Source organism: Neodiprion pinetum, chromosome 4 (genome assembly GCF_021155775.2).
Source record: "Neodiprion pinetum isolate iyNeoPine1 chromosome 4, iyNeoPine1.2, whole genome shotgun sequence".
Taxonomy (NCBI): domain Eukaryota; kingdom Metazoa; phylum Arthropoda; class Insecta; order Hymenoptera; family Diprionidae; genus Neodiprion; species Neodiprion pinetum.
Genome location: NC_060235.2, coordinates 19,119,513 through 19,238,059, shown reverse-complemented (window position 1 = coordinate 19,238,059; position 118,547 = coordinate 19,119,513). Strand labels below are relative to the sequence as shown.

At 36.0% G+C, this 118,547-nt stretch overlaps 1 protein-coding gene across 16 annotated transcripts; it reads left to right on the top strand.

The window, feature by feature from the left end:
• The first annotated feature begins 3,467 nt into the window (after positions 1–3,467).
• On the top strand, positions 3,468–108,942 carry pHCl-1 (pH-sensitive chloride channel 1). Of its 16 annotated transcripts, none has more exons than XM_046620297.2 (15): positions 3,468–3,732; positions 33,035–33,367; positions 54,327–54,503; positions 57,265–57,353; positions 68,880–69,026; positions 76,850–76,914; positions 80,167–80,387; positions 80,724–80,806; positions 85,864–86,004; positions 89,078–89,176; positions 90,186–90,338; positions 91,594–91,808; positions 94,832–94,882; positions 98,475–98,609; positions 99,352–108,942. In XM_046620297.2, the coding sequence occupies exons 3-15, from the start codon at positions 54,337–54,339 to the stop codon at positions 99,481–99,483; spliced, it is 1,698 nt and encodes a 565-aa protein (XP_046476253.1). In that variant the 5' UTR covers positions 3,468–3,732; positions 33,035–33,367; positions 54,327–54,336; the 3' UTR covers positions 99,484–108,942. The 16 variants fall into 16 exon arrangements, with proteins under 16 accessions (XP_046476253.1, XP_068991175.1, XP_068991178.1 ...); XM_069135074.1 differs by having other exon boundaries at positions 99,337–108,942; XM_069135077.1 differs by lacking the exon at positions 68,880–69,026 and having other exon boundaries at positions 99,337–108,942.
• The last annotated feature ends 9,605 nt before the right edge of the window (positions 108,943–118,547 follow it).

The following is a 118,547-nucleotide window of genomic DNA, read 5'->3' as shown; positions in this document are numbered from 1 at the left end:
CTTGTTTAACAAGTAAATTAGGTAAAGTTTTAACAACCTTATACTTTACACTTCCGTATCTTGAATCTGTTCAAATTTTCTGCGTGACCAAACTCTCGTGTTAGTTTTCTTAACTTATTTAAAGCTTATTTATTTGTTTAACAATTGTTACTATTGTTATTATTATTTTTTTGTCTGTGTCTACAGTCTACGTTTAAATCGGTAGTTTGCTCAAAATCTATGTGTCATACATAGTTATATATATAAAAAAATTGTTGAATTAATATGCCATAAGAAAATCATTGGAATGGCTCAATAATTTTGCTGTGAAATTACAACTCAGCAACTTTTATTTCGCATAATCATTATTTGTAAATTGTTTACTAATTGAGAAATTTTTTTCACACCTCAACGATCTTCGATGTGATTGGCTTCAATTGATTACGCGCATGTCGAATCAATGAATTTATTTTTACACTGTCGTGATTTCATGCCCCTATAAAGATGTATTTAATTATAAGTAGATTATAGAGTTAAATCTTATCAAGATCGAATTTTTTTTCTTCCCATTTCTTCACCTAGCAAAAAATACTCGTTTCTCCACATTGCTGATCTTCCAATGTATCGTTTGGTTACATTGCAAACATGAAATCAATTTAGTTGTAACAATTTCTTTTTTGTATCAACAAAAGACTTTGATTTTTTTCTCTTACCGATACTTCATATCATGAATTATAATATAAGATACACATCGTTAAAGTTATTTAATTTATATTTTATACTACGGTAATATTTTAAATTATAACTTGGTAAGAATCGATATTTTTATTATTATTACCGTTGTTGTTATCGTTATTCGTCTCGAAAATTCATTTTGATCAAGGTAATTTATTTAAAAATTATTTCAATTTCATATCACATTTCTTGCCTTCTTCAATTTCAAACAGTACGTGTTACAACGTATTTAACCATGCGTCGAAAGTTCGAAACACAGAATCCAGCCGAATTTAACAAAAAAAAAAATGAAATAAAAAATATATATATACGTATGTGTATATTAAATCTCATTTATGTACAATATACAGGAGTCATATTAGTTTTTGATCCTAACTACGTGCTAGACAGCGATTTAATCTCAAATTGACGGTCTATTAATGGAAAAGACAGTGAATATTATTATTATTATTTATATGTATCTCTTTCTCTCTCTGTCTCCGTCGCTCCTTGTCTCGTCTCGCTCTCATATTCTCTCTCTCAACATTACCTTACTTATGCAGGTGAAAAAAAGAGTAATAAATCATTACCGTTACCATCATCATTTTCAGATAGTAATGTAATAATATAATTATCACATAAGGGCAATAATAATAATGTAAATTTTTTGCAAGTACACATGACGTATGTATTTGAATACACATATATACATATATATATATATATATGTATGTATCAATATACTATATCTATATAAGTTGCATAAAAAAGACAGATTTTTTTAGATAATGCACTATACATATGTAATAATGACTATAATATTGAGGAAAAAATAAATAAATTGAAGAAAATAAATGAACGTTAGATCGATTATTATTGTATCATTATTTCTGAGCTTCGAAATGAGTCAGTCTTAAAAAAAAAAAAAAAAAAAATACGCGTTTCAGCTCCCTTTCAATTTTAACTGCTATTTTGTTTCAAGTAATCAATCATAGATATTAATTTTTCTTGAATAGTCGTTACCACGTACATTTTTTATTCATGGTGAACTTGATTTAACTAATTTTGTAGGGATAAAAACCTGTAGTTTGGTAATCATAACAGTTTCGAAGTAAATGCATATATTTAACTTCTTAAAGTCTTCAAATTAACGTTACAAACTTTTCAATCGCAGTTTCCGCAGATTCTTCCGAAAGGTCTGTGAAATACACGGAAGAAAAGTTATTAGTTAAACAGTTCTCACATACAAGTTTAATGAGAATTACGATCTGCAGAAATTTATGAACTGGATATAATTCAAGTCGGGCAGTCCATATTACGCCTACCAATGAAAAAGCTGGCTTATAATCGATTTTTTTCACTCACAGTACAGAAAATGTAAACAAAAAACTACTCAGGAACGATCGTTTCAGCGTGCAGCCACCGAATTAAGATCATGAAAAATCCAGGAGTAGGTACAATCTCAAAAATCATTTATGAAGTATTTACAAAATTTTCGAATTTTTTTATTATACGGTCAGTATTTCCGTATTTAGTTAATTTTTTTTTTTTTTTTTATCAACATGCGAGTTCGAATGAATAGAAAACAGCTGTATAAACACTTTACTTTTTTTTGTTGCTGCAAGTATCCAATTTTCTCCCTGATTGTTGCTGCCATAACCTCAAAACTCATGACGAGCATCAGTGGTTTGAAGAGTTTATTGTCTACTTTGTATTCTTGTTTGTTGTAGGTATACAAAACAGTGAAAAGTTGTTAAATAAAGAGTAATAACTCGCTCGTTTCGTAACTGTATGGATTGATTTTCTTCTGTTATTTATCACTGTCACTAGAACATTCTAATAAAATAGATACATATCGTTATAATAATCGTTTAAATATTGTTGAGATCATGAGAAAATGTGATACAAGTTAAGCTATTTACGGTAATTATAATAGTTTTCGATACTTATAGATTTTCTCATTATTGCCATATTAAAAACTGTTTATTCGGATTGCTACACTTTTTCAGTCGAATAAGTTATATTCGTATACCAAAATCAAATTATCGCCTCAGTTACAAAGAAATACATTGCGAGTGACTATGATGAAAAATGATAGTAATGCATAAATCGTTTTTCAATTACAGTTACAAAACTATTTTTTTATTTTGCATCAATAACCACATACTTCCGATTACGGTGAAAATTGGAAATAGTCACACATAAAAGTTTCTCCAATTGTTGAGATTTTTTTTTTGAAATTGAAACGTTACACTGAGAGAAATTTTTAGTTCCGGTCAGCGCTCAGACCTTGACTATTTTTATTTTTTACCAAAATCGAAAAATATAGTTCAAGGTACAAAACGTAAATTAGTTTCGTAGCTGTTACCAGAAAGTCTGGTATCCGTTACTATTTTTTCTCATTACTATCACTGTTACTATATTTTCTTGTAACTGTTGCGACGCTTTAATGCTTTTGCAAGAATAAATTGACGTTAAAGCGTTTTTAACTAAAAAGGTGGAATAAACCGAAGAAACTGATTTTGCATTGCAATTACCAAAAACGGATCGACGATATCGCAAAATGGTTACGCGTACCTCGTTTTTCGTAATTCCAACAATATTCAAACCGTTTTTTCATCGATACCTGTTTTACTGAATTTTTCTAGTTACTATACCAAATGATATTTTTCTTAGCGTACGGCAATTCTAGTGCGAATTTACGCCGCGGCGGGACGCTGGCGTCGCGACGCCCCTAGGCGTCCTCGATCCACCCTCAGTGCGGTGCGCACCGCGAGTGATATCGCGTCGTTCTTGAATTTCTCCGATAAGAATAAACCTGCACCAACCAATTCGGGGCGATCCGTTGTTTGCTTATCCGCTTTTCCACAACACTACTCATCCTAGTTACCATACATCAATATCAATACAACTAATATTACTCGCATAATTACGGGTTGCACAACGACACGGTGTGTTAAATTTACTGTAAATTTATATGTAGGTATGTATATAGTGCCAATTTGTGCCATAGTCGACAGTCGCCCACATCGCTAAAACGTAAGTTTTTTTCTTTTTATCATCTTGTTATTTTGACATCTATGTAATTCTGGCGCCACCTCGAAGCTTCAAGTTTCTAACGTTCTACAACGAAAGATTTTACGGAGAAATGTTGAAGCTGAAATCCTGAATTCGTAAATTTAACTTCATCTCGCCATTTTTATTTTGCAACACTGCACCAAATTAAACATATCAAATTTAGTTTTATGTTCTTCATTGATTTAGTTGCAATTTCAAACGTTCGGCGATGGACAATCTCGTTATGTACTTGGACGCTCTTATCAACGATTTCTTTTATCGATTATTGACCGATCAACTATTCACCTAGTAATTAGTCTAAAAATACTTACATATATCTTTGAAATCTTACCACTTCGCTCTTGTTTCGTTGATACGAACTTTTTCCTCATTCACTGGTCATTGCGAATCCATTTTTTTCCAAGTTCGCCGATGTTAGAAATCGAAAATGATAGAAACTGTGCTTTTCAATCTACCGTTGTATAAATTGACTCCCTTTCGTTCCTTCCTCCCATTCTACCCACATGTCTAATTACGTCGCGAATAGTTCACGCTTGGCAAATTACGTCTACTGCGTAGAATCCAAGTATGAAATAAAGGCAAAGGTATTGACGGTGTCACATTGTCATTATCACTTTAGATTTGTTTCCGCTCGCTTTCTGTTATTATCAATTTCAATTTCAATCATTTCAACTGATAACTATTCACAAGTTGTTTCATATATTCATTCGCTGGTCACTTTAGTAGGAAAAGTATTCTGACTTTTTATTTAAATTTGGTAATCTGTCAACGTTGTACAATATTACTTGGAAATTTTTTTACTTTATTTTGTAATATATATTTTATTTTTTAATATATATTATACCTGCTGAAAACTAATTTAACTCGATTCTTTTGGTTGATTTATAATTCTTGACGAGGGACAATTTTTTTTCTTAAAATTGAGAATTAATTGACGTTTGAGTGGACTTATTATACGTAAGTGACTGAATTGTTTAGTAATTGATCGTTCGAACGACTTTGTAACAGTTTGCTATGATTTACTGTGCGTCTGTATACAATAACGCTTTGCTACATAAACTCTACCATAACCAATTTCGCACACCATAGGGTTGATTAATAACATAACATAGTCTCACTGTGTTCTATATATCTGATATATGTGGTTTTTACGTCGGGAAAAAATAACCGTCAAAGATAAAGCAAAATGTATCGAGATTATCCGGTCAATATTCTCGCGTTATACGCATTATACGATAATGGTTATAGTAAATACATCGTAAATCGTAACTCGAACATCTGATCTCTCTTATCGAGTAGAGCTACACTATTATTATATGGGACGCCATGCGAACCAGGCGTTGTCAATATTTTGCCAGTTTCTGCTGCAGTCTTGCTTCCTTCTTGTTTCACTGTTTTTACACGCTCATCTTTGAATTGTTCTTTTGTTTCTTCACCTCCTGCCCACAAATAATGAGCAAAACTTTCCGATGTTAAGGAAATAAATGGACTGAGGATTCTTATGGCTCCCCAATTTTTTCTTTCTTCGTACGTCAGTTCTTGAATTTTGATATTCTTCAGAAAGACGAGTAATTTGCAATCAAATGGATTAAAGGGAAGAGCGTTCAAAATATAGATTCATTGAATTTTTTATTACCGAATTCGCAATTCACAAAAGTTATTATTTGAAATAGAAACATGATAATCATACTCATGAGGTAATTGACACCAAAATCCATACTCAGCATGAAATTGCAGGGAATGGATCGTACTCGTGCAATGTAAATAATAACATATTTTGTAAGCTGCAAATGTGTGTAATTTTCGCTGATTTTTCTTCATTCTCTCTGCTCTTTCTACCGTATTTCGCAAATTTACTTTCTTATCTGTCGCATAACGACAGAGCCCGTAGTTCCGAGTTAGTTTCTTTCCTAGAATTAGGTATATGCAAGTACACAACACAGGTCATTAACAGTCACCCTCGACACTTTGCACCTTTCGCAATCTCCTCCTCGGCTGACTCGCGGTGGGTAAATAGCCAGACGGACAAAACACAACCGCTAATTACATGCGTGAGACTCGAATGCAAACTCTTCTTTTGGCACTGTTCTATAAAACGGCAAAGCCTTCAGCCGCTCGAAGAGAATTAGCCTCTTTGACGAATACGCGACGACTAAACGGAAATCAAAATTCTGCCGATCAGTTTAGATAATAGAGTAAAAGTTTCTGTTGAACTTTCATAAATTTTGGGAAAATCCTGTGCGTTTGCGAGTCGCTAAAATTCCATAGGATATCGTACGCAACTTTGAAATTCTAGACATCTCGATTTATGTAAAGCTGATATGCTTTTTCTTTCTTCGTTTCGTTTCTTTTTTTTCTTGCTCTCTCCGAAGACCGCGAAAACAGTTGCGCAATTTATCGAATGCACCGCCACGCGGGTGCCAAATAGTGTAAATTATACGCACGTCTATCTGGTGTGCATCCGTCGTTGGTTAAATACGGCTGGCAAATGGTTCGAGAATTTCGAAGGCTGCATGTATACAATAGCCACCGTTTTAAATACTTGTATTATATGTTATAAATGCCGTCCAAGAATCAGCTGATTCACGGACGTGTATTTTGGCCGAAACTTCCTAGCCGATCAAGCAACTAAATTGGTCAAATCGACGCTTGAACTCTATATCGTTTGTATATATATAATTGACAATCTGTGAAATTGTCTATTGATATTCAATGAAAATTTCCAAATCTTGTTAAATTTATTATTTATTTGTATTAAAAATGCAAAGCAGGCAAACAATAGTTCCCAAGATTTGCAAGCGAATCGAACAATACGTATTTCGACTACCGTGAGAATTTGAGGAAAACATCTTTGCTCTTCAATGTGGCTCAAATTGTTACTAATGGTTATTGTAATTGCGCGGCTATTCGTGATAAGCCGCGCTGAAGTTGACTTCGTCTTTAAATTCGTCGGTTGAAAGACTCTTAAGAAGCTGTTGAAGGCATAAGAAAGCGACAGAGAAGGGGAAAGAAACAAAGGATACATAACACTCGAGATGCACTCCGGCGGTCGTTTTTCAGAATATGTGATGCTATAGTACTTGTAATAAAATCTGAATAATGAAAGTGTAATGTTGAAGTATTATCCGAAATAGGGATACGGAAAGGAAGGTATAATGTAAAAAACAAAAGTACGGTACAAGTAAGGAAAAGGTTTCTTTTTTCACGTCTCGCTCAAATCTTCAATTTCGCTTCGAAATAAAAATTACAGAAAGTAAGTAATATAATCGGTATATTACATAGATGAATAATTATAAATTATAAATTAGGAAACTTTTTCTAACAGTTTTTTTTTTTTTTTTTCAAGAATTTTTATTTACTTGTCATGATATTTCAAGATTGATCCACACATTTAATGAATATTCAGAATACTTGGATAGTAAAAGATTTTTTTTTTCCCGTTGATGTATTTCGAAATTCGCGCATTTACTTTGACTCGAAAGCGACAAATTATCATTAACATTTTCACATGTGATAAAAAAAAAAAGTGGATTCTATCCCGTTTTCATTAACAGGGCTGAGAAAGTCAAAAAATGTGTTTTTTAGCATTTCTTGAGGATTTACCTTAAATTGGCTTACTTTAAGTGGATCGGGCCATTATAAACCTATTATATGGTGCCCAATTCGAATGATCCACGCTTGCCAAAACGAATATTGCTTGTAATGCCTGGGTAAATAGACACATGGTTATGTATATTATACACACATATATAAAATACATTCTGCGAGTTGAACGAACTGACAAACGAGTACCTGATAACCCGATTTCTCCGGTCAAAAGTCTCAAAGCCACAGACTCATCTTACAATATTTTGTCTGTAATTCAGTTAGTAGAAAATGACATCTTATAGAAAATCAATTCGCATACAAAGGAACGTCGAATTTACTACTAATTATTCAAGACTATCAAAAGTCAAGCTCAATGATTTCAGTAAAATATCGATAATTCCAAATTACTCAAGAATCTTTAAAAATGTTGGAACTAAACCGAATAGGCAAATTTTGATTCGTACAGTATTTCCTTTCCACATACAGTTTCCCATTCAAAAATGAGCGGCACAATAGCTCGTTATAATCCCAAGTACGAAGCTGCATGGGTGGTATTACAACAACGGTAAGAATCTGTCGAAACAAAAGTCTAGAAAAATTCGTAAGACGTTATTGAGTTGAAGTAAACGTTTTTGTGCTTTTTCATATTTTTCATAAACTTGACGGTTTCCTACGTGTATTATCCGAATATAACATAATAAGTTGTAAACATCACTTTTCGTTCGACGTTTAAACGAGTAAAGGTTCGTGAAGCTCGGCTGCGCTTCAGAGTGGAGTAAAGGTTTCGTTTTAACACTAGAACTACAGAAAATTCAAAGTGACCGGTTTTACAATTTCATTTAAAAAATCCTACCTCATGTTACATTTTTTCCCCGCCATGACATAATAACTTTTATTTTGGTTTTGTTAGACTGGATTCACAATTTCGTTTTAAAATTTCTGCTTCATGTTACATTTTACCTCGGTAGTCTAGCGTTAACCAGTATGGTTAGAACGAGTGAAGAAGTACTCTACTATGAATATGAAATTCCCAGGAAGAAAAACTTTGCTACCGATGTGATGAGGAAGAAACGGTGTGTTGTAGGAACGCTTGTCTATCTGAGTCGATGGCTTGAAACCCATTTGAATAAGAGAAGAGAAAAAAGGAAAACGGAACGGAACGAAAACACAAAAAGGAAACAGAATAGGCTTGTCTACGTGTAGTAGCGTTGAGTCGCAAATACGTAGCAGCGAGGGGGAACACAGATATATTTCACAAGGAATCGATTGAGATTCTTGGGAATTGCGTGACGGCGTCACCATGCCTACTCGAGACCCTGCAGTATAAATTCTATGTATACGTGTATGGATATCAATATAACCACAGCAATGTCCTTGACGGGTGCACTTCAGGACTTCCTTCAATATACATATTGCTGTTTTAGTTCTATCCGTGTAACGGGGGTTAAAAATTGCTTCCTCTAACCAAGTTCATGGCTAATACACCCGCAGTGATCTTCATTTTTTAGCTCAAAGGCATTAAAAATTATGATTTCCACCAACGACGGAGATTTGAAGTAATTGATATTATTGTAGAATATTTATTCATTTGCTGAAATTGTCATAACATAATGCTGAAATTCAAATATTGACTGTCAAAATTAAGATGTAACAGATACGAAGAGAAAACGGCAGAGCTTTGCGAGCTAATCGTAAGCGACCGACTGCTCATGTGCAAAATAATCGAACTTCATTGGTCAACGATATCGTACCCCGGTAATATTTTCGCCTGCAAAGCACGGAAGCCAACTTATTCAAAACAAACAATGAGATATCAAATTGATCTCTTGAGTCAAGTGGCGAATGGAAATTGGATTGTTACGATGACCGTAGCAGCCATCAATCATAAGTCGGGCATTAACAAAAGTATAGCAAGTGAGATGTGTTTAATCTAAAAAGAATTCGAATCGGCTGCATAACCTCCATAAGTCGTGTTTGACAGCTGAATCTTGAGGTGGCCAGCCTGCGCGAAGATCGGACAAGGTTCGCGCATGCGTGGCTGGATGCTCAATGTGCCGAGTTTCGCTGTTTCTTCTCGATGACAGATAATGCGAATAACCCGAACCCTTGCAAGCCTTCGGCCTTATAGGCAACTTTAGGTCATCGCCAATTGACGAATCGATCTGCAGAACGAAGGCGGGAGGTACAGCACGTATTGTAGCAATTTTCATACACGTTAAACGGGTGGATAGCAAGGAATGAAAGGCTGCGCGTATAATATCGATCAAGTGAGCCTTTCGGCTGGCTAAAAACACCGGGAGACCTTATTAAATATGCTAACCTTTTAAGCTTCCACTAGCAGAAACTTCAGTTATATTATATATACCGTCCACCGTTCATTCTTCGATAGATAATTGCGAACGGCCGTGGCGACGCTTCGCTGAACTCTTTTATCTTGGAGTACCGGAAATGTAACGACCGCTACACGTAATTAAGATCTCGAATTAATTTATGTTGAGGAGTTGAAGCAAATTTTTCTACGCTTGGGTTGCTTTTAAAGAAATTGTCAAATTGCCTTCCCGAATTTCATTGCGAATTTGGAAAATTTAACAGATTGCGAAACCATTTTAGGAAAGAACGAAAAACGATCGATTGCCTTGAACTTTTGCAAGTTTTATAACTTTTGTCGATCGGTTCGGTTTCTTTGATTCCATTTATACCTCGGTCAACCTTTATCCTGTATCTACACCTTTAAATTGTGCCTCAGGAATCGCCTGCGTTCTACGTCTACGGGGTGAATTTTTAACGGCTGAATGGTTCGTCGTCTGCTAAAATTTAATGCGCATGCACTACAATTCGCGAGCAGTTGTTCGCCGGGGCGACCAACCGTTCCAAATTGAGACGACATGGCGACAATTCGCTGCAATGTAAGTAACCTCGAAAATTTCGACAGCCGTCGGTGTTGAACACAAGTGCAAACAACAACTTTCAAAATTTTTGAGGTTACGTTCGTGACGGTTGGTCACCCTGGCAAGCAACTGCTCTCGAATTGTGGAGCATGCGCATTAAATTGTAGCAGACGACGGATCGTTTAGTCTTGGCAATTCATCTTGTGTAATAAATCGTTTAAGAGATATAATAACTCCCGCGATTTCTATATTGTAACGATTTCAACGTGGTCAAACTGTTGCCAAGTTGTACGTGGGTATGTAAAATATCGTGCAGACTGGAGCAGATAGTAGGTAGTACATAGCGAATACCTTACACAGGACTTGTTGAAGAAGGAAAGTTGTATGATCTTGTAGAAATACGTGAAAGACGGAATAATCCCACTTGAAAAGCGCGGACTCTGAATGCGACGCTCGTTTAACGCTATTCACTACCCGTGAGCGATACTTTGTACAAAATGTAATCTGTTCAACTACAATCACGAGATTTTCTTCACTCGCAGAAAATGGAAGTTTTTATATTGACAGGAACGTGAAGAATGTTTTCAACTCTAAAAAGTCCGCTGAAAATTTCGAATTTACAATACATGCACGTAACTACTGCAGGCTAAGGTTGAAATACTTTTTAACAGTTGAAGGAAATTCCGTCTGCAACGTGGAAACTAGATTTTCCTTTACGATCACTTGAACTGTTTTCCAGATTTAAAACTTAGGAATGTTATTATAATCACCTCGAAAGCGGAAAATTGAGTTTTCACTGCATCTTAACGTTTTAAAGTCTGGGTTTCTTTTCTTTCAACAAACCGTGTTTTACACGTTACACAAGAGTCAAGAATTTTAGTTTCACAGCTTCAAAGAATCTCCCTCATTCAAATGTACGAATTTGGCCTTAACAAAAGAGCACGTTAATGTAAATCATCTTGAATCAAAGGACTGTGTCTTTAAAATTTCAGAGCTTTTAACTTTTTATTCTGCAACAAATGGAAATTTTTTTTTCGCATTTCTTCAAATTCTTTCACGAATTTTTACTGAATGATTCAATCTAACTGCTCTTCTATCTTTTTCCGATATATCCTTATTAATAATCAAAATCGATTTACTATTTTTAATATTTCTAACGGCTGAAACAATTTTGCTTATAAGACAAATTCTAATTTTTGGTGCTACGTACCTGCATATTGTATTTCTTCAATTTGGCTTCTGTCTGTAAACCGAAAATTTCCTGAACCGCGTTGTATAAAATAAAACCGCAATTCTATTCGTCTTGCAGTAAAATTGATTCAACCCCAGAGATATAGCAACGGCTTCCACTAAATTATTCCATCGCCATTTATACGTACATACAGTATTATACTACATAGTAAACCCTCTGTTATTTAGATCGGTCGATTCCTACTCATAGATAATAAATTCGATGTATCCGGTCTAAAGACGTAGCAGCTCACGTGCTATATAATTTCGATGCGAAAACGAATTTCTTACAATACATTGCGGGGTCCATAATAAAATAATTCACAATATACGGTTCTATGTGTAGATATTTCGTTGTAAAATTATCATAAATTCAAAGATTACTTTGTACATCATTTAAACACCTACAATCTTATTGAAAAAGTGTCAAAGCGAAAAAAATAAAAACCAAAGACTCAAAATCAATATCCTACTGAATTAAGTTATGAATTTCGTTATAAATCTCGGTATGTTGTAAGAAAGTTAAAAACCGTAAATTTTTACAAAAATAGTTTAGCGATTGATAACCTGAGACGTATTGCATTATCGTGCATTTGTTGTTAGTTCGTGATGCGAAAAATTGATACGATCTTAATAAATATTAGCTTGTTTTGTTCTTACATAATTATACATGAATCGCTTGACGTGAATTTTGAATTGAGTGAATATATTTTAAATAAAAGGATTAATTCATCACTTGCGATCTGTATTAATGTTACACAAGTCGTGTCTTCAGTGAACTGAAGGGCGAAATGAAAATTTAAATTTAGTCGATCTGTCGATAATCTATTTACAAATGAAACAAGCTACAATTTGTTGCAATTCAATATACGGTATGCTTTTTTAATAACGAGGAACGGCAGAAAAGTACGACATTCAAACAATTGTTTACAACCGCAAGCCAATGTTTTTTCCAATAAATAAGGGCTCTACGATCAATCGATTAATCGACAAATCAGTAATTGAGCGTCCCAATTGAGCGACTTACCGAGAAACGATTAATCGAAAAACAATTGAAAGGCTTGATTACTTGATTGATCAAGTAGTAGAGAATTAGCTAAACCGTGCCGATCGAACGATTAATCGTCCTAATTCAATTTGATTAATCTCACTACTTGCACTTGTTCATGCTTAGCCGCTAAATTCTTTCGTTTAGACAATCTTTCGACCGGATGGTACACCCAATAAATCCTTACAATGTGACTCTCGGTATGCAAAGCAATCACATATATTTCGTAGATACGAAAAACGGCAGAAAAAAGAAGCGATTAAATCAACCGATTCCTTTTGTCTGATTGCGAGCAGTGAAATTCTCTCGCCGGCTCATCCTCTTGGCCTCGTCTGACCTCACGGCTACCGTAACTACTGCGCACCGTCTGCCGACTCTTTTCTGGCTGACCTGTGACAGGGAACAACCTCTTAAGCCACACACGGCACGGTTCCGTCTGTCTGACTCATACGCGGCGTCACTACTGCGCCGCAGCTGCATTCTTGTATTAAATTTCTCGTTGTTTTCCTCTCGTCGTTATCAACACTATTATTATTCTGATTATTATTATTATGCCTCTAATCTACGAAGGAATCCGCAATTTGCAAATCGGTGAAAAATTCTTTTTGATTAAGGGGATATAATTGAACACCACCCTAAATTCTTATTTTGCACTTTTATAAGTTCACTTGCTTGAATAACTTGGAATAATTTTGGCGTAATTTAACTTTTTTGTTGAGTTATATATCACGGTTATATCTCGGAATGGGTGACGTAGTAAGTCTGTTGTTACCAACCCGTCGTATTGGCTACAATTTTTTGGCAATTGGAAAAAGAGAAAAAGTGACTTGATTACTTTTTCGTGGACTATTTGATTTCATTGAGAAACAAAAAAGAAAAACAGGCTTTGGCTCAATTATTATTCAATTCAATTGGGGTTTGTTATATTCAAAAGTAAATATATCGAGTTTTATTTACATATATTTTTATTGGAACGAATCAAACAGAAGCATTGTTATTGACAATCATGTCAACCATGTTGAAAAAACTGCTCTCGCCCATTTACTTCACACTTTAAAACAGGTTTCTTGAACAGTTTATCCTCTTTGTCATGATGCGGGTTTTCTTTTTTTTAACAGAATGATGACTGAAATTGAAATTTGATTTATTGTAAGAAATTTATGACTTTTTATTCGATTGAAAAAAATTTGATAGTTGCATACAATTAAGTGGGATCACAATGAAGAAGATAAACTATCGAACAATACTTTCTCCGTGCTCGAAGCACATAAGAGGGATTCTCCGTCAACTCGGCCACTTTTTTTTCAACCATCGCAGATCTGAGATGGTCGAAAAAAAAGTGGCCGAGTTGACGGAGAATCCCTCATACATGAGTTGAACGAAATTTGAGAAACATGCCACCGAACAAAATGGTCGACGTTATTTTTCATAACACTGTCTCCTATCGATTGATTTAACCACATTAGAATTAACTAACCGATCGTCGAGATGTAAATTCTTAAAATTCATCCAGCTGTTTTAATCATCAGCCCGATCAATTAATCGAGCTTAACGATAATCACGAGGCTGCAGTTTTTCTCAATATATCGTTTTAAAGTTATTTTCCATTTTTCTGTCACGGGCAAATGAATGATTCGGTCATTTCTTATTCCGCCGAAATACTCCATCATTCGTCACCTCGAGTTAAATGCCTGGAATTTCATAAAGCTTGGCTTCAAGCCCCTTGGGTAATCCGGAAGCTCGACGCGCGTCGCGAACTCGTTTCATATCGGTGGCTGTGTCAAATTGCTCAAGCTGATCTATCACGGGGCATGCGGAAATTCTCGAGAACACGGAGAAAACGACACACGTACAACTCGTCCGCGGATTGTAAACGCGTTTCGCGATTTTCCCCTTATTCATCCTTTGTCTGTTTCTCTCAATTTCCTTCGAGTCAGAATTCACTCTTTGTTCAACTACATTGCGTATTTTATACGTGCCGTTGTGCGTATTGTATATTATGTATATAACGTACCAACTCCGGCACTTGCCAGAGAGATGAAATACTCGGTATATTCTTGGGATATTTGCACGCGCGAATTATTCCGCTGCAAATCGAGATGTATGCATTAGCAACAACTGTTTGTACAAAGTCGTGAAGGGTACTTTACCGAATCAATCTCGTCATTCTGTCTGAACAAATTCGCGAAATTGAAACACTTTTTGACATTCTTTGTACAGAAGCTTACCGTTAGATGGATTTTTGTAGAGAAATAATCAATCTGATCATTGCATGGAAGAATGAATCTGTGTTAATTTTAAAATTTATCCTCGCATGGTCAAATTTCTCGCAAAATTCCGAAATTTGTACGAATGTATACGGAAATTGGAATGCTTTTTGGACAATTTTACGATGAATTATTGTTTTCCTTGATGACGGAGTGATAATCATTGTTTAAGGTTTTTTTTTTTTGTAAATTGTAAGATTATTCTGAAATTGTGCATAAAAAAATATAATCATTAATATTTGCTTATAAATTGTTCTAATTTTGAACGAACAGAAGCTGAGAAAAAGAACACAATTCTTCAGATTAAATATTTCGCTCAATTTTATTACAGCAGTATAAGTACATATTAGGTGCAGGGAAAATTACTAATTAGCAAATCTAGAATAACAATTAGAACTATCTGTATCAGCAAAATTTAATTACGTCAATGCTGCCTGCCGGTTTAGTGAATTTCGGAAAATTCTATAAAAATATTGAACTTTTACCTGATTACTCTATCACGTAATATACTTTGCCAAAGTTTCCAAAAAGCTTTTAATACAATACTCACACCCGTAGCGTAATGATCTTAATTCACCCGCAGTACAGGTATAAAATACTTTATAATCATGGGGTTACGACTCTGAATAAACGAGTACTTTCTTCAAACTGGAAATCTGCAGGAACTTCTGCGCCGAAAGATTTAACAAACGAATAGACTTTGCTCTCTTCCGGAGGCCGGAGGGTTTCTGCACACGAATATTTCGCTTGGGTATCGAGACGTGGAGTTTCCGCAGCGGCTGGCTTTGAACCACTCGGTATACAGCAGGATGTGCATGGCGACCTCAGTTGACCCGATGCAGGTAGTGCGGGTGCAGAAAGAGGAAGTGGGCGGGGGGTTGTTCCCTGAATGACGTCAGAGCTTCGAGCGCCGGTGGGTCGTTGGGGGTGGATGAAAAACGGAAGAGGAAGCGGGAGGTTGGAAAACAGGAGAAGGATAGCCCATTAGCGTTGATTCGGTTGTCCGTGTTCCTCGTTCGAGGGGAGGAAAAGAGTGTAGAGAAGGAATCAGAGGGAGGGAGAGGACGAATCGGAGAGTTTCAAGTTGAGTGTTTCCCTTCTCCCCGTTTCGAGACGAACCGGATCTGCTCCGATTGTTCGATCGTTTCGCTCGGCGACGTTGCTTTATGGACCAAATTTCAAAAGAAATTCACCTCAAAGCGGAATAACAAGTAAAGGAAGGAAGGAAGGAAGGAAGGAAAAAGTTAGAACGCGAAGGGTCGTATTGTCTGAAAATTGACCACCGACGATGCTTGTGATTAGATTTTATTCAGGTTTAATGGTTTGGAGAGTATGTTATACCAAGAGGAATATCCTTTTGCGGTTTCCATACAGTCTTCAACTATTTTTATTTTCAACTAGAACTGAAATAAGTAATTCTGGGCGATGTGTGAGAATTAGGTTTGTACCAGAAGCTTGAACCGCAAAATCTGGTATGTATTACCATTTTTTTTTGATTATCTTCACGTCTTTCCACGTCGTTTTGACCAAGTTCAGCCTTCGTATTTTTCATTTTTTCCGACATTTTTTTTGAGTGTAGCAAGACCGCAGAAACACCTTAATTAATGTCTTAACATTTTTTTGAAAAATCTCTTACAAGCAATGACTTTCGAAAGTCGTGAAAACTTTTGGTTGATCGACAATCCGATTTCAAATGCGACGCTAATCAATGAAATGTAAAGTCCACTGTTGAAGAAAAACAAAAAGAGAAAAGATTTTTTGGGAAGAGGAATATTTAATTCGATAATCAAATGTTGCGGAATGAGTTTGCATAGATTTTTAATTTAAAAAATTTTTTTAAGTCAAGCTTAATTGATTTTGATTTGAAACATCGGTGTACGGTTGAATAATTTACTCAATTATCAAGTTCAAAAAACAATTTATTGATTAAATTCTATTGAAGCATTCGTTTTCAATTGGCGTAGATATAATTACATTTGATTGATTTCACGCATGATTTTCGTTTGCCATATGTATAATTATAGCGCTGAGAAACTCACATTATATTTATAATAAAAGATCATTCTCAACTTCGATCATCCAATATTTTGATCCTTCGGTATTTATCGTAAAAGTTACCATTTTCTATACAATTACAAATGCAACACGAATGATTTTTTTCATCTAATATTCAACACCTCAGATTTGTCTAGCAATTTGAATAACAAAACGAAGATGTAATTGTTTCAGAATTATCAACGCTTAGACGAATACAAGAATATGGATTCAATTTTGGAAGTATTTTGTACAAAACTAAATTCTGCACAAAAGTGTCACTTCAATTTTTATTGCAAAGTCAATAGTTCGGTAACTAAAGTCGTTTAAGCATGAGTTTTTAAATAAAATTGAAATATCGATCGGAGTTTTATAACTTTTCAATTGTTTTAACTACGGATTCAGCTCAATGGACACTATAAAATACTTCCAAGATCAAGTCCGTACATTGATATGTACGATGAACAGTAGCAATAGAAAAAACACATATTTCCCGTGTTATTTAAATAAGGAAGCATCGACTTCCGGAAGCGACCCTTTAAAATTGGATTCAGGTGTCTTTCAGGTGAGACGGCATAGAAAAATATGTTGCTTTCAAACGAAACACCCAATACATATGTACGTACCCACCTATGTACACCCCAATTCATTTACGGACAGATTTTACCAGCCGCCACTTTACTCGCGAGGCAAACAGGCCGTAATTATCTCGAGTGCGCGTGTCCTCAGGTCTGATTAGTTGCCGCAAGCTTACGATTAGCGGTTAATCTTTCGTTGCCGATCATATATGTACATGCGTATACCTATAGCCTCCTCACCAGCCGTGTAATTTGCTTAATTTACTCATTTACTCGGTCACTTTGTAAGAAGCGAAGCTGAATACAGACCCTCAAAAACGTGCAAAACTTTTGTTCAACCCTCGTTTTTCCGAGAATTTAAATATAAATATTTTCTACCATGTATTTTAGTGTAACGGTGTTTTGAATTTTGAACCAATGAGTTGGGGCTGAATGAGGACAGTTGTAATCTCTATTTTTGCAGGACGAGGCATAATTTAACAGAATTTACCAAAAATTGGACAATTCACCGTCTGTTTTGTGAAAATAAAATAACAGAATTGCGAATTACCATTTTACTTTGAAGCGATAACTTGGTTTTAAAATTATTTTGGTAATTACTTTACTCGTGAGACACAACGAGTCGAATGACAGATCGAATGACAAAACTTAAAGAAAAATAAGTATAATATTTTGTACGGATTGAATTTTGATTCTTAAAATTGTGGATATCTCAAAATTCTAGGTAGATTATTTCATACTAAACCAAAACGACCAAACATTAATCTACCAACTTTACCCATATTTGTCATTTCCAGCAGATAATTTTAAGTAACGTAATCAAACCGAAAGCTTAAGTTACTGCTCCAAATCCTCTCCGAATGATTTCCAAAACCATTCTGAATATCGGTATCAATTTCCGAAAATTAGGAAGTAAAAGAAAAGTATAAAAAACGAAGATCTTTGAAATGCCAGTGTTACATTAATACAAAGCCATAAACAAAGATAAGCCGGGATGCTGCAGATGCGGATTAAAGCGATACGAATCAGTGCTTCGTGGATATTTCACTGCAGTTTTCATTCCCAGAGAATTGTTGCCTCTGCAGAATAACTGAAAAGACTTTATTTGCCATTTCGATTGCTATACGAAATTTTGAGTATTGTTTTGAAAAATCGATCAAAATTCAACGGTAACTACTTATTGTTGAAACTAGTTGAGGAGGTTCATTGACGAAATATCGATACTTTGATAGTACGTTGAGTAAAAAAAAATAGAAAATACTAGAATTATAAAAAAAAGTCTAGACTGCGCTGCTTGAATTCAAATCACTTTACAATTGTTAAAAATCAAAAGATTGATTCGATTTCACTTTACGACAGTTTATTTTGTTCAGACCATTCTCTACAAAGTCGCTGAATCGAAATATTTTCTTTTTTTTCTAGCAGTTCATTGAATATCGCCATTTGATGATCACAATCAATATCTGTGGAGTGTCGTAAAATTGAATATTTAACGATGCTAATACGACAAAAATAACGTTTCAGTAAGGTTGTAAAAATAATCTGTTAAACTAAACAATCAGCCACAGAGTAGACAGAATTTAATAAATGCTGTGGTAAAATTTTGGTCGAGTTGGCACGGAATGCCCCATACATCAGAACACGTCCCTCGAGTGATTAGACTCATGCAGAAATATATGTACACCGCTTCCCGAATGAACGGATAACGTTTCTCCCCGACTTCACTTTCAACTTTACCTGTATATAGGTATAAATTCTCCGATATACCAGCCGTTGTGCTTTTATCGTCAATTCACTTTGTGCAACGCCTTTGCGCGGCAGATCCCTGTTGATAAACTAAACACCTCTTGAGAATGAAGCCGTTGTGGCAAAGCCAATCCTATCTCTCGATTGTCTCGTATATGCGGAGGGGGGCGGCTGCCAAGTGTCGAGATAGCGACTCTTGGCAAGAGAGGTGTTATCGAGAGTGAAAAGAGGTGAAGGAGGATCGCTTAGTGACGTCGATGCCACTTAAGCGAATGAACTTTGGAAAAATTGAATTTATTAAAAAAAAAAAGAAAAAAAAAAATTCAGCGTTTTTTGATTTCTTTAGCCACTTGCTTGTTTTCTTTATTTTCATTTATCATGCGCATTAAAATTCGTAACAATGACAGTTCAACTTTTTTTTTTATTGCATCCGTTTACTTTCTTCATCACCAGCTTGACTGTATTAAAATTCACTGTTTTATATAGCCAACATTCGATCATTCATTTGTATATTATTTTTACAATCTTTTTATTTGAAGAAATTTTAATCCCCTTGTTGATGATTAAAATTAATGAATTATTAAAATTTTTTTGGATCTTATTCACCTGTAAAGCGTTCATCAAATAATTACATCAAAATTATGATTTAACGTTCGTTATATTGTTCACATAAATTATTATCTATACATTTCTTTAATTCGCAAAACATGAATCGAGATTCACGAATATTAGAATAAAATAAGTTTTTTTGTTATCTGATGATTCAGTTTATTTTTCGTAAGAATTTATAATTTCTTTTACATCCAATCAAAATTATGTATATATTCTGAAAAATGTTTATCAAAGGTTAGCTGAAAGTGCAAAAACAGATTTTGACGGGTTGCAATCAAGAAAAATTATGGGCTTGTGAATAATTCGTCGTCGGTACTGATCCGGACAAATTTCTTAATTTGTCAACTTTGGAGATTTTTAATCTGTCGTTTCTCTGTTTTCAGAGAAAAAATGGAGTTATTGTAATCACCCCGAAAATGAAAACTCAACTTTTTGAAATCTAGCAAATCACTTTCGACCATTTTCGGATGTGTGTGAATGAATGTGATCAATTTATTTTTCCGACGATATCGCGAAAACGAGTTACGGGATTTCAATGATTTTTATCTCAATCAACGCGACTTTCCCAAACTTAGAACTGATTAGATTTTGGCTAAAAATTGACACATTAATATATAAATAAAAGAACAATGACAACAACAATAACAATAATAATTATGATATTATGAGATTGGATGAACGGATTCGAATGAAAATTGGTACCGTCAAGATTTAGGGTCGCTGATGACCGATCTGAGGTCAGATTTGCAAAATCCAAAATGGCCAATCTAATATGGTAGAATAAAAATTTGAAAATATTTGGATTTTGGTAGAAATTAGTAGGCTGAAGTTTTTTGCGTCACCGATCCAAGGTGAGAATTCCAAAATTTTTAATAGTGGATCCATTCCAGTGGCTAAGAATAATAAAATCGTAATGTTTTCACGTAATATGGTATTCAAGGGCCTTTGAATCGTCAATCCGGAATCTGAATTTGTAGTTCGAAATTCGAATTGGGTATAAACATTTTTTTGTTCCGTGAATCTGGAACCTACTGTGTGAAATTGGGAAGTTCGAAGGCTGGTGCACCTCACTGACCGTGCTTTAGGCTGACCGCCTAAAGCCGTTTGTTTAAAACAATGTCAGATCCATATTTTACAATATTTCAACAATTTCTTAATTCTCGTCTGAAACACCTTCTCTGGTTATTTGACATCTTGGAAAAGCTTAATAAATTTTGCTTAATTAAAGTTAAAATGTTGTTTCAGCTTTTTGTGTTTTTCGGTAAAAGTTTCTGGAAAGTTCCGGTTCTCCATTCAGACTTTAAGCAGTTCTAATCCTGATTCTAGAACATTATTGTAGCCTCATTTTCAGCGGATGAATATATCTGCGTGAAAACATCGCCTGAATCTTAAAAACTGACGAAAGTTTTCATCTATATATTAGAGTTTTTTTTTTAAATCACTACAAACGTTTTGAAGTTAGCTGAAGATAAACATCCTATACGGCCGAGAAGAAAATCAATCATTTCCTTGAACGAATTCACATACGAGTATATGTAGTATCGTACATACCTATGTGTATCCGAATTTGAGTGCATTAGGAAGTGAAAAGTTTGTTTGCTTTTGGACGAAGGGAAGCTTGAAAAAGCTCGCAAGGGTTTAATTTTAACTTGAAGGCGTCTGGATGAAATTTCTTACCCTATTTAGTTAGTTAATTAATTCATTCATACAAACGTTTCATAATTTCCGGGTTGGCTGATTACATGGAATTGCAGCTTTTGCCAGAAAATTCGCGAAACGTCAAGAATATTATGTTTTGCAATAATGCAAACGGTGATTTACGTTTCACCCAGGCTCACTTATAGAGAAACATATTAGAACTTCTTATACCAAAACTAGGAGGTACACGACATGCTGATAGCCACTTCGCTAAATCATCAAGTTCGAAGAATCATGTTCAGTTCTGTTCATTTCGAATTGTTTTCGCTGACGTTCTGGTGTTTTAATAAAAAATTTGTGTCACTATGTACAAAGTTTTCATGCTTTCCTTAAAAAAGCGTATGAAAACTAAGTTGTGCGAGAAAAAAAATCAGAAACAGATTGAAAATATATAAGTATTATGGGGGATTTGAGAAAAAAATAATTTGCAATTTTTCACAGGGGCAACCCCTAAAAAGTTTGCTTAGGTTAAAAGAAACATTCTGGGAATAGATACCTAAGCGTCAAGCGTTATGTGGAAGATCGTCCTCATTTAATTTTTTACTTTTTTTTTTTTTTTTTTTTTTCATGTTTTTCCGAATTTATATACACTATAACGCGTCCAAATTTCAACCGAGTAGAAATTTCTAATCTAAAAAACTGGCCAAAAGTTGATGGGTCGACCTACATCGCTTTGTATAACTTTGCATATTGTATTTTTCATCGAATGGCTTCAGTTTATATCCCACAAAGATTTCCCCTCGCACAAAATTTGGCCCTAAACTTTACGCTCCATGGCTTCAACCGATGAAAGAGGGACCTTCGTGAAATTGACGTTGATAAATAACCGTTGGCAACATATTATTATACCATACACGTTACATTAGCTTATATACATGGTATACCATCTCCGCTTTATATATTCAATGGGAATTTATTGTAAAATAAAAAAATTGCATGCAACGCTCGTGTTGAACCGCATATTTACTCGCTGACAGAGCGCGGGGATACGGGAAAAGCACTTTACCCACAACGCGGAGCTTGAGTCAACTTTCAAAGTTGTATATTATATGTGAGTATGTATATGCAGCGTGTGGTTTTATAGATGTAAACTGAGAGTGCCGCTGACGTGCTCTCTGAGAAGTACAGCCGCAAGCACGAAACGAGCTAAGGAGTCCTTGGGTTGTGTATTATTATGACTTATGCCAAGGGTTAAAAGGTGAAACAAGAATTTGAGAAACTTTATTTAAGGTATTTCTTTGGTTATTCTTGAAGAAAGAAAAAAAGTTCTTGATTCCAATTTTCGGCGTACGTAAAATATTGCCTGTAAATAGAAGTGAGTAATGAAAATTTCGTTATTTATCTCATATTCAACGAAGTCAATCGATTATACAACGTTTTGTTGATAATACTGAATTCTATTGACGAATACTGTACTTACAAGTCGTCTGAGATCAAAATGATCGTTCGCAGAAGCAGTACAGATTATCATTAGCAAACTGTTGTTGCTTTGGTGAAAAATGTGTAAATAGTCAAAAAAAAAAAAAAAAATACCTCCAAGGAAAATAAATTTCAGGAAATCTAATAGCAAATAAAATTAGCCATAATATCTATGTCAAAGAAAATGGAACCCATATCTGCAAGCTGTGAAAATCTCTATAAAAATACAAAAATATTGAAATTATGAAGACGAAGCTCAGATATCGATGTTTTATTTCAATTTCTTGAAAATGCGAGTTAAAAATTCTGTATATTCGTTCAGTTTTACCCTCTGGGAGTAATTTTATCCACAAGCATATTTTCATCAAAGTCACTAATAATCAGACAGGTTTTTTTTTTTTCACTAGTCAATTTATTCATCGTTATCATTTGTTGTTCATAGTAAATAAATAGTGTGATGTTGTGCAATCAAATTGACACGTATAACGATGCCTAAGCATGGTGAAAAAAAGCGTTTTAGTAACTTTGCAGACAATATTACATTAACCATAAATACTGGAGTTTCCTTCAAGTTTCCAGTATTTTCATATTATTCTATTTTTCAAAGAACTCTTCATGATTTAAAAACATAGTAATCTGATAAATACCAATATAAAACTATCTCTCAATAAAACCAATAAAAATTACAGATTTCCAGCTAAGCAGCGTCCTCAAAGTTTTAGAGTAACGAATTCTTACATAAACATTTGTGTTGTTTATATTTTAGTTTTCTACATATAACAGCAATACAACGTTCAAGAAACATACAGCCTGACTTAAATACGATTGACTCGATCGGTACATTTCCAGCTTTCATTCCGACATATTCTCAATTTCTTAGACTGTTTTTGAAATCTTTTTTTTTTTTTTTGCATCACATACGTGCATCCCAGACGTGTTGGCTCACCTTCGATCTTCAACGGCCGAACTTTTTAGACAGAACGACGAGCTTTTTGTCGCGGTGTCGGGGGTTGTTTGTCCATGTGGCCTTGTCGGTGTCCGCGACGTACGTCCGACAACTAAAGCCTCCTCCCCCCCCCCCCCCCCTCTCTCGCTCTCTCTCTCTCTGTGTCCCTCCACCCCTCTCTCCTGCCGTGCAGATAGAATGCAAGGTGTTGTGCGGGGGTTGCGCCGGTCTGCCGCAAGCGACCGATATTGATCCTTCGGGCTATTTTTGCACTCCGCGCGACTAGTTTCTATACGTGTATAAGTATTGTTATAATACCTCTTCAATACGTCCCCCTGTCACAAGTTATTCTTTTCTCCCTCTGTTCACCCTTATTTCCCCACTCTTCACCCCCCTCATCTCGTACACCCGTGCAGCCATTTACAATGCCGGTTTCCAGAAGCTAAATTTCTGTTCCTTTTTCATTGTTATTCGCTTCACAGCTCTTCTTTGGCTTCTATGTATCCGACACTAATTCTCCACGCTTTCTTCGATCATGAATCATAATCGTATATGCCAAGTTTCGGGACTGAACTGTGTAAATATTCCTTATTCGTACGGAGGTGGTAAATCACTGCCATGCGAAATGTTTTACTCTATGTTAATGAGCGTTTTTTAATTTGATTTATTCTTATTTCTTTTTCTTTCAATTTTGTTTTAATGTACTTAAATACGTTTGCATAGAAACGAGACTTTACTGCGGCATGTATTTTGTCTCGTTATTGCGTGCAGCTTGCAGCGAAAATGGAATTATGAAAAATACACAAATGATAGCTTTTATAAGAGAGGCGAGCTTCTCGCAACTTTCACGTTCGTGCCGGCGCTAAAATTTTTCTATTTTCATTTTATTCTATGTTTGTTTCTCAAAACAATATTCATTTCATGGGTTTCGTCTGAATTTTTTAATAATATTTACCTCATACGGTATGATAATTAACGTGTCCTGAAAAAAATACGACAGAAGGAATAAAATTTTATTTGTAAAATTTGTTCTTATTTTCAGCTTGTCTATACTGTACATCTATAGCATTCAACTTATTTACTGTGTTTTAAAATTTTCAAATTATATTTACTTCGTGTGATTATATATATGAATTCAAAAAAATTTTGTTCACCCACATTTTTGTGGGTATGTTAATCGTTCACTCTATTTGTTTAGTTTGACTGCATTTTTTCAGTAAAATAAACCTTTTGTAACGCCAATTCATTGTCACATCATTATTGAAATAATAATCAAACGATAGTTAAAAGAAAATATATTTCGAGTGACCATAACGATATCCACTTGAAAAAGAGGAAAAAATTTTTTTTTAAATGTTTACATGCACCAGTTTCCCTATTTACAGCAACAAAACTCATTTTCACTTTGAACCGACGACCACGTTTTGGGTAAACCATAACTCGAAATTCATCTCGGTGTTCAGTTTAATAATTCAGTATATTATAGGTATGTCATATCATTCATACGAACGTGTCGTACGTGTAAGCGGAACATTATGCGAAGGCTACAGAGTTAGATGCATACACATTATATGTATATATATATATATATATATATATGTATGTATATATATATATATATATATAATATACGCATACACAGCAACAAGCTATAATTAACCTGCAGCTTGATCTTGGCTCTCTGTTTGTGACCCCTTTGCGTGCGAGACGGGATCCGGACGGATGTGAAACCTCCCGGTCTTTGGGCACGACATGTGTTACGTACGTACGCCTCTGCGAAATACCGCATAAACGCACACACTCGCGGCTTTGGATGGCATGTCCAAGTGCAGTGTGTAGACCAGACTTCCCTTGGCACAGTTAAATTAAACAGACGAACGATTTAGTCGCGACTGCACGGGCTGGCCTGACCCTAAACTTTGAGATTTGAGCTTGACCCGGAGACGCGGCGAATGGCAAAAGACGCAGATGGGCTCGTTATTTCTCGGGAGGAGGGAAAAAATTGCATCCATACGCTACGATTGTCGGAAATTGAGGAAATGTTATTTTACGGAATTAATGTGGGTATTAAATTGTTTTAGAATTCCATGCGAAGGAGTTGTCTGATTTTATCTAATCATTGTTCGATTTTTGGTATTTTTGAAAACGAAGCGAGCCCAAGAATAATTACATGGAACGAGTAATAACGCAAAAGAACGAATGTACAAATTCAGTATTCTCTATTAACCAAAATAAATGACATCCGATACAAAATAATATTTCATTTTCTCTCAACGAAATTAAATGTAATATATTTCTGGATGAATGCAAGAATGATTAGCCTTAAAATTGATTCAAAGTCATGGGCAGGAATTTAATTTATAAATAAAGTCGTACCGTTCTCTGGGAATAAACTGAATCAGTGACTTCAAATCATATTTAAATAATGTTAGTTGAGTAAAAATGATATGCGTTAGTTTTTCTGGTTTCGTCGAAGCAACGTCGCGTTTTGAAAATTATGAAATCATTCCAAGTCTTGACCAATAGGTAACTTTATCCAGGTTTAGATGGCGCTGTTATCATGGCTGAAATATCGCCAATTTGAATTCAAAATATCGAGTTTAGTTTCTTTTTTTGCCGAGTTATCTTAACAAAACTTTAAAGCTAATCTTGAGACACGTTTCATTGTTTGTACGATTCATGTTACCGTAATTAAACTCTCTCTGTTCCTTGCTACGATAACCTTCAGATTCATCACCGATATTTAAGTATAATGTTCACTGTCTACATAATTTTCTCGTTTATCGATACAAAATAGTAAAAAACGATTAAATGAAGTCTACGGTATTTTACTCGTTTCATATTTCCTCTGATCAATTTTCTTTTGAGATGTTTTCCAAAATCAGTTCCATGAAGAACTTTCGTATTCAAACGAGACACTAACTGCGTGGCACCGCCAAGTTTTCAAAAATTCGAATGAGCATACCCACATTAAAATCAGAACTACAGCTCTCGGTTCAGAATGATCTCGTCAATGTTGCCATATATACTTATGAGTTTTGCGGAGTCTCCGCACCTGGACTCATTTTCCGAGGACTGTCCCCGAGGCCTGAGAAATGGCCTACAGATGAGTAAACATGAGAACGATGAAATGGGGCTTCTGCAGAGTTTACACTAGCTAACTACCGGCCTCTTCACCCCCTGTTGGTACAAAATTAGTAAACCGCAGACGGGTTCTCTGCAATAAGTTTACTGGGATTGGGACTAGACTACCTAGTCGGTATCACTTTTTGGCTATAGTTACGTTTGCGAAACGTGAAACGGTGCTTTGCTTGAGCTTTCATTTCTAAAATGGTGAAACTTTATTCATTTCCCACGCCCGATTTCAAAAATCGTTTCATATACACGTATATATGTATTTTTTTTTTTCTCTTGATTTTGACCGTGTGCGACACTGATCACTCGACAAATTTCAAGAGTTTATTTTCTTTTGTAAAGTCGACGGCGTGACTTCATCATACGGTTGAAGAGTAAATTTTACTGCAGTAAAATGATTACCTCCTGATTAAGACTCGAAGTTTCTTTCGTGTCAGATTAAAAAGAGTTCGAAAGATAAACTATTACGCCGTTAACGAGGAATTGGTGTTTCCGATTCTTCTTCACGTATCCTTCACTTACTTGCCAATTACCGCGTTAATCGCATAATTTTGAATCTACTTCCCCAATTAACTGTCCGCGCGTATATTTGAATACTTGTCACGTTACGACTTATTATTTTTTTTTTGTCAATCCAATTCTCGGATCGCATATCAACCATGAAGTGGAAAATTACCTGCTAATTATGACACGGAGAGAATCAGGGGCCAAGGTACATTCATCACAAACTTAAGTGTCGCGGCACGTACTTGCGACGTCATTAACGGAGAAATGTATCAACGCTGTAATCCGTAATATTCTAGGCTTCTAATCGGTCTGTGTATTTGATGCTTGTCGGTGATTGTAGTGGAGATATCCAAACCATGAAGTTCCTCTTACGTCGTAAATTACTCGTGCACCCCCGTGTAGGAGCGTAATGATTCGATTATCACGTACCTACATTTGATTATCGGATGAGATTGTGAACGAAAAATAACACCAGAAACAAAAAAAGCAGGCAGTTTTAATTGTATTGCATCTACGTAATCACGAACATTCGCCATTTGACGCTACGTCATGACAGAGAACATGTATAACTTACAGGTCAAATTCCTAGAACGAAAAATGTTTTCTTATGCAAATATTTGTTCCATAACTATATGGACAAACATGTTCATAAAGTGGTTCATGAGGAAAATTACAACGCAGATCGTATAGTCTTTTTTTTTTTACGAGAAGGTATCGAGTGCTGAAATTTGGAACTATACACTCAAATAAGAATTTTTCCGAATTTGCTTGGCAGAAATAAATTCCAATTGTATATGGACCTATGTAAGATAGTTCAATTATTTGGAACATCAATAGATCAGGTTAGAATAAATTTGAATTGAATTGAATAAAGCTTATTCGTTTTTGTCAAGTGAATCGTTTGATGGATTAATACATTGAAGTAAAATCTATTTATTTGACACAAATTCATAAAAATTAGTGTACGGGTGATATTGCGTATCTAATGGTATTAGGAGGTATCCGCCAAAAAGGCAAATTTCGTCGTGAAAGGGCTGGTAATTTTTTTTTTCGTAACATTCGCTACAAAAGCACCCAAAACGCATATATCTACACTAAAATTATCCGAAAAACTAAACAAAGGTAAAAGGCCTTATATTTGGTCGAAACGACCTACCAGCATCAAAATATATTTTTATTCATCATATTTATAAATGGTTGAAGGTCACATTCGCCGTTTTTGTTTTTTTGGTGCAAAATCCTTCAAAGCATCAAAATTTATCGATTTCGGTAAAATTCTTTTAAACCGCTGACTTTCTGAATTATATATATTTTCTCAAAACATGATATCGAACGTAACTGTATAAGGTCCTATGTGGGCACATGCAACCTTGCACCATTAGTGAACGCGATTATTTTTCACAAAGTTCGTGATAAAAGGGCATAACCAACAGTACCTGCGACCTTTTACCGTTAATTGATCCATGTTTCAATTTCAGCGTTTTTAAACGTGTTTTCATGTTCTTCGCGTACATATAAACGAAAAAAAGCCGCTTTACCTATACGAATGGTACATGGTCGTATAATAGTGCAAACAAATCTTGTGTCGTTAGACACGCGATACAGATAAACCGTGAATCTTTTTTGAAAGCGGACGTTCCAAACGACGCAGCGCGCTTTCGTCTTTTCGATTTCCGGGTATAATCACTTCCGCAGCTGACTTCTACTTTCACAAACACAGCATTTAGAAGTTGAAAAATGTTTTGGCGTGTAAAAGAAACCTGTATGTGCAAAATGAAATCCTGAAGCGTTCGCAGACTCGAACCAATCGGTAGTTATTTTCGAGGGTTTCATTCGGGTAAAAAGTTCGAAATGTACAGAATACACTCATACAAACACACACAGCGCGCGACACCAGAGAAAAGGCTATAAAGGGCTGGTGAGAGGGGTCTGAAAATGCTACGACATTGCGATAAGCCTTTCAGATGAGACTTGGAAAGGGTACTTGGAAGAGGTGAATATTTTCGACGACCAGGCTGCGAAACTCTGGTAGTATAGGTGAATCCCTTATGTCCTGTCGGTCATGCTTTACAAATTGTCCGCTAGACGTGTGGCGGTTGGATTTGGTAGACAGTGAACATGCGCGTGGGTCAATAGAGTAAAACACTTTACTCCGCCATGTTACATTGTTTCTCAACCTGCTCTCACTAGTTGTCGCCAATCGACGATCCAGCAATTTGATTTTTATTCCAAAATAAAATTGATTTTTTATTTACTATGGAATACACTTGCTCTCATTGATCATTAAGCTATCAAACTCAGTATAACCCTCTCTTTCATTGCGTCTCAGAAGAGAGAATTGAGTTCGTAGGAATCGTCGACTTATGGTAAGGGAATCAACCATCAAATGAACCCCGGCAAGATCGTTCGAGCCTTGGCAAGTAAGTCTCAGGCGTAAGGAAGTTGAAAAACTAGGATGAGAGAGTATAACGAGGCGTTTTCCTCGACTCGCACCGACCTACGGGCTCTGTAATGCGGACAAGTGACTTAGAAACATCAAGCGGACCAAGCGTCCGTAGGAGCCTACGAGGGATAAGTCTGCGAGGTGAAAAGGCAGTTTCGGTATCTTCCTGCAGAAGCGCCCTCACGAGCGAGGCGCTGCTGCACCGTACTCGCGCCTGGAAGCAGCGGATCGCGAGCGTCCGTACTGCGCATGCGCGGCGGCGAATTCGCGCGCCGAGCGAGGCTGCTCGGGCGGCGCAGTAGCGCGCAGTCCATGGAGACTAGAGTACAGGAGTCCAATCTCTAAGACGGAGAGGCAGAAAAGGCGTCCGCGAAACTCCGAGATTTAATAGTGCATGGTTTTATCACCAGCGTCGCTCCGGACGTTCTGATCCTATAAGTATAGTAATACAGTGATATAGTGACCAAAATTATAATAATTATAATAAACGTAAATATGTGCGGTATCATGGAGACTATTATATTTAATATATATATAGCTATCGGTCCAGAGTGACGACAGCGCCGCTGTAGCGGAACCCTTATTTCTCATGATTTCGCGGACACATCTTCAATACAGAGATTGAACTCCTGTACTCTAGTCTCCATGGCGCAGTTAGTATGAAAGCGAAGCCCGAATGAAGCGGTGAATCGGACGAGTTTCGTTGCTGCGAGATAAAAGTAAAGCCAGCCCTCGCGTATGTCACACTAGTGGCACCCAGACTAATACTTATTCATAAAATTAGTTGCGCCATTTTCTGTCAAATCCCATATATATATATATATATATATATATATATATATATATATATATGTATAATAACAGATCATGCAGTCCTTAGAAATTCATCTTTATTCTCTGTATGTTGCGAAAAACGCGGAAAAAGTCGATCGATCTAGCTCAAAAATGCTTGTATCGAATTCCAAAAAATTGGACAAAAAGGTAACATAACTGTCAACATTTTCTGAGAATTTGCGATTTTTTAGCTGATAATCACGGCAGCGGTAAAAAAACGATTAAACATCCCGAAAAACCGATGCTTTTCTTATGGGAAAAAGTAAGGCTTCCTAGGCGTGGGTAAATGTGGCGGGAAAATTTTTAAAAAACTCGGACATTTTTTTTGAATTATTTCGAACCAATTTGGGGGGTAAGACCATTAAAGTTCGATTTTGCCCTTCTTAAGGACAGGTCTAATATGTATATATGTATATGTATATATATATGACGTCTCAAATCGCTTCCAAGAAATTTTGAAAAAAAAAATTCCCCAATTTTTTCAGATACCAACTTTAAGCCCTCTCTCTACGAGGCAGGATTTCCCTATTAATACACGTGTTTCGGTCACATTCTTAGAACATATTTCATTGCAAGTAGACTACTCAACTACCAATAAGATCGTAGCACCGCGCGACTAGCGGTTGATTGAGGAAGCGTAGCTGGAGACTGTAAGAGATCCGCCGCCAGAGTTTCCTAACCTGTAAACTATACATAGCCGTGATATTTTCTGCGGAGTTGAGAGATGCGTCAGTTGCGGGGAAGGTGGTACCACCTTACACAGAGGCAAACATGCACGCACGGTACATTCGAAGCATTAACGAAGTACGCCGACGTGAAACGGCCGCTCATCTCATGGACACGAAGGTCTATCACCGACGCGCGCAGGGTGGCGAGGTTATGTAGATGGTGAATACGAAGGAGGGCAGCGGGTCAAGGTCTCGCCGGCGACTACGCAACTCGCCCTGCGCCCTCAGTGCGGCCTAATCTAACCTAACCCAACTCAAGTCAACCTAACCTATCCGAGCTCAACCTGACGCGCAACCACCCTTAATCGGACCCAACCCAACCTTACTTGAATCAACCCAGCGGAACCTAATCGAACCCAACCCCACCATGTGCGCGGCATAATGTTGTTCTTTGAACACACGTAGCTACGACCCCTCACCCCCTCTCTTGTAGCGGGACAGAAATTATAGCGACCGGAGATTCCGCCCCAACTCACCCTTCCGCCCTTCCCCCTCCTTCTCACACCCTGTACTGAAAACAAATTGCCCTGCGGTCGGAATCGCTTTGAATCGCTTCGGGGACGCTGGAATTATTCTTCGATCAACGCGCCGCCATCATGTTGATGCGGCTAATGGACTTACAGGATATACAGTCAAGGCCGAATGCTTGTCAAGATAAATGTAGGACAACTGCAGGTCTTAACAAGTGTAACCAAAGGCATTCGAGTTGGATCTAATTCAGAAATGAAATAAAAATATGTCTCCGTGATTTAGAGAAATATTTTGAAACGTTGATTCTTAACTGTTGATATCTTGTTACCAAGAAACGAAGGAATGTCACATTATTTTACCGGTTTTTCACCTACAACAAGTCGCTGTACTGATCCCCTGAATAGTTGAAAATCGTTTTTTCTTTTTAGATATTTTCATGTATCACGAAGATGTTTTTATAGTCAAAGGTAACTGATTAGATTCAGTAAAACTTTTCAACCATTGCATTCGTCTTGTTACATTTTCTTTTCAACAATTTTTTCACCTGACTATATATCGCACATTATATTTTCAGTACTCACTGCAGCTTAAAACCGTGTTCACCACGATTAGGAGATGCTTAAATATCCTTGTACTGCTCTGTTATGTTTTTTCATGAATATTATCACGTTCCCTTTTTTCTTTTTAAATAAAAAGAGCAAATGCGTCAAATTTCGGAAACTTAATACAACGGGCCGTGATAAGTATGTGCAAGGCTTAAATAACAATCCAACATTTTTTTCCGTATCAATTGCTTCGGTTTTGGATAATTTTACTTATTATTAAATTAAGTGATGTTTAATAATTTCACATAAAAATAAGTATTACAGAATACATATATATATATAGTTACTATTATAGTTCTATTTTCCTCACTTCCGTATTGAAGGTTGCAAAATGATGACAAATGTCAAAAACGCATAGCTTCATGAATAAATGACGGTTTGATATCGAAAGATTGAAATGTAGCTACAAATCTGCGTCAATTCTTCAATAAATTAATCAGTGTACTTCAATTGTCTAAAGATCTTTCCATATATTATCTGTTTCAGGTTAAAGAATAGTAAGATGCATACATTTCCCCGCAGTGAAGATCGTGAATGGTGAAATCGTGAAGTGTGATTATTATAACAAGGGGATGAATTATTAATAGAGTTTTCACAGCAACAGTGTCATAATAAACTAAGTACAATACAACAACAACACTAATAATAATAACAATAAACCAAGTTGCGTAATCAGCAACAGTGAAGAGCTGCTGTTGCAAAACGTCCGAGAGGTGATGATGCAGTCAAACTACTGCTCCAGAAGTTAGAGAATTTTACAGATATTATTATCGGCATCCTGCCTCCTACGCTGCAGCCAGTCACACCCCTAACGCTAAGGTAATCCACCCTATGTACTACATTTATTATTATCATTATCATCGTCATCGTGTACTTGAACGCAGCAACCATGTCTAATCCTGGTTCGAAGTTTCATCACAGCTAAGCCTGAACAAATTGGTTATCTAATTGTCGCTGAATGAAATAATAATATCCGAAGAGATTCTTACTTTTTTTTTTATGAGTTTTAAATGTCGTTCTCAAACGTGGTAGTTTTTAAAAGTAGCGAATTCTGTTCTCAAATTCTTTAAAAAGGCAAATTTTGCTGTATGTGGAGATATATCCCAAATTTTGTATATATTCTAAAGGTTACGTCACTAAAGGACCCCGCAGGAACCCTTATGGAAACTGGCTTTCAGTGAAACTCTTTGAAACCACCTGATTCTAGTAGCCTATTGCCAGTAGATCAAAAGTGCCCGAAGGCACTATGCCCCAAAAACTCAGGTTCCTACCATTTTCTAGGATCACGTCCTTGGTGTGCAGAGTAATGAATGTTTTATCCCATACAAAGATCGTGAATAGCAAAGAATAATTCAACAGATTCCCTAAACCAGTTCCCATAATCGTGCCCACGACTGCCCCATATCTTTTCCAGCTGGAACTATTTTCAATTCACACCATTATCCTCCGAAAGGCCCTTGATCCAAGCACATGTTCCTTTTCCAGCAAAAGTTTTCCAAAAATCATACATAGCTTGCTGGTAGTTATAAATGTGCCGCGGGATCATGACTCCTTCGGTCGACGATAGGTGGCTACAGTGGCGTATTGTATCATACATGGTGGCTCTGTTGTACATATTAACATTCGAGCGCGCACTAAAAAGAGTACACTTCAACGATGTATACATTGAAAACCTGAGTTTTTGGGGCATAGTGCATTCAGGCACTTTTGATCTACTGGCAATAGGCTACTAGAATCAGGTGGTTTCAAAGAGTTTCACTGAAAGCCAGTTTCCATAAGGGTTCCTGCTGGTTCCTTTACGTTGCAAATTTCTTAATTCTTTATAATATTCAATTCTGTCCATTATGAGGTTTTCTTGAACTTCCTACATTTTCTGAAACAAACAGATTGCGAGCTGAAATCTTCTCAGAGTTTTCCAACTACTTTTTAAATTTGCAAAAGTTTTCCAAGTCATGAAAATTGCCAAGGTAATGTGTTATGAATTTTCATCAAATATTGCGGATCTTGACCCAATAATTCCAAATGTTCTGATTGCTTTCCAAAATTTATCTCAAACTTGACTACAGATTCAAAATTTACGGTATTCAAAGTTTGTTGGCTAATGTTTCAAAAACTCTGAAGTTCTCTACACACAAAGTCATCTTTGATTGTTCAAATTTCAGTGAAATTTAAAATTTTGTATAACAAGACCAGGAAATACTCCAATATTAAAAGTATCTCGTTAAAAATACGGAAAAAATTATATTCGGAGGCCTAGCATTATCCAAAATCAAATTTCAATTCACGAGTTGAATAATTTTGTGATTTTTGTTCGAATGAAATTGCTCATTTAATAATATCATCATCTACTTATATCTTAACACAGCAAGTAAACAGCCAAGGGATATTTTCACCCACTTTTTCCCACATTTCAGAGTCGATCGTTAAGCGAAGGAGTTTTCGCAACCGCGATTTTGTCTTTCACCTTTCTCTTCTGTCATATCCTGCCATTTCCTCCCGTTCTCCTCGCATGCGTGCGCATTTCGCCGCTGTGGAGAATTAACTGGAAAATATTAGCCGAAAGTGGATTCGGGCCTATAATTGAGACTCTGTGCTCGCGTTTATCAAATATGTACAAGACCCTCTCCCTTCTTCGCTCTTCACCGCTCCCCTCGAGCTACCGCTGGATATACTTTTACATACGGTATACAGTACATGAGCACAGCGTACATATGTACCATAATATACTGGTGCGCGAGTCAGTTAACAGTTAAATCAGGGCGGATGAACGCGTGAAACTTTAATCATAAATTTGTATTTTACCAGTCGTATTAAAAGTTGTGCCTTCGTATACATATATATATAGGTATATTACATGGTGGAAGGTTAAATGTCGCACACCGTGGAAATCTGCCTCCGTCGACTCGTAATTTTCGTGAAATTTCATTTCATGCTGCACATGTGCGGCGTGCATAGATTATAAAACACATTCTTCATTCCATTTTGTTCGAATTGCAATTTTGCCCACACATTTTGACGAAGTAAAATGAACAAATGAAATATAGGTAATGAGATATATGTATAACTTGTGCGGTTCGTTTTACGGTCACTTGGATGATGGTTTGAATCTCTTGCGAAAGCCCGTTATGCTCAGTAAAATTGTAACAAGTCGTTGTTGGGATTTTTGATAAATTTCAAAATAGTATAACATCTTTTTCTATCGTTAAATCGCTTCTGAATAAATGTATCTTTATATTGAAGAGGGAAAAAAATGAAAGAATTGAAAATTAAGAAAGAATGTGTGACAAAAATGGTGATTGACTTAGATTTGTGATAATGACATTTTCGCGTCACTCTTGCGTCAGAAGAAGAGTTTGAAAGATATTAGTCTGGAATTTTCGTATTTTGAAAGACGCTGAATTTGAATTTGATACCAGATATTCAAAATCTAAAATCATATAATTAATATGACGGGTCGAAATTCAAAAAATGGAAAGATTTCTATAAAAATTAACATCTCGTGGTTTTCGAGGTTGCTGATTCAAAAGCAGAAATCATGTTTAAAAAATTTTGGATTTTGGTTCGCTTTATTATATTCGATGCATTGCATTTTGAAAATATGAATTTCAAAACCGGATTCACCCAGTTTGAAAACCTTCAGAAACCCAAGTTCAATTACTTTTTCACCCAGCAGTCAAAGGTGTCAAAATCATAATATGAAATCTTCGAATCGTAAAATCGAAGAATCCTTTGTTTAAACTGCGAGTCAGGAATATTCGGAATTTCTGCATTCTCCTGAATCAACGTAACGTCATCAGTCGCGGTAGTAAAACTTTCAATTTTTAGTCAGCTCATCCCGGAGTATAATATAATTTATTCGGTGGATATATAACAGGCACAAGAATAGATCTTTCTTTCACTCAGCTGGATATTGAGTGGTGTGCGCTCGAGTTTAGATGGCACATAAAAGTCGGTCGATCTTGAGTCAGCCCCGAGTTTCATACGAGTGTTTGCCGTAGAGATATACAAAATAGAGTGAGCGTCCCGCGAACGGCTTTGAAGCAGTTCTCTGAAGGACAGAAAATAATAATTCTCCCGTGATCTCTGTCGCCCTTCCCATCGAGTGGGTGCCACGCCTGCCAACCTATTCCATAGAGTACGTTTACACGGCGCTGTTATTCCGGTTTTATTATTGCCGACGTAGTAATATTAGATTTAAAAATGCGTGTAAATGGCGCATTACACCGGATATAACGGATTTACACGCATTTTTAAACCCGGTATTTCTACGTTGGCCGTAGTAAACCTGGAATATCAGCCGTTGCGTAAGTGTACACCATAGGGATCGTGGCCCTTGCTCCATGGGAAAAATGACAGAGCTGACGAGAGAATCATTACGCTTATATAGGAATGCTTACTCTGTATTATACCGGAACAATCTCTTGAAACTCGAAAATTAACTGCGCATGCGCCAAATAATTGAATCTCATTGGTCGGCGAAATCTTCTCGCAGCGATATTATTCTGGTCCGCGTTGCAGGCCGGCCAACGTACGCAAGATGTGTACGTTTGAATTTTCAAAGAGCATAAGCATTAAATTCAGACCGTTATTTGAACAATCAACTTTCCGAGCCAATGACAAATGCTTCCCAAACTTTTCCAAGTCACTACCTCAATTATTTGAGATTCCAACCTCGAAAATTCGTATCAACTACATCGCCGCCAGAAACAGTTTGACAGCTGAAAACTCGGGATGGCCAGCCTGCACGGACAGCCGAAAAAACACGCGCATGCGCGGTTGATTTTCAAGTTTTAAGAGCTTTTCCCGTACATATCTATGGTGTTTGCCTGCCTTCCGAACCATTGCCAGAGATTATTCTAACCTTCGGAGGAAGTTTCTAGTCACGATTGTTGTACAGTCTTCAACTGTTTCCATCTTTTACATTAACCAAAAAATATAGCTCTGGTTAAAAAATAATTCCGGTCAAGTTTTATTACTGGAGCCAGAAAATCCAGTGTTTTTTTTTTCTTATTACGAACACTCGTACTACATTTTTTTGCAACGATTGTGATAACTTGTCGTCGATGCGACAATAAATTAATCCATAAGTCTTATTTCACTGGAATATGTACAGAACTGAACGAATTGATTTAAAATTGCAATACACCCATCAAAAATGCTCTACTATTCTGAGAAAAAATTGATGCGGTTGAAATTTGTTCTGTTAAATTGAGTGAATATTTTTTTCTTTTTGCCACAAAGAAAACTAAATATTCCATCCTACTTATAATGAATAAACGATTTCATTTGAAGAATGTTTTCGTGGTATTAAGTTGATGAAGTAACACTTTACTTGCATGAAATATATTAATACTTCTGCGAACATACCATGGGCTTTTATAATAGATGGTCTCGGACCGTGGTTGGCGAGGGTGTAAGCTGCAAGCTTCTGACGTTCTCAACCTTCCTTTAAGTCGTCTGTTAGCGCGCATACAAGGCTGTCATACTCTGCGGCACCATATGATTCACGGATAAATAGTCTACCTGTACAGCCACAATATTTACTATGCAGTGTGCAGTAGTATCTAATCGTAAATTTTACACTCAATTCTATGTTACGAATAATACGATGTTGCATGAATAATTCATGTGCTGGGAAACGTAAATTTATTAGATTCATGTAAACCCATTTTAATCTTGGTCATGAGTAGTATTGGGACTTATCATTTCCACATGTACGTCCAGTACATGTTTCTCTGGGTCTAACCAGGAAATGTATTATTGATAACTGTAATCCCATCATTTCTGTAATTATGAAACCATATTTGAATCCTTGAGTATAACGACACTCATTTGAAGTAGGATACAATTTCCTAGTTACTAATATAAATGAAGTTTTTCTCATTGTTTGTGGTCTATGTTGGACAAACACCTGCAGACTGACAAGTGATTTTTTTACTTCGGGAACTTTGAAGCAACATTTTAAAATTGAACAAATATGGTACACATATTTTTCAACTAGGGGGTTGAGCATTGTTCGTATATCTGTGAATATTAAGAATTCTTTTTACTTCCTCTTCTTCCATTTGAAGGACATTTATTTCATCTTTCGGTTCATATTATATGCCAATGATTCTTTTTATTCCTCATTTCGTTCTCCCCATCTCTTCATCTGGCTTTACTCTTTACCCTCGGCCTAGTTTCTAGGACTCAAGCTCGCGAGGCTCGACAGAAGATTCCTATACCCTCTGAAGAGGGCTGAGACGTGCCTTGAAAATCTAATATAGGTGTAAGAGGAAGAGGCTGAAAGGGCAGTGGCTCGTCGTCGGTTAGACATACATACCCCTCTATTTGGCGTCTCGCATATCAAAAACGCGGTCTCCACCTTCTTTCTCTTGCGCTCACAGAACGAGTCCCATACTAAAGGGTAATTGTAATCCATGAAGTAATATTAGGAGGAGATATATCTCCCTACTATGTCGGATGGCAAAAGTGGTACAGATTTGCGTACAAAGTTTGTAGTACCGATAACGCCACCCGCAGCGCTGGTTTCGTTTGTTGCATCGGAAATATGCGTGCGCATCTGCGCGCGCAGAAGCTTGACGTTCTATTAGCGTTGCCGGTGTTGCCAGCCACCAGGCGCAGTGAAACAAACGATACCAGCGCTGCGAACAGCACCATTGGAACTACAAACTTTTGTCTGAATTGTGGTCCACTTTTGTAATCGGGAAGATATGTCTCCTTCCAAATATTATTCCCTGTTGCAATTATATGCTGTGAAAAAAAGAAAATAAATTGTGCTGGATTTGATACTTCTCCGGCAAAATGAGGAACTGGCGTAGTTTTTTATTGAAGTTACGGGCGAAGTGCTCTGAGTTACCAGATCAAGGGTTCAATTTATCTCGGCGAGATTTTGCATGGTTGGAAAAATCGTAGTAAAGTGAGCAACAAAAGTGCACCAGTCGCCAAAGTAGGAAATTCAGCTATATTTTCTCCCGTGTTTGTTTAAGGATGTATGGGACGTTCGGTCGAAAAACTGTTGAAACAAAGGATCAAATAGTGTCATAGAAAATAATCTAGGTACATCTGACCGTAAAAAAGCTTGGGTGATACAGGAATAAATTTTATATGAATCCTGCATTAAGAGAAATTTTATTTACAACGATTCAAGTATTTTCGAAATTCCAATAAAATGTGACACTGGTAACTGTTTCGTGTGATTATGGTTGTACATACTGCGTTTTTTGGTTAGAGCAAGATTGAATCTGTTTTTTTGTTTTTAGTTTGATACATTTTTCTCAGTTAAATAAAGTCTTGTCATCAATTTATCGATCAGTAAAATCAAATTATTTTCACAGTTACAAGACAATACAGGACGAGTGACCTTAATCGACAAGAATAGTGAATGAATTCTTTATAAATCGTCTGAGTATAATATTCGATAGCGATAATCTATTTTTATCTACATCAGAACCTTGTAATCTTTAAATTACAACGATCGCACAAATCGGATATCTTTCATCAACTTTACAGTTAAAATTCACAGTTTTGTCATTTTTCTCTGGACTGCGAGTATTTTTCTAATTACCGATTTTATTTGATGAGCATCGCTTGAAGTTTTCGAATTTTTTGTCTCGGAAGTTTGTTTTTTGTTTACAAAAATTTTTCATGATCTGCTGATCCTGGGTCGCAAGCATTTTTTAGATCAAGACATCAAAAAAGTCATCGTGGTCATAAAAATCAAGATTCAGGACTAGTATACTTTTGACAATTCGTGTATAAGCTATTTGCGTAACGCAATTTATACGGGGACACGTCTTGTATTGACATGAGGAAATAACTTCTTGAAGAAACAATTTCCCTTATCCATTCTTTCCCCCTAAAACGATTCTGAGGATTTGGGGATATGAAGCGGCAACATGGAGCAAACCTTTTCAGTCTCTCTGTAACAAGTTTGTAACAAGATAAAATCAATTTTGCTTGCCACTCTGCAAGAAAAAGAAAAAAAAGAATAAAGGAAATCAAGAAATTCTGCATTGCGAGAGATTCTGCAGTAACGGTATTTCATTCCAGCTTCAAGAGATATTCGTAGGATTTTGTCTTTACCTGTCATCATTCTATGGTTTATTGAAACTTGATAAATAACACGTGAATTTTTTTGAGTACGTATAATCCTTAACCGGCACTTTAATTCTAGGTCTTTCAATTTACTATCCGGTTTCAACAAATTTTATTCAATGTATCTTTTGCTGTACCGATGGATTTTTAGGATTTTTTGCAAATCAAAATGAATTATTTAAGAAGGAAATATGTTGCTGATAGAAGTAAAGAGAAAAACAATTTTCGAAATTAACAAAAATTCTCTTCAAAGTAATTGAATGTTGAAGTGAAATACCAATCCCTTACAATAGCAAAATTTATGTATGCATAAGAAAAAAAACTACCCACGTTTCAGTGTTTAGTTTAGGTATTGTATAAAATTTCTCTAAACATGTTAAAGAACTGACTAGGAAATATTAAAAAAAAACCATGTACACACGTGCAATTGATTGAAAAGGTGACGGTAGTAAAAATCATTTTCCCACACACAATTACAGTGTCCTCGTTTTTATTTTTGCCTCAAGGATAAAGTTACGTGTTATTGTTACCCCTGTCTGCGTTTAACGAGGAAAAAATGAGGAGAAGGAAAAAAAACGAAATACATATAATATACATACTGCAACGTATGTATGCATGTATTGTACACATGTATTGACTTGAAAGGACGTTGGTGATTCGGTGACGTAAATAAAAGGAACGATCGAAGCACCTTATAGTATTAAGATTGGGTTACGAAGAAAACAGTCTATACCTTCACATCACATATTGTATATAGCTGTGCGTGTATAAATAGATTTATTTACCAAGCACCGACCTGGCCCTTTGTTAGGAGGACAGAAAGTAGGCCACAACGTGACAACCTTTGACCCTCGTCACGGGTTTCGTACACCACATCGATATTTTAAGGGAAAATACGAGCAGCATGAGTTTTAGTCGGGGAATGGTGAAAACGCGCCAATTACTTCTGCATGGAACGGATCCTTATTTTTTTTCGTTTTTATAAATAAAAATAAATCCACATGGAAATTGAATTTGACGTAAGGTAGGAGGAAAAATTCTTTGGCTAAAAGAATTCTGACCACCGTTGCAACCTTAGCATGGAGTTGATTAGCAGTAATTGTGCAAAAGTAAGTTCAAACTGTTTATAATTCAGATAAAATCACGAAAAACGTGTGCATTTATGAATATTCATTACAAATTGTGGTAATATTCAGTAGTGCTGTAATAAAATTCGTTTTACAATCCATAAAGCAATAGTAGTTGTTGAGTATAAATTCAATAAAATTGAAGAAGAAAAAGAAAAAAAAAACAGAAAACCATGCCTGAAAAGAATTTTATTCGATTCGCAGAACTGATTGTAGGCTACAGCATATTTATTTTCAAAATTCAACAGTCCATTTTCACATTTTATAAGCAGTTTACTTCTTGTAACAGCCACAAAAAAATGATATCCAAAATATCACATAGAATAGTAACGAAAACCGAGAAAAGGTTCTCGACTTTTCCATCACAGTCTACCCCGTTTATTGACGTGTCAGTCTGAGAATTTTACTCGCTAATACTTTCATTAGTTGTTATGTCCATAATACCAACTACGGTGTGATTAAATATTTCAGTAAATTCCAAAAAAAAAAAAAAATACAAAGCAAAACAAAAACAAGAATCATTAAAAAGGTCTTTTGTTCGTAATCATTCAGTTTAACTCGAGAATAATATCTTACCAAATGGAATTACATAGATGCATTTCTTTCAACAAATTGGTCTGACTAGGGTGAACGGTGTTATAATTAAATATTGCTTAATGAAATCACGTCTCCATGAATAAGTATTTCTCTTTAGTGTAAACAATCGAAATTGGACACTTGAATTTTATTCATGATTGAATGGGTCAGAAAGGGGATGAAAGGGGAAGCAAAATGTACAAGGATCGAAGAGTTGCCGCGTTAGGTGGCGTCGAGACGTCTGGCGTCTTGATTCCGGTCTTCACGTGTCTCTCTGCTGGGCGTTGTAGGCTTGCATGGGAACGCCGTTTGACTCGTACGGAAATTTTTCTCTTTCGAACCTCTTCCTTCTTTCAAGCTGTTTTCTACTTTTTCGACGATATACGTATACATATTTAAGCTCATTATGTACGGTGTATATTTTCGATAACTTTGTAAGCATTATTAAATTAGGTAGCCGTAACCTGGAAATCTAATACGGCGCAATTTGGTACGCTACTGTTTACCCAGCTTGCAACGCGATTTGCGCAATATTTACCTACCTCCATTCCGACTGTATGTACGCGAAATCTGAGGTAACTAATTCCAGCCAAATTTTACCGCGTTACTCTGTAAGCCACTCGATTAGCGACCAAGCTCTATTGTCTTGGTGTGCTTAAACGCGAGCTTCCTTAGTAACTTTGCGGTAAGACATATCCGACTGAACTAGGACTTTGCCTAACCGTAGACTGTATACCTTATACACATTTTTTCTCCCTTCGAAGAGTCAGTTTCTTGAATCTAACAACACCGCATTGAAAGGAAAAGAAATGAAAGTCATTGTGTAAATTCGAATCCAGGAGGGTCCAATTGTCAAACATTTTTCTCTACAATTTGTTTGACGTCAGAATCATGTTTTTTGTTCGGTATTGATGAATTAGAGCGGCTCGATCCATTTCTGAAATGACCTCATACCAGTCGTTAAAAATTAACTTTCGATGTTATGAATAAATTTCTTTAGTAATGTGTGATCATATGCAACGTTGTTGTTGGCAACCGAAGTAGTAACGAAAAAGATCATATCATGGAATTTGTATAGAATGACTTTGCTGTGATAGCAAAGAAAACAAGAAAATGTTGAGCTTTTCTTGTTGAAAAAAAAAATCAAGGATGACGTGACTGCTGTGAAAATTGTTATTTATCATCCGGCTTTCTTTGCAGTAATCAATTAATCGTACTGTAAATAGATGTGAGGCTTAATTATTTTTAACACTTATCTCGGTACGCGAATATTTATTTTAACCTATCATTATTAGTAGCAACTGATTTTTATGCAATAAAAGAAAGAAAAAAATCAAGCATGTCGGTACCATTTTGGTGTACGAAGTAGAAAAATAAATTGTTAGGCAAGATCAGACTAAAGCCACATACTTGAATGACGTTATATTGAGTACAAAGTGCAGGGTTTATTTTGATTCATTTGATGATTTTTTCTTTCCAGAGTTAATCATGAGCAAATTAACGCTGCTGAACTCAAAAATTTCAGAACATAATTGAAGGTTTTTCGCCATGAATTTAAATGGCGCAGAATGGCTCTCAGTGAGCAACAGCACTTGGAAACAATATTACGGCCTGAGCAAAATCGCAAGCGTGCGATCAATGGCCGCCATATTGAAGTTGCAAGTGTTGACATTAGCTTGAAGAAAACTCCTGACCAAAAACTTGATGTCGTAGTGGAGAGGTAATTTAGCATTGAATATTAGTAATTCAGAGTTCGGTGTATCATTGAACCTCTTCGATTATTTAGTACTTGATTATCAATCAAGGGCGAAATAATGATGGGCAACGCATTGAGTAGACTTAACGAATCTACCGTAATGAGGCAGTGAGCAAGTGAGAATGGGCCAGCCAGCCACGTGATATTAGCGTTCCATGCCGCAACGCCTTGTATTGATCGAGCTACCATCAGCTGTAGTCGTCGCTCTGACTCTTCGTTTGGTACTTCATATGAATTCGCATACATATGTGCGTTATTTTGCATGTATATAACATGCTTACATGGCTATTTTGTCGATATATCTTATCTACAATTTAACATGAAGAAAATACGCCTGCATGTATGCAATTCAGTGTACGTTTTACAGAAACCCGCCTGCAAATACGCAATTCAGTGTGCATCTTACAAAAATCCGCCTGCATGTATGCAATTCGCTGTAAAATTTACAACTCCGCCTGCATTTATGCAATTCAGCGTACATATTACCGATCGACATTTGTCCGTGAAAGTTGACGATCGGAGAGAGTGACGAGTCGACAGATGATCGTAAGCAATCGGACAAAAGCCGTTCGGTGAAATTTACTCTCAGTTACCAAAATGCAGGTGGATTTCGATCAAATGTAGTGTTGTATTTCATAAATGTACGTGGATTTACCCTGGATAGAATTATCCGTGGAAAGCATTTTCTTTAAACGACCCGGTTTATATGTACACAAGTGTAAATCATATAAGAACGTGCGAGCCTGGAGATACAGAAATTCTTGCGCAATCGCAGTATATCTATGATTATTATCATTATTATTGCACACACACAGGTATGACGCTTCACTTATTAACCGAAGTTACTTCTTTCCTGGAAGCTTTTAATGTTTTTGAACTAAATTGCCCAGATTGCATCTCTTGAACAACAGTCGAGATAACAATCGGCGTTTTTTACCGCGGATTTTAAAGCTCAAACGTTTCTGTGGTTTGCGTTTTTTTCTACGAACCGTTTTCTAAAACAAGTTTGAATACAATAGGTGACTAATTCATATTTCTGTGAGATTTTTCCAACTTAATTTTATGCACTATTCTTTTTTCCATGTTTGCGGTACGACTTTTTCTTTCATATTCTCTCTATCAACTTTTTTTTCTGTAAAGGCTTGTAAACTTACGCAGCGTTCTTCCTGAACGTAACAGAGCCACTGTATTTTGCTGCTTCGTCGTGGAAATGTAACAAGTAAAATCTAGAATTACTGTAAATTTCAATGGACTGACACAGAAGAGTTCGCCAAATTAACGTGTTTCGACTTGACCAGTTTCTTTCTTTTACATCATTGTGATTTTACGTTTGTTCCATTTAGTTTAATATTTTTTAATTCAGGTTAGGTTTGCAAAAAAGATCAACGGTTTGGGGATAACAATCGAACCTACCTCGAATATTGAAGATAAAAAACCACAGATCGTAATAAATTTGAACTAATTATAAAACTGCTTCAAACATTCAAATAAATAATGGATAATCCTAGTGTAACGGACCAAAAAATAGTTAATTTGGTAAATTTTTTTCTGCGAATTAAAATACGCAATCTGTCTGATTTTTTTAATGTCAAATCGAAGCACTCACGAAGAACATAAAAAAAAAACACACCCACACACTGATCAGCGTATTTTAACAATCTATAAATAAAAAAACAGTAGCAAAAATCAGCTATATTTCGACCCGTTACATTAGGATGATCGCTCAATAGTTTCCGTGATTTACAATGACTTATCGTTAAATTAGGCCATCAAATTTTTCCGGTAACTTTGTATCTTTTTCAGTTTCCGAGAAACATTAATAACGATTATTGCCGTTGTCATTTCTTTTATTTCGTTCGATTTCGTGATGAATTCCGGTTAAGTCTCTGCACCGATTTAAGACGATAAGCCGCGCTGCCACTTATTGCTGCATCTCGCGTATCGCAATCCTCTTATGCAAAAGTGCATCTGCACCTTTGCAAGCACTCGAGCCTATTTAGAGCCATTTAAGGTTTCCCGGCCGGCTCAAGGAAAACGCTTGGGGATATTTTACGAGTAACGAAACACGAGTCTTGCTTCGTGTCGTATTTCCAAGCCGTTGCAGAGCTTGCGGCGTCTGCTTACTTCGGATTCACCCATGTCACGTATTAAGCTGCTCACGCCTCTCACCGAAATCCGCTTAGAATAAAGGCATCATGTTTTTGTTTTAGCATTTACGGAACAAATTTTTGTGCAGTTTTTTTTTGCACTCTTTATATAGTAAAATTTCTTCATTGTCGCGAGGTTGTTTTTTATTCGCGAGAAAGAACTCCATTGGTTTTCAAATCTAGTGAAATTTATTCGCAAGCTTACATTTGGATGACAATAATTTTTTTCTGGTGTAGACAACGATCGATTCGGCTCAGTTGGTTGTGTGGTTTTTTATGGTGCATTCTACTCTCCAATTCAATAAATTCAAATTCAAGCCCGTGAACAATGATAAATTTTATCCGTGTTATTCATGTTACTTTTCCAATTCGAATATCAGCTTTGATTGTTCTTTTTTCTATTTTATTTGTTTCCGGAACCGTTATTTTTTATGAATGTCTTCAGCTTGTACGTTCATTTGATTTGAAAGAAAAATCAGTGAACAAGTAATCCCAGAAATTTTGCGGTCTTATTGGATAATGATTATTTTTACCCATTTTCAAAAGTAAAAGTAATTTCCAAGCAGTTCTGAGCTTTAGTTTCGGCAAACGAATAACAACAACGATATTTTGTACTAAAGAACTGTTGATAAATAGTGTTATTTTTGTTTTATTAAATCGGTTTAGGAGAAAATTTCTTTTTCATTAAAAATTTAAAGTTTTAAATTGAATATTATTTTCAATTCAATATTCAATTTGGTCACTTCCCAATTCGATTCCACTTATCAAACAGTTTTCTTTGCGTAATTCTAGTTACTTGTGTATTTTTTTTACAAAAAATAGTTTTTTTTCCGACTGAAGTTGTAATTAAAAACGGTAAATGAGTAAAGTCTTCGCAAATTAAGATCGACTGCTCATAAAAATAAGATTTTTTTACATCAGGTGTCAGTTTTGTCAAATAATTTTTTTTCGCATCGAAATTAATCTACTTAATCAGTTACTTGTTCCCCCTTCAAGATCGATTTTGTATGAAATGATTTGTTCCTTTTAAAAATCAATTGTCTTCATCCTGTTACAATGGAATGTTTACTATACATTGATTTTCTCGACAAATCAAACTGTTAGATCAAATTATAGATGGTAAGCCTGACGGGGAATTTACATAATGGGGTTTGACCGACGAGGCTTGAAATAGAATAATAAATGTGCCAAATGGACTTTTTAACTCAGATTAATTCTTTGTGTTCGGAATACTTGGCGTAAAGCGGATCGATCGCGTTTTGATTACCCCTGAGATTAATTGGATTGCCACATCAAAATGTATTTTTCTACTGAAATAATTTTACACTCATTGTCTATGTAAAATTAAACATCGATTTGAATCTGAACGGTTTCGATTTTTCATTAGTAAAAATCTAGAAGAAAATGTTTTGCATTTACATATAAGAAAAAAAAATTAAGCTGGTCGTATTTCTTTATTACGATCTATTGCATTGAAAATATCAAATATAGGAGTTGAAGTTACTATTTCTTGGCTAAACTTCTGAAATAAATTTGTTTTACACAATGCTTATCGTCATGTTATTGCGATAATTTTATCCTTCACTGTTTCATGCTCTAATCTAAGATCTACAGATTCCCAGAAAAAATTAAAGTGGCATTGTTTTTTAATCAAGAGCAATTAGAAACATAATTTTTAGAGACCACGTTTGTCTTTCTGCGACCGAAACAGTAGCTGTCAAAATTTATTCTGTATTTAGACGAATTGATTATTCAGGACGATTTTTGTTTTAGTTGAAACTTGAAATTTTTCTTCATTACGTCTGACGAAATCCCATAATTGTCGTAAAAGTTGACATAATCTCTAAAGTTTTAAATTACTCTTTAACTAAGCTCCTTATTGAAATGATAGACATTTTCTTAAATTTCGTTATAATAACGACGTTCAACGCTTCGAAAAAGTTTGTTCAACCTTTTTTTCAAGAACAAAGTTGGAAAGGTTAATTTATGCAAACCATCCTTCAAGTTTACAGAGACATTTATTTCTATCTCGTTTTATTTTCTTCCCATGGTACGTATTTTGCATAATTCATTGTACAAACATATTTTTAACCATCGTTTTTTTCACTTTATACTACAGATTGGCCCAAAGTTAAAAAAAAAAAAAATAAGAACCTTGGTTCCAACACAGAATTTCGTGTAAGAAAATCGAGTACAATTACCACAAATATTATTTATGTTTTAGGATTTTAAACATACTACTTTTCTGCGATCAAAGAAAAAATAGCCAAGGTGAAGTTATTATAATCACCCCGAGAATGGAAAGTTAAGTTCTCACCAGATCTCGACGTTTTAAGGTCTATGAAATCACTCCGCAATATTTTCAGAGATGTATTTACGAATTTTCACGATTCTGTTCAGAATCAACGCAGCTTTTCTCAGCTTAGCAACCACCTTGTTTTTGGCTTTTATTGGTCGTTCAGTTTTTCAGGTATTTGAATAGTAAAATGAAAAGAAAACCACTCTACGCGTTAATATTTCATGGGCTCACTTCAGCGGGAAATTCTGGAAATTAACCTCTTGTTTTCAGGGGTTTTGTCGTTATTTCCCAGCGTTTTATTTGCTCGCTCCTCTATCCTGTTGAACCCGTTAAATTCGACAAATTTACGTCGAGCTTATATACTCAGAGCCCTTTGTGTCGACGACACGGGAATTCCGAGGGATCAATAGATTACAGCAGAGAAGTTGAGAGGTGGCATACGGAGGACGAAGATTCCGGGCGGGTACGCGAGAAACGACGGGGCTAGGAATTTCTAGATGAGTATCTGCGAAATTTTATAATCAACGCTTCACGCCGACTCGACCTTGTTCAGCATCGGGAATTTTAACGCCTTGAATCGGCATGCTGAGAATCGGTACGGAAAATTTATTTAGCAAAAAGATATTTTCACAACGAACAAAGAAAAGGAGAAAAAACAGTCGGAAAACATTGCTTGATATTTTTTAAATGATTTTCAACTTTTTTCGAAACTTTTGATCCGGATTGTCCAACCAATCCGTGCTTTATATCGGATCACTCCGCACAATTGAATTTTTTCAAATATTCTTCAGATTACGTTTATTGTAATCTACGTTAGAAAAATTTTCACAATTTTTAAAATTCACACGTTACGATCTGTATTTTTTTTTTCTCTTGTTCCTTGCTAAAAGTGTAATTCTTCGATTTTTCCTTTTAGCATTTTCGGAAAATCGTCAATCTGAGGTCTTCAGGAATTATACGGAGATTTTTTCTTGCGAGGTAAAATTTCATCTGCGAGATGTTGAGATCGATTTATGCTCTGAAATTATTATATATACAGGCTTTGGGTAAATACGTCGGGTTAAGAGTAGAAGCTCTTTTCTATATGAGGCTTTTCCGCATCTCATATGTCAGTGAAGAAAAAGATCCTTGAATAAATTCCTCTCGACGTTTTGCCCGCGTCTCTGGATTCTGCTTTGCGAAACGTCGAGTAGCATAATAATGTGACGAGAGTCGTTGCGACAGTCTCCGGCATACACTTTTTTTTTTTTTGCTTATATTTGTTCTATTAGGTATTCAGCTTGTCTGACTCGCACGGAAAAAACTTAGCAACAGTTTTAATGTAAAACCCTGGAATGTATTTTTCGTATAAAAATATAATATATCAGCGTCGGAAAAAGACAGTAACGTTATCGCAAAAAAATTTGTCCGGATAAAGAGTCAGAGCTACTAAAGAGAAGGTAAAAATATTGGATTTCTTTTTTCTAGATAACTTCGTCGTAACAAAACGTGGGCACTAAATCATTATTTCACATATTCAGAATTATTCTGAACTGGTTGAATTTGCAAAATATTAATCTGTTTGCAGTCAGTATGGTTTATTGAATTTCGAAGGTTCCCGAAGCTGCAGAATTTTGATTTTTCTCAAAAATGCATCGTTAGATTGACGTTACAACATTCAACCTCATTATTATTGACCTAAGAATTGTCGTAACAAGAAAATTATGCAGAATAGATGTTCGAAATGGAACTGAAGTTGATCTGATTGAAATTGACGTACCAAAACAATTCTCCGTCGAAATAGAAACATTAAATATCTTAATCACAGAGGAAGAAATTAATCCAGTAGTTTACCAAAAATTCGAAGCAAATTTTATCTTCAAAAACAAAAATTCCTCAAAGATATATGTGTTTTCCATTTTTAAAAGTTTGTAAACAGCATGTTACTTTAATTTATAGGTTCTTATTTCATTACCCGTGCAAAAGAACTCGATCCATTATCTGTCCAGTTTTACATTTCGAATCTCAATTGCAATTTTTAGTTTGGTTTCATTAATTGATGAATGAGATTGATTTGTTTATCAATACTTTCAATTTCATTCGTTAAATTTTGTGTGTGTGTGTGACGATTTTCCAAGGAAACAAAAAACAAAACACTTAAATCGTAGCCAAGAGCTTGGATACCGATTCTTAATTTTAAATCGCGTTTTAATATTAAGGGATTAGGAAGCGAAAAATATCGGAACTTTTATTTATTTTTTTATTTTTATCTTATTAGTACAATCTCTTCCAAACATTTTGGCGCAAAAAAAAACTGAAAATTCTTCAAAATTCAGCTCAGGATGAACTAGGAAGGCTTCGACGGTTAAAAATGTGTTCAAAATTCAATTCGCCTTTGTAAACTACTGAAAAAAAATACGAAATTTTTGTTATTCCTAGGTCGTTTGTCACATTTTCGTCGATACAAATCGGGCGTGGGAAATATTTCACGCGTTTTCCTCCAAACAACATTTGTCATTAGTTTTTCCACGATAACTCAAAAACGCTTTGACATATCGCCTTAATTTTTTTTTTTTTTTTTTTTCCAACGAAGATATCAATTTTCTCTACAAAGTGAATCTATTTATACGTAAAGTTTTTTCAAAATTATTGTTGGTATTTCGCAACAAATGTCATTTATTTTTCGGTTTTTTCAAATTTTAACAGTCACTTTTTTTTTAACTTACATGTTATTTCAAAAACTTCAGGTTCGGTCTGTAGAGAAACATTTCTTCAAATAATGGCACTGAAAATTACCGAAAACTCCAACCGTTACTCGGAATCATGGTAATAAGGGAACGGCGCATGAGACGCGTGGTCTTGTTTATCCGCCAATATCTACCGTAAATATTTATATTTTTCAAACTTCAACTACTCAGTTTTATAGCTCAAATTTCAATAAAAACACTGCAATAAGTTTTCAGTTTTTCACAAACGCTATTTAAATTTTATCTTATTTTCGGCCTTTTTTCGCTTCGTAATCCTCTTAAAATATGTATTAAAGTCGTTGAATTTCGCTCTGTGATGATTGATATTGTTCAAAAGACTATTCTTTAGAATTTCACTCAAAAACTTTTCTTTCATCAAGTTGGTGTCTTTGAATATTCACTTTTCAATGTTGCACTGAAATTATTCATTCCAATCAAAGAATAGCAGTGTAGGATCTCCAGCTGTTATAAGAAGACTGCTTCGATAAATTGGTAAAGTGAAATCGAACAAATCTATCAGATTTTTAACAATTTTCTATTGCGATTTGAAGTATATTTTATGCGTATCTTAATGTAATAATAATAATTCAATCTGCGACAATGTCGCTTTACAATCAACGTAAAATGTTTATCCCCGACTCACCGCATCCTAAAATCTACCGCGAGCCCAAAACACCTCGATTTTTCTCATCTTTTCCTCTAGAACTGTCCGCAGTAGTGCGTCCAACGGTCCGCTGCGTCCGGCGAGTCGGCAGTAAAACAACCGTCACGATTCGGCGCCACAGGTTTGATAAAACCGTGTCTGACCAACGCTGGAATTACTACTGGAGGGTCGGACGCAGCGTGCTGTGGAACTACTTCGCCGCGATGTTTTATAACGGGGCGGGATTGAAGTTCCGAATTTGAAAAGTTGCGAAAGGGTTTAATTCCGGATTATTTGGTGGCGAAACTTGAAGTAAAGAATTCCAACTTTGACGAAACAACAAAGTTTCGAATGGTCGGAAACCCAAACGGCTCAATGTTCCAAGAAATGCAAGATTCCGAAAATTCAAGTTACGATAGAGCAAAGTTCCGAAGAATAAAGTTTCGATAGTGTGAAATTCGGAAAATTCAAATATACTGAAAAAATCAGTAAAACCGAAAATCAGAATTACCAGGAGTCTGAACGTAAAAAGTACCGAAAATTCAAAACAAAGATTGTTCAAAGTGGTGAAATTTCACCAAGTTAGAAATTCATAGAACTAAAAATTTTTGATCAACGGGAATTTCGATGTTTCAGGTTTTAAATTTTTCTTATTTTCGCAATTTCGAAACCTTGACTTGTTGGAGTTACGCCTTTTCGGAATTGTGCCCATCCGAAACTTTGAGCGTCGGGTTTCGGACCATTCGAAGTATCGATATTTCCTCAAAGTTTGATTTTTTCACTTTAAGTTTCGCCGCCAAATAATTGAGAATTTTACGTTTTCGGAACTTTTTCAATTCGGAATTTCAACCCCGTGCCCCGATAACTGGAAAAGTGCGAACCGAATACGCGCGACGCATGAATTTAGTCCCGAGTGTAAAACCGCTCGTTTGAAAGTTGTGAATGGATAAAAAAGAGGCGCATCAAGCCCCCAGCTTTGAGCTTACAGCGAAGCTCTCGGCAGGCCGACGCGCCTTATCGCTGTCGAGAGTATTTATGGGCCACGGACGAAATCCGGCGACGGTGGCAAAGTGTCAAACCAATTTTCAGTAAACTGATACAAACTTGGTTCAGGCTTGGCTGCTGGTTTAATACAACGCGGTGCGGAGTGTGAGGAAATTATTACGAACTTAAAATTGTGCGACCTGAGTGTGGCGTTTTGTACTATCGACAATTTGTACTCCGAACGATCATATTATATACTCGATTCCATATCCAGTATACCGTATTCCGAGGAAATTATTCCAAATTTTTTTTTTTTATCTCTGCCAAAGATCATCGAATGGAACAACATTCCTAACGTATTTCGGAATTGATATAAATTACAACAAATTTGCACAACGCAAGATAAGATATCAACAGTTTGAAGCAAGATTTTATAATCAGAACATTCAAAGCGTCTCGATTGGTATTTTTTTCCTATTTTTCATTCGATTCTAATTTCTTTGGGCGTATTCCGTTTACCTTAATATCATTTAGATCTTCATCTTTACAAATAGTTAGTTCAAAAATAGACTCGTGTAAGTACCGGACAACACATTTCATTGTCAGTCATAACATTTGCGCGTTATAGCTATACTGTAACGTAAACTTTATTGAATGTTTTTCCGACAATTTGCGCGGATCTGGTCATCAAGCAAAACGAGCCTGAAGATATTAGAACAAGCATAAAAAAGACTAAATTAATTAATTACTTTTAACATTCTAATTATAAAACATCTTCTTAACTTATTGATATCCAAGCTAGTGTTTTTAGAATTTGCCCAAACAAATTTCCATCACATAGGTATAACAGAAACATTAGTTCATTCGTTTTCGCCACAATTGGTGCAAATGACATTGCTAGATATTAATATTTTCCAAATACAATCTTTCCAACTTTTGGTTCAGGCCAGTCTTCTTACCCATAAATATCCACTTAAAAATTGTTGTCGAATTATTTCGTTCATCCTTTTGAGCTAAAATGATAACGTCCAAAATCTTTCGTCGCTGGCAAAGAACAAAAATAAAAAAAAAGAAAAAAAGAAAAAGGAAATCGAAATAGAATGTAATAAAATTAAGCACAAATTTTTTTAGAGTATACATTATCATTACTTTTTAATTTGTATTTTGTTATTCGCCATAATCCTTTTGTTATTGAAACAAAGGAATGATTTCGTGTGTATAATATTTTGATCCATTGACGTCAAAGACTTCATCTCAAAAGTGATGATTGGTAATTGTCGATAAGATTCTCGAAGCAGTTGAACGAAGTAGGATTTTTAAGAAAATGCTAAAAAAAAAAAATAAAAAATCAAACAAATTACAGTGAAAAGCCTAAAATGAAAAAATAATACATGGTGTACTTGTTGTTTTTGTCGGATTGCAGATGACATAGGATGGGTTGGGCGGCGCTCGGGCGGCGTGCAGGTGGTGGTAGCCGCCCCCCTGTCTCCCCCCTCCTGTCGCTGTCTATCGCCTCCCTCGTTGGCTCCTTCACCCTAGCCATTATCTGCATCCTCACCCTCACCCTCACCTTGGCGACCCTGGCTCACGCCGATGACATGTACGTATTTTATACAATTGTTATTAACCACGCCGATACATACAGTTTGTTGCGACGTTGACATCCCTGTTGAAAAAAAAAAAATAAATAAATAAGTAACACCCCGTACGAATAGATATGACACAGACATTTATTTGTACATATATTATAATGCAACGCGATGTAATATGTGCTATAAAAATTTCGTTCACAGTGATTAGATTATATGTTTAAATTGTTTTTGTTATATTTCGCAGCGGTTCGGAAATTTTTTTACCTTTTTTCATACTAAGTTTTTTCGTTCACTTCAGTGTATTGAAATGTGACATGTAACGAAAATTGGAATGATTGGGAGAGGATAAGTTATTTGAATCGAATTATTATTTAGGATTCATTTATATTCTTTTTCAATGCAATTTCATTTCGATGACAATCGATGGTAAATAATTGTGATTTTATTCTTTTCTTTCTCCTAATGCAGCATCTTTGTGATCGATAAATTATCGGTTGGGTTCGTTGTACGCGATACAAAATGTCGGGCGTTCCTTGCTAACTTTACTGTAGAAGTTCGACTCTCATAATCTCGGATTTTGTCCACCATTTCTTTACATCGTCATCCTAATACAGAAGCGCGCTTTCGATTTTATTTTGTTTCTCTTCAGATATTATTTGTTGACCGGTGTTTATCTTCGATTTTTCTGTACTCAGAGTAGACGCCAAATGTCATTATTGCAGGAAAAGAATTGTTGATAAGTTTGTTTCAAATTAATGTTGCTAACGAATCCCACTTTCGAGGGCAACGGGTTAACAATTCCCTTCTCTTGCTGCGAGATTTAATTTTTTAGTTTTTTTCATCTACTCTATTTTTCTCGCATTAAGGTATAATTTTGTCATCTTCACCAGTTTTATAAAAGATCATTGTTTATCAATAATCGTTTGGGATCCATTACGAAAAAGTTTATTACATAAAATTCGTGAAAATCGATAAGATAGATCGAAAAGAAAACGAAGTAACGGTCTTTAAAGCCTAAAAAAAATTACAAATAATTTCCGACTCACGAGAAAATGTGAGGTAATACGATTGCTTTTTTTTTAAATTAAGACAAGGGTGAAAAGAAACGAAAATTGAATTCAAAATGGCAAAGTTGAGACAATGGTTGATTTGGCATGGAATACTTGACATGCAAATTTCATAAATATTCTCTAACTTTTTTATACTTATACGTATAGTCAGTAATCATTCCAAAAGTGATGAGCTGCAGTTCTTTTAGACGTTATAATAGTTTGTTGCAGACAATTGGTATTGTTTTCGTGATTTTTTCACTTTTTTTCATCATCTTTCTTTGAAATTAGACGCAGCTTAGAGAGTTAACTTGTGCATAGCAGGTATAGAATCATTTTATAATATAGGTATATTTCAATAAAACTTGTTTGCAGAGCATTGAAAGGCTAATAGAAGATATAATATTTTACCCTGTTTCCTTTAGCAATCTAAATCGATTCTAATTTGAGTTTTCACTTATGTCTTATCAAACGGCACGTAAAATTATGAATTTTGTTTCTTAGTCGATTTTTCAGATTTGTGGGAATCATAATTGGATAGTTCAATCATATCCGTTGAAATAAATCGTCCGTTGAAATGTATATAAGCATCGTGATTCAAAATTTTTCAAATAATTTTCAACACATCCAATGGGATAAATCTGGCGTACAGTAAAGTTAAAAAAATTGATGAATCACAGAAAAGAAAAAATGGAAAATCTGAGTTTAAAAAGTGCAATCAAAGGCAATTAAGTTCAGTTTCATACAGAAGGAAAACGAAAATGAAAATTATTCACTAAATAAAAAAAAATTCGGTTGTTCGTCACCCAATTTTACAAAGAGTAAATTTTTGTTTCCTTTTTTTTCGATACAGCCAAAATTCTACTTCTGATCCAATTTTCAATGTGTTTAGCTCTCATTTAATTTCTGAAAGGATTTTCCTAAAATTATCTGAAATAAGTTGTCGATAACCGCAAAGGTTTTCATTTGTAAGCATAAGTGTATCAATTGCAAAGTAGATAACGGTTTTGTATGCAGTATTCTAAAGAAGAGAAAAAAGTTCATCAATCTGTGTTTCCGAATTTAAAGTGTTCAGTAGGTTCAATATTTCTTTCTTCGGAGGAGGTATTTTTAGAGCTAGATTGAACTTGAACGGCACTCAGAGACAAGTTATATATTGTATAAAAATATTTTTTCAAATGAAGTAATACAATTTTACACTGCAAAAAAAAAAAAAAAGCCTTGATTTCTAAAAAAAAATTCTTTTCAAGGGATTTAGTTGATGTGATGAATAAATATTGTTCGTTATATTTAAGTGACCGGATTTCGTCTCTGAAACAAATAATTTTGCGAAAGGCATGTGAATATTAGTCAATAAGCACGTATCACGTATTGCTGAAAGAAAAAAACAAATCCTTCAAGTCGAAGAATAAAGATCGATCAAAATATCATTTCCAATTGAATGAGAATTTGTTCACTCGTGTATCATAAGTCTAAATGTTAGTTGGATCTGAAGAAATTTGTCTTTGAATTAAAATAAACTTGGCTCTGAGTGCGTGTGTAAAAAAGAAAGAAAACAAAATAATTGCGAAAGCGTTTAATTGAGAGTTGGTTAAATTTAAAAAGTGATCGGAAGTTGAGAGATAGAGGAAAGAGGAAAAGGATCGACGATTTTCGGGGCCTCCAAGGAGCCTGGAAAATCGCTGGATCCTCGACACGTCTATAGTTGATTGTGTTGCAGCTTCGAGGAGGGGAAATCGGACAAGGAAATCCTGGACAACCTGCTGCTGTCGACCAGATACGACAAGCGGCTTCTGCCTCCGGTTCAAGGTACTCTGCGGCCCCCGCCCCACACCCGCCAAGATGACTACACCCCCGACCTCGAACCCCATGACCCAGACCACCCCGAGCACCTCCACCACCACAGGCACAACCATCATCATCACCATCATCAAACATCACCACACAATCACAGCACACAACAAACTCCCCGACGAAAGGGTATCAATACCGTTCTCCTATCTCTTTATCGCCATTTATTCAAGCATGCCTGATCCGGGCTGATCGGCTTCGCCGCGCAATCACACCTGAAATAGGTAAAGCATAGTTCGTTTCGCGTTGCGAAATTCACGTTTTTAACCACCCTTTGTTTTTACCTCCTGTCCAGTATTCTTTCTTATTACATATTGTTTGTAACGGTTTCATCCGTTTTACCGTCACACGTGGAGAAATGGAATCCCAGAAGCAAACAATGGCTTAGTTGTGTAGGATGGTGCTAAAAATTTAATATCACAGTGAATAGATTTGAAGAAGATGATTGGCCAAAAATCGATACGTTTCATCAATTTTATTCTCAGATATAATCGCGCATCGAGTGTTCGTTAGATTTTTCTGTTGAATTTGAAGATTCCTTTGAAAACATTAAAGTTGGAAAAAACTAGTATTCTGAATACAGGCTTATAGATATAGACGATTTGTTTAAAATCTCTTTAAAATGTTGGTTAAAGATCCAGTAAATTTATTCCATTTCACTCTACGAAAGCTCATTTCATTTGGATGATTATCGACTTTGAAATTCACTCAAAAACTTTTTTTTATGTCACGTTGGCATCGATAAATATTAAATTTTCTTAACATCGCACCGATATTGATTATGGTTGAGAAGGATCAACATTGATTTGACGATTGAAAAAAACAATCTGTGCCAGTGGCTCCGTGAAAAATAGTCTTCTGCGTAAAATGAGCCATCTCGGAGTGAAGTGCGAGAAATCAACTGGATTTTGGATTATTTTGAAGTGTTTTGAAATGTAAAATCGATATCTCAGTATCTATCATTGTTCATAATTCCAGAATTTCATATTTTTGTATTCATAGAGATCTTCATAACTTACGATTCTAATAATACGTAAAATTGACAAGATGTATCTATTTTCCGTTGGCTAGACAGCTCAATTCAATTTTAAAACAGTTTTCATTTCAGACGAATGTGACAAAACTTCTTCAACTAAACATAAATTTGTGGCTGTAAAGAGCTTCTTTTGTTCAACTAAACATTCATATTTGGTAGATAAAATTTTAGTACGTTGATTATACACAACTAGAATTTGGTCGCTTTCTAGTATTTCATTTTTCCAGGTGTACTGCGGTCGAATTTTATTTTACAGGTATGCACTATTATTCCATTGTGCCAAATGTTGGCCTTACTCACTGAATCTGTAATTTCTTTCTTCCATTTATTCCAACCCCTGCACTGAAAAAAATTGTTATTTGATCCGAGTAAATATCTAGCCGAGTCAAGTATTTCTCGAATTAATCAATGCAAGAAAAGCTTACAAATTACTTCGAATTAATTGATTGCAGTTGATCACTTATTTGATATAACTATAACACATACAAGTAATTACTAACCTACTTGGATCAAATGAAGTCCTTGTTTTTTTTTTTTTTTTCTCCTTATTGTATGAGTTCAAATTCACAGCGAGTGCGACGTGTCAAGCTTTCGGTTCTTTTTTTTCTCTCAAGTGTTTTTAATATGCTAGTGAGTTATATTATTGATTCAATGTTTGTTCGAAAAACTCTTGGCAAGATTCAGGCGTTAGAAAATATCGTTATTTTTTCGCCGTCGAAATGAGCCAAATTGATGACAAAAAATTAACGGCAGTTGGTACTTGATATTTTTTATTTTTTTTTGTATCGTGAATAGTGTATTTTTTTATGACGAGTGTTTTTCATTCCTCAGCAAAGAAATTAAGCATTTTGACAGGCTGTAGTACGGATTGAATCTTTGGGTTACAAATAAAATATATTCGAGTACGGTTTTACACTTTAATTTATATACCAAAAAATATTTTCGTTTGATTGTGTAAATAATGTGTCCAGATCTTTTTCTTCCCTTACTATCGTTTTTTTTTTTTTTTTCGTTTCGCTTCTCTTCATTATTATAATCTTATATAATTTTCATAACATTCTATAAATAAGGATAAAAAGAAAAAAAATGAAACTGATAAGACGATTGTCATGGTGGACAAATATGCTTGACACGCTCGCGTGACTCGCTGAATTCCCATTTCAACACTACATAGAATTTCATACGCTTTACATGCAGGACCGAGTATTTAGTCGGGTTAATTTTATACGCTTGAAATGAACAACCGAGCTTTTTCAAAAGATTGAAACAAAGCTAGCCCATAGCAGAGCTGCGCAATCCGTACGTACCGGGGTGTTTGAAAAAACGACTCTCGGAAATAGTCGAGTTGACAAAAAATTTGCGTTGCGGAAACTATTTGCGAAAAAATGGAAAAAAACAAAAATACCGAGAATTTATTTTACTCCGACAAGGAACGTATATTTCGATAAAAGAATGAAAAAAATATTTACGGGCTGGAGAAATAATACCGCAAAATTTCATGTCTCGGAAACACGAATTCGGTTGAAAAATATGATTTCAGCGAAGAAAAAATTGCATCGAATATCATTTTTTCTCAGCATGTTTCCAAATTTTTCGAATCAACGAAAATCTCCCAGCAGTCTCGCGACGAAACCGATTCCCCTCGGGATATAATATTCACCCCGGGTTTTTTCTCGTCTTATCGAGAGTTTACACGCACGGTGAAACGTTTGAAAAGAATATCTGTGCAGATCGTTTAGTTGGGAAATCGAACGAATCGATCGAAGCTAGAACCTGAAAAATTCTTTTCCAGATCTCTCCGGCGCCCCGGGTTTTGATTTATTCTGACAGTTTTAAACACCCTGAGGTACGTACCAAAATGTCGTACGACAAGAAGCTTTTCAGCTGCCGCAGCATAATTAGTCACGTAAATATCACGTAGAAAATATACACGTATGTACATATATTATGCGAAATACAAAACGACAACAATAACAACAACAATAGTAATAATAATATAAATGTTATACGCGGCGTTGTTATCATTACTATTATTGTTGTCGTTGTTTTATTACTTTGCAGTGATCGGAATCGCCTTTTTGTCGATGAAATTGGCTTATAATTATAATCTGTATGCGCATATGATAGAATATTTATTAATATATTACTGCGTATAATACATGATAAATTATAATAAATATTCACGGGTGATATCCAGGCTTACGTACGGAGTTAGACGGCTATCTAGTTACTCGTTTAATTTCCTGTTATTCGTACTTTCGTTCTTTCTCTCTCTCTCTATTTTTATCCTTTTCCGTTCTTTTCTTGCCTTTCGTTTTCTGTTTGATTTTAATTATTTCTCAATTTCCCAACGGTACAGCATATAGCATAGCCGGCTGATGTTTCGGTATACCGTGGAAAAAGGTCCGGAGTTACAATATTCCCGGATGTGCTTATCGTGGTTCGCTGAACCGAGAGAACAGGCTTATATACATGTTTACTCGTAACTGTTACAATGCAGAACTCTGCGGGATTAACTGACGACAGCGCGGCTTCAATTTTCTCTACAGAAATTTTGAAACGTGTATAACAAGCGTTTGTATTTTAAAATAAACAGTGCGAAATAACCTAATTTGACTGTTCATGAAAGGGACGGAAAAAAGAATATTCACTGAATTTCAACAAAAACAATTGGCATTAATTATCAGTCGAGCAAGTTTTTTTTTGAAATTTGTTCATAGTTGCAACTGCGGATCAACGACTGCATAAATAAGAAATAGAGCGTATGGAAAACGAACAATAATATTAATAGTAGTAATAATAATAATAATAATAATCATCTCTGTACAAAAATTGCAATATTTGGCACGATTCGAGTACGATTACAATTGTTTTGTTTTCTTAATTCGAGTACAAGGTCTGAAACATTCCGGTAAAAAAGTTGAAAGCATAAACGAGGAAAAAAAATATATCGTCAACTTTCGCGAAAATTGTCATGAAAAAATAATATCCTGGAAAACGTATTACGAACGAAATTGAATTAAAACGAATCGTGAAATGGACTTGAGTGGCCAAAAATACGCTTCGTATCAGTGTGAAGCAATTTTAGCAAGTCTCAGCAGTTCAGGTCTGCAAACGCAATTTGTATCAGTGAGTATATATTAACTTTCATATAATTAACTAATTACAATGCGTAGAGGCGTGCGTGCGTTCCTATCCTTAACAGATAATAATAATAATCATAACAACAGTAAGGTGTATGAAAATACATCACATATATCGGTATTTTTTTTCTACTCTTCCGCTTAAAATACTTGTTGTAGATCGTAATAAAAGAATCGTGGTGAAAGAATGTAGCTACCCAATTTGAAAAGCTTGCTCTGGAAACTCGAAGACTCGCCATTTGAATAACAATAAGATGTCATATATTCCTCTTTCAATTGTTCCCACTCACTAGACATGGTTATTGATACGGACTTGATCGTGAAGGGATTTTTTATGCAGCATCAATTTTTTTTTTTTTTTTTTATAAGTTTGCAGTGACTGAAGTTTGCAGCTCAAATGGTTTAAAAGTTAAAAGTCTCTGATAGAAAGTCAATTTTTTTGTGGAAATCCGTCTTTGAACAGGCTGAAGTACTGACATTACAGAAAAAGTACACATAACAAGTTTCGAAGCAATTATCGATTATCTATAGAAATATCTTCAGAGAAAAGTGAATCTTTTTTTTTTGTACGAAAATGTATTTTCAAATATTCTTAGCGGATGAACTATTGATCTTACAACAAAAGTTCGTGCTACACTTTGAGCAGAAAGTTAAAATCGTTACAAAATACTTCGAGGATCGAGGATCCGTATCATTAAATGCTGTTGAATGGTTACAAATGGAATTAAAAAAAAAAGCGACACATCGAAAGAAAACAACCTCTTTCAACGATTGATTTGAATGGAAAGATTTGGGTTTCCGAGAGTAAAGCTTATCGTTAGAAGATTGCATTTAAGCAATATCTTTCCTCGATTTTTTTCTCTCGCTATGGAGAACAAGTCTTTCGAGTGAAAGAGATGTAGAGAAAGGTTGCTTTCGAACCAACCACCCTACATTAGGTAACAACGACGTGGAATATGCCGCGACATTGTTATGAATAAATGCTACGTGGTGTCGCAAAAACGTCACACCTTGTACATATACATCCATGAATTATTGAATAAGGGCGCATCAAGCGAGGAAAGTCAAAGTTATTCACGAGCATGCAATCCGCGTTGATTGTGTGTGAGAGTACAAGGTACTCGCTATGGCTATGTGGGCGTAATATTGCCGAGGGGCAACTCCACGTACCTCTCTGCTCTTATTACACGTCCTGCGGTTGCAAGAAGCCAGCATTTCGGCGGCTCATCTGCATCAAAATCCAATCAGAAACTAAAACGTGATACGAACCGGGCACCGCTCTCATCCTCAAATCCCCTGGCTGATCAAAATCACAGAAAGTGTTCGTTTAACGAGGTTCGAAACCAGAGAGATGACTTTCAGAGAAATTGCGAAATTTACTGATAAGTCAAGGCATTCGATTCTTACTTTTTATTCATTATTATTCAAAACAAATTTTCAACAAGAAAACAGTGAAGAACTATAGTGGTTTCAAAATATTTTTTAACGCCACATTTCAAGACTAACAACAATTTCGTGGATTTTTTTTTTTTTTTCATACATATCTAAACGTTCCGAACAGACTTTCGGAACTTCGCAGGCTTTCAAAAGATTTTACGTAATGACTTCGCAAGACTTTATATATCATGTGTATGTACGGGGCGTTATCCTACACTCCGTGAGAATAGAGTGTGTATAAAGTCTTTATGAGACATCAAAATATTTGTCAGTTCACGATATCTTTGATAAGCTGATTTCATCGGCTTTCACAAGATTTCGTAGACAAAACGACAACCGAAGGATGCGCAAAATTTCATCAATTTATTTCATTAGTCTCGCGAGACCTCGCGTGACGTTAGAATATATTATCTAATGGAAATTGGACTCTGTGAGACATCAGCATATTTTCGATTTCGGCAAAATTCTTGGAATTAGACAGTAAAATTTCGCCGGACATCACGGGATTTCAAAGACCTCTCCATATTTCATGGGACTTTATGACGTGGAAATTCAAAAATTGTAAGGTACAAAAATAAAAAAAAAAAAAAAAAAAAGATAGAACTTCGAAGAAATCGAAAGATTTCATGCGACGTATTGAAGAGATTCTAAATAATTAAACATGTTGTGTGCCCAAAACTGCCAGACGTGTAATAAACCTACAGAGAAAAAAAACTATTGAGAAAAAATATGAAAAAAGAAATGATTACGTTATTTATATTATATAATCGTATTATTATGTTATAAATAGACCGATTTTTGCGGACGAATAGAAGCCGATTTTTCCAAATCAGCCGTAAGTTTGAAGCTGTCTTAGAATTTCAAAATATCCCTGACATTTTTCGAGAAGAAGGCAAGAATTTCTTCCAGCACCTGCTTGGAAAGTTTGATTTTAGAAGCATGAAAAGAATGCCTAAAGTGCGGTTGAAAGATATTGGCGCATGCGCACATCTGAAATGCTCGATGTTCCGCACTATGGCTTTCTTTGGCGCATGCGCACTTACTAATAACTTGATTTCACGCACTGTGTCATCAAGTAATTATCCAATCGATATTTTACACACTGCCAGCGGCACCTTCGTGGCTTCTTAAATCAAACTTCCCTTTACAGGTGTTGGAAAAAATCACGTGTGTCACAGGTGTAGATTATAGGTAATATCTGACCCAAGCGAATGCTGCACTCGCCGATCGCGGCTCACGTTGCTAACTTCACAGTCATTGAAAATCACATATTTTCTGCATTTGTAAGATGATGTACTATTCCAAGCTTTCGTTGTTACACTGGGTCGAAATGACTCGAGCCGTTTTTCAATCGTTGTCATTGCAACAATCTAGGTCCGATCGGATTGAAAAAAAAAAATTGATTCGCATATTGGGTATAGAAGTATATTGAACAACCGCATTCACGTACGAAATCAAATAACTAAATGGTGAACAGAGATGAAGAAATAAGTTCCGAAAAAAAACAATCTTCCATCGAAATATCGTGATTATTGGAATTCTTTTATTTTTAGATCATTTTCACAGGTAAAGAATTTTCACACTTGAAGAGACGTACGTCGAAGCAAAAATTAGTCCTTTAGTGAGCACATGAAAATCGCTCATTATTCTCAGATCTGAAGCGGGTATATTTTCGAGTGAAAAAAAGAGTGAGAACGAGTTTAACAGGAATCGCTTCTAGATGGGAAAAGTTCTATAAGTTCGACCTCACATTCGGTGGTTCTATGATACATTTATTTCACACGCGGTGGTTCCACAAGTTTGTTTCTACATTTGAGCAAATTAGCGTGTGCCAGTTAGGTTTGTTATTCTACGAGTTTATTTTTATAGAACCAGATTTACCTACAGGACGAAGTCTACGAAAGTATATACTTTGGTTATGATCTCTAAGGTTGTCCTATAATCTACATTGTACAAAAGGAAACCCGTGGAAACGAACTGAACTTGCTCATTTTGAAACAAATCTAGAGAAACGACAGCGCAGAAACGAATTGTATGAACGAATCGAACCTGCTCATGTAGAATTGCAGCGTGTAGAAACGAACCTGTGCAAACGATCTTGTAGAATAGCCGAATGCAGAAGCGATCCCGTGCAAATGAAATTGTGAGACCATCGCATGTCGGATGAAATTCATAGAGCTTTTTACTTGTAGAAACGATTCGTGCAGAACCAATGACTCATCAAAACAAACATGTAATTGTAAAAATATGAATGTGTTTATCAATGTTTTTTCACGGGTTTTTCATGGAAACCTGTTGTAAATCGATGCTGCTATTCAAAGCCTGTTCGTATCTACTTACAGAGGGAACTTTAAACTTTTCAATTCGATTCAGTGTGACCACGGAGGGTTGAACAATAAGATTTCCAAATATTCCTGCAAATCTGACATTGAGAATTTTGCGACTGATGGTAACCAAATGGAAAAAGTCGATGGATCGAAATGCCAAAAGTCAAATTAACGAAAGTCCAAAACGTAGAAAGGCAGTAAATAAGACAAGGTGTACTATAAAAAAATTAAAATTTAGAACGCGAATATGTGGAAGTAAATTCGTACCGAAAAGAACTCTTAAGAATGAGCAAGATTACGAAGAGCAAAATATCGATTTGGGAAGAATATTGAATACTGGAAAAGTCGAGTGTTCAAGTCTCAGAGTCATAATTTGTACAAAAATTCACAAATGCAAATTTTATCAACGCGAAAGATCAAAAACTCAGAAATTCAAAATGCTGAATCTTATTTATACAAAGGGACCAAAGCAGCGAAAGCGTATCTGCTACCAGTTTCAATTAATTGGCGGCGTTGAAACTGTTCTGAACAACTTTTTTTCAAATAAAAAACCGGTCGGACCATTAACCTTTCGGAAAACAGTTATTCGACTGAGTGATTTATCGAAGGTAAAATGTTAGTTTCACTGATCTTTCGTTATTTTAGAATTCGTATCTTAACAATGTCGAGTTTTCGGCAGTCGACTTTTTGGTCTTTCGGAAATTTGACTCCCACTCCTCAAAAACTGCTGGATCGATTTTTATAAAATTCTATCAGAAGTTTCTGTACTAAGTCTAAAGTATCATAGGAGGTAAGAACAATGTAATAAAATTATCGTATTATGGATCAGAGAAAAAATGATTGACGACGTTCCGCTGATTGTTCTATTTTTTGATGGAAATTATCGAAAATATTTTAAGATCCTAAGCATTAATCTCCGTCGCATTTTGTGCTTCTACGTTATTGGAGAAAAAAAAATCCACTCGTCTCTGTACAATATAAATCCAATTTACTTCACCCTCTTCGGCGCAATTTGTCATTAACGCCTTGCAATTATTTAACAGGTAGATACCGATCCATTCGCCTCAGAGAATAAGGAAGATTCTCTGCTCACAATTAGGTTTTGAGATTATACAGCGGTATGGAAACTTGTCAGGATCTAATTCATAATTCCGTGTAACCGGCACGGATTCAATCCTCTCGTCGGGCGTTAAGACGAGCCGAGCACCGTCAAAGATGCATTATTCAGCATTCATCTCCGATATCGAGTCGAAACTTTAGGGCTTAGGATCATACATACATATTCATGTAAATACGCGGAACGAATTCATGCGATGCGAATAGATCTAGCGGAAAATTTAAAGGGCGTAATAATGCCTGACGTTTTTGGTTGTTTTCATTGTCATTCCTTCTTCTTTCACCGTTTTTGCATACAACGAGACTTAATCGATGACTGTGATAGGATAGATATGCGCTTGTAGAAACAAACGTCTCTCACGTTAAGGAATTTTTCACAAGTAATTGTAGCAAAAATTTAAACATCGTATCGATATACTTGAATTGTTGATTTTATATTAAAATATAATTATCGTTAATTTCTCACATCGGTATGCAAATCAAAAATGTTGGCCCAACATTTCACTTCTTCTCCAATGTCTTAATTCACGTACGTATTGTTCAGGTACAGATGAAATTGAAGAAAAATAATTGAAGGGGTTTTTGGAAACAAGAAAATCATTATTGACGCAAACATTAGAAACTGATCTGAAAATGAGTTATATTTGCACTGTTTATCGATGATTAATCGACTTCTTTTCCCAATGAAATCAGTTAACTGAAGTATGTTATCGTTTGTTATGAGTTCGTCTGATTAATCTAACAGAACAATTCGAAAATTGTGTTTGTATACAATAATATATTCAATCAGTAACACTGCTCCACGATCACACAACCGCAGCCATTCATTAAAACCCGAAATCACAATCAGTCCGATACCCCATTTCTATAACCCAATCATGGACGAAGATACACGTGTGCAATTATCTCTTGGAGATGTAAATCGCCGAACGCGGTAAATCAAAGAGGTAGAAATAACACGCTTCACGGACACCTTGTACGTATCATTGGGGCGATTGTTATGCAAATTGAATTTCCACTTTAAAGCCGTCACTTGCTCCTCGGATTAGATATTGTAGATACGTACCTACTCTGTGAATTATGTACAAGATAATACGTGTACGATTTTTCAGACTAATCTGAAGTATAAATAATCAATGTACGACACTCGCACGGTGCTCAAATTGTATCCGAAAAATCCATTTCTATGTTGACCTATTGGATTCTCGTTGTAAAATTTCTCGTGGATTATACACAAAACAAATATTTCCGTCTCTAACATTGAGCAGCGAGATTTAGGCGTCGATACAATGAAATGAGAATAATTTACAGTACTTGAAACTTTCATTACAGTAACCGAATGACAATTGATTCACTTTTTTAGTCAGCATAGGTTTTATGAAAGATTGCCGAACTCTTTTCAATACAATGGAATTCTAGTTTTCAATAACTTTGTCAATTGGCAATTTTTATTTCGATTTCATCGGTGATGTTTGTACCGTACTTGCCGAAAATTGTTTGAAAAACAAAATGTTCGACGAATTTGATTCATTCGTAGTACAGAATTGTGTTTAATTTCCATTGAATAGTGAAAAAATTCATACCAAACTGGCGCTGTAAAGATAGTTTGCATATTTCACAGAAAAAATTTCCGTAAAGACCCAAACTAGAAGAACGGTTTTAATCTGTGACTACTTTTCAAATGATGAAAATAAGAGAAAATTCACCCTCATAATGAGTATTGCTTATGCAACGCGTAGTAAGTGATGGCCTGACAGCGGAATTAAAATGATAAAGTAGCAATCGCTTAAAATTGGAGCTAAATGAATCCAGGTAAGTTTTTTACTGCTTTTTTCATTGCTCTCTTGATTGATTCTGTTTGATTACATTGTTTTCAAATCCGAAAGAAAATTTGTCATACGTCAAAAATGTATGTAAAAGTATCAAAAACTTACACACACATACACACAAATGCACACATATACCTTTGTATCTGTTATTACGTAAACTGTTAGTATTATTATTGTTATTATTATTATTATTATTATACTGTTATCCAGACCACGAAAGATACGTGGATATATATACATTTCATAATTCGAAATGATAGGTATATATATATACATATGCTATATGCATAGAGTAACGATAAACGATGATGATTAAATGTATGGTATGGGATTATAATTGGAGCGCCGAAGTTTCAATCCTGGATCAACAAGAGCTGATGGTGATGATGATGATGATGATGATAATGATGACGTTGATGATGATGATGACGATGGTGATGATGATCATGATGGTGATGATGATGATGATGATGATGATGATGATGATGATGATGATGATGATGATGATGATGATGATGATGATGATGATGATGAAATGTTGAGATCAGGATCATCTCAGCGCTACGGGTTGCCCTACGGGTTCGTTGGTGTTACAGATGCGGACTTTTGCTGTGGGATGCGACAGCCAAGCGACGTGGCATCGTTGACGAATCAATCAACGCCAACACCCCGCAATCCGAACCAGAACAAGAACATCAATAACAACTTCATGCCGCACGAAAATCTCCGCACCCATCTCCGCGGTCCGTCCCACTGTTGAATATAATATAAAAATAATGATTACGAGGATTGATTATTCATTTGATTTGCTTGTTGAACTACGTACCGTGAGTTTTTCTAACCGCGGAACGAGCCATGAGCCTGCGGCAGGCAACCGGAGTTACAGCTAATATTTAGGTTGAGCAAACATTATTTGTCAAAATAACCTGAATATTAGGGAATGTGGAATATGATGGAAATCTTAACACAGACAATCACCTCAGGTAATAATGAGGCAGTTAAGAATAGGACTGTCATCCAATTCAGTTATGAAGTGCGGTAATGAGGTGGCGGGACACGGTGATCGACCTGGGCATAAGTTGTAACTACGGTTGCCTGCCGCAGGCTCGTAGATCGTTCCGCTGTCAGAAAAGCTGACGGTATATTACATATATATGTATACATACCGGGACAATCTCTTGAAACTTGAAAATCAACCGCGCGTGCGCCAAATAATTCAATCTCATTGGTCGGCGAAATCTTCCCGCAGCCATATTCTTGTCTGCGATGCAGGCCAGCCAACGTACGCAAAATGTGTACGTTTGAGTTTTCAAAGAGCATAAGCATTAAATTCCGACCGTTCGTTGAAGAATCAACTTTCCGACCCGATAACAAATGCTTCTCAAACCCTTCCGAGTCGCTACCTCAATTATTTGAGATTCTCACCTCGAAAATTCGTATCAAATACATCGCCACCAGAAACAGTTTGACAGCTGAAAACTCTGGATGGCGAGCCTGCATGAACAGCCGACAAAACTCGCGAATGCGCGGTCGATTTTCAAGTTTCAAGAGATTGTCCCGGTATATAAAAAGCAAAGAAGAGAAAAAAAGCGGGCGAACGAATAATAATTATCATAATGTAGGATATGCAGGTATATTATTTATGTATAGGTTCGTCTTGACGATAATGTCGGTGATGGTCGTGCAAATTCACACTCCAGTATACATATTATATACCTATACTTTATGGAGATGTGGTTTCTCTCTGTTTAGCAATTACGTGTAGATTGTACAGATGTTCGACTGTGGAGTCCATTGTGGAACAAAGCGCTAAACTGAGATACAACATTTTCCCAGTCATTGGATAAAATGTATATTGGCTAAACAGTAAACAGAATTCTTTCTTGAATTACTCGTCCACGGCACAAGAGAAGGGGATATTTCAAATTGAGAAAAGCATCTTCAAAATATTCGAACACTTGAATTTCTGGTACAAGGTGCGAATTCCGCATGCAAAATTATCGGTTAGCATAAAAATTTCTTCAATTCGTAATTCTTTTTATTCGAAATTGGACCGTAATACTTTACAAGGACCTTCTCTTCGACGGAAGGAAGTGGCAAAAAAAAATTTCATCGTGATCCGAGAGAGGCATGTGAAACATGGTTTCTAAATCGCACACCACTACCCAATTCAATACGAACGGTGGCGGTAGCCGATTGTTACATCCGGTTGAATCGACGATTCACCGATCAAATTGAACCCGGAAACGTTCTACGAGTTTCGGTTTTCCGAATTATCCCAGCTTTCCTTGATCCAATTAACGATAAGATTGCGAAGACGAGTTGCGGGGAAAGCATGGTCAAGGGCTAAGCAGACCGGCGCTCGTTTTCTTGTTTGAGCCAATTTTCACGCCATTAGGAGATTACTTAGATTCTGTACAAATTGTGGTACAGTTTCAGAGCGCACAAGTTCCAAATGGAATCCCGCAGCCACGTGTCTTACATTGCTGGGGTTAAGACAAGTGCTTCGTGGTTCCTTTTAGTGTTTATTAGGAAGTTAGATGCGAGATGAAATGAGAAATGAAAGAAAAAAAGTAGAGTGACAGAATGGAATTTAAAAAGCGTGCTATGATTAAGAAAGAACGGCATGCAAACGGTGTTATAGCGATATCTGAGGGTAATTACAGCATGATGGATTAACTTTGAATGGCTGTAGCTGTGGTGGTTTGGATTTTAGACCTGATGTCTTATCGCAGAAGAGGAATTGGTTCGTTCTCTACCAGCTTTCAGTCAATAGCGGTACGTCAATCATCATCAACTCATGCAGAATCACTTCTGGTTCTGGATAAATAAGACACCTACGCTACTCTTCCTCTCAACTGTCTTTGGCATGTTTTATACTACGAGTCAAAATTCAATCGGAGGTTCCATAACGTCAAAGTAACAACGTCTTTAGTCGTTTCCATGAAATAACTGCCCACAATCGGTACGATTACGTTACTAGAATTCTTCTAATTTAACTGAAGAGAAACGATTTTCAGTAGCACAGCTCATAGCTCAGAAGAATCTACCATTTGTGAAGTCCGGTGTGCGCACTTCACGAAGATTTACGTAAAATTGGTCAAATTCAGTTGAAGCAAAGTGTTGAAGTCGGGTGTGAAATCAGCAATCCAATAACACTGAATCACTGGTACACAGCTTTCCACCTTTTCTGGCATGAGACGTTCAGAGTAGCACTATCAAAATAGTGCCGCGTTAATGGTTGCGCACTTGATCTTAACCCCAGAATTTTCGTTGATCGTTTGTCGTACTATTCTATATTGTACATTTTTATACCTACATACCCAGATGTGTTTTACACTTTCAAATACATACACGCCGTGTGTGATGAATTCGGTGTTTGCTGTGTGTGGTCACGATGTGTAAACCCAGGGTCTCACTGAACCATGCGCTTACAAAATTCACCCTCTAATCTTGACTGCGGGACATCCTTCGAATTATTGCGATATGTGTTAGTCTTAGATGTTCACCCTGCAGTCGATCCCCAACCGCACCTCATCATTCTCTCGTTCTCCAGCCATACTCCCAACGATGATTAGATTTTATTGAAAAAAAAGAAGATATTAAAGGAATGTTTTACGGTGTTTCTTATTGTTTTTCGTGAATTTTTTTTTTTTTTTTTATTTAATATTGAACTATCTATGTGCACCAATCAATCATCTGCATTCGACAGTTTTATCGCAGCATTCGATCACCTCTCACCGTGACTAATTCATCTCAGTGGATAACGAGGGGAACGGCAGAGCCATTTTATGAATCGTTAGCCATTTCATTGCCGTCAATGTTTTGGTTACACCACTTTAAGTCGTTAGATCGATAAAACTATGCTCTAATCGGTTCAGAATCCCTGACCTACATCCGTGTTTTAGCTTTATACTTAAATACACCTTCTTTACCTTGGTCCCTTCACTTTTTTTTTTATCACTGTATCTCTGTCTTTCTCCATTTTTCTCCGTACCTTCAAACAAATCAGCATCATCACTCGCTTCATACAAAGATTTGTGTACACTAAAGACAAGTTTCTAATCTGGACAAATGTGACTTTGTTGTTCATTTCATATTAGTTTTATGATCAAGAAACTTTGTGTCGGTGAGTTAATGAAATTCAAAAAGGTTGATTATTCTGCCATAAAAGCTTGCACCTCGGTAAGCACGGTTCTTGGAACTCTACGACTGTAATACAGTGAGTCTCAAAGTGACGTATTGAGAGAAAACTTGAAGTAAGTTCTGAAGACGTTGACGAATGACTTCGAGTGGCTTTTGAAATTTGAATTGTTCACTCGAGATCAATTGAAATGAATAACACTTACAAGATATCATCTGACTTTAAGTGGCCCCAATCAAAGTTTTATGATCAAGAAACTTTGTGTCGGTGAGTTAATGGAATTCAAAAAGGCTGATTATTCTGCCATAAAAGCTTGCACCTCGGTAAGCACGGTTCTTGGAACTCTACGACTGTAATACAGTGAGTCTCAAAGTAACGTATTGAGAGAAAACTTGAAGTAAGTTCTGAAGACGTTGACGAATGACTTTGAGTGAGTTTTGAAATTTGAATTGTTCACTTGAGATCAATTAAAATGAATATCACTTACAAGATATCGTCTGACTTTAAGTGGCCCCAATCAACGAAACGTGACTTACGATTTTAACTGACTCCAAGTGAATTAAAATCAATTGAGATCTAATAAAACGTGTTGAAAACATCTTCACTGAGCGTAGGTGCATGCTTTTAGGAATGGTTAACCTCACGGAGAATTTACGTTGATTTCACAGTGTCTAAAATGCTTGGAATCGTCATATGCAGAATTGTTTCTTGCATTCCAATTTTGACTAAACGATATTATGACAATGAAACTATCCGACTCATTTTTAAACTGATCGATCAATCTCAGTAACTTAAAAACCCATTTTATCGATTTCGTAACTATTTCGAACCACCCGAATGATATCTAAAAAATGTCGCAAGATATTTCTTAGCAGTTTTGAGCGAATTTTTTAAGTAACTTTGAAATAGAATTTCCAACACTTCGAAGAATGTCCGATCATAATATTAATCGCGCCCAGGTTTATCAGAAAATTTCATAAACATTGTGAGTAATTGAAAAAAGTTCTTTAATATGGATGAAAGCTTCAAAAGCTCCGATTAAAATGAATCAATCTCGATTTATTGTTGAAATAACTCCTCGAAAAATCGCATTGATTCTGGCACATTTATCTCACCCCGTAGTATTTTTTTGTATTTCAATATGAAGAACAGACAGTCGGCCAAATCTGTATACGAATCACAGCTTCGTTTGTTCGCAAATGAATTTTTCGTGAATTCAGTATTGCCTGATATGAAGTTTTTCTTCTGTTCGTGAGCGATTTCAGTCGCAAAATTTCTTTCGCACAATTGCCGGAAAATCCATTTAGAAACAAAATAGAAACTATGTTCTGGTAAAATTGAGAACGTAATGCAATTTTGTGGTTTAAAAAAAGTGGGAACATTCACGTAGTCCGAAGCTAGTTCTTTTCTTTCACTTTCAATAAAATTTCACTTGTCCGACTTTTGGTCAAAATTTTTGAACTTACTTTTTTTCCTATCGGTCTTCTATTTTAAACAATTTTTTACTGGACAATGCTCGTTGAAATTCTCTTTCAATTCCGCATTGAACATCGCGAGCCACTGTACATACGGTCTTTCAACACCGTTATGAAATTATAACATCATCGATTTTTTTGTCACGCTACTGACACTTTCTTACACATAAAATCGTGAGGCTTGCGATCGGGATATTTTGCACGTTTCTATTTAGCAACTAGGCTGATATAATCACGCACAAGCTGCACGTAACTCGATTCATCACGTCGACTTTTGTGAACTGAGATAATTGCATATTGACCCCTTGTTTCTTTACTTCTTTCTCTCTCTTTTTTCTACTTTTTCTATTTTCTGCTTATTTCCTTTGTTCACCCTTCCTCTTTACCCCACCTCCCTTGGATTTTCTTTGTTCCACTTTACGTCGTATTACATGTTATCCTAATTTCTCGCCAGGCGTGACACGATTAAGAGTCGACAAAGCCACTCAAGTGAACGGAAATACCAATATCCACTTTGTGGATACGTATAAGAACCGTTAGATATGGGAAAAAGTGTAATTCCATTAAAGTCACCAATAATCACCGTCGTGTCCAATTAGCCATCGGCTGTCTATGTACGATTCAAGTTAGAGATTGACATAACAACGATTAATTAATACAGTGAATCAGTCCTTTTTTTTTTTTAAAAAAAAGAGAAACAACATATATAAATCGAACATTACTTTCCTCATGTATTCATCATATTTTCGTCTCTTTTCTTCTCATCATCATCCACCAGCAGAAAAGTATTTAAAAACAAAAAACTGTTTCATCTTGTTGTATGACAATTGCGGCGGAATTACATACCTATCGATTTTTTGTTTCTTCACTTTTCGTCCGCAGAATGATTCAATCTAGCTCACATGTGGTATCGTCATTATATTCGTAGCTAAAACTTCCTCGATATGGTGTTTAATAAAAGAAGATTATCGGAAGAGCAATCGAATCGAGTGTTTTTTTTTCCTCTCGCTCTGTAAATCAACCACGAAAAAACCGATTTTCTAACAAAATATATCAGAATCAAATTATGTCATTTATTATTGACGACTGTTGAAATCTTTTAATTTCTGGCTGGTTCACATGCGCCTTACGTATACGTTGTTTATACCTATTACATCATATGTACCTACATAAATATATATATATTGAATATTGTAATGAACAAGTATTACATTATATCATAGTAGATTGCATTGATTGATATTCTGCAAACATATGGCTTGTATAATGATTGTTTTTATTAAAACGTTGACAAGGGTTCGAGGGAAAGAATTGTTTTAGGTGGCTAATTCGAGACATGATTTAGTGCCGAATGAATAGTGTTTGAATTTCGTTCCAATAATGAGTTTACCTAGTCCGAACTTCGAAGCTTTGTCAACGAGATGCGCATGCGCACTGTGGCATGAAAAAAATTGCTTTACGTTGTTACAGCTTTCTAGCTTCAGCTATACACCTAGAAATTGTCTATTTTTAATATTATTCATGAGGTGGAGGTATTTATGATACATAATGGTCTTTGGTACATCAAAATTTAATAACAAGCCTCGCCGTTACTCTTCGGATGAGCGGCGACACGTGAATACGTGATCAAATCGGTCCATTGATCGGGAGATTGTTAATCAACTGCCCGATTAAACGGGATTTGGCATTTCGCATAACTTTGAAAGTTCGCAATTTCTTGGATTAAAATTCATTTGCAAAAAAGTTCAATTCCACTCAATTATTAAACCATCGTGTTAAATCATTGTGCGAACTTTGAAGTGTTTGCTTGTTCGTTCTTGGATTATCTAATACGTTTTCTCAGTCATTAAAATAATGTAAATTCCGTTACAATTATGATCAGAAAATTCTTCCAATATTTACTATTTATATCTTTTCGGATTTTCGACAGAATTATAAATAATCGGTGATAAAACAAGAATCTAAAATAGTTAAAATTCAGTATTCAAACCAAAGATAATGACGCAAAAGCACAATATTATGTAACGGTAATAACGTTGTCGCAGAAATTATTTTAAATAAATAGTTTCGTCGGAAAATATTAATCTCCTATAACTGTCTCGTTACACAAACGTGAATAATTGATGTGTTCTATGTATATAATCATGCAATGAATTCAAGTGATCTAGAAAAATTGGATTCCGATATCGTCATTTCAGCAATGATATTATTTCCTATTCTTTTTGTCGAACTCCCTACGAAAGATCACCGAAACTTCAAGGCTATGGTTCTTATTTTAGAGACATTCGTAAGTACGAAACGGCGAGTAATGAAGAAGAATATGAGAGGAAAAAAAAAAAAAAAAAACAAAAACCGCCTAGAATTCACGAGTGGTTATACGTCGAGTCCTTTTATAATTCATTGCTGGAGTGATCGAGAGTGTCGTTGATATATTGTACGTACCACTTGAAACGAGACACGGATCTGAAAGCTTTATTTACAGTCAAGTCGCTGGATCTTCCACTTCCACGACAATTTTTAAAGATAAAATTCACTCCCCCATTCAGTGTTTCTCCCTCTATCTCTGTGCCACTGTCTTCTATGCTTTTGTTTCACGTTGGTGCTCAAGACCTGAGACCTCAGACGAGGGTTCATTGTTATCCAGTGCAAGATGGAATTTTACAAGTGCCATAAAAATTTTAAAATTTTTCACTCAACTCGGGACTAAAAATGTTCTTCCTCTTTTATATGAAAAAAAATGTGGAAACGGAATAATTTGTTTGTTTTTTTTTTCTTTCTTTACGTTTTTAGCTCTTCAAATTCCATGCAATACTCGATAACGATGAGCGATATGAAAAATTTGTTTACTTCGACGTATGCAGACTTACAGGTGCAGCAATTTTTACTCAAGCATCGTGCAAAGTATTCTGCAAAAATTGTTGATAGTGAATTTGTTGATGTGTTTCAGGCACTCTGACCGTGAATGTAAGCGTGCTGCTATTGAGTCTGGCTTCGCCGGACGAATCAAGCTTGGTAATTTTTTAATATTGTATACACATAAACGTTATCAAGTTAATGGTAAATTAGAGCAAGACAGAATTGAGAAGGTTGATTGGCCAAAATCGATACTTTTTATTAGTTTTATCACGAGATAGTTGTACTTCACCGAGTATTTATGGAGTTATTACATTCGTAAAGTAGTACGATTTTTGTTTCCAAATACAATGATATAAGATACTGTGATCACAAAACAAAAACTTAGAAATCGATGCTTCATTTCAAATTGACTTAAAATTGTTAAAAAAAAAAAATGTTGTAGATTTGTTCAATTTCACCCTATGATGGCTAATATTTTTCAAAAAACTATTTTCTACATATTCATCAGAACTTTCTGTTATCTCTTGGCATCTTAAAGCATTCAATCTTGCAGCATTGCATAGGCGTTGATTTTCATCGACGAACAGCAATCTTGCATTTCACCTCATGGAAAGTAAATGTGTTTTAGTTGCTTTGTAAAAAATAGTCTTCTAATAAAAATCAGCCATTGAAGAGTGTGTTTGAATTTGGAAGTAAACTCAGTCCACGTCAAGGCCTTTGCTTCCGAATCCATGTATCAGAGACGAGCTGACCGCCCGACCATAACAACTCTCTAACGACCACCAACATCTATCGCACGACAACAATCGGTAATCCGGCTTTTGAACAACGAAACAAAGCTCAGATATGATTCTGTATTCGGTGGTCGGCGAGTGCGGTTGTACGATCTGGAGCTACACTAGATTTGATATCCGCGTTTACCATTCTATTCAATCCCGGCTATCTTTTGGTTACCCTTGTTTTCGATTACAAGCCTGTCGTTCCCTTTCGACTGTGAGTTCAACCCAGATAATTTACGTTATTTTCATTTAGTTACATTATTTCTGTCCACTTTCGTTTGGTTTTAGAGCCCAGTTCTCTCCTTGGAGTTGAGAGCCCGGTGCTCTCGATGCGTGTTATTACTTACACTAAAGCTTATCTTGCTATTATCGTAATAAGTATTATATTCACCCTTCAATGCAGTGTACCAACACTAGAAATGAAGTTATTTTATATTCCAAACAGACAGAGTGAAATTGTCGAAATTTTAACGATATCCAAGCGGTTTGAAGTCTAGCATCGCTTTTGGTTGCTTCTGGTGATAATATAATTTCATTATTTTCTTATTTTTAACTTAGAGGCATTCATACCTTACAAATATACAAATTCGACAAATACTCAACGTACGACTATCTCTTAATAAGATAAATAAAAAACATTGACGTTTTGGCCAACGAACTCGCTTAGAAAAGTACAATAAAAAGAGAGAACAAGGAAAAAATACAGGGATGAAAGTACCGACTCTTCGAAAAGCGAATCAAGGGGGGTCAAGATTCGCGGTTGAAATCCCACTCGCGAGTTCCTTTGAGCCGAACAAGAAGTGGGAAGGTCGGGACACCAAGTGGTAGTAGTAGAAGTAGTAGCCCAGTAGCAGCCTGCCGAAAATTCTCTTTGTCCGATGGGAATGAAGGAGCACTTAATCCCGATCAAAGTCGACGCCAAAATGGTGTCAGAACGTGGGGTTGGCCAGGGACAAGGCTGCTCTCCGAAATTGGATGAATCGTTGTTCGGACGTTATCAAGATCCGGTTTTTACCCTCGGCTGGAGGAACAAGATTAATGTTTTTTTTTCTCGTCGCAGTAAGAGTCTAACGGAATGGCGGCATTTTGCTTTTTGCTAGTCGAATGATCGCGTCAAGGGTTATTAAGGGTGTTCGTTTGGTTTTTTTTTTTTTTCTTGTTTCATGTTCGCGGAAGCTTTGGCGTTTTTTCGGTTCTTGGGGGGGGGGGGGGGGGGGGGGGGGGGGGGGAGGGTAATTGAACTTGCGATAACCACGTCACTGAAGTTTCAAGATTTACAGATTTTTATGAAATTTTAACTACTACGTATGAATTTTTGCGAAACAAGTAACTTTATTGTCTGTTTTGATTCGTTTTTTCGCGTATTTTCTTACGTGTCTGTTAAAATAAAATAAAAAATTGCCAAAAATTGCGGTCCTTCGAAACGCACCCTTGCGTAGAAATGCTTTTTATAGGAATCCGAGGTAATTCTACAGCCATTCCTTGTAGTATGGAGATCAAAAGTTGATATCTACTTTTCTATCTTAGTGCAATTATAAACGATCAAGTTATGCCGTTCATTTGAAAAATAAAGTTTATAAAATGAATACCGCGATGTTGAATATCAACACTAGTTTTCAATCTAAATATACATTCTTCAATTGAAATTTCATGTGAATATCGTCAATCAGGGCCGTGAAAATATGAAAATGATATTAATTGACAAGAACAGGTTGTGTACTGATATTCCTATTCTCAAGTACTCAAATTAAATGTAAGCTCTGTTTCTTCCATTCACAGATAGAGCGATTTTATACGGATAGATGTGACCAAGACAAATACTCTCATTTTGTTTATTGAAGAAAGTAATGAATTTGGTGTCTTGACGGAACAAAAGATGAAAAATTAGATTCTTATGTCATACCTTTTTTTTTCATGACTCTTTTGAGAAGAAGTATCAAACAAAACTTATTCGTCTCACTGTCCTATTTAAAAAAATATAGTCGGTTCACTTGTGGAATTCGAAATACTGACGAAAATCACCTCTTTGTTTTTTAACTCTATCTAATGTAATGTGTGAAGAGAATTAAAATTCTAGCGGAATAGAATTTTTCCTTGTAAACAATTATACTTGAAGGCCAGATTGAGGGACTCTTGCAAATTATTTTCCAAGTACGTTATTTAAAAAAAAAAATTCAAACCCCAAGACCGTAACTTCTCTTCAATAGATAAATTAAGGGGATATATTTTCGTTGTGGTCTCATATACATGCAGAAAAGAAGAAAAATACCGAGCAACCTGTGAGTTGGAAAAATAGAACGTGGTCGATTTTATGTCTAATTTAACTGGACTCCGAATTCTATATAAATTGATAAAAAATCCCATGTACATGAATTTCTGAACACTTCCGTTATTCGTGATAGTAAGTTTTGAAATAACTACTATTAGAGAAACTGTTGAAGTGATATTAACAAAATATATTCGTGAAAAATTTTAATAACCTTGACGAACATGGCGATAAAAACATGCTGTAGAGTCGAATTCCACCCAATTCCACAAACCTATGATTGCAGAAATTTGCAATCTGTAGTGTAATGAGAATGAGCAATTTCTGTTTTAATCTTATTTCGTCGTTGTTCCGCCGGTGCAGAAATATGAGGTAGAGTTCCTCCTGCAGCAGCAGTGGTACGACCCGCGTCTGCGTTACAGCAATCGTTCGAGCTACGAATTCCTGAATGCAATTCACCACCACAACGATATCTGGCTACCGGATACCTACTTCATTATGCATGGAGATTTTAAGGATCCCCTAATACCGGTGCACTTCGCCCTGAGGATATACAGGAACGGGACTGTGAACTACCTGATGAGGTGTGCAATTTTATTAAGCTACCTTGCTCCACTTCAGCCCTTCAATCCTTGCTACACCCCAGACATTAGAAAAGAGTTTGTGTGTGTCTGTGTTAACCCTAATCGGTCATCCATCATTTTTCAAACTCCTCGTAAAGTTCAGGAATAGACTGTCATCATTTTTTTGCTCGAAGTCGAAGCTGTAGAAAGAAAAATGTATATTTGTAAAATTTTTATTACCGTTTAACCTTAACTTTGCCGATGCATTACAATATTTATGCAATAAATTTTGGTTAAGAAGACTGATTATTTGATTTTTATTTTGAATTGAGATTGAAAAATTCCAACCTGTTACAGGCGTCACCTCATACTTTCGTGCCAGGGTAGGCTCAACATATTTCCCTTCGACGATCCAATGTGTTCATTCGCCATCGAAAGCAGTGAGTATATATATATATATATATATATATATATTATACTTTAATAAATTTAAATTAACAAAGCAGAAGCAGGTAAACAGGAAAATCAGGAGATAGAGAAAAATTAGAGTTAACGCAACCGGTTTGTTCCAAGTCATGCAAGAATTCAAAAGAACGTAGTTTTCATAGCGAGAATAAACAGTCAATTATTATTCAGAACGCAAAAACGAGCAGAAAAGCAATTGGGGAAAACGAATAGCTCAGAAAATAAGAGTAGCTTCGTATTCATAAATTTTATTTTACTTTGTAAAACCATTTTTTCTTATTTTCCTTTGTAAATTCATACAGCAATCTTGTTTCATCGTTGAAATATAATAGCGAATGCATCGTATGCATTAATTTGTGTGGCATAGGATTGTTTCCTTATCTGACCTGGAACGATTTTAAAATCAAAACAATAGCAGGCACGGCAAGGCTCGGTGTTTTATCCAAGCTCTGCAGGAGGGACCGGGTAACGGCATTTATACCCGAGTCCGTAAGAAGGCAATAAGCAGCGACGGTAAATTGTTTACCCGAGTCTTGCCAATATGAAGGCGGTTATTAAAAACTACCCGAGTCAACGAAAACTCAATTAGAACAAACAGCACAGGGTTTTTCGACTAGGTAGCACCAAAATCTTTTTTTCTCCATCCCAGCGGTGGTCCTTTTATTTATTAAAATCACATATATATACATACGAAATATTATGTGGGGAAACTTGAACATTTTGAAAATTCACAGCTCGTTAACAACTTCGACTTCTAGCTGGAAATTTTCAGCGTTGTTTGGGGATGGAATGAAGTATATTCCCTGAAAATTTCAAGCGATTTCGAGTTGATAGAAAAATGTTACAGCTATCTGAAAACAGCGATTTTTCAGAAATCGGTTGGTTTTGCGAGGCCGTATATAAAAAGGAACGTGGTAATTAATAATAATTCGTGTAGGTAGTGATAAAATATACCTAGACGAAATATTTGAGCCGTCGGTTGGCCGTCTACTTGGAAAATTCTTGACTTGGCAGCATTTCAAAGTTATGCGAAGTTTTGCTAAAATAGTAGTTCATGAAAAGGGTCCTAATTAAACTGGATTTTGTTTTGGAGTAAGGAACTATTTTTTTCTTAAAAATACAAGGTCAGAGAAGGGGAATGCCGTTTGATTCGAGTCTTTAAGTCCCATAGAGCTCCCATGAAAAAATCGTGAATGTAACTAAAAAGCCCGCAAGCTGCGGTCGAAAAGTATTGGACGTACCCATATATATATACATATATATATATTCGGACGAATATGTTTTTTTTAAATAACCTCTGAAATACTTTTTTCACCCCCCCCAAAAGTATTTTGAAAAAAAAAAAAAAATAGTCGATTTTTTGAACCAGTCTAATATACGTATGCACTGAGAGGAATTTTTAGTTCCGGTTACATCTCAGTCCTTAACTATTTTCATTTTTTACCACAGCTGAAAAATATAGTTCTAGGTACAAAACGAAAATTAGTTTTCTAGCCGTTACCAGAAATTCTGGTATCCGTTACTATTCTTTCTTTTTACGATCACTGTAACTTAGGGTGGTCCTCATTTAGGGTGTTTTCGAAAATTCCGGCGGACAAGGCGGAAAAAGTTTGCAAAAAAATAAAAAAAAATGTACGCCAAACTTGAAGCCTGTAGGTCAAATCTAAGAACTGCCTCCAAGGCAGTGAAATTTCCCATTTAAATAACACGGGAATTCGAGCTTACTACATTCTTTTTTTTTCCGCCTTAATAGTGCTTCGAAAAATCTGAAATTTGGTCAACGTCTTCCCTGTAGTCATAGGTATTTAAAAAAAAATTGGCCGATTTCCAGCGATAAAAGTTTCGGAATCCCACGAAACACAACTTTGAGGTTGTGGGATTTCGAAAATATAATAATAGTAAGCTCGAATTCCGATGTTATTTAAATGGGAAATTTCACTGCCTTCACTCAGAGAAAATTGTGGTTGTCTTTACCATAAAAAATAGTGTGCTCAGGGGACAATACGAATTTATAGTTAGTAGAACTTATTGCATTATGTTGTTCCGAACTATGAATTTATGGTTACATCCAACAAAAGTTTTATGGTTAACGGTACAATAATGAAGACCTGACCATATTCAAACATTAGTGCGAGAAACGTGATTAACTTATCGTTACGCGATTTATAATTTGGAAATTTTAGATTGCAATTTGTTAACTTTTACTATGCGAGTTGAGTAGCTTCATCGTAAATGTATAGTAATACTGGAATGAAAAAAAATTGATGAGGAACTCGTAGATAAATCATCTCAATGATTTTTCGTGAGCGTAGACACCATTTTGACAACTTATCAGTAGCTACAACCGTTGAAAACGCATTTTGGATCGATAAAAACCTAGCGCGTGATCTTTTCCTAACCGGGGCTCCAACCCCTTTCGCTCGCAATCTTCGGATTATAAGTCGGGCACCCTACCTACTACGCCAAACTACCTTATGGGAACCTGTGACTTTATTTGATTGATCATACAATGTACGGTTCATACAGACATGACGGGTACAGTTACTGAAAATTGATCAATAAGATTATTCCATTTATGAAGTGAATTCAGCACAATTTTTAGTAAATTCCAAGTACCGTAAATGAAATTTCCAAATATACCTGATACATTTACTGCACAATGAAGTAAATTCAAAATACCCTTTTGCGTATTTCCAACTAAGTTAAGCAAAATGACAAAATTATAATACACATTTATTGAGAATGCTTAGTAATTCACTTTATAACACGAAATTTGTAATTCAACTTCACTTTTGTGTTGTAAATGTGTCGTAGATTTTCAAATATCTTCAACCGTGTATGTTTAGTTGTTGAAACTATGTTCGTATGATCTTGTCTGAATAATTACTGTATTAGCGTTAACCATATTTAAGTCGAGTCAAACTATGTACAGTGCATTCAACTCTGACAAAAGTTGCAGGAATCATCTCGGGTGGTCTAAATACTTATCCGTAAATAGTTGATTATAAATTAGTTAACTGAACCATACTCTATATTATCGAAGACTACAGAACAGAGTTCACCGCACTATACGAATATAATCCTGATGAAGATCTGTGTGTGGTGAACATTGAAAACAAAAATATAGTTAATTGTAGTATTATTATAGTACCTTTGACGTCCTTGCATCAACTATAAGTGTATGGTAAAATTGATATTGTGTTTATAGTGCGCCAAACGATAATTTGAGTGAATTCTACTATAAAAATTATCTTCTCGACTATAATATTTTAACTACACAGATTTTTAACTATATGCGCAAATTTTTCTCTCAGTGTTGGAGGCAGTTCTTAGAGTTGACCTACAGGCTTCAAGTTTTGCGTACATTTTTTTTTGATTTTTTTGCAAACTTTTTCCGTCTTGTCCGCAGGAATTTCCGAAAACACCCTAAATAAGGACCACCCTACTGTAACTATATTTTTCTGTAACTGTTGTGAAAATTTAATGCTTGTGCAACAATAAATTGACGTTAAAGCCGTGCTTAGCTAAAAAAGTTCAGTAAACCGAAAAAACCGATTTTGCGTTGCCAAATACCAAAAAAGGATCAACGATAGCGAAAAATGGTTACCTGTACCTCGTTTTTCGTAATTCCAACAATATTCATAGTTTTTTCAACGTTCCATGTTTCACCGAATTTTTCTAGTACTATAACAAATGAAATTTTTTCTCAATGTACAGCAAACAATGCAGGAATGAGTTTAAAAACGGGGCGAATGAAGGGATCGCCGATCGGTTCATTTTAATTAAACGTTTTCAAAAGGGGGGAAACGGAAAAGAAATAGGCTGAAATTCTGTAACTCGATACTGAGATTAACGCTTCAGCCAACAAGCTTGGATCCTACCGGGAATATCCTAACCAATTGAACGCTGGCGTTAGGTTTCAGAGGGATTATTTTTCGACTTTGAGTTCGACTAGCTGGTGTCGGTGTACTGTACTGACTTGATTTTTTAATTAACTGGAAAATTAGTCTACTACGATGCAAAATTATTATATCCGTACACAGTAGGAGCAATAAAAGATGTTCAAACAATGCGGGATAACAATTGTCTTGAATTACGAATATCCTGAAAAGACACGGTCAAGTTGATTAAGATATTTTCGAAATAAGAATACTTAGCCAAGAAAGAAATAAAGACTAATAACAATAATGAAAGAATAAAAACCAATAGAACGATGACATTTTTTTTCAACTTCGATTCACCTGAGGAATTCATATTATTCACTTCGTTGTGGAAAAATTCTTGAAATACTCTTGAAGAATAAGTGAGTGTATTCTTTTCACATTCAAATATTCAAATTACGCTGTTTGTTCCTGCCGAAAATTTTATAACTCATCAAAAATTCTTTCTGATGGACGAACAGAAATTGATCGTAATCAGTCAAGTAAATATGAGAAGGCAAAAATGCTATTTCGGCTTTTCTTAACGAGAAGACAATCACCGTATCAATTTTGCACCGAACTTTCACTACTTAAATCAAGACTTGTATGAAAAAGAACCCCTGTGCGGCTGTTTCAAAGTTGGAGCAATAATATATTGTGAAAAAAAAAAAAAAAAACATCCGCAATCAATAACGCACATCAATGCGTCAAGTTTTTGTGTAATCGTTACAATTATAATTATTCCTAATATTCAATTCATTCCTCGCATAAATCAAGTAATATAATAATAATAATAATAATTATAATAATTTTCGTACGATTACGAGGCAGAGAAATCCAAAATAACCCTGTAGATGTTTTTCACAAAAAGCATATGAATCACAATAGTAATTACGAAAACTACAAGCAATTAAATGCAGGTAGCATAACATATTTGTTATAGTTTACGATGAGCTCAATTTCCTTCAATCTCTAGCGAGTTGCAAATGGGAAAAGAATATAGTTCAATTGTTTTTAGTTTTTCTCGCTTGTATCTGTACCTACATCAAATTTGATCCTGCAAAGAACCGATCACCTCGACAGATTTTCAAAGTGAGCTTTTAACATTCCAGTTTCGTACGAGCAAACGGCGATAACCTACGTTTGGAAGAACGACGAAGGAACTCTTCGCACCAGCCCGAGTCTGACCACCCTGAACGCATATCTCATTCAGAACCGAACCATACCCTGCCCCATCAAAGCCAGCTGGAGGGGTAAGTGATGAAAAGCCCTCTCTCACCCCCACGCTCCCCTTCTCCATCTCTCTCACTCTTTCTCTCTGTCCGTGTTTCTCCAAATCCCCCTCCATCTCCTCCAAAACCTCCCCTTTCTCCCCCTCTTTCTCTCTCTCTCTCTCTCTCTCTCTCTCTCTCTCTGCTTTTTATCTCTAAAATTATTCCAAACATTTCGATGTTATTTTTTCATTACTCAGACTTGCAGATGCAAACGCGCATGACACGAATTAAACAAACATTCTTTGCTTCCCCAACTTATTTTTATGCTCGCAGATAAAAAATATTTGAAGAATCAGGAATTTTTCATCGATATAATGAAACCGCACTGTTGCCGAGTTACCGACTCAAAAAATTACCAAATTTCAATATTACACTGTTAAGAAAGTTAGAAAATTTTAAAAGTATGAATTTTTTGGAAACATTGTAGAATCTGATACGTTGTCGCCAAATTTCACAGCTTGTCAGTCGCTCGTAGATGCTGAATAATTCCGCGCTGAGCGGTGGCAAAGGTGGCTATTTTTACGAAAAACTGGGCTACGTTCGTACTTATGTAGCATGTTGTATATATATGTATACATTTGAGTATATATATATATATGTATATATATATATATATGCCGAGGGCGGATCAATAAGCTAAACTAGCCGCTCCGGAAACCAGACTTAATTCGCGTATCCAGCGTCGTTGCCGAATTGTTTTTTTTTCTAATCATTTGCCGCTACCTTCTCTTAGCTTTTTATCTCAAACTCCATCTGTAATTAAGGCTGAGGTGGAAAGGGCTTTTTTCAACTTCGAGATCGAATCGTTAAAAACGATAATTTTATTTCGGAGTATGAAAAATTTGGTGAACTGGGCTTGCGAATAAATTGAAAAATAAATTATATTTTCGTAATTCTTATATAAAAATTCGTCTATCTGTAATTTTTTCCAATCATTTTAAAGGAAAGGATTGAGACGTTCGTTTTTTAAGTTGGTTTGAAGTTTTCATTTTTTTATGCTCTCATTCATCCAAATTGTAGATTCCTTGCAAGGTTTTAATGCTGTCTTCATTTCTCACTCTCCGAGAACTAAAAACTGTCGTAACATTAATTTGCTGCTCGTGATTATCGGCGAAAAATACAATAATTGAATCATCGATTTAAATTAAATATTGCGATTCGAGTGACGGGCGTATACTTACCGATAGTGAAAACCTCGTATTTCCGGAAGTTAACAGAACTTATCGTCAATTTCACCTGAGTGAGATACGTTAAGTAAAATAACACTCTCAGATCCTACACAAGAGAAAAGAGACTATGATGAGTAGGAATTCTCGACCTCGTATATAATCTGTTATTGAATCATGGTGATCGGTCAATTATGTAAACGTATTTTTAGTTAACGTTTCGGCCCGGATATGGGCCCTCCTCAGAACGATTTATTTATTTAACTGTCAAGAACAACAAACATTTTTTATAATAGAAGTACAATCAGACATTAAATGTTGTAGATGTAATACTCTTAGGGCTATGATATATAATTGTTTAGCGAGTACATTTTGATTAATTGAAAAAAGATAGGCTTAAGAGTGTTATTTACCTTTTTTTTAAATATAGTAAGCGGACTAAGATGCAGTCGAATTCATAATTTACAATTTGTGGAGACAATGTTCTTTGAGTAACGGTAGTCATTGTCACTCTTCTGGTTGTTTTACATGTAGGAGTTACGAGTTGGAAGTCATTAATTAAAAAGATTAAAAAACTATGTTTCTTCACAGTCTATATGTCATTGTTTTAAAAGGTTTTAAAGAAGGTCTTTTTAGCAGTAAAAAAAAAAAAAGGTAAATAACACTCTTAAGCCTATCTTTTTTCGATTAATCAAAATGTACTCACTAACCAATAATATATAATAGCCCTAAGAGTATTACATCTACAACATTTAATGTCTGATTGTACTTTTATTATAAAAAATGTTTGTTGTTCTTGACAGTTAAATAAATAAATCGTTCTGAGGAGGGCCCATATCCGGGCCGAAACGTTAACTAAAAATACGTTTACATAATTGACCGATCACCAAGATTCAATAACAGAAAAGAGACTACACGCTGCAAAAAATGTTATACTCCACATAATCATTACATTGATTGATACTGATTCGTTTTCCAGCGTTATTTCAGCGCCTTGTAATCACGCACATACATTCATTATAGTAAACACGTACAAATTATACAATCATACTTTCACATCATGCGCATAGGTAGATAGAGCTTTGGCTGTGCTTGTTGGTATATGAACGTTGATTTTCGCTGTAGATCATACGATTGTTTTCTCGTTTTATTTCTTTTCTCATCACAAATTAATTTGTTTCGCCGTGGTTCGATTCGTCATTGATGTACTACGTACAATGAACTCCTATACAATTATACACACATACAGCATATTAACATATGTAAAACTTGTATAAATTTAAAATAAACATAGGCAATCATTACAACCGTATTACATAGTATGTATATTGTAATACGTAACCAATACCGAAAGCAAATGTTTCATTTTACCGAATGAAACAGAAAAAATTCTTTCGTTTCACTTTGTATCGATGATCAGTTGTTGGAATTATTTATTCCGCCACATTCTTATTGTACGTGATTCGATATTATTCGCGAGGATCCAACCACGGTGAAGCGCTGGTATGCTTGGTCTAGATAGAAATTAGTGCGATGGTGTGGTGAAATAGTGAGAGAGAAGAATTTAAATGCGTAGAAAAACGAAATTCAAAGTAACAAAATAATAATAATGATAATAATAACAATAAATATAATAGTGGAAGAATAATTTGGCAAACTCTGAAACTTTCTATTCACATTGTATATACCTATCTGTATATCTTATAAACGATGGAATAACGATTTTAATATATACATTAGAATAGTGTAGAAAAAAAAAAAAATTGTTGGAAGTAAATTGAAAAAGGGAAACAAGAAAAACAGACAAATAGAAGAAGATAAGAAAAAATGGAGGTGAGTGAAGATCGTTAGGGAATCGGAGGCACATAGGAGCTGTTATGTTGCAGCTGACGGACAGCTGATACCTGACTACGAGGATGATGATGAATTCGATGAATTTGGGGACTCAAAGTGTTCGCTGTGCCAGCGCAGGTTTGAGGAACAAGGTAAAAAGCCGCCTTATCCCCGATCCCTACGTATATACAATGTGCACATATGCACACGTCATGTACACGTTAAAAGATGTGATGTACGTGTGTTGTACAATTTGTAAATTGCGCGCGATGAGAATTATTTCACAGCGCATAAACGATGCAGTAGAAGCTAGGAAGTGAGAGACCGTTTTACAGTTTTGCAGAAGGAGAATTTTACTTTGTAAACAAGAGTTGAACAGAAAAAACCGGACCAAGCTTACCAACGCCTAACGACTAAATCCTCCACCAAATTTCATTACTCTGACACTTACCTCTTTGATTCTGATGTGATATCGGCCATTGATTTTTATCTCTGATTTCTCCTCGTTTTTTTTCATTCAAGTATTCATTTTTTCATTTAATCCGTTTCTGTAACTATCTGTGATAAACTTTAGCACATATTCGTTAAGTTTTTTAAAAGTAAATCTGTGTTATACGTAAAACTTACACTACATGAAACGTCATTTTTGTGCATTCAAAAATATTTCATTCACACTGAATTATACAAACATTTATTGTGTTGTAACGATCAAATGATACGAGATGAAAGAGAAAGAAAAAATATTGAGACCGTTATATTTATTTCCTGTCGCTAATGTTGCTACTGTTATTATTATTGTTATTATTATTAACTTTATTTCGATTTTCCTGCAAACTGTTTTTATATGTTTAGGTTGATGCTTTGTATGCTTGCAGCCGTAGCTATTCCATCAAATACTTTCAAAACATATTGGCGTGCAGTATACATTGTCGACTGTGACCCGAAAAAATTTGCAAAAATCATCAAAATGATTAATCATGGGTTAATTTCAGTCTTCACATATTCATATTAGCTAGAAATAACTTAGAATTAAAATTCAAAGAATGGGAGAAAAGATAGTTGTAGCAGCTTGAAAATACAAGTATTTTGCGTCACAAACTTGTTACTTAATCATTATAAATTTGAGAAAAAAATATTGAGATTGGTCTATTCGTAATCCAGGTAATTACAGTTGCTTGAAAGTTGATCTCATTTTCACGAGAGATCGAGCATTCTACTTCACCACCGTCTTTATACCCGGAATCATCCTGGTCACGAGCTCTTTCATCACGTTCTGGCTCGAGTGGAACGCGGTGCCAGCGCGGGTCATGATTGGTAAGTTCTTTCGTCTTTGTGTGAAAGTAGAGAGAAAGGAGAGACAGGTAGGAGTGAGAGGCTAATTTCCGCAAACTGAAAACGTATCACGAATATGCGTAACACGCGAATAATAATTCGGACAGCGATCGAAAAGTAAATATGGCCGCCGTTGAGCTCCACCTGAGATTTTGTTTCGATTGTCAAAACTTTGCAAGCACTCAGCGCTCATCGATTGATAATTCGTTGGAACAAAGACGATGGCAGGAATATTTCGGTACAAAATTTTGCCTTCTCTAAATGGCTAACAAGCCGGAATTCAGCAACTGCGTTGTGCGTGGGGTAAGCAGAGCGACTTTGTACCGCGGTCGATAACGTCACGCATATTGTCGACCTGACTCAAGCCTCGGGCTTCAATCGTGTACCAGTAGCTGCTCCTTATCTTGATCGACCCTCTCGTACCTGGATGAATAATAATAATAACAATCCGCATGCAGTGAGTGCCAAGGGGCACGCTTTTCTTGAGGAGCCAGATTCCGCCCAACGATATAAATGGAACACGAAACGTCGTACTCACACACTCCGTCGCTTCGAGAACCTTGTCCGCGACTTTCTTGCATGAGACCCTAAGTTCTCAACGATGATGGAACGGAACGCACGCAGGACCCTGACCCGAAAGCGCCTATCGCGATTACGAATTCCGTGGTTTTTACCAGGAAAGATTCTTGTCGTGACCTTGATTCGATATCCGAGTTCTACAAACCTCGACGATTCAAAGGGACTAACAACCCAGAGGCGAAAAATTGTTCGGAGTTATACTTAACGCGTAACCCGTTAATTGACCATCAGGGCCAATTGTGCATGCTAGTACGAAACAGCGTACCTAGATTTTTCTCTTTTTTTTTTTTTTTTCTTTTACATTCTTACGTTACCACAAAAATGAAATCTCTGATTCACGAAACAAAATTTTGCTGATACATGAGCAAGCCTTACTTTGAAGAAAAACGAATAAAGGCTGAAGAACAATTGTTGAAAATTCTTCAGACTCGCCGTTTTTCGTTTTCATTAATGTTGTGCGATCAGTCGAAGAAACAGTTTAATGAATCGATTACTCAAATTTCGATAAAATGGTTGATTGAAACAACAATAATCGAAGTATATGATGAATTTGTATTTAATTCAATTAAATTCAATCTGATTCTTCGGTTCTACTTGAGTTGTTACCGTTCGTTTTTTGTTTTTTTCATTACCCTTCGTTTTTGTTTCAATATTACAGGGGTGACTACGATGCTCAATTTTTTCACAACCTCAAATGGCTTCCGCTCGACGCTTCCGGTCGTGTCAAATTTGACTGCGATGAACGTATGGGATGGTGTCTGCATGTGCTTCATTTACGCCAGCCTCCTCGAATTCGTATGCGTGAATTACGTGGGCAGGAAACGGCCTCTTCACAATGTCGTCTATCGCCCAGGCGAGAATCCCGTCACCCAGGTACTTTTCGAATATTTTTATACATGATACGTGTTTAGTTTACTTATTCATTCGGACTGTTTTTCTTATCTCTCTCGATTAGAAACTCGAACTTCACTTTTCAATCAGTTTGAAATTCTCATCAGAATTTATTACGCGTAAAGTAATTTAACTGAGTAGAAAACGCTACTCGTTGAACTGTTATAAAAAAAAAAAACGTAGTTCATTCCGTTCATGTTGTGTCAAATTGTAATATTTCAATAATTCCGATCCCCAACCAGTTGATGAGGAATTTTACAGTTTTACAACGAATCTTATCGTAAATTTGCGAGTTACCTGCACAACAATAAACCTGCTAAGTGTAAATTATACGAGGTGCGAAAGTTATTTATAATATTCAAAATTTCGTTGAATATGTTTCTTACAATTTTGAAAGAAAATTTTTCACACAACAATTATTATTGCTCAATAATTTCTCCTTACTTTATTGTTTGTATCGCGTAAAATCACTGCCATATTACGAACGCGACCTTAAAAGAATAAATTACCTGTAATAAGCTGTTGCGTTGTACGAAACATTAACGATTCATTAGAGTAAAATTAGGCAAGTGTAGACTACGACTATTTATCGAAGAAAAAAAAATATACCGTACGGTAGACCGTTATGAAATTATTTCGGTTCCTATGTACTCGTAACAATTTTTTTTTTCGTATATCTTGTAGTTACAAGGGCAAATGCAATACGTTTCGCTGAAACAAAAAAGCATGCGAGAAGACAAAATTGTAGTTGACTATCCTACATGTAGTCCTTCTAGTCAAATTATCGGTTGTATATAATATAAACGCGTTTCTAAGAGAAACATAACATCTACAAAAAAAAAAAACAAACATATTTATAAAGAATTCGCGCAGTTAAACTGAATGTCTAAAAAAAAAAAAAGATTTAAAAACTAATTCTGTATTTCTTTCACCAGTCAATATTCCATTTCGTTGATTTGTCAAAACTGATTTATCTCGTGTAATCATGATCGTTACTTGAATGCTGTTCAATATTTTTTTCGAAATTCACGGTTCCTTCCTTATTTTCATTAATTTTTTTTTAAAATTATTTACATCCATTCAAGTTTCATACATTTTTTAATTGTTCTGTCTCGTTAATTGTTGTCAGCGCTTCTGATCATACACGATATATATTATGTATTTGTACACACCGGTTCATGTACTTCTGTAACTTGAAATCAGTAGTTTCGTTTTATTACTTTTGTCGGGTCTTGATCATTGTTTTTGTTATCACGTTTTCTTAGTTTGTTAAAAAATTTCTTTACTCCCTCACACTTCCTTCGGTTATGTCAAACACATTCGTGCACCTGCAATTATATATTGGTGTGACGCACAATGTACGTATTATATTATATAATTAACATACATTATGTATAATATAATACCTTACAATAGAGTGTTTGTAATTGAAGCTGTTTGTTGCAAAGTTTCAGCATCATATTTACGTATTATATCTGTCGTGTTGTTTCATTTTTTTTCATTCATTATTCTTGCGTATACGAAAGCTGCGTTACACTCATGCCGTAGAATTCATTGAGAAAAATTGATTTCTATTTTCATCATTAATTAACACGGATATTAGGAGAAATATTCAAAAATTGAGCATTCAATTCCACGGTTCAAATACACTACACAATCTCGATTGCAAAGCGCTGCGGACCTTGCATGCTCTGTTACTTTTCTTTCTAACTATTCAATTTATTCGATTCTTGTTTTCTATACAAATACTGAATACTTCTTCCAGAAATTTGCGTTCACAACGCTATCGTATACCATGTATAAGAATTTTTTTTCAACCAGTATAATAATTCCCAATCATTTTCTTCGTCATTTGTTACAATCTTCTACAACACTGCCATTATGCAATATATAACGACGTGCGTAAGCATAAAGTTTAGTGCAGGTACTTAGGTTATTATACCGTTTCCTAATTTTTTTTTTATGTTGCACGAATGAGAAATATTCTGTAATGACATTTTAATCTATGACTGCTAAAGCATCGTTTTTTTTTTTTTTTTTTTTATCAGAGTGTAATGCTAGAAATCCTCCGATATTTTCATACACTTTTGGGAAATGAAATACTTTCTCCAGCTAATTTCACCGTCACTGACGAAAAAATTGTCAGACTTGTAGTTTCTCAAAGTAAACTAACTGACGTAACGTCTTAAATTACTCTCAGATATTCATCTGTTTTCTTGAAAAATGTTGTCACCCAGTAAAACTTGAAACCACAAATGTGACGAGCGTAGTTTTTATCCTTATCTCAAATCTTGAATCGATTTCATCTGACGTAGTATTCCGACGAAGTTAGCCATAGTTTAATTTTCAAAATAACTCCAAAAAGCATTGATCACAGAAGGTAACAAAGAGAAGAATTTCCGTAAAGGTTTAGAATTTTAAAGAGGTAAATTAAAAATATTATTCGTATTGCGAAGAAAGTCGAATTAACAAAAAAAAAAACAAAAAAAAAGAAAACCATTTTTGAGTCGGTATAAATTCATATAGAATTCAACCTTCTGGTATTAGAAACTAAAATGTGATGCGAGGCGAAATTCATTTTCCTGCTTGTTAACCAAATCTGATTTTTTCAATAAATGTCCTTCGTTTGTTTGTTTGTTTGTTTGTTTTTTTTTAAATTTATTTCTTCTTCTCCGGCGAGTATATACGATTTGATTTACACTATTTTTCCATGTTTTTATTTGTTTTCTATATATTCTTTGAATAATATTCGAATACAGATGATCTTGTAAAGAAAGTGATTTTCAAAATTCCGCAATGAAATCTCGAGCGTGCAAAAATGTATTAAAAGTCGTTACTGCACGAATGGATCGTGATAAACGATCCGAGTTTAAGATACGAATGAAATGTCAGGGCTACGATAAAAAGATCTCGGGAAGACAGGTTGATAGATAATTAAGTGTGATTTGGCTGATGGAAGGTTGGTGAGATGTAAGTCTCTTTGTTTGGTGTCTGTGATGTTGCAGCGGCTCCCGGCGGTGCTCAGCAGGATAGGCATAATATTGGCCAGCCCCCTGGTAAGATCCCCTTTCACCCTCGTCACAGTCGCGACATTCCGTATTACATCCTTGACCGGAACGCCGCGACTCTCAAAGGATTTTCAAAAAATTCAAACCAAAAACGAGCAAACGAGGTTTGAACAAAAACTCTACTCGAATACGCGGAGTTGATTATTTTCTGTAACGAATATAGAAAAATCCGGTAGCAAGAACGTTGGAAAGTACCTATCGAATTATTTTTCTTCTCTTGTTTTTTAAGTTCTTTCTTCCTTTTTTTTCTTTTTTTTTTTTCTTCTTCTCTCTACTCTCGTCAGTCTTTTTCACATCGCGGTGTAATACGAAATGGCGCAACCGTGCTTTATACAATACAATACATACATACATACATACATACATACATGCATATGTATACTTTATATATTGCCGTATGTGTTTCTTAATGCATAACATGTATCACGAAAGCATTTACCTGACTGCTGATCTCTAGAGCTGGGCATTTTAACCATTACGACGTATAAATCGTAATTTATCTATTGTGCCTTTTGAATTCCGAACACCCCGCACGTCTCGCATGAAGATAATATATCATATATTTTAAATGGGGAATTCGGTACAAGATTTACCAGTCTCAAAATCTCACGATCTTTGATTTTGTCCGCGATTTTTGAATTTAATTTCAGATCCTCTCATTAATTGATAAAAGGACAACAAGTTGACGCAATCTTACTGATGTATTTTGGGAAGGAATTAGTGAAGAATATGAAAAAAAATAGTATTCGATTGAGTTTTATATCAGAAAATATTCTTGTTGGATAAATTTCGAGAGTTTTTTTATTGCTGATGCTGGGAAAACAGTATAAAATATTTGAAATTTAATCAAAGTTTGTGAAGATCTGAGACTAATCAAAAGTATTGAATATCTCAATTTATGTATATAATATAATATATATTTATGTTAGCCATGAATTATAAACCCAGCAGCAACGTTATGGTGTCAAATTATGACTTAGAGAAACCAAAAAAACACTAACCGCATAGTCAGTTAATGTTTTGACTGGCTTAGGGCAGGCCACAGATGCTCATTATTTTATTGCATGAATGGAAACCTACTGAATTTTCCATGAAGTTTCCTGATTAATTTTCAATGACTTGTCTATTGCAGATCATAGTTGTTACAATATGACATATTTTATATACTAATTTCAATAATTATTTCATTTGTCAGCTTTTATTTGTGTATAACGCATGAGTTGTAGAAAATTCATAAACACGTCGGATCATTTGAAAAATAATTGCAAAACGCGACCACATCTTTTCTTTGCAGTAATCATGACGACAAATTATAAAAGACGTAAAAATCTCCTGACTTGTCTATTAATTTTCGCTTCAGGCATTTCATTGTACTTAAGTTTGCGATTTTTGATCGAAAAATAAGGGCGTCAATTATTGCTTTCTCGATTTTGTGTTGACCATTATTCATTTACTATGGCATGTCGGAATTTCGTTATTTCTTAACATTCTTCCATGCAATGAGCTTAGTTTGTACCTATTATTTCTGCTTTTTTTCTATCTGTTTTACCAATAGTTGTGACAAGCACGCACGTAATTCGTTATTGCTGCACTTCCGCTTTGCCGTGTATTGTATCTATTTACTACTTTGACACATCGTCCGCACTTTTCGTACGAAATATCATCAAATTTATATTCAAAATAAATCATTAAGAAAATAATTATAATATAATAATTGAACATTAAGATGTAACAAAAAATATCAGATATGCATTTTTTCAAGCAAAAAATAACAAAAAACAAAACATATATAAAACATAGGTTCGTGGTTATTTTCTTTTCAACCTATTGCACGATATGCAAATTGAGGAGTAGGTTGTTTTATTCAGGTTCAAAAAAAAAACTGATCGATGCAAAGTTAATCTGGTACCCGTCACATTGCACTGAAATATAATCGATCAAATTGTGGAAGGTTGATTCTCGTATAATTGAATGCGACGTAGCGGCTTGGCGTTCCAACAAGTCACAGACTCAGAACACAATTTATTAATTTATCTATGCACGAACCGATATATCGAATGATTTATCAAAGAATGGTAAATTACAGTAGAATTAATATAAATTAACTTTAAAGTGACGAACTTTCACATTTAAGATTCAAATTTAAGTGAATCAGTACATCGTAATAAGACATTATAGAATACTCTAAAACACTTTTCAAGGATACTAAAAATTTTTTTCATCAAATTAACGGTTCAACCATCGTGAATCAATTTTATCTATATAGCGTAAAAACTTCAAAAACGGACGATCCAGGTTTTTGTTATCAGTGCAAATTTCGAATTAAAATTGTACCAAGTTAAATTTTTTCGAAGGAGCCTAGAAGAAATCTATTAACAAGAAAAAATTGAAGCATAAAGCCACGTCGTCTTGAATATTCTTTTCTTTTTTTGCAACTGATTCATTGTTTCCAAACGAATTACTTACTCCAGAGTAGGTAGAATTCTCAACGTCTTATAAAATTACTCTAACTATGTATCAGGTGGTAGGTTTCGATAAAATAAAATACACGATAAAATTTGTTATGTCTACATACAAATATACGTGTATCTACTATTCATGAAACAATTTTGCAGTCAGATATTTTCCAGGATATTTAGGTGAAGCAGTTATTGTGAATTGTGCAGAAATATTACAAAAGCTTGTTCAATTGAACATTCAAATACATTTGAAACTATTATTTTAACGATCGGATAACGCGCCAGTTATTTGGATTCTTCGGTATAAAATTATAGACAATTCTTAGAACGAACTAAAATATTCAACTTTAACACCGGCCAAACTTGAAATTCATTATTTTCTTCAGTTCTTCTATTAGCTATGAAATACTGTTTGATGATAACAAAAATTTGGCTACCCTTCAGCCAGTTAATTCGTTAAACAGAAAATAAATAACTACAGATAGGGACAAATATAATGCATTTCTTACTCTCGTTTTGTCGATTCGTTTATTTTTTTTTTTATACATACGACAATGATGATAATTTTGAAAAATTTTCACACCAGTTTGCCGTAAAGAATTCTTATCCGTAGTTGTTCGTGAATTATGAGGCCTTGAGTTGAAAAATCCATACTATCTTGAATTAGGGGATGGAAGAAAAAATTTTCGAAAACATGTATTCGAGGATTCAATTGAAAACCGAAACCTCAATCTGTACGATATAGCAGTGCTAAAAAAAAAATGTAGATACTATGCTGCGGCAGCATGTAAATTGTAATTGGATCTGTAAAATATAACGCATGCGTGAATTTTTTCGAAAAAATTCAGAACCAGAAGAAAAAGTAGAACACGTTTACGATACATAATTACAGAATATCAAATGGGCGATCCGATTTTTCAAAAAAAAAAAAAAAAATAAGTAAAAATAAAAATAACAAGAAGCAAAACTCGGCTAGCGATAACGATACTGATTATAAAAAAACGTACACAGGGGAAAAGAAAAAAGAAAAAAAAAATAGTAAAAATTTTTTCGAGCGAAAAATCACGGATCGCTCAAGTTCGAGTGAAATATAATTTTCTGCCACGGAGACCCTGTCACAGGGCGACAAGAAACGGGAGGGTGGCGGTGCAACGGTACCAGGTGGCGGAGGAGGGGCGCCGAATGAAATCGTCACCTGCACAAATTGCGGACCAAATCCATGCACGCACACAGCTACGAACGGATGTGCAGCCGAGGTATGCATCAACCCTTACCACACATACAATCATCTCACCCCTGCCTGGACGCAGTCTTTACGACATCCGGTTCAACCATTTAGCCGCATGGTTAAATCTTCGAATTATACGCGTTGAAGATTTTTAATTTATTTATCGTACACACGTCAACTTCGAAATTGCGAATGAAATTCTCTGCTGATTTATTGAAGAAATTTTATTTCGCGTCAGAGTTACAGAATAAAAAATGTTGGAAATATAGTTTAAAAGCAGAATGTATTCTAGGTTAGGTTAGGTCAGTTCGTATATCGTATTTATTGATAAAGAAAGGTAGTGTTTTGACACATTCTTTACTCTGTGTTAATTTTGCTTTTACGAAACATCGGCCTAGATAGTTAGCGAAATCCCTAGCCATGTTGCTTTGCCGTGCTTGATAAGAATTTTTAGCAATGAATTTTCAGGTACTGGAATTACATTCTAAATTTGAACCATTTCATATACGATCGATTCGACTGTCTGGAATTTTTACCGGGAGATTATAGAGAAATCGGAAAATCCTTTGCATTGATTTTAGATGAGTAAAGTTGGCCGCTCATCTAGTTCCGAACTAAGGACGAGTGCTGCCAACGTAAAAATAAGCGTGAAATTTCTCTATAATTACCCAATGGTCAATGTACATGTTTAGCTGTAGAGTTGTGATTCAATGTGTAGATGTTGCGTGAAACGACACTGTAATGACCCTGAGTAGTGCTGCTTTGTGCAGGTGAGAAAAAAGGAGCCGCCGCATCCGATAAGAGTGGCAAAAACGATCGACGTCATAGCGAGGATCACGTTTCCGACAGCCTACGCGGTGTTCCTAATATTCTTCTTCATCCACTACAAGGGATTCTCCTAGACTCTGGTTAATCTACGGTTGAAAATACAACGACGAAATTTCAAACCCTGAACGAGTTACGCGGATTATGCACGGAACGTACCGATTTGTGGCCGGCACGCTTTGCGAAGATTAATTATCGACGAGTCGATAATTGCTGGCAATATCACGTTTTACCGAAGAAAAGCGAAGAAGATTAAAACAGTATACCGCGCGAATTAAAATCAACTCGTTCCTGATGCGTTACTTATACACATACACACGTGACATTATTATAATAGCAATAAGAATTATACAGTGCGTACGCATACCTAGTATAAATTATACCTATACATATATATATATATAATAATAATGATAATGAACAGTTCGTATATGATTGAAATGCGAAAAAATATACCGACGTAACTAGAAGAAGGAAAGACCGAAATTAAATGTGAACGAATCGAAACCATTGTGCAATAAATGCTTGATTTAAAGAGAAAACACCGAAAACAAAAGGAACATCGGGCAAAATGTATTTCATGGACCATTATAATTTACGGTATCGTAATAAGAGCGCCACTTTACAATTACACTTTACACTCACAGTATAATATAATGTCATGTGTATATTATACAATTACATATGCACAGATATAATGCGTAAGTTGCGGTAGTTATCGATAATATAAAAATAAACTTAAGAGGAAGAAGTTTGATAATCTTACGTCGAATTATTCGATTGTTATAGGTGACATACTACGTCACACGCATAAATATATGACGAATAATCCCACGCAGCGTTAAGAATTATGAAAATGTAACGAGAATTTTGACGAAATTATTTTCAAAATACTTTGATCTGAATACTTTCAAAATCCTATATTTCTGAACAACTCGGTGACAAATTCTTCTTTTCTGAAGAAGAATTTCATTTGACGGATAATGTATGATAACTTGTAATAAAGGAAGCATAATCGCATGATTTTATAGTAGCGAGCTTTGAAAAATATTACGCGACTTAGATTTCAACGGATTGTTGATAATTGCATCATATTTTACACGTGGATTACACTCGATGATCGGCAATACAAATTGTACTATTTAATATGATAAATGATACGGAACCGCAATTGATATTATATGATTGTTGTAATATTGCCCATATAAATATCGGTGAAAATTAATTACACGTTATAATAGCCTTAACTGTTGCGGCAAAAAGTGCTTGATCAATTATTCGATTTTAGTAGTCTATAACAATTTGTCGACTGTCGGAACTACGAAAAGTAAAAATTGGGGAGTAGAAAAATAACGGAAATAGTCAAATTTGTATAATGTATGCATTTTTCGCAAACACTGTACGTGTATAATGTGAAAATAGTGAAACGTAACCTAAAACTTCCCGTACGCGTTTATACGGTTCGAATATTTTCATTTACAATCGCGGCGACAAAACGTCATAATAATTGGTACAATATAATGCATCGCGATACGGTTCACAACAAATGCGGGCGAAATTTGAAAACTTTCACCAGATTCTAAACTTGTACATACTAATATTTATAATATTTTATCGAAAAGAATAAAGTTTTTGATAATTCATAATTATCGATAAAATAAATAATGAAGGTTCAACCTGTACTCTGAGTCTTGTAATGTACGGGGATATTGAGGGACGGGTGATGGTCAAGCTGTCGATCAAGTAATATTGGCACGACACGACGCAACACGATTGATTTTGCGCACTACTTGCAGCCTTATAAATAAATGTTAATAAGGGTGAGAAACAAAAAAAAAAAAAAAAAAAAAACCATAGCAAATACTCGACGAAAAGAACCAGAAACTGAAAGGAGAGATTTCAAAAATTAAATTAAAATTCGTCATCACATTTGCTAAAATTAATTTTAATAATAATATTAATAATGATGATAACAATTTACTATATAAATATCATAAATCAATTAATCACAAAATACGTGCATATAAATAAGGATACAATGAAAGTAAAGAAAGAAAATACCAAAGAAACAATTATTATGTGGTGCTTTTTAAACGCTACGCTTTACATCCAAAATATATAAATAGTAAATGAATGATAAATAAGCTTGAGTATTATATAATATGGTAAAAAAAAATTACTAACGAAATATTATAATATAAAAGGAAAATTATGAAATTTTATTTCTGTAGCTTGAGTTATTACCGATTATGGTTATTGTCACTATCATTATCACTTTCGAACTTATCACGAACGTCATTACTGAAAGCCATACGTACTGTTTGTACCCAATATGTTACAGCAATATATATTAATACACAGACCAATCAATCCGCATATGAAAACAATGTTTGCATTGAATAGCTTAATGATAATTGATATAGTATTAGAGATTTTAGTATGTAGGGTGAACGAAGAAGGATGGTAGAAAAGTAAGAAAGAAAGAAAGAAAAAAAAACAAAACACGTATAAGTCTCTAATTTTAAGTTACAATTTTACATTTCAAGATTATATTGTATAATATCCGTATATACATATGAATACCTTGCACGAAATTGACTGCCAAAAACCACGTTCGAAAACAATAGAAACATACAATACGACACAAACGGGAAACAAGAAACAGAAAATATTCGGTTCGAGCACAGATCCATTTTTCACTTGATTATAATCGCGTAGAAAGTACGTATTCCTTTTAGAAATTTTTCAATATGTACGTAATTACCGCGTTTGAAATCTGACGCTAATGTGTAAGATAGTAGATATTCACGGTATCAAAACTGCTAGATATTTACGTAGAGAAACAATGTCGAACTTAAGAAATGTCGAATTACAATCGCACATATACTTATATATGGGGCATTATTTTTCACGTGTTTTGATGTTTTGGCAATTTTTCATGTCATGTTGCTTGATAACGTCCAAGTTCGCGAGTTTTTCAGATTTTTGTCACTGACGTTGATTGTAAAAATGAACCAATGTTTTCCCGAATCAGGCGATAGGGTATAAGAACCGTTTGTGGCCACCATTGAATGTTTTACTTTTTTCTTTTATTATAAATCCATTCAATTATCGGGTATTAATTCATTGCGAAAAAATCCCCTGCATGTAATATCGAACAGAACTCTTTGATAATCAATTCTGTTAACAAATCAATATTAACAGTGATCAGTGCTGATTCAACAGTTTTGTACTATTTGTGATCACGTCCTCATTTACGTGCAATTGGTATGCCCAATAGCCAAAAAACGGTGTACATTGATTTCATGTAAATTTCGGTGAATTTATCTCGAAAACTCAAGTTCGTTTCAAATTTTCTAGCAATTTATTAGCAATCGCAAGCTGAAAATTTACATTGCACACTCCGTATAAATGTCTGTGTGAAATACGTTTTTCTAGCATATGATATATCACTTATTTGTTTCATTATTATTTGATAAACTCATTACTTACGTTTTCGAAATATAAAAATCAATTAGAATTATATCATAATACCTGTGCACTTAGCTTTCAATATACCGCACCTTAAATAAATGCTGAAAAAATTTAGAAACTTCTTGATCTATAGAAAATACGAATGTATATTATGCAGGTATAATTAAATACATAACAAAATGTCGCGATCTATGCATAAATTGGCGGTAATTATAGGTATATCTTTAAATACTCATCGTTTAACAAAAAAAGATCTCTCTCTATATATATTAAATTATATTAATATGATACGATATAGGTATGAACAGTGAATATTAGAAAGTACGTATGATAAATATATACATGTATGGAATATTAGACGTGTCCCTAAGGATCTGATATCGAATTTCAATGTTGCACTCCTCAAATTGGTTCGAAATAATTAATGAAAAATTGTGCATTTTTTCCCTTCATATTTACCCAACCCTAGAAAGCCTTACTTATTCTCGAAAGAAAAGCATTAAGTTTTCGAGGTTCTTAATCGAAAGCGCGTATTGGGTTCAAGAAAAAAAAAAAAAAAACCGTACAAAATTTTCTAAGAAAGGAAATGAAGGTAAAGTCCTTCTTATGAGAAAAAGGAAATTCTTATTCTTATAAAAAGGAAGATGAAGTCGTCGTCATTTATAATATCTCCTCATTATTTCTTACGATAAATTCCCTTTTTGCTTAAGACCAATCCAATTGAGATCCTTGATTGCTCAGAAGTTTGGATTCACTAGTCGAAATTCCTTGCCGCACTAAAAGTTAGACAGCCGAGTCAAAAATAGAGATAGCCAAATTTCCCAGTGGCATCTTGAAGGAAACAAATACACCTTCATTTTACTTTTTTACAAAATTTTGTACGGTTTTTCTTGAACTCGGTAGACATTTTTGAATAAAAACCTCGAAAAATAAATGTTTTTCTTGTGAGAAAAATTAAAGCTTTCTAGGGTTGGGTAAACATGGAAGGGGGAATAATATGCGACAATTTTTTAAAATTATTTTGAACCAATTCGAGGGATGCGACCATCGGAATTCGATTTCACTCTTCTTAAGGACAGGCCTAATAGAATATGCATATACTTTTCTTACATTAATGCATCCATCCAGAGAAATACCTTTGCGCTAGAATTTCAAGGAATATCCATAACTAGCATCATTTACACGTAACGGCGCATTCTACGAGGTATAAATCAAAATCGAAGATCGAGATTTTGGATTTGCTCTATAATGTTTGATATGAAAGTATTGGTAAAAAATAGAGCTCAATTGAGAGAATAAAATTTCAATATTCCCTGTCTAAAATATTATTTCCGGAGGACCCGTTTTCTAAAATGTGAAAAAATTTAGAAAAATCTATTAAAATGCAACAATGTTTGTTAGTAGATTCGAAAAATGGAGCTTTCATTATATCAAAATATATACTAGTTTGCGAAATGATAAATGTCAGGAAAAGCGATTCGTGGAATAAATTTAAAAAACTAAAATGAAGAACATTTTTTTCAAATAATGCGGATAAAACAAAGATTTTGGGAAATCAAAAAAGAAGGTATACGTATATTGTGATATCAAATATTTGCCAATCATAAAGATATATTATCAATATTAAAAGTGAAGTACCTCTTACTGTAACGTATTTTACTGGAGCTTTCAGATTTTTTTACAGATTACAGACAATGGCCGCTTCGGAAATAGCGGATTAAATCGTATATCAGATAGGGGTTGTATAACATTAAATGGCGTTCCGTTTTTCGACTCGTACATTCATGTAAAAAATTGTACAGTAAGTAAATCAGATATCTTAACTTCCGATCTTGATCGATATCTCGTGGAATACCCCATACGTAAGATATTCGTTTCTAATTTCATCGAAACAAAAGTTTCCTAACCGTCTGTTAGTTGACAGAAAAAATCAAATAGCGAAATTATTTGTCCGTTATTTATATTTTTGTATTTATTCGATAAGCGATTGAATTTCTGAAAATCGATCATGTATAAAATTTCAAAGGATTCACATTCGGTGCATCAAAATTGTCCTTTTCTTTACTTTTCCACATATTCACTTTGATTTTTATCCCCCTCCCCAATTTAGATGAGGTGAAGGAATTCCGCAAGCCGCATTGATTTAGACATTATTATAGAATACGGTAAATCTTTTCACAAATATCTTAATTACATAGTGTAACAACATAAACTTGTGTATAAAGAATTCGAATACAAAATTATCGTGTATCCGCATCACATGTGCACACACATTAAACGTTGTAAGTATAATGAAATTTCAGCTATACGCTGTCGGTATAAGCGCACGTTTGAAATTGTTCATTTTTTTTTTTTTTTTAAATTCTATATCCATAAAATTTTTCTAGAGCCTATGAAAAATGGTACATGCATAAATATCGTTTCCTATCATACATATTTACACAGACACGCGTAGGGTAATGTACTTGTGTAAAGACGTAAATTAATTCTTGTCGATCAATTAAGATATACAAACGATAACACTGGTGTCGCGATAAGAAAATCACACAACGAATATTGCGTAGTAGCTTGAAAGAATGTAAGGGAAGCGATCTGTCAAGAAAAATACACAACATTGTTAGCTTGAAGACTTAAAAAGAAAATGGCTTAATCAGCAATTACTTAGAATTTACACAAAACCAATTCAAAGTTGTATGAATGTTGGGTAAGAGGAACGAACGTTATATAGATATTCAAACGTATATTTGTAATTATAACGTAGGAAGCATGAGCTATATACATAATATAAAAAAGAGTAATTAACGGATAGCAAAAAGTAAAGAAAATAAAATAGAAGCAAACAAGCTTGAGTGATTAATGGTATGGCTTTTTTAACACAACGCTTGACGGAAGTGATGAAATTGTTGGAGCTACTTTCTGAATACGTGAATATTTATAAAAAGGTCTTACCCAGGATGAAAATTTTCCGTTTCCTGAGTTTGATTGATTTTTTTTTTCCAATTGCCCTTATAACTTTTTTGCTCCTGCAAATTTTTTCTCCACAATCGAGCTAAATATCGATTAAAGATTTCACTAAAACTTGACAACTTTTCATACAGTAATAAGCGTAGTAAAGTTCCTCTGAAATTGTTATGCTTGAGATATAAAAAGCAGCGGCTATAATTCCTTTTCATGCTTATCAGAAGTCTTTTTTTCATCCTGCCTTCGCAAAGTTCAAGCCAGATATTTCGTTATTACTTCCGAGGTTACCGAAAATACAATTCGAATTATTTGCAGTAGACATTTTGTCAAGGAAAAATTTATCGCCCTCGGAGAATGGGTAAATTTTTTTTCTGAAAAGGTGCATCATACTTAGACTAGAATATTTTTCTATTGGACAGAATACAAGAAGAAAATCTCAGTTCCAAATGTCTTTTATATTATTTTTATTTCCATCATTTCTATTACATCATTCTGGGTAGCAGCCAAACTACAATTTGACTCTGCGTGTAATCTTTAAACCCAAATCTGTCGAAACAATTTTATACACGTTACCCCCAAACGCTCTAAAATCACACGCTAAATTATGCGTTAGTTGATTAGACATCATCCATAATTAATGCTCTTTGGACCAAAATGTTATATTTAACTAATCCAACGAAAAAAGGAAATTAGTATGTTGTGTTACAAGTGCGGAAAGTGAGTGATTTCCGATGAGTGTGAAGTTTGCGACGTGAGTCGCAATAGGCAAATGCTGCGTTCGCATGATTCAGATATTGCCCATTCACACGTGTGACATATGTGATTTTTTCCAACACCTTTGAAGGAAAGTTTCATTTGAGGAGCAATAAAGGTGCCACAGACAGTGTGTAAAATTTGGGTTGGGTGATTAATTGATAATACAATGCGTAAAGTCAAGTTATTTGAAAGTGCGCTTGCGTTAAAGAATACCGTAGTGTTTAAAACCGAGCATTTCAGCTGTGCGCATGCGCCAACATCTTTTACCGCACTGTCTGAAAATGGGGCACTTTACAATCGAACTTTCCAAGCAGGTGTGGAAAATAATATTTTTCTCCTTGCATTAGCTGCACCAATTAACTAGGCTGTGGTTCAAATCAACCAATTGTATGCTTGTATATCTCGTAAGTTAAGCATAGGAACAAAAGCTATACTAACATTATTATATTGTTGTTATGCCGTATATTATACATATACTTATATTATATTGTACGTTATGAATTATTATTATTATGACCATTATCATTATCAATACTGTTGTTTGATTATATATATATATATATATATATATATATTCGTTTATTACATGTTACAACTAATTATTGTGTGGAATTATATATCTTGCGAATGAATTGATGTTATTATGTGAAATTGTTTTTATGTATACTGCAGCAAATGATTGACAGTAACGTATTGTCATACAAATTATACCAATAATAATACGAAAGTTGAATCAAATCAGGTTTTTTTCTTTCTCTGTATCGTTTGTAAATTTTCATCGTTGTTATATTCGTTGCTGGGCAGTCGATTGTTACATGACATCTTAGGTAAATTATATACACTGTTTACATCATTCTGTTTGTATCGACCATAGATTTATTTGAAGAGTATTGTAAGGAAAATAAGATTTTTATTCTATTAGTATGTGATTCGTTTTGTTTTGTCTTGATTACGATACATTATATATTTAGTATAATCTAATATATAAATGATAATTAATATTGTGTTCTGCGCAATATGCTGCCAATGATAATGGCAAGGACAATTCCGTATGTATAGTAATAATTATCTGATATGTTGATACATAATATGTACGTATTAAGGCAAGAATCAAGGGACGATAATTAAAGAATTGAAAAGACAAGCTTAAAAGAGAGAAATAAAATTAACGAACGAAGAAATATATACGAAAAAGACAAAATCACCAAAGCTTGTTTTGATAAATCGTCATCTAGTAATATTGCTACGTTCAATAGTCAAGTTTTTTTTCTTCCATTTTTTCTCATATCTTGCACGCATCGCACGAAAACACAGCTCGATTGTAATTGCAATTTGTCAAATAATTGAGTGTGTAACTATACTATTATAAAGATGTATCGACGTCGTTGAGAAATTGAAAAACAAGAACAAAAAATATTGTAGTTCTAAAGGAAGGAGAAAACCTCATACATAACAGTAATAATAATCTACATTTATCCAATTTCCAATACTATTCTTGTTATTTTTGTACTTTTTTCACTGCACTGGCGAATATGTGTCTAATCTTTCTCTCATACTCTACTCGCTCTGTCTGTTTATCTCTCTTTCTCTCTTTCTATTTCTTATACGTTGGCACCGAACTACATACTTTCGGTCAAACAATGAACTCGCAAACTCAGAAGTAAAAACGGAGAAATCTTACGGACTTTGATAGCTTTTTAGAGAAAACAATATTAGCTTTCCTATTTCTTTGAGTGAACATTCGAAAAGCAAGGACATTGGAATGCTTAACGACAAAATACTAGAATGAAATAAAAGTTTCTTATATAATGTGAAATTATGTAGTTCTTTGAAATTCCATACATTTATAAATATGTATATAATAGTATATTGTGTTACAAGTGTGGAAAGTGGATGATTTTCAATGAGTGTGAAATTTGCAACGTGAGCTGCAAAGGCAAGCGCTGTAATTACACAAATGAGATATCGCCCATCCGTACGTGTGGCATACGTTGTTTTTTCCAAAAATTGTGAAGGAAATTTTGATTCGAGAAGAAGCGAAGGTACCGCTGATAGCATGTAGAATTGAGGTTAGGTAACTCAAGCTGATTGCCACAGTGTATAAAATTGAGTTATTCGAAAGTGCTCATGCATCAACGAAAGCCCTAGTGTGTAAAATACAACACTTTACTTGTACGCATGCGCCAACGTCGTTTTACCGTACTTTTCAGGAATGGCGCACTTTACGCACACCCATACACTTCGAAAATCAAACTTTCCAAGCAGGTGTAGGAAAGATAAATATGGAGCAAAAAAAAAAAAAAAGATAAACAATATGGAAAAATACGAAAAGAAAATAGAAATAATCAATTGTCAAGACAAGCCTTATAGATATAGTCAGCAAGTGGATATTATTACGTAATTAATAATTATATGATATATGCATAATTATAAATATTTAATAGTATATATAAATTATACATTGAATCAAATTTTACTATTACGATACTATATTAAATTGTATTATTCTGCACTTCTAAGTACCCAATAAGTTTGGATCTAAACTAAAGTGTGGATATATTGCAGCCTGTGATTTAAAACGAAATATAAAATATGGTGTGAACAAAAACAATATTGTTCCGAAACTTGAAACCGCAGACACATATAACGATTGATAAAAATTATAATCACCGAGTATTTTATAACAAGCATTATGATCAAACTCTCAACGGTTTGTTGGAATATCCGGTGTAATCAGGAAGCGTGTGAAGCACAGAAATATAAACGGCTTTTGCAAATAACGTCAAGATGCTGAATAATCCCTTTACATTATACAGACCTATATAGAAATATGAATTACAATACGATGTAAAAAATATTGCTATTGTGAAATGCGTGGAAACGCGTGCTCTATTATAAATTCACAAACACTCTATGTACAGCCGATTGATCCGCACTATATTACATACATACGTTATAATACATATTTAATAACCTTACGGTAACACGGGATTTCTTAATGGTGAGCGCGAATTTATTGATTGTAAGTAATAATCATTATTAATTTATCGGCTGTGTTTGTATGTACATGATTAAATATTAAACTACGGAACATAGATAAGATAATACTGATCAACGTGCACAGTGGTTTATTATTAATTTTCTTGAACGGCCCGCCACGCATGAATAATTTGAAATTTTCATTTCGTCCCTGATTCTATATTTTTTGTAAAGGTTTTTTGGCTTTGCAAGAAAGTTATAAGCCTGTCAGTGAGGATTTTCAATTCAATGTTTTTTGGATATGAGGGTATTGTTGCTGGTACTTATTTGGATGCGAATTATCATTTTGGTAATTTCCAAATTGCAAAGTATATTCTTCTAGATGTATTCCACTTTGATGTACTTGGTGCAGGGTATTTGTACACATGGTGTGTTGGAAAACACCCTCCATCGACGTGTTTTGCAGGAGGATTCAAGTAGCCGCAATCTGAGGTCGCTATAAGGGTCGAATCAAAAGTTACAGCCGCAAACAAGAGGTACGCAAAACTAGATTTCGTACATCCTCAGCTGTTGATTCTACAATCTTCCAGATGCCCTTATTTGGTTTCCTGATGGTCCAATTATTCTCATAGGGTTCTAGGTATCTAGTTGGGTCGATTACGAAAAAAAAGAATATTTTCGGCGTTGAAATTCGCAATGAAACAAGCTGAATTCTTTGAATTTTGTCGGTGGAACTTTGGCTAACTTTGACCGATACTAAAATGACTTCGTCGGATCACTGTATCGACGTACGAATTTTGGGAAAGAAAATCGATTACGCGCGGTTTGAAGTCGCTGTCAGCGTCAGATAACGGGATGCAGCCGAATAACGAAAATTATTTACGTATTTTCTTCGACGTCCATCAGCTGTTGATTCGACGTTGTTGTAGATGTTTCTGAAGCTTCCGACGGGTCTATACAATATTATGTCGTGTCAATCTATTCGCTGGTACAGCACCTTTGTTATTCGAATTCACAGAGAATGCGAAACTTCATCAGACTTGGTCTGCAAATTTTGACGATTCTAGATAGTAATGAAATCAGGTGGTTGATGCACGTTATCGAAATAATATTCCGGAAATAATCGATAGCACACAAATCAAATCCACATCGACCAGCGAAACAAGAGTTTTAGCCAGAATACAGAATATTTTCATCGTTATTTTTCTGCTGTTCGCTCTACGCTCTTTTCGCTGCGTTCTTCGAGTTCCTGAGTTCCTGGGGGTCCAATAAGTCAGGAAATGGTCATACAAATCGGATCTAAGACCAAAAATTTTCCGCTCCATAATTTTGATCAAGATGAAATGGATGCTCCGTGTACGAGACGTTATTTAACGCAGTGTCCTGAATTGAAGGCCTAAAAAGGTGACTGTTGGCGATTTTTTTTTATAGGTAGATACAGAATGAAGCTTCTTAAAACTTCGAGTTTCTTTTAACTCATATTTGAAAGGTACGAGCAAAAATTTTTATCATCGAACTGTCGTAGAATGGCATTGTTATTAGCTGACCCGTCAACTGAAGAATATATCTTTAGACAACGGCTGACCATCGAAAGACCTAGTCTCATGAGTCTGGAATCGGCAGGAAAGATAAGGTGCGTATTTCTTGTCTGAAATGTAAAAACTAAAATCATCATAGGTACATCATACATCATACATTCGTAGTATTGAAGTTCGAAACTAAAGTTTGGATGTTCGGATGTTCGGATGTTAAGAAAGTAACGTCACCAAAAATTTTTTTTCTCTGACTTCATCGATCTATAGTAATCGTCGGTGACGAAAAATAGGTAGTCAAATTTCTCAGTCTGGAAACAACCGCGCAGTAGAGCGGACGTATGAGAATCGCGCTCCGCAGATTTCGAGTACCGGGTTCTCTATCTCCTGAACCCTGCGCTCCGGGTTCGCTTCCTGGTGCAACTCGAGTTCCAGGACAAGCGCCCCGTAGTTTCTACGCTCCAGGTCCGCTTCCTGGTGAAACTCGACTTCCAAGACAAGTGCTCTGTAGTTTCTGCACTCAAGGTCCTTTACCTGGAGAAACTCGACTTCCAGGATAAGCGCTCCGTGGTTCCTGCGCTCCAGGTCCTCTACCTGGAGATACTCGACTTCAAGGACAAGCGCTCCGCAGTTTCTGTGCTCCAGGTCCTTTGTCTGGAGAAACTCAACTTCAGAGACAAGTACTCCGTCGTTCCTGAGCTCCAGGTCCTCTACCTGGAAAAACTCAACTTCAGGGACAAGCGCTCCGGGGCTGCTAACTGTGATGTCGACGATCGACTTCGAACCGGTGGCTTCCATGCTCCAGGTTGGGGCGTCTCCCGTGTTTATGGGCCAGAGGTCGAGTCTGGCCAAGAACTCAGCCACGGTCTCGCCCCTCTCATCCCATCTATCGGATCCCCATAGCGGTGACTTCGCGATAAAGTCGCCTTCTATGAGGATTCTACCCCCCCCCCCCCCCCCCCGCCGCCCTGACTGCCTCCTCGAGGCCGTCCAGCTGCATCTCCAGGGCTTGCGTCGTCGTGTTGGGCGAGAAGTAGCAGCTGAAGATACTTGTGCTGCTTACTCTCACCCACACGAAGCCTTCGCCTCTCCCACCCAGCATCAGGCTGCTGGTCAGGTTTCGCGTTCCTAGGATAGCCGCGTCCCCCCTCGTGTCCACCAGCCAGTTACCTTACTTCCCTGCTAGGCTCGGATACCAGCAGTATACTGGCCTCCATGGTCGCAGCAGTTTGGGTAACCAGGTCCTGGGCGCCCCGGCTCCTGTTCAGATTTACCTGGTGTATGCCCACCGCCGGCTGAGCCCCAGGCCTGGTCTTCCCTCTTACGTATGGCATGGTGACGGTGACTGTACCTTCCCGAGTCGCCTTCTGAACCCGACCTCGCGGTTGGTCGGCGACAGGAACACCTACACCGGTACCCTGTCCTGTCTCGTGACCGCACTTTCCCTGGCCTTGGCGCATCTAGGACCGCTCCCCTGTTGTGCCTGTCTTTTACCTTGGCCAGCTTCTCTTTGATGACTGAGCACCTCCCGCTGCCCGCGAAGTGATCGGCCCTCCAGTCTCTCTGACGGCACGGCGCACACTTTGGGCTTCCTTGAAAGGCGGCTTCTTTGTGGCCCGCCTCACCAAACTTCCTGCAGTTGTTCAAGCGGTCAATGCCAACGCAGTCCGCGCTCATGTGGCCAAAACCTTGGCACCTGAAGCAGCGTTCTAGGCTGATTCGCTCCTTGATCCTGCAGCTCATCCAGCCAACCTTCACCTCACCCACCGCGAGGATCTTTCTCGCCGACCGATCCGGGAAACGCACTAGGGCTATCTGGGTGCCACTGTACCCCTTCCGCATCCTGATCTCGTTTCCCAGCTCCGTATTTAGGATGTCCGCTAGGGCCTTGCCCACCTCTTGTGCCTCGGCGACCTCGTCGAGGTCCCGGACTTCCACCGTAAGTGCGGGCTCAAGGGCCGTGACTTTGGCTCCTTGGCCTAGCACACCGGCCACGGCATCTCTGAGGGCTTGAGCCCCCGTGCTACTCCTCTTAAATTCCACCAGGATGTCACCGCCCCTGGTCCTTTTCACGGTGGCTATTTGGGCCCCGCCTTCTCGGGATCCACCTACCCTTTCACCTTTCTTAGCACCTCGGTATAGAAAGCCCCTCCTCCTGCGGCCTTAATGAGGACCGCGTCTGGCCTCACCGGCTTCTTTCTACCGGTCTTGAGCGTAGCCAGCTGGCCCTCGCCCCGCCGCCTCTCCTGTCTCTCTTCGTTTGCTCCAGCGGCGCCCTTCTTCTGCCTGGAGCGAACCCTCTTTGTGGCCGTCTTCCAGCTCTCGGCAGCGTTGGATTGGCCCCCTTCCGGGTTTCTGTCATCCTTCGGTCTCGTCTCCTGGCACGGCCTCTTTTCAACTGTCCCCGCGCACGGGAAGGTTTGTTTCCTCTTGGCCGTGCCCTGTACTCCTGCTTCAGTGCCGCCAACCGCTGGAACTTCTGGAACCTCCGTCTTCGTGGCCTTGATTATGCTAACGGGGTGTTCCCCGTCCTTTGTGGCCAACTTTTCCGAGGCCCATTTCCAGCCTCTCCCGACCTGCCTCATTGTCAGAGCGGCCTTGGCTGTCATCCCCTTGAGCTCGACGTGGGCGTTCTTGTGCTCTTGCGTGAATCTGTGCATCTCAGTTATCACGCAGTCCAGTTTATTGACCGCCGTGTCAACTTTCCCCCTCTCGCCGGCCAGCGGCTGGCTGCCAGTATTTCTGAATACCGAAGCGAGGTTGATGATCATCGCAACCCCGCCCAGAAATCCTTTCCCTGCTGCTCGGCCTGGTGGCCTGGCCTTGGGTATCGCCCCCCTGGTCGCTGACGATCGTGTCTCCGCCCCGGCCGGTGTCTCCTTCGGCGTCGACTGGCACGTATCAGGGCCCATGGTCTCCATGGCTCCAATTATTTCCCTTGACGCTGTTAGCCTCAGTGACTACTGACCAAGGTCCTCGCCCAGTGCGACCAGTTGCCCGATCAGGGTCATTGGCGGAGATCTCGATATGCTGTCCCTCCTCGCGAAGGAATCAGCCGCTCTTATCTCGAGCTCCTTCCTTCTACTCTCTTCATCATGTTTCAGGTTTTATTTTTGTTTTATGGAATCCATATTGCATAATTTTGATTTTAACGACGGTTCGGCCATCATGGCAGCTGCACCTCGGTGCAGCATCTATCCCCGCCGGAAAAAGCCCTCCCCCCTTTCGCATAGAAGCTGCTGTCAGCTTGTCGGGTGTTCGACCCTATCCATGCGATCCCCTCTACCCCCCTACCTCTTTCGAGTCTTCCGTCCGGGGATTTCCCTGTCAATCCGAGTCAATGTAGGCTGCCATTCGGGTAAGACCTGTCCGCAGTTACCCTACCGGACTTCGGGTATATAGAAATACTGACCGGGTCATCTTCCACGCATGCACCCGAGACCCCATGATTCAACCCCCTGATTGGCTCCAGCCAGCTGCGAAGAGCGGATTTCCCACTTTGGGTATATGGTTTATGCCACAGCGGCCCGGTGAAGGTACTGACATTTTCGGCAGCCCTGGTCGGTCGGCACACTATTCTTACCTTAGTTAGTCTCAGGGGGATATCCCCAGGGACCCCGACCACATGCTCTCATCAACCATTCATACCATCATTCATACACCCAGCCCCAAGAGGCTGGGTCAGCTGGTCTTAGTGGATACTCGTCTGGAATCACTTTCGACCTGGAATTTTGGAGTCCTGTGGCGTTGAATCCTCTGGATTCATCGCGACGATCAAGGCCCTACGACGTAGGGGACCCTACCCTACCCTACCCTACCCTACCCTACCCTACCCTACCCTACCCTACCTCCTACCCAACCCAACCCTTCCCGCCCCTCGCCGCCCGATCGATTTCTTTCGCATAATTACGTCGGGATAGCGCATGAAAGAATTTGTTTCTGCACTTTTCAAAATCTCGAAAATTTTCGCAAAAAATGAAGAGGGGTTAGCCTTACTTTTTTTCATTTTTGGAGCCGAAAATTTCTGGTCTCAGATTCGATTTGTACGACCCTTTCCTGACTAATTGGATCCCCAGGAACTCAGAGAACGCAGCGAAAAGAGCGTGGGATCAACAGGAAAAAAGTTACGGAGGAAAATGCGCCTGCTGAAAAATGTCGAAATCTGAGGTTCTGGTTTTTTGGCTGTAACTTTTTATCCGCTGCTCGCAGCGTATCAGGACTACGCTCAATCAATTTGTCTCGCAAAATTGCGTCCGAATAGTGCCAGAAAAAATTTATTCCAGCACTTTTCAAACATTAATCCTCACGTAATATTTTTGATGTGTTCTGATACTGAAAATATTTATTGCTATTCCAGGTACAACCCGAGGTGGTTATCGGTGGTTGTTCGAGGTGGTTGGCGATTGTTGGAGGTGGTCGGAGGTGGATGAGGAGGAGGACGAACTGAACTGAGTCTCAAAGCCCTGTTGACATAAAAGCAGCTATTCGATAGAAATTATAGTTTATAGTTTACACAGCCCATTACATGATATTTCATTATAAATAAATATGTTTCAATGTATTTAGGAATAATTTATCAAATATACAGAAGTCATGTGCAAATAATAAATGAATTGATTCGACCGCAGTTTGATGTATTCATTAGAGCTTTAATAATAAATTTAAGCTTTGTTACTTCTTTTATTTTATTATGGATAATCAAAAACATTTCCGACTAATCGTGCTGTGGAAGCATGGGGATTAAACCAAATGTAGCAAAAGATTAGAAACAGTGTATGTAGAGTACGGGTATTTTTCTAATAATGCAAATAGAATAGAATACCACGCCTTGCGAATTAGCTTTCCAGTCAGAGATGAATGATGAATTTTAAGGACTGCATTATCGTCGTTGAATACTCTATGCCTCATGGGAAAAGAAAATCTGTAACGACAAACTTGATGCACCGGATCATCGTCGACTTTAACTTTTGAAATGTCCTACCATTTCCGAACACCTCCAACCATCCTATTTACCTATATTACCAGATTAGCTATGATATGAAAAGAGAAGAATTATTCATTTCGAAATGGGATTCTATTCGAGGCGCGCTCGACGTATTCCATGACATTAGTATTCATAATTATTCCAACAACTTTTCATTTGCTCTCTCGATCTTGAATTTTCATAGGCATAGAATCGAAACGTTGTTTTAGCTGGTCACAAGTGAAGTATCTGCGTTGGGTGGAGGAGCAGAATTGTTTTTCGAAAAGTATTCGGATGGAAAAAAATTCAGAGTAACTGTAATACATCACGGATGCGTTAATTTTGAACGAGATGAAACGGATGCTTCGTATATGAGACAGTATTTAACGCTGCGTAGTGATTTAAAGACCTAGAAAGGTGATAGGGAGAGAAAGAACGACGCTTCTTAACATTTCGAGTGTATTTTAACACACATTTGAAAGATGGGAACGAAATTTTTCATCATCCAACTGTCGCAGAACGGCAGCGTTATTAGCCGAGCCGTTCACTGAAGAATATATCCTCAGTCAACGGCTGACCATCGGAGGGCCTGGCCGCTTGAGTCTGGAATCGGCAGGAGAGATGAAGTGTGTATTTCTTGTATGAAACGTGAAAACTAAAAGCATTATACATCATATCATATCATCATACATCGTACACCATACATCATACACCATACATCATACATCATACATCGTACATCATACATCATCATACATAGTATCAAAGTTCGAAACCATAGTTTGGATGTCGGACGTTCAGAAAGTGACGTCACCAATTCGAAATCAGCTAGTCGAATTCCTCAGTCTGGAAACAACCGCGCAGTAGAGCGGACGGATGATAGTCGCGCTCCGCAAATTTCGAGTACCGGGTTCTCAACCTCCCGGATCCCGCGCTTCGGCTCCGCTACGTATTTCGAGTACCGGGTTCTCAACCTCCCGGATCCCGCGCTTCGGGTCCGCTACGCGGTGAAACTCGACTTCCAGGATAAGCTCTCCGTGGTTCCTGGTTCATGTTTGCAATAAATTATTTCAATTCGTTTTTCGCGCAACCCCAAATTCGGTAGCCGTCAGTCCGCTAATAAAATTTCTCGACTTCCAGGATAAGCGCTCCGTGGTTCCTGGTTCATGTTTACAATAAATTATTTCAATTCGTTTTTCGCGCAACCCCAAATTCGGTAGCCGTCAGTCCGCTAATAAAATTTCTCGACTTCCAGGATAAGCGCTCCGTGGTTCCTGGTTCATGTTTACAATAAATTATTTCAATTCGTTTTTCGCGCAACCCCAAATTCGGTAGCCGTCAGTCCGCTAATAAAATTTCTCGACTTCCAGGATAAGCGCTCCGTGGTTCCTGGTTCATGTTTACAATAAATTATTTCAATTCGTTTTTCGCGCAACCCCAAATTCGGTAGCCGTCAGTCCGCTAATAAAATTTCTCGACTTCCAGGATAAGCGCTCCGTGGTTCCTGGTTCATGTTTACAATAAATTATTTCAATTCGTTTTTCGCGCAACCCCAAATTCGGTAGCCGTCAGTCCGCTAATAAAATTTCTCGACTTCCAGGATAAGCGCTCCGTGGTGCCTGGTTCATGTTTACAATAAATTATTTCAATTCGTTTTTCGCGCAACCCCAAATTCGGTAGCCGTCAGTCCGCTAATAAAATTTCTCGACTTCCAGGATAAGCGCTCCGTGGTTCCTGGTTCATGTTTACAATAAATTATTTCAATTCGTTTTTCGCGCAACCCCAAATTCGGTAGCCGTCAGTCCGCTAATAAAATTTCTCGACTTCCAGGATAAGCGCTCCGTGGTTCCTGGTTCATGTTTACAATAAATTATTTCAATTCGTTTTTCGCGCAACCCCAAATTCGGTAGCCGTCAGTCCGCTAATAAAATTTCTCGACTTCCAGGATAAGCGCTCCGTGGTTCCTGGTTCATGTTTACAATAAATTATTTCAATTCGTTTTTCGCGCAACCCCAAATTCGGTAGCCGTCAGTCCGCTAATAAAATTTCTCGACTTCCAGGATAAGCGCTCCGTGGTGCCTGGTTCATGTTTACAATAAATTATTTCAATTCGTTTTTCGCGCAACCCCAAATTCGGTAGCCGTCAGTCCGCTAATAAAATTTCTCGACTTCCAGGATAAGCGCTCCGTGGTTCCTGGTTCATGTTTACAATAAATTATTTCAATTCGTTTTTCGCGCAACCCCAAATTCGGTAGCCGTCAGTCCGCTAATAAAATTTCTCGACTTCCAGGATAAGCGCTCCGTGGTTCCTGGTTCATGTTTACAATAAATTATTTCAATTCGTTTTTCGCGCAACCCCAAATTCGGTAGCCGTCAGTCCGCTAATAAAATTTCTCGACTTCCAGGATAAGCGCTCCGTGGTTCCTGGTTCATGTTTACAATAAATTATTTCAATTCGTTTTTCGCGCAACCCCAA

What these genes read in the sequence shown, in the direction of transcription:
- pHCl-1 (XM_046620289.2), top strand. Translation starts at nt 54,337, where the DNA reads ATGGGTTGGGCGGCGCTCGGGCGGCGTGCAGGTGGTGGTAGCCGCCCC. An exon ending in CGCCGGACGAATCAAGCTTG is followed by an intron (nt 76,915 to 80,166) that starts GTAATTTTTTAA and finishes CCGCCGGTGCAG; the next exon opens with AAATATGAGGTAGAGTTCCT. An exon ending in TTCATTCGCCATCGAAAGCA is followed by an intron (nt 80,807 to 85,863) that starts GTGAGTATATAT and finishes TTAACATTCCAG; the next exon opens with TTTCGTACGAGCAAACGGCG.